The sequence below is a fragment of the Dendrobium catenatum genome, unplaced genomic scaffold, assembly GCF_001605985.2.
Source record: "Dendrobium catenatum unplaced genomic scaffold, ASM160598v2 fragScaff_scaffold_220, whole genome shotgun sequence".
Lineage (NCBI taxonomy): Eukaryota > Viridiplantae > Streptophyta > Magnoliopsida > Asparagales > Orchidaceae > Dendrobium > Dendrobium catenatum.
The window spans coordinates 517389-661567 of record NW_021318682.1 but is presented as its reverse complement, the minus strand read 5'-3'; the positions used below and the strand labels follow the sequence as shown (position 1 = coordinate 661567).

The following is a 144179-nucleotide window of genomic DNA, read 5'->3' as shown; positions in this document are numbered from 1 at the left end:
GCAATGGTCTACGCCGGCCACGGCGAAGCCGGCGTGGAAGTAGCCAGCCAGCTCCTTTATATACTGACTTTTGTGTGTGTGATTTTTATTCAAACGATAAACTCTCTCTATTACCAATATTATTATATTTTCGTCGAAATAGGCAGCCAATATTACGTTTTTTGTTTTTTTTATTGTAATGATTAAAAAATAGCTTATGGTGGTGGGCTTTGCGGAATTTCGTCAAGAAACGATTACTAGATGAAATAAAAGCTTTTGGGCCCTAAGTAGCAATAATTTGGCCCAGTTCTGCTACGTATATACAATAATAACAAATTAATTTTCTCAAGAAAATTGATGCCACATATTTGGTGCTATTACAACACTGAAGTAAATATAATTCTAAAATAATTTTTTATAACAAAAAAAAAAAAAAAAGAAACTAGTGAATGTTTGGCAGTAAAAAAATAATGACAAAACAGTCTCCAATAATAAGAAAAAGGCTAAAGAGAATTATGTTTGGTTTGAGACATCTTTCTTCATGCTTCTTCAAGCAGCTTTTTAGTACAAAAATTAGGCTTTTGTACTTAAAAGTTTTTTTAAGAAGCAGTAAGAAAGTCGTCCCAAATGAAACCCCCATATGAACTCTTAAGTTTCATTTGAGATAATTTTCTTTTTTGCTTTATAAGCTACTTTTTAGTACAAAATTTCAGTTTAATAAGTTTTTGTACTAAAAAATTACTTTAAAAAGCAGCAGGAAAGTCGCCCATGCTTCGTTTGGGACAACTTTCTTATTGTTTTCTAAAATAGCTTTCTAGTTTAGTTTAATAAGATTTTATACTAACAAATTTCTTTTAGAAGCATTACGAAGCCATCCCAAATAAAGTCTTCTCCTCTAATTGTATTACTATTCTTTAAAATATTTTTGATCTCAATGCTCTCATATGTTCTTGTTTTTCACCTCTCCAAACCTTTAAAACAAATCCATTAAAGCTTTATGTGGGACATTTTTCTTACAATTTTCTACAGTAACTTTTTTGTACAAAATTTTTTAAAAACAGTAGAAAATTAGTGACAAAAAATTATCCAAAATCAAGTCGAAATAAAAATATGTGTAACTCTCTCAAGAATTATATATATGACGAAGTAATGAACATTCAAAGGAATGTATATATCCTAATATCATTATTCTAGTTTTCACTAATGAAGCTGAAAATGAAACTTTACGGCCCTAATTTCATAGTTGTATCATATAATGACCCTATGCATCCTTCAATAATGTATACCTCATTATTATAATGTCAATTTATGCTAAAATCTATATAAGACAATTCTTCTTACAACAACAATAACAACAACAACAACAACAACAATAATTTTTTATCCCACTATATGGGGTTGAGACTATTGAGTACATGAATCCTTTTTCTCTATTATATTTGAGTCAAATTTTTATTTAAAAGGATAAGAACACTTTTCTTAGGAAAAAAAAAGAGCTATACAGCTTAACAAAAAAGTAATCAAGTAGCGTCAAACAACTAGTAGAAAATATATGACTACAGAGGGCATGGTCGTCGATGCGGCCAATAAGTTGCTGGGTTGAGCTTGAATCATCATAGCTTACATACATATTTCAAAGAATGTGAGCTCACATGTTCACATTTATGCTAATTCATTTGAGACATGCAATTTTTTACAATTATGTTTTTACTACTTAAAAAAAAAACTGCTGCACAAAATAGTAAGATAATTATTTCAAACAAATCCTTAAAATATATAGGCTTAAAAATTTAATTTTAACAAGTGTCATGTTATAGTTAAATTCACTTATTATATATTTGTGATTGCTTTTTCAACTAAAATTTGAATAAAAATAGATCTATGAAATTATTTATTTATTTATTTATTACTTTTGAAGATGACAAATGTTATGCTCTTATAATCTTTATTCCAATTTTCATATCTACCATTTCTATCAAGGTTAATGATAGCATTTTTAGTTGCCAATCTCTTATCTTATAAAAAGTGATAAAAGTAGACTACTTATATCTACAAAAGAATGATAACTACAACACCTTAAAGGTTCTTTAGCTTCCATTACTTTTTTTAGTCATAGCTCACGACCCATACGATGCGGAACATCTTAGTTAAAATTTTTCTTTAAGGAATAATTTATCTAACTTATTACATGTTTGTTACATACTTTCTAGAATGTTCTTGCTAGCTTATATATATAATATTGTAAGAAGAATGAGGAAATGATGAATATTATGATATTTTGGAGCCTTTGAGCTTGTGTTGGTTCCTTAGTTTTGTATCCCTTATAGTGATTTATTTCTTTCGTTGATCCACTGCATCACTATGACTTCGTCAGCTCATTCATCGTCATGGTGTACTAACCTCAATAAGCTTATTTGTTATGGTCTGTAGATATCTGCCATCCCTTAATCCAACTCCCCATTTTTCCCCTTCCACTGTTATGCTCATCGATTTTCTAATGTAATAAAAATATAATGAAACTATCATTAATATATATTTAAATTGTTGATTAAATAAAAAATATATTCAATTGTCATCTAATTAAATACAAAACATTACATCTTTGAATTTATTTTATAATACAATAAATAACTTAAAATATCTAAATAAATTTAAATAAAAAATTCTAAATATTATAACCAAACGGCCTAAAAAGTCAGAAAATTTTAAATAAAATGAATATTCCTTAACATATATTGAGAAAAATGATTAAATGCTCACTTAACGGAGCATTAAAACATATATGACATACATATTCATGCAAATTTAATATTATTTTTTCTCTCCTCTTCATTTACATTTTAGTAATTATGCGGTGAAGATAAAGCGGCTATACCATAAATTAAGCATAATTTCTGACTACTTACAGGCATTAAAATAAAATAAATTGACTGGCCACCGCTAGATTTTGGGAGAGAGAGAAAGCAGGTGAAGAGAGAGAAAAGTTGGGATGGGGGAGAGAGAAATGGCGTGAGAGAGGGGATATTAGATTTTTTATTAAATAAAAATTAGATTTTTTATCTAATAGTTAAATTTCTTTTAAAATGTAGTCATTATTTAATAAAAAATTACTAATATCTCCCACACTCTCTCTCTCACGACGTTTCTCTCTCCCCGCCTCTCCAACCTTTTCACGTATATGCTCATTTTGTATCATATCTCTAAGGGTAAAGCCGCTCATCCACCTAAGCAACATCATCTCTGCAACACTTAATTTAGTATTATGCTTCTCTTTTAATGGCAAACATTCGACACCATAAATCATTGTAGGTCTCACCACCATCTTATAAAATTTTCCCTTAAGTTTGAGTAGCACTTTTATATCGCCCAACAAGCCCAATGTATTCCTCCACTTTAACCATCCAACTTGAATTCTGCTGATAATATCCCCATCTATTCCACCATCTTCTGAACAATAGATCCAAGATATCTAAAACGTGTACTTTTATTAATGACTTTATCTCCCAAAGTCACAATCCCCTAATTAGGTCTATTATTACTAAAATTACACTCCATACATTCAGTTTTAGATCTACTTTAGTGAAAACCTTTAGACTCTAAAACAAAGACTTAATTGTGTTGAGGCTAAATGGGTTAGGTTCGGATTAAACTGTTGTGTATTGTTCCTAGATTTAAGATTGTTTTTTGTATAGTTTTTTGTATGGCATGTATGGTCATTTGTATAGCTATTTGTATAGCTTTAGGAGTCTATTAATAGGAGTCTTTAGGTTGTAATAAGTGGCCAAAAAAGAAATAAAGTTTACAGAGTTTTTGGCTCTCTCTCTTCCTCTCTCCCTCCTCTCTCAAGATCCGGTGGAAGTGCTTCTTCTTCAAGTGAAGGATCTGACATATGGTATCAGAGCCACGATGGTGGCGATCTCAAGGTGGAGGAGGCAGAGGCAGATTTCTTGTCTAAAGAAACGGAAGGAGGTAACATTGGCGGTGGCTTGGTGCCGCGATCAAGCTGGCTTTGTGCATGAAGGCGCGAGCAGGTAATTCCGCTTGTAAGGCCGGAGCAAAGCAAGGCCGCACGCAGGCTGTGTGGGTGAAGCAGGATCAACCCGCGAGTTCTTGATCTCGGATTGGGCGGAGACATGACGATTTTGGGGGAAGCAGTCGTGGAGGATCTTGTTCAGCGTTTGCTGGCTTGAGGCTTGCTCGGAGCAGACGAACGAGAAAGCCAGACTTGGGCTGCTCGATTGGCTCGGGTCAGATCTACTCGGTGGACTATCCGAACGCTCGCAGGCGGAAGGAGGCGTGTGCCTCTTGATTGGCCGGCGGATCTCACGGAGGTTGGAGCTTTTGCTTGAAGGAAGATCTTAAATCAAGAGGAAGCTCGAGAAACTAGCCATTTTTGGTTTGTGTGAAACGGTTGGAGATCAGACCCTCAAACAAAGGTGAAAGGGGCTGTTTTCAGGTAGATTTCACAGGGTCATTCATTTCTTTGATTAAAGATATGTACAATCTTCGAGGTGGAGCTTCCGGCTGAGGTACAAATGATGTGTATTGGAATTAAGTGGAGTCTGGGAGACAATGAGGTGAAGTTAGGCTGTTCTTGAGGAGCAGTGTCGGGAGTGCGGGGCGCTTGGAAGTGCGAAGTCGTGCGGTGCACAAGGAGGTCGCATAGGAGCGCGGGGCACTGGTGACAGACACGCAGGTGCTGACCGGAGGTGGCAGTGCGGAGCGTGAGCTTGTGACGAGCGGAGCGTAGGTGAAGGCGCAGGGCTCGCTGCATGGGTGGATACGTGCAAGATGTGGTTGGAGACAGACCATATGAGTGCAAGGCGCGGGTACGGGCTGGAGGCGTTGGACGCAGGCTAGAAGCGCAGTGCGCGAGCATGAAGCGCAGGGTGCAGGTGGATGCACAGGGCGCAGAAGCCGGGTACAAGGTGCTCTGGTATTGGCTGCGTTGGACGCAGTGCGACAAGTGAAGATCTGTCGGGAGGTGAAGCTAGAAACTCAAGAAGATGGTTGATCAGTTCTTGAGAAACTTTTAATTGTCGGTGGACGCTTTTGGCGGAGGAGATCAGCAGGGTTGTTCTTTGGCTGTTCTTTATGAACAGTGGTTATCCTTTGTTGTATAAATCTATGACCAAGGTGGAGATTGTTGTGTATTGTTCATAGATTTAGGATTGCTTTTTGTATAGATTTTTTGTATGACATGCATGACCATTTGTGTAGCTATTTGTATAACTTTAGGAGTCTATTAATATGAGTCTTTAGGTTGTAATAAGTGGCCAAAAAAGAAATAAAGTTTACAGAGTTTTTGGCTCTCTCTCTCTTCCTCTCTCCCTCCTCCTCCTCTCTCAAGATCCGGTGGAAGTGCTTCTTCCTCAAGTGAAGGATCTAACATAAACGGATTATTTTCGAGCAAAACGAATTGTATTTGTATTAAACGAGTTGTGTTGATAAAAAAAAAGCATAATTCATATAAAAAATAGGTTAGGTTCATCTTAGCCAGGGATATTTGGGTCAATCAGGTTATAGTCAAATATTTTTAGAAGCTAATAGGTGGCCATACAACATCTAGATTTTATGTATTTATAATCAAAGCAAACATTTATGTAAGATGAGCTTGTTACGTTGAAGATTGCTAAATTCTAACTTCATTAGTGAGCTGAGACGCCCAAAAAAATATCAAATGATTAAAAGAAATTTTATTGGATCATTTCATGGCATCCCAATTTTCTTAGAAATGAATAGACTCTCCTCCATATGCTTACAAATAGGCTCTATTTCTACACATTTAGAATAAAAATATTAGAATTAATAAATCTAGAATTCATAGATTGACAATAATGTTAATCGTTGACTAACATTATTGTATGTCGTCATCACCTCATAGTGTTAGCCATCAATTGACATCAATGCCTTTGTTAGTACAACCCAAACTTAGTCATCAAACTGATATTAACTTTGCCAACACATGCCATCGATCTACATTGACATCCATTGTTGTCATCGCATGACATCGATCATCCACCAATAGTGAAGCCCTATGTTGCTTCCACCTAGTATCAGTGGTTGATCATGTTTCTCTTTTTGCCACCTATATCTCCCATCATATTAGAAAAATGAACTTGTACATCATCCTATATCACTAGAATTTTAATTCTGACACATGATGTCCATTAACCACTAGTGCTTAATGCCTACTTTTTCAATCATCCGACCTTCTCTCTTATTAGGAGAATGCACTACGGGAAAACATGCGATTACCGTCGGATTTTCCGGCGAAAAATTGTTCGCCGGTAATAACGGCGCAAGCAACGGCGGAATTGTTCGACGAAAATTTTGCGACAACATTTCCGGCGCAAAATACGCCGTAAATTTACCGACGCCGGTTCCGCCGACCAATCCGACGGTATAGGAATGTCTGAACCATTTCCGTCGCACGTTACGGCGGAACAGTTCCGGCGTACGTTACCGGCGGACATTGCGCCAGCGTATTTAAACTAAACGAAATAATACTGACGGATGATGCGTCAGAAATTATACCGGCGTCACTAGCGTCGAAACCGGCGGAACTTCTGCTGGTAAAAAGCCCTATTTCCCGAAACCGAACCCTCTGGCCGTCATTCGTTTCCTTCCATTCTCTCACTTCGACTGCTTCGCCCGTCGCCCTCCGTCGCCGTTTGTCGCTCGCCGTGGTTAGACGTCGCCGACGGTCACCGGACTTCGCCGTCGACTGTCACCGGACTTTGCCATAGATTTTATATTTTATATTTGTTTCATATAACTTTATTTTTGTAGGTTCTACCCATCAAAACAACCGACACATAAAATACGGGACATCATACGGAGCAGGTTTGACGCTCCTTATGTTTCTTGGAAGAAAGTCCAGAAAGAAATCTGGGAGAAGTGGTTTAGAGAGTTTGAGGTATTTAGGGCTAGTGTAGCTTTTGAAGAGTGAATATGGATGGATTGGGTGCGTTAATATCATATGAACACTCGAGTTGCCTTGAACTTAGCCCAAAGTAGATTTGGCTGTGCATTTAATTTCTTGATTTACTTGTCTATTAGAAAAAAAAAATATAAGATAGTTATTATTATTGAAGAAATAATTTGACTTGACTACTCCATCTATGTCAACTCCATGGACTTGGACCAGACCTAGAAATTTCTGGGTTTGGGTCAATCTGTTTTCCATAAGGATCGAGTTCGGGTTTGAGATTCCGACCATTTAAAAATCGGGTCGGGTTGACCCGAAAAGCCAAAAACACTTTGCGGCGTTTTATCCGCCGGTAATGTCCGGCGCATAATGCGACGCTAATTACCGGCGCATATGGCGCCGAAATTAAGACGTTTTTTGACGTCGACAACAATCCATTTTTTCGCCGGTAATTCGTCGGAAACTGTGCCGGAGAAATTTTCGGCGCAAATCTTGCGCCGGAAATAATTTATCGACTCGACCAAAACCGGCGTATCCATTTCCGCCGAAATGTGCGCCGGAAACTTATAGTTCCGTCGGAATATCTATGTTTTTCGGCGGATTTCGTCCGCCGGTAATATGTGGTTTTCCTGTAGTGATGGCTCGGTTGAGTGCCTATTATCTCTCAACTTTTGATAGGCTATGTCTGATTGTACCTAACGCTTAAGAATGATTATCATATGATGTAGATCAACTCCAGTATTTATAGCCCACTTTTTCAGTCACATGGTCTCCCCCTCTATTAGGAGAACGGCAAAACTTACCTACCATATCCAAACACTCGATTTTGCTCATCAAATGTCATTCGACACTTTCAACAATCATTGATCATTTCCTTATTTCTACTGTGTCCCATTAGTTTAGGAGAATAATAAAATCTACTGCCCTTTAACCCTTTATCCCTTGACATGTCTTTAATTGCTCATATATGTTACATTGTTACACATTCTTTAGTTTTAGAAAACAACATCTCTTACTAGCTCTAACTTATATATTAGTAGAATTATTCCAAAATAAAAAAATATATATTTTTTTGCTTTTAAAATATATTATTTTAAAAATGTGTATTATAAATGATACATATTTTAAGATCAATAATAAAAATATATGGAGGTTTAATATAAAATATATTTTATTACACTAAAAAAATTATATCTTATCAAATCCTGTCTCCATCGTTTGGGTCTTACCCACCAAAACGACAACGGTCAGAGCCGAACTTAGCAAAATAGCACTAAATCCCAACCGCTCGTTCTAGCTCAGATACCCTCGAAAATTCCTGTTTTGCCCTTGACCGGAGAGCTAGTCGGTGGGCCCCAGGATCGTAGGGTCCATATAACCCCAATGACTTCACCGACAGCACAGGCATCGCCGTTAACTTTTCGATGCGTCAATTTGTCGTCGTCTACTTCCTTTGCTCCGCAATTTCGCGCGTTGAGACAACGGCTATGGACATCCTGTGCGGATCTCCGTATAGGTGTTAGGTGTTCCAATGCGGTAATAAAATAGAAACTCGTAAAAAATATCAATTATTTATTTGTATTACTACGTTGGTAAATAATTTTTATTTTGAACAATTTAGATGCATAATTTTAAATTCTTATATACTTATATATTTAATGTGTATATAATTTTTTAATATTTATTTTTTATAATTGTTGCGGGTTAAAATATATACGGCGATAGAGTTATAATTCTACGTCTTATTGTTGCATGGATATCCAGCTCATACATAGAGAATATTATAATTTTTACGTGGAAAATTCGAGAAAGGAAAAAAAAAAACGACAGGACCAGCCTATAGGGGTGTCAATTATTGACACGACCCGAAACACAACCCGAACCCGACCCGGAAAAATCCTGGTTCGAAATCAACCCGTTTTAAAAATTGGGTCGGGTTCGGGTTGACCCAGCAACCCGAAATTGACACGAAAACTCATATTTGACCCGAAAACCCGAGATTGACCCATTTTGACTTGTTTCGACCCGTTTTGACCCCAAAATTGAAGACTGACCCACTTTTTGACCTGAAAACTAGCAATTTTGGGTCAACCCCGGGTCATTCGTGTCGGGTCGGGTTGACCCGGACCCGAATCGGGTCGGGTTCGGGTCCGAAAACCTGACCAAGTTTTAAAAACGGGTCGGGTTCGGGTTGACTCGAATAGTACCGGGTCAGTTCCGAATTCGACCCGTTGACCCGAATTGACACCCCTACTGGCCTAGTTGAAAATGATTCCACTAGAATTTGAGCAAAGTGCAATGGTCTGACTCATCATTGAAGACAACCATATTACAAATGTCAACTGAAAGTTTCAGAAATGTCTAGTGTCACTCCAACATCAGGTGGTGGTCCGGCAGCACTCTGGTATCAGGAGGTGGTCCTGCAGTGGCACTTCAGCGTCATGGGGCACTCGGCTTCGGATGGCACTTCGACATCCTTTGATGGTATGGTGGTGATGATTCGATAGAACTCCGACGTCCTTTGGTGGTCTAGTGGTGGTGTGGTAGAACTCTGACGTCCCTTGGTGCTCCAACGGTGGTGCAGTTGAACTCTGACAATGGTGTGGCAGAACTCCGACGATGGTGTGGCAGAACTCTGGCCAGTGGTGGTCGAAGAAGAGCTAAGCGGATGGATCTTTCTTTCTTCTCTTCCTTCTTCTCCCTTGACTTTTTCCCTTTTCAAGAGGAAATGTGGTTCTATTTATAGAATGTTTGAGTAGCATGACTTGTAAATATATGAAGAATCAATGTCAAAATGGGAGTGGTTTGAATGAATGACTGATATTGTTCCACTTGATCTTGGACCATTTAATGGTCATTTGAATGCCTTAATGATATTGAAATTTGGTGATCTTGGGCACGTTGGATTCATCCAATCGAGCTGCTCGATTGGACTATAAGCATGTCATCTTTAGAGTTTGTTTGGTATTCCAAGTTGAGCTTTGAGCATTTCAAATATGCTTTTGACCCTTGATTTGGGCTCATTTGAGCTCAGATTTGAATGATTTTAGTGTTGATGGGTTCGTCTTTCCAAAACGTTTAGTTTGACTATAAAATTGTTAAAATCAGAGTTTGGATGATCCCATATTTAATTTTAATTTTACCTCAAGATTCGTGTTCGATCAAGATAATTTTTTGATGATATATCAGTTGCCCCCCTATTTTTGAACTTTACAAGCTTTGACATTCGAAAATATATAATTACACCTTCTCCTGAATGTTGACCAGCATACACAGCAAAAAATAGCAAACATAATTTATAATTAATTTGCCCAAATTTACAAATTAATAACATCCTAATATTTAAATTTAAGTCTACAAATTTATTGTATTTTATATAAATTTCATATTAATTATATTTTTTAATTTGATTTAAATATTATATAATTGCATAAATAAATATAAAGACTTAGATATTAAATTTAAAAATAAATAAGAAATCAATGGTAAGTATGTAAATATCTCTTATTATTTTTATTATAATTTTATCCCAATATTTATAATTTTTTGTCATTATCAACATCATCATGATTGACCAATTTTCCAATTATTTACTAGTGACTTTATAAATCATCATTCTTTTTCATTTATTCTCAATGGGTGCTAAGATAAATTCAAACTTTATAAAATATTTTTGAGGACTTCTATCTATATAACTTTAGGCATCTTCCATTCTTTTCTAATCCAATTAGAGCTACTTTCATTGCTTTAACTTATGAAAAATTTGTGGCTATATAGTTTTTAATATCTATATTTGACATCATTGTGTTGGATACTAATCATACATATTGAGAGACGTTACATTGCTTAATACATAAATCACGCAAAACTGGTCAATAATATGATTTTTTGATAATTTTGTTTAATATAAGAGACAATGATACAAATCTTAGTGAACATACATGTACATAAAAATTACATTGCTTAATACCCAAATCATAAAAAAACACGATTTTGTGACGAAAATTCTATCACAAATAGCTCATTGCGAAATTCCATCATTGCAAATTTATATTGTGATAAACTCGCTTCGATCGTAAAATTACTAAGAGTATTCAACAATATATTTCATCGCAAAATATGTGTAGTTAAGCTACCGGTAATTTGTCACACGTTTTTTGCAAAAATGATAAAATTGATAAACTCTTTTACAAAAGACCGCAAAATTGTCACAAATCCATAAACTCATAATACATCTAATACATTAAAAAATAATAAGTCAAATCATTCTATGTAATCACTAATAACAATCATAACATCAACATTACAATAGAAAGTGAAGCAAAAATATATTTATATTTAACAAAATATAATACTTTAAAATATGAATAATTACTACACTACAATATTCTATTTTACATTAATTTTAATATGTTTTATCCAAAATAAGATAACAAAATTATTATGATTTTATAATATAAATTTTGTTGAAGAATAAAAAAAAAATTATGAAATATATTATAATTAAATTATTCAATATAATAAGTAAAAGGGTGAAAAACTGAAAATGCTTAATTTCCACGGCTATTTGCATAGAGTATCTCGCATAATTTCATAGAGTATCTCGCATAAAAAATTGACCCTTGAATTTCTTTTCTGATAGAAAAAAAAAGATCACTTTATCAGCACGGCGCGGTCTGAGCACCTGCTGTAAGCTCACCAACTCCTCACTCCCACGAACTTCGCACGTGGCTCTCTCCCTCCTTGAATATCTCGAGACACTCGGTTAGCCCGTCTTCTCTCCTCCTGTCTCCCTTTTCCTCTTCACTTATCTTGCACACTGAACTCTCTCTCTCTCTCTCTCTCTCTCTCTCTCTTGCTGGGAAGGATGCTTTGCAGCAGGAAAGTGATGAACTTCTTCGTAAGAAAAGATGTCAAAAGATTTCTCAAGCGAAAGGACAGTGACGCCAGTGAGAGAGGTACTCTCTCTCTCCGTCTGTCTCTCCCTCTCCTTCTCTTGTACATGTTTGGGTTTAGGTTGGATTTCGCCGTCTGATTCTTTATGCCACATTTCTTCTTTCTAAGCTTTTGGTTGCAATAGAATTCATAGTTTGAAAGGAATCGCTTAGGGGGTTTGCTTTGGCTATGATTTTTAACCCAGATGAGGCATAAAGATGAACATTTAATTACCGTGTTTTGGATTGCTTGGAGGCCAATTAAGTTTCTTTTGCAACTACCAGTAGGAAGATGGTCAGTTGCGACCTTGGTTTACAGTTACAGGGTCAGCGTCTTAGCATAGGAGGGATAATGGAATATTAGATTTATTATTATTATTTTTGTATTTTTAATTTAAGTTGTGTTGTTGGGTTGGTTTGAATTGACTGAAATAATTTGGGGGTTGGTAGGCTTTTATAATCCATTCATGCTTTTTTGGAACTGATATTTGCACACTCTAAAATTTCAAGTATATTACCGCAGTTTTTCAATTTCAAACCCCGTTTCTTTTTAATGGCTTGAATCTTTCCCTTCATTGATTTTTACTAATTTTTGAGTTTATTTTTTTGTTGGAATTTTATGTCTTTTGAAACCCTTTGCATTTGTTATGATAATTCCTTGATGGAATTAGGCAAAAGGTTAGAAGATCTTAGAGCTTCTCTTTTCAATGATCTACGAACATCTGAAGGCGCAAAGCGATTACAGCAGAGGATATGTGGCCCTACAGTTGCTTTAACATTCAATTTCTGGGTTTCTGTTTGTATCATTCTGATGAACAAGCTGGTAGTTTCTTGATGTTTTCACTTGTTTAATCTTGTTGTTTATTAATAGATTCCTGAAATCTTAAGATACTTTTGGCTTTCTTCAGGTCCTTGGAAAAATTGGTTTCAATTTCCCGATATTGCTTACCTTCATCCACTACAGCCTGAGTTGGTTTTTGATGGCCATTATGAACGCATTCTCCTTCCTTCCAGCCTCCCCTCCTGCAAAGTCATCCCGTTTCTTTGCTCTGTTAACTCTTGGCATAGTCATGTCTTTCTCTACTGGTCTCGCAAATGTCAGCTTGAAGTACAACAGGTATTTCTGTCATAAGGGGTTTTGTATTGGTAACTCCATTAACTTTTAAAAATAATGAGAATGCTTTGCATTTTACCAGTGTGGGCTTCTATCAGATGACCAAGATTGCTGTGACCCCAACTATTGTTTTAGCCGAGTTTGTGCTCTTTACGAAAACTGTTTCTTTTAATAAGGTAAAGTTCTTCACTTATGAAACAGTGTTTGCGTATCAAGTCGAGCTATGTTGTGATCAGGTTTCTATCTTATTTCTTTGAATAATGCAGGTTCTGACACTAACAATAGTATCAATTGGAGTTGCTGTTGCAACAGTGACAGACCTCGAGTTTCACTTATTTGGAGCAATCATTGCTTTGGCATGGATAATTCCAAGTGCCGTCAACAAAATACTTTGGTCCAATCTTCAGCAGATGGAAAACTGGACAGCTTTAGCGTAAGTTATTCAAATTATGCACTTTTCCTTTTGGATTGGTTGATCCATGAGCTTTAGGAGCTTCATTAACTAGTTTTGTATCATATAACCAGCTTAATGTGGAAGACAACCCCATTGACACTTATCTTTTTGGTGGCTTTGATGCCCTGGCTTGACCCTCCTGGCGCTCTCTCCTTCAATTGGGACTTCTCCAACACATTGGTTATTTTTCTCTCAGCTATTCTTGGTTTCCTGTTACAGTGGTCAGGTGCATTGGCTCTGGGGTGTGGCTTCTTAATCCTCAAAATCTTTCCATGTGAAGCCCATTTTGCAATTTGCACTAGATAGACTGAGGAATCCCTATATTTACTGTGTTTTTAAATTTTATGTTTTCAGGGCAACGTCTGCAGTCTCCCATGTTGTTCTTGGGCAGTTCAAGACTTGTGTTATCCTCCTTGGAGGTTTTCTTCTCTTCAATTCTAATCCAGGAATTTTAAGCATCTGTGGAGCTATTATTGCTCTCGGGGGTATGTCATTCTACACTTACCTAAACATGCTAGCTTCTCATCAACAAGCAGCCAAGCCAACAAACCGACAATCATCATTTCCTTTAATGAAACCTAAGCATAATAAAGAAAGTGGTGATGCTCATGATGGAGATTTAGTGATGGAGCCTGTCTGAGGATCTGCATATAGTTTGGAAGCACTTACAACTTTAAGGATACATATCAATCTAAGATGATTGGTTGTGAAAATCAGAAAGAGAAAGGGTGAGAGAAACCAACTCAAGTTTTCTTTTGTATTAAACATTTAATTCCAACATTTTTCCTTGTTGCAATTTCTGAAATTGCAGAAATAGTAGAAGCTACGACTCTGTACTCAAAGTTGTATTTACATTGTGTATTAAGTGCGCTGTTCTTTTATTCTGATTGAGGTTACAAATGCATCTCTTTAGAAAGTAAGTTTTCACTGTACATTTGGTGTAAATAATATTAATCAGTATTGAATGCAGGATCCTTTATTCTTAAATCTTGTTCTCCTTACATTTAGTTTTTTATTTTTATTTCTCTTAATTTGAAACCAATAACTAAAGGGGGAACAGCCATGCAGTTTCTCAGCTCAAGACTCACAGTGTTTACTCTACATTTATTTTTTAGGGCTATCATTATTCTAGGGTTGCGGAAACAATAGTTTCTAAACATTTCCTTATTACGTTCTTTCTATCCTTTCATTAAGTATGATTTTTTCTTAATTAATACAAAGAAGCTAAGGAGCAACATGTTAGACTAGTCCAGTGGACCGGTCCAGCCGGGGGACCGGCCCAGACGCAAAAAATCGGGGAAACTCCGCCTGTTGGGATGCCGCGCGAGCCGCACGCCGTGCGGGAGCCATTTTAGGAAGGTTTTTTTAGGGTTTTGAGAGGGAAATTTGAATTTAGGGACTGTTTAGGGATTTCCTTTTGATTGGTATGCATTAAATACTTTGTTTTCCTAGGGTTAGGGCATCTTGAATTTGGCTGAAATTTGAGATATCTTAGATTTAGGTTTTCTTTGGGCTCTAGCGGCGCCTAGAGATTTGGGAGAGATCGATCCTCCTCTCGAATAGAGGTTCAATTGTATCTTGCTATTTTCCGTTTCCCTTTCATCAAATAATACAAATTATCTACTGTTTTTGTGGTTTTGTGCGGACTTTTTTTGAAGGATTCTCATTGTTTTCCAAAGATTGATAGGAAATACTTGAGATCTACGAGTGTTTCCTATCACAACAATCATGCAGTTCATTAGCTCATGACTGCTGTATTAGCTGTGTAGCTTTTACTTCTTCTCTACATTAATTTATTTGGTGAATGATTCTGTCCGGAGGCGTGAAAATACTTCTAATATTTCCTTAAAAATAGGTGTTGCATAACTTCATAAATGTTTACATGCCATGTTCTAAAAAAATTCAAATTTTGGCTCCCATCCTTCACAAACATGCACTTATATTGTGCCTGTAATGAAAATACTTTAGGTTGCTCAACTACCTTGTTGCTAGTGATTAGGATGTCAAATGCTATTATTTCCACTTTTCAAGGGCTATTGTAGGTTCCTCCTTGTTTTGATTGATTATCATGTCAACTTGCTCACTAAATATTGTTTTAATTTTATGCATACCATCATCTATGGCTGAATTTAGTTACATATCTCTTCATGGGACTTATGCCAAGCTACTGTTATAATTGCTGCCTTAAGATGATTTTGTATCATGACATCAGCTCCACTTCTCTTCCATCATGTTTATCTTTGTCTGGACATTCCAACATCTCCCGTCTATTCTAGTAGATTAGCCTTTTTTGAGTTAATATATTTCATTTTATATATACCTTTTTTATTAGTTTTAAATGAGAATTTGACTCTCAATAGGACATAATGTAAAAGATGGATTCATGTAGATCACCCCATGTAGTGGGATAAAGGCTTGATGTTGTTATTATCGTTGTATACATAAATCCATTATCTGCTGTGATTGGTAAGTGGCACAATCATCGTAAAGGTTGTTCTAATGAGAAATGAATGATTATGTACATTGAGTGGATAGATATCATGTAATTGATTTAACTTATGAGAAATGAATGATTGTGTACATTGAGTGGACAGACATCATGTAATTGATTTAATTTTAGGAGTTGCCACATTCGTCTTTTGTTTTATGTTTAGCTTCTTTGAAGATGTTGCAGAACTTTACATTTCTGTGAGTACTTATTTATCTTTTGCAACAGTTTTTTAACTTCACCGTTGCTTCAGTTCAGTCATCATTAAATGATTTGGTGTGATTTTTTGCTTAACTGAGCTTGGTCTATGTCATCCATTAACACCTTCACATGAACCTGATAGGGGAGTATGTGGATCACTTAAGGCCGTAGTTGAGCTCAACATTAATGGATGAACATCCATCATTCCAAATTATTATACTAATAGTTAAAGGTTATTGATTGTGTCCTAGTAACTCAACTGTTTTATTACTTGATGCGGGACTATTCCCAACTCTCATTTGGATTTTGATAAACTCGCAGTGTCCTCCACTTTGCCTATGCCTTCTCAAATGGAAGTTTTTAATATCATTGAGTGTCATGCAGCAAGACTCAACTACATGGAGTCTTGCTGGATACTTGTTCTTGAACCTTGTTTGATCATATAGATAGAACCAACATGATCCCATGATAGCAAACACACCGCATGAAACACATCCCAGATGAGCCATTGGATTTGACGGGGCTATTGGTTGATCTAATATATTTGTGAATGAACATCCATTAACCCAAACACTCAAGTTGATGGCCAAGGGCCACTATTAGTCTAAATTTCAATTCTAATGCATAATGATTTTCCACTTTTATGTGAATCTTAATATTCTTTTACTCATCCTTTCTTTATTCTTTTTTGCTTGTATTCTTAGGGAGCAGAAAATTTTTAGTACTCAGGAGTTAATTTGACATAAATAGCTTCAAATCCGATACTTAATGTAATCATAAGCATTTCACTATCAAATTTCATTGCTGTGGGTTTTGATATAGGATAATTGCAGTGGAGACTTGAAGAAGTGGTGGTTAAATCCAAAAGAGAAAGAAGATGAATGGAAAGCTTATCTTTATAAAGATTGATAAAGTAAGACTCTTAACACTTAACATGTAGACTGATTTAACGCATAGCGTTGCAATGAAGACAAAAGCACTCATCTTACAATGAGAAAGGGTTGGCTGACCACGTAGGGGAAGCCTCTCAAAAATATCATTCAACATTTTTAAAAGATAACCCTAGAAGTAAGAAAAGATGATCAACTTCATGTAATAGTTAAACCATGAAGTCAAAGACTGAAGCCGAAGATTTGAACATATTGGGCAGCACGAACTTAAAAATTTATGCTGAAGTAGATTTGTAGCCACCAAATCATTAACATGTCCAAGATGATCTTAAACGAGATCTGCAATTGGGAAACTTGTAGCTCAAGAAAATTAAGACGAGAAGAGGTCTGGACAAGGGGAGTTCATCTGGAAGAGGAACTTGTGGAGGCACCATGAGTTTATAATATCAACAATGTGTTACGCCGGTCCAGCTTGGACCGGCTCATCCTGGACCGGCCCAGCCGGTCCAGTTTTACCGAAGACGGACACCACGCCAGGCGGAAGAGAGAGGGAGCCAGGGAGTGGGGTCCACGTGCAATTCAAACTTGGATTAAGTATTTTTGGAGGGAGAAGGAAGGGTAGAGTAGTCCTTTTGCGTTTAATTTGAATTAGATTGTATTAAGAGGGAGTTATGAGGGAATTAGGTTTTCATCTTGATTTTGAAAAAGGATTCGTCTTCTAGGTTTTCTTGTTTGGGCTCTTGGCGTTGCCGGAGATTGTTGGAGAGTAATTCCTTCCTCTCGAATTGAAGGAAAAGTGTATCTTTCTTTGTTGTATTGCATCTACTATTGGAATACAAGTTCTTGCTTCGTTTTCTCTCAGATCTTTAGTGAAATTTCCCTATTTTCTTCTCTTTGGTGGCTGTTTTTCTGCTGTGGACAGCAAGAAAATTGCTGTTGATTACTGATTTGCGCTAGGATTACTTATAAATACAAGTATTTCCTATCACAATGTTGAGTTTAAAAACAGAGACATCATTGTTTTCCTATAGGCATCTTCATATAACTTAATTCCTTTAGCGTTGGATAGTAGCAATGAAATTCTAGGAGATATATTCATGCCAAGAAATGAGTTTAGTGTATTGCATCTTGTTTAGCCATAGATTGATCATAGTTTATGTGAGAAGTAACAATTTTAATGTATGATTCTAGTTTCTTCATCAATATAAGGTGGAGCATCAAAGTGATTATGTGATGGTGGAAAAATGGGAATTGTGTGCTTAATTTGTCAAAGGAATAGAAGTATTAGGATCATAGGACTGCCTATGATAAGCATGATGATCATTATAAAAATTATAATGGATCCATGTGCGAGGAGTAGATTGACGATGATAAGAAGAATTTTTTGAAGGAGAATACTATAAGTAGAATGAGAATGTGTTCATGATCTTTGTTACAGAACCAACCAAATCGGCCTAGGAGGGGCCGGTCTAGTTCTACAAGAGGCGGGCTAAGCCGCCTCCTTGATGTGTTTCCGCCCAGCTTATGGGCTCCCCTTGAGGTGGCAATAGGAGAGAGGGGAAGGAATTTTGAAATTAGTTTATATTAGGGAAGTGGATTTAATTAATTAAAAGATTTGATATCTTTTGTATTAATTAAATAATATCTTATATTAAGAAGTTTTTAAGGAGGTGGATTTAATTAATTAAAAGATTTGATATCTTTTGTATTAATTAAATAATATCTTATGTTAGAAAGTTTTTAAGGAGGTGTAGTTTTAAGGAGGTGGAGAGGGCTATTTAAAGGGGATGAAGGGGCTAAGGTAGGTATGCTTGATTATTGTTCTCTTGGAGTCTCTTGGGTATCTTGGGCTCTAGTCTCTAGACTTGGTGTCTAGAGATTGGGGGAGAACGAACCTCCTCTCGAATAGAGGATCAATTTTATCTTGTTTTATGTTTGCTTTGCTTTATCTTATATAATCAAATCTATTGTTTTGAGTTGATTTCATTAGTATTCTTGTGTTCTTTCTTGTTGTTTTACCAATTCATTGTTAGGGTTGCTTGCGAACTCAAGTATTTCTGATAGGATTACTTGCGAACCCAAGTATTTCTTATCAATCTTTCAATTAGGATGGTAGTACGTATAACATTTCCTTTGAGAATATAAAGGAGAAGAGTAATATTCCATGATAATAGCTATAAAGGTTAATTTGAAGAGTGTGGGGTTGGGTTAATGGTTTGTGGATAAAGCCATCATTTGTAGGAATGCTGGAATATAGAGGAGGTTTAATGCTAAAATTAGCAAATGGTAAGGTTTGTTTATGAATTGGTGGAGGATGAACTTGCCAAAGTATTTAAGTGTGTCAAGATCTTGAGAGTAGGACGGGGCATTGGGAGTTGTGCAAGAGGCTAGGTTTGTTGGGGTTGAAGGTAGATGGGATGAATGAGTCTTTTGGCTATTTGTGGAGTTATGGTGAAGATCAAGAGATATTTTAGTGAAAGTGGTGGAGTAAATTAATTTTAACCAAATTTTATCAATTGTTCAACTTTGAGTAAAAGTAAAAATGAATTTGACAAGTTAGAATTCGACTAGCCAAAACCAATTTTGCCCTATGTTGGCCAATTAAGAAAGTTGTTAACTGTGATCAAGCCTAACTAAGTGATAAAAATAAGAGGCAAGAAATAGAAGAGAAGAACTTGAATTTTGTTCCTTGTTTCATAATGAAGAAAGTATGCATATTTATTGGTGAGATAAGATGCAAATTACTAGACATATGATTAAGGAACAATCTGTGTAATTCTAGCATATGAATTATTACTTTTTTAGTTCTTCATGTGGAGTCATATGAGGTTGAATGAGTATCAATGGATTGTTGAGTTGGATTCCTATAGTTAATTAAATCACGGCACTCAAGGCGTGGGCCACATATGGAGGTTCTTCTTCCAAAAATTTCACTCTCCTCAAGCTGGGAATATATGTTGATCATTCCTAGCTTGGAAGTTTGGTTATCAAATTATTATTGTTCAAGGGTTTTGGTCTTGATATTTGCTATTTAAAGTTTTGTCAAAATGTACTGTATTTGAATGGTTCTTAATTTTTTTTTCCTTTATAAAATGTCTATCAATGTTAACATGTTCAGTTTTATCATTATGAATTGAGTTTTCAAGTATGCTAATTGTGGCTTGGTTATCACATATCATTACCATTGATTTTTTAATGTGGATTTTTAGGTCTTTTTAAAACCTTTTTAGTCACGTTCTTTTAAAAGATCTATAAGCCATAACCTTGACTTTTGCTTATGCATAGCAACCACATGTTTTTTTCATTCTCGAGGTGATGAGGTTTTCTTATACAAATGAATAATAGCAAGAGGTGGATTCTCAATCAATAATGGGTTCAGCACAATTAGCATCTATGAAGTTTTAATTGTCATTTGCTTCTTTTACGAAGAATACAATATTCCTCGAAGTCATTTTTAGATATCTTTATATCATGTAGCCTGCATTAAGGGATTTCTTAATGTGAGTATTCATAAACCGGCTAACCATGTCATGATGAGAATGAGAGAGATAAATAAGTTTTTCAATCAAGCATTGGTTGCTTTCTTTATCAACATAAATAGTCTCACCATTTGACCATATTTTGTAAATAGGGTCCATAAAGGTGTTGGCATGTTTGCATCTCATTATCCTAGTTTTTTTAAAAGGTAAAGAGTATATTTTTGTTGAGAGATGCATTTTTTTGATCTTGTGATTTTCATATCAAATGAGTATTTAAGAGCTATCAGGTCTTTAATTCCAAATTCATTTGCTAAGATCATCTTTACTCTCTTGAATTCTTCATCATTATTGTTTATTAAGATAATATCATCAATGTAGATAATAAATATTGTAATTTGACTACTGGATTTTATTTTACAAATAAAGTGTGATCGTCCTGCCCTTGTGAGTATCCATGCTTCTAAATTATAGTTGTGAATCTACCGAACTAGGCTTTTGAAGATTGCTTTAGGTTGTATAAGGATTTTTCAAGTTTCTCGGCATTTCCTTTTTTGTAAGCAGTTTTGAATCCCGGAGCAGTATTCATATATACTATTTTAGCTATATCATATTCATCTAAAATATGCTTGTCTAAATGGTCATTGACACACATAGTTATACACTTATTCAAGATCTTCATTTAGGAAATTATATTTTATGCCTAGATGTTGAAAAAGTCAATCAAGATTCACAACTAGAGAGGAAATGGCCCGGACTCGCGCAAATATTTCTTGATAATCAATCCCATAAGTTTAAGTAAACCCCTAAGCAATTAGCCTAGGTTTGTGTCTTTCAATGCTCTCATAAATCTCGTATTTTGTATTAAAAATTTATTTGCACCCAACATATTTCTTTTCTTTTAATAAACTTGAGAGTTTTCATGTGTAATTCTTTTAAGTGCATATATTTCTTCATGAACAAAATATCTCCATTCAACTATTTTTAATGTCTCCTAAATGTTGGGGATGTTCATATTGGAAAGATTACTCATAAAAACTTTAAATTGAGGAGATAAGTTAGCATAAGAGATGACTTCACTGATTGGATATTTTGTACAATGTTCTACAGTCATACATTTTTTGTGAGCAACAGGACTATTAATTTATAATTAGTATTATCTTATAAAGGATGATTAAAGCTTGGTCTAGACGGCTGATTTTGTTGTTAAGGTATGTTTGGTTCACCAATGTTTGTTGAATATTCCCGAAGTTTGGAATAAATCATGCTTTTATGTATGACTTCGTTGTATGTGATATTGAGAATTTTTAGTATGGAATGGGGATTGAGTTTCTGAGAGATCATGGAGAGATGTTGGCTCAGAGAGAGGGATGATTACAATCTCATAGTAATGAAGAGTATTAGGATTCTCCTCATGAATGGAAAAGAATGGCTGGTTTGTGTTGTAATATTTCTTCATTTTAGGATAATAATATTTGTACTCTTATAAGTTGGAGAATAACAACTAAAGATACTTTAATGACATTTTGGTCTTTCCTTTATTCATTTTGTGGATGTGAACAAAAGCAAAACATACAAAGACTTTGAGTAGGATGGTGGTGATGAGTTTGTTATTGAGATATATCTTGAGTACTCGACAACTCATTTTGAATTTGAGAATTTTTTATGACATTCAGTTAATGAGGCGTGCAACAATCAGTGCCACTTCTCCCCAATAATATTTTGGAACTTATTAGTTATTATGATGGATCTAGAAACTTTTAGAATATGCTTATTTATCCTTTGACGATCCAATTTGTTGAAGAGTATATGCGTGAGCTTTGGTGTACAATCCATTGTTGAAGAAGGTGGTTCCCACAAATTGGAGGTGCCATAACATGATTGCACTCTCTTTAAGATAAGATATATGCTGAGCATATTTCATTTATAAAGGATTTTCTTTAACATCTAGGTGATAGAGTCCGACATTATTTTTAACATTGCCAATTGTCTTTCCCAAGAACACATCCTGGAATTTATAGTGAATATAATAAAATTAGTGACTCAATTCATTCCTTGATAATTTTGCTGGTTCTTAAGAGATTTTGGGAACGTTTATGAACTAATAACATCGAATTTTGGGGATATGGAATTAGAGATGTTGATTCACCAAATGCTTGTGCCTGTATGTAATGATCCGTTGGCAATTCTTACTGAGTACTGTTGACCTCGTTTTATTATTATTATTTTGTTTTGCCCTTGAGCGCATTTGATCGAGTTGATTGGGCCTCGTCGAGCTTGATTTAATTCGAATCCGCGTTGATTTGAGCTTGATTATTATTATTATTATTATTATTATTATTATTATTTTATTGAATTAATTTTGGTCGAGTCGAGACAAACTCGAGTTGACTCTGATCGAACCAAATCAGACTCAATTTGAACCTGATTTCAGCCCCATGGGTCTAGCTAAATCCTAATCACGACATGAATGACTTTCTAAACCAATTTGAATCCTATGTCAGATCAAGAAATTTGATCTAACGGCTCCGATCTCCCCAAAATCCGAAGTCTACTGTTGCTGCAACATTCAGTCGCATGATGCTCTTATTTCGGTATGGGCAGGGTCGTTTTTGCTGAGGAGTGAACGACACAGTCCCCTCTTTCACGTATGGAAGGCAGGGAGTAAGTAGATGTCTAGAAAAGCAGAGGGTAGAGAGCGGGAGGAGGTTTTCTTGGGTTCGGCTAGCTGAGTCCGTCTCCCCTCATTCGCATACACGCTCCCTCACACTCTCTCTGGATTCCAGTCATGAGTCCCAGGGGAAATCCCTCTCCCTCTCTTGCTCTCACTTTCCCTTGTTTTGCCTCCTCCGTTCGCACAAGCCAGGGGAGGCCGAAACCCCTGCTCCCTTCGTCTCTCCTCTATTCGGACCAAGCCAGGGACCCGAAGCCCCTCTTCTCTTCCTCCGTCTCTGGCATTCACGGACCCAGGTGGAACTCCACCCATTTCGCTATTCGCGAGCACCTGGAGCAGGCGACGCCACTATCTCCCGCAGCCAGTTTTCTTCTTTCTTAAACCAAATCGGTTGACCTTCTCTCCCTTTTGCTTGGATCAAGAATTGCTACAGCAAACGACCCCTTTACTTTCTTGCATCAAGAATCATAGTAAGCAATCCCTGTCTTCTCTAAAAATGAAATCTACTTTTTTTAAAATCAATTCCAGAAATAAAATTTTCATTTCCTAATCTCTCTTGAATTGTTATGTATTTAAATTTATCAAAAAGAAATTTAAAATCTGCATTCTCTAAGCTTTATATATCTACAAAAAAACTACACCCAAATCCTCTACCGAGTATTGAAAATCTATAGAAATTTACATATATATTTGGTGGTTTATATTTTGTGATGTGAGCTTTTAGAGCCTTGGGGTAAATCTTAAGAAATAATAGTATTCTTTACTAAGTGTATGAGAAATGTTTGAGATAATGCTTACTAAAAAAAAAAAAAAAAACTATAAACTTAGAGCAATGAGAATTTGGAAGTGCCGTCCTCTCACTCTTGAGATATGCAAATTTTCTCCAAAGTATCGATCTTTTCCTCTAAAATATTTTCATTCGCTAATAAATATCTTGTTTCCTTGCATCTTTGATGGTATTACAAAGGTATTTTGATGATTGGAGAAATTCATATATTATATTGAGCTTTAATGCAAATGCAAGTTTGATGGATCACAATCACAGATCTTCTCATTTCTATTCATTATTTTGATTTCTTGGAATTATAAAAGAAGAGTTATACATATATTTATTTTAGAAGGTTTTGCAAGCATTAATCAACTTGTAGTGAACTAAAAAAGAGCTGAAATATTATTGTGATGCATTATATAGTGTTGAAAATTCATTATAGTGAACTACGTAGTGTTGAATTTTTCTTGTAATGAGTTATGTTGTGCTGAAATCCTCTTGTGAAGAATTGCAAAATGCTGAAATATTCCTTTAATGAGTTGCAAAAGTGCTAACTTTATTTTCTTATTCACTTGTACCCATGTTATTGTTTTCTTGTTCTCTAAAAGTGTGCAATGGGTTTTGTACATTCATGATTCAAGAGAGAGGGCTTGGAATTGTATGATACATATAAGAAATTATTGGTTGCATGAATCATGGTTCATGATTGGAGAATCTTTTGAGTTGTTGGAAGGAAATAAAGTTGCTATAATCTTCCTTCTCTCAAATTTTATTTGGCATAAGTATTGATTTGGAATAAATAAGTTGGAAACTTACAGCTGCAAGGTGGAGTCAATTTGGAAGTCTAGTATTTCTTTATGTGCACTTGCATCAAGTTCCCATATGTGCTTTATACTCTAATGGTATGCATGTATACACGTTAAATGGGTAAGAATTTGGATTTCTTATCTCCTTATGAGTTGTTTTTGGAAAATTTTTATGATTTATTTTATGTTGGAAAATCATGTGATTTGCTTTATGTGAGTTTATTTCATAAATTGTCTTGGGGTTGGAAGGTTTCATAAATGTTTGGGAGAATAATTATATTGTGCTATTTTATGATTGTGGCTTGTGTTGGGAAGAAGAATGATGTATCATCTCTTTGCATAAAGAAAAATGAATAGTCATTTGAAGTGCTTTATGAATTTTGGGAGAGTGGAACATGTTGGAAAGTTGAACTTATTGAGTTTGTTGGGTGGTTGTTGGAAAGATAGAACTTTGACAAACATGCATTAAGTCTCTTATCCTCTCTACCCCTATCTCTTCTCCTTTTACTGGCCTATCTCTTTCTCTATGATTTATTTTAAATGTGGTAAATTGTTTGCTTGTTGCTTGGTTTTGGAGAGATATGACCTTTATTCTCATCCTAAAAAATGCATATGGTTTCATTATGATGGCTTTAGTGGAAACACGAAAGATTATTTGACATGTGTTTAATAACTTCTTTCATGACTTAGAGAAGTCTCTTTTCGTACACTTCTTTAGCTACTTGATGACTTTGGATTTGTGGGAGAAATTATTTATGTTGAAAGTCATTTGTTAGCTTTATACTATTATTTTATAAGAAATATTTAGAGGCATATTTGACATCACATGAAAAATGAGCTTATAATCACATAGATGATTTCATATGTTTTATATTTCAATTACTATGTTGCATACCTTTTTCGTTATATAGTTTTCTTTGAGTTTTAAGAAGATTTGTGGCATGATTTATATTTGAAAGATCTTTGATTTATTTTGCGTTGAAAAAAAAAGAGTTATGACTTACCTCATGTCAGATAGATTCATGATCTGCTTTATTTATTGGAAAGATATACGAGTTATTTTGTATTGGAAAATTTCATGAATGGTTTGGTTGAAAGGACTGTTTATGAATTTACCCCACACCAAACATAGAAAGTACTCGATCATTTTTGTTGAAAAGAGTTTTTGTAGATTGCTTTTTTTTTTTTAGAAATATTTTATATGCTGTTTCATTTGGAAAGTTTCATAAATAAAAAATTTGAATTTAAAGCTTTATGATTAGCTTTGGGTTGAAACGCTTTTTGATATCTTTTTGAAACGAAGTGATCTTGCTTACGTAAGTTGTCTTTTCTTCTCTTTATACTTGCTTCTAGAATTGAGTTTGAATAAATATGGAGGTTGGAAAGATAGGCTTGTTTTGATTTTAGTTTTGGGATCTTGATTCCCCCTTCGTTATTTTGAGCTTTATTTAGGAAATAGTTTGGTTAATTGAGTCGGGTTTTATCGAGTGCTTTATTTGAAATATGGGGACAATACATGACATCAAAACACCTTCTCTCTTATTCATATTATATTGAATGAGAGTGAAGAGTGTTTTAGAGACATGCTGGACTTCGAGGAGGCATGTTCAATAATAAAATGCCTACATTCCTTTTATTATTTTTTATTTTCATTCATTCTTTTTGACATTTTATCGTCTTTCTTTTTACTTCTCGTCTTTCTACTATTTTTTTACTTATTATTATACTTTATTGCATAGATCCATAAGCTTATTGATATATGTACGAATGTCTAAAGGGTTAGAAATGAACTTCATTTCATTCTCTATAACACTAGTGACACTTAAGGATAAAAATTAAGAACAGAGTCTTAGATAACATAGACTTAAGGTGCATTTTTCCTATAGGATAGAGACATCAAAACATAAACTTAGTGACACATTTCCCTAGTTTTAATGTGCATTAACCTATTAATAGTCAACCAACAAAATTATTCTTAATCTTAACCTCAATGCATTAAAATATATAAATTTAAATTAAACCATGATTAATATCTATAATCACTAAAATACAAAACTTAAATCAAGTTTAACAGATCTATTAATCGATCTCTAATCAGCCCAAAACTTAAAAGATGTAGATTAAATTAGGAGATCAAAATTCATTAGGATAAAAGACTTCTAAAGATCAAACCTTAGATTAATCTTTTATAATTAATTAACAAACCTCTTGATTAATAAACTATTTAATCCATATTTTCTTTTCTAATTTACAATCAATTAAATTAATTTAACAAAGTTAATTATCACTGGATAACCCAGGCCTACGAGATTATTAAGTTAGCCCTAAGGAGGGTGAAATAAACCTCACGGCCTCGATGAACAACAAAAGTGATAATTGATTAAACACTAAATTAAAACATCTAAAATCAATTTTAAAATATTAATATTTAAACTTCAATTAAAATTTCTCTTTTGACCTTTAACAAATCAAATGCAAGCAACTATAACTAAATCATCATACATATGACATACATAAAATCACACAGTCTGTTACATACACCTAAACTTGTTTGTTATGACACAACTGCTAGATCTAGGTTAGGTCGATGTTTTTTTTTTCTTTTGTTATTCAATGTCAATTACTCTCCCAAATTAGAGGACTTTCATATTGTTTTATATTCAAGCAATAATATTCATATGTTTTATAAATACTAATATTAAATTTTCTGTTAGTTATATTTTTATTTACCTGTATTTTTTTTTTCTGAATGACATCTACACTCATCAGTATATTTCTCTTTTACCTTATCATGCGAGGTACATCAGATCTTGCATAGTCGAGAATCAAATGGGATCATTTGCTTATGAGTTTTTGAGTGGCCGCGCCATGGTCAGGTATAATTCCTACAACTTGTAAAGAAAATTTCTAATTATATATCGAAATTGCTACATATCACATACATTTTATTAGTAACTTTTAGTTTAATATATATTCTTGCATGTTTAGTTAGCTAGCCGTAGGTTAGTGCACTGACAAAGTTTTGGCCTCATAAGTCAAAGCTTGCCCCTTCTGTGAGCCCTAGAGACTCTTATGGTCACCTTAGGCCTGTAGTGTAGGCCCACCTACTTATGCTATATGCATCGTTATTTTTTCCACACGAAGTGGACACCGTTAGGATGTTCTATTTTCTTTCTGTTTTGGGTATGATACCCCCCACTTTCTGTAAGTCCTAGAGACCATTAGAGTCATTTTAGGCCTGTAGTGTAGGCCACCTATTTGTGCTATGGGCATCATTATTTTTCCACACGAAGTGATCGTCGTTAGGATGATTTTCTGCTATGGTGTGATGCGGGTATCTTGCCTGGAGGGTATTTTTGATGTGTTTATTTATTTTTTCTGTACTATGGATGTCATGCATGCATTTTTATATACTTTACTTCATAGTGCACCTTACGTGTATGCATTACATTAGCATTGCTCAAGTAAAAAATATCATCTTATCTTTCAGTAAACATAAAGATATTTTTTCTTATGCATTTACTTTATGCATCATATATGACGCTAGATATATTCTTTTGCATATTACAGAGTCCCTGATTTAAACCTTTTGAACTACAAATCATTGATTCCTTAGGATAGAGCATTCTTATCTTGCATACATATAGGGTGATTGATTGTGTTTAGGATGTTAGCTGCCGGCTCACTCCAGGCAAGCATAAGCTCAGATTGTATATTATTTAGTGTGTCTTTTCACTTCTGATGTATTTTGAGTCTGTCATTTCTCTTAGGATAGTAATATGTTCTTTGATCATTTAAACTCAAAATTTTAATCCTATATTTATTCATAAAAAAGGAAAATTCTAATCATCACTAAGGATAAATAAAAGAGTTTATTTTCTTCGGAATAAGACCTATAAATTTTCTTTGCTCACTAAATTAAGAAGAGAATAATACAACACATTTAATCGAGAGTTTTCCTAGGTCAAGCCTTAGGATGTAATTAACCACGGGGGCTTGCGTCCGTGGATACCGATCTCCACATCAAATAAATCTCATTCGAGCTTATGTATTGAATGAGAGAAATCTCGTGACTTTTGGGTTATACATATTATTATCCATCGAGATGTAGGCAAAAGCCGCTATCTTCATTGACTAATTGTATGTATGACTCTATCTATTCTTTCATTGGTCTGCTTGTGTCGAGTGTAAAAGCCTGCGATTATTTAGTTCCACGGGATAGTACGGTCGTACCCTTTGCATTCGAACCCCATGAGCAGAATAATTTATTTTACTATCCTAAGAGAAATGACAGACTCAAAACACAAGAAGTGAAGGGACACACTGAGGGGTGTACAATCTGGGCTTATGCTTGCCTTGAGTGAGTTGCCAGCTACATCCTAAACACAATCAATCGACCTATATGTATGCAAGATAAGAAGGTTCTATTCTAAGGAATCAAGGATTTGTAGTTCAAAAGGTTTAAATTAGGTACTATGTAATATGCAAAAGAATATACCTAGCATCATATATGATGCATGAAACAGTTGCATAAGTAAAAATATCTTTATGTCTACTGAAAGATAAGATGACATTTTTTGCTTGAGCAATACTAATGTAACACATGCATGTAAGTAAGGTGCAGTGTGAAGCAAAGTGTATAAAAATGTATGCATACATCTAGAGTACAAAATAAATAAATAAACACATCAATGATACCCTCCAGGCAAGGTACCCGCATCACACAACAGCAGAAAATCATTCTAATGGTGTCCAATTTGTGTAGGAAAACAATGATGTCCATAACACAAATAGGTGCCTACACTACAGGTCTAAAATAACCCTAATGGTCTCTAGGGCTCACAGAAGGTGGGGGGTATCATACCCAAAATCGAAAGAAAATGAAAAATCCTAGAGATACCCACTTCGTGTGAGAAAAATAGCGATGTATATAGTACAAGTAGGTGAGCCTACATTATAGGCTTAAGGTGACCATAAGGGTCTCTAGGGTTCATAGAAGGGGCAAGCTTTGACCTCTAGGGCCAAAGCTTTGTTAGTGCACTAATCTATTGCTAGCTAACTAAACATGCTAGAATATATATTAAATTAAAAGCTACTAACAAGATATGTGTGTTATGTAGCAGTTTCTATATTTAATTAGGAGTTTTATTTACAAGTTGCAGGCAATTATACTTAATCGTGGCATGACTACTCAAAAGCTCCTAAACAAATGATCCCATTTGATTTTCGACTATGCAAGATCCGATGTATCTCACAAGATAAGATAGAGAAATATACTGATGAGCGTAGATGCCATTCAGAAAAAAAAATGCAGGTAAATAAAAATATAACTAACAGAAAATTTAAGATTAGCATTTATAAAATATATGAATGTTATTGTTAAAATATAAAACAATATGAAAATTCTCTAATTTGGGGGAGTAATTGACATTGAATAACAAAAAAAGAAAATAAAAATACCGATTTAACCTAGAGCTAGCAGTCGTTTCTTAACAAACAAGTCTAGGTGTGTGTAACAGGCTGTGTGGTTTTAGGTATGTCCTATGTAGGATGATTTAGTTATAGTTGCTTGCATTTGATTTGTTAAAGGGCAAAAGAAAAATTTTAATTGAAATTTAAATGTTAGTATTTTAAAATTGATTTTAGATATTTTAATTTAGTAATTAATCAATTACCACTTTTGTTGTTCATCAAGGGCGAGAGTTTTATTTCACTCTCATTGGGACTAACTTAATAGTCTCATAGGCCTGGGTTACGCTGTGATAATCAACTTTGTTAAATTAATTTAATTGGTTGTAAATTAGAAAAGAAAAGGTGGATTAAATAGTTTATTAATCAAGAAGTTTGTTAATTAATTTTAAAAGATTAGTCTAAAGTTTGATCTTTAAAAATCTTTTACTTTAATGAGTTTAGTCTTAGATTTGATCTCCTAATTTAATTTACATCTTTTAAGTTTTGGGCTGGTTAAAAATCAATTAATAGATTTGTTAAATTTAATTTAAGTTTTGTATTTTAGTGATTATAGATATTAATCATGGTTTGATTTAAAGTTAGGTATTTTAATGCATTGAGATTAGGATTAAGAATGATTTTGTTGGTTGATTATTAATGGTTTAAGATACTAAACCTAGGGAAATATGTCACTAAGTTTATGTTTTGATGTCTTATATTTTCAATAATTGGCATGTCTCTTATCTGAGTTGTGTCGTATTCGTGTCACCGTGTCTATGCATAATAGGACTGGCAGCTAAGATTAGAGAGAATCACCTTAAATGGTTTTGTTACATGAAACATTAGCATTTCGATGACCTAGCTAGGAGAGTAGATGTATTAGATATGCCCTATATTAAGAAAGGTAGAGGTAGACCTAAAAAGACTTAGTTATAAAATGTTAAAATGACATATTTTATTAGATTTAAATGAGAATTAGACTCATAATGCGACACAACGGAGAAAAAAGATTCATATAGCCGACCACACAGTGGCATAAAGGCTTAATGTTGTTGCATATTGTGAAGTACTATAAAAAATGAATTATTACTACTATCAACACCTGCATGCAACAAATTTTAAGTGGCATCATTTAAGAAATTAATACAAGAGGGCTATCAATGAATGAGTGGCAGAGCTAATGAGGAGGCAAAAGCAAGGAAGCTATTGAGAAGGAGATCCATCATTTAAACTCCTAAGAATGTATAAGAGATTTCAAATGCTTGAATTATTGTCTATTTTTATGAACTATGATAACATTTTATCATAATATCATTAATATTAGTCAGAAAAGAATTTAAAATTTTATTAATTGAAAATACCGTTAATGATTTTTGAAATCATTTATTACTCTATTTTATAATTTATGACGAGGCATTTATTTCATAAGTAAAGATGTAATTAATAAAATTGATTGATTTGGACTTTTTTAAGTAACGATACATTTATTTCATAAGTAAAGATGTAATTTCATTTGATTGGGTTAATTATTTCATTTGATTAAATAGATTATGGATCATAACAATTTGGGATGACAGAATCATAAGAACTTGATTGGGTTCTGTCATCATTCCTCCTGACAACTACCGTAATTGTAAATATGAGCAAACTGGTAATTAATAGGATATCTTTGAGAACAATTAAAGGGGAAAAAAGTTTTTAAGGATCTTAAGAGATGTGACATTAGCTAGTCCATTTCTTATTAGCTAAACATGTCATTAAAATTATTAATAAAAATGAATGGCAATAGGTGTGATTTTGTTAATTTTTTAGTAAAATATATATATTACACTGAAAATATTGCTGTGAATATGAATTGTGTTTTGTTTAGGATAACTTTATTATTATTTTTTAAAGTAAAATTTTAATACAAAAAATTTTAATTAAAAAAATTATACTAAAAATTTGTTTTAATAACTTTTCCGTTATTTTATTTTATATACATCAATTATAATTTTATTTGATTATTATTTTCTTGTTGCTTTCTCACTAATTTTCAAAATATTTTGTGACGGAGATTATTTTTTTACAGTTAACGTAGTTAAATTGTTTTTCCACAACAATTTCACAACCAGCTTTATAAAAAGCTATAATCGTCCCAAACAAACTCATAATTTTTGTTGGTTTTTCATTTTGTAATGATATTTACATTTTTACTAATGACATTCAAAGGTCTATAAAAAATAGTATTATTATTTTAAACTATTATGAGCTTATCTCCGAGACTTTGACTAACTCATTTGTTTTGAGAAATCTATGATAGGAAATGCAATAATTTCTGGCAGAAGTATTCACCTAAAAACTTTAAAAATTTCTTGGAGATCGATGTTTCCAACAGATTTCCGACAAAAAATTGAGCATAATAAACATATTAGTGAACGGATGAGAATGTTGGGGGGACAGAGGGGCAAGATCTAGGGTTTGTTTTAGGCGAGAATCAACTAAGAGGGTCGTTTCACATGAAATAGCAGAAGAATGGACGAAACAGTGGAAATATGGACTTTCGCGCAATATTTTCGGCGGAAAATTCTGCCAGAAATTTCCTTCAAAGAAAATCGGCGGCTAAACTGCCAGTATTTCGTTGGTATTTCTGAGGAGCAATATTTCGCCGGAAATAACAAGATTTCTTATAATGATCTACCTTCATTATTCATTTTAATTATTTTAGAAGAAGAATTAATGTTATTAGGGATCCCACCAAGTTTTGTTTGGGTAATTAACCCATGACTTAGGTGTTCCCCTCTACATAGGCTATAAGAAGTCTTCTATGTATGATGAGATTTCTAAACAAAATTCAATGTAAAATTGTTGACTGGGAGCAATCTCTTCTATCTATTTGGGGGATTATTATTCCTATGTTTCATTTTCAAATTTTAAATCCTCTTAAGAAAGTTACCAACATATTAATTATTATATTTAATAAGTTTATGTGGGTTGCTAAGAAAAAATATACTTAATTTATTGAAAACATTTAAAACATCATTTATTTTCCTTGTTTTTAAGAGTGGTTTTGATATTGTATCATTTGATGATCTAATTAAAATCATGCCTTTTAAATTGTTATGAAAATTTAGGCTCAATGAATCATTTTGGCTATATTTGTTAAAGAAGAAAATTATAGATTTTCTAATATTTTCTTTTCTTTTATAGTACTTAAGACATTTTTGCTCCATTACTATTAAACTTATAAACCTCTTTTATTATTATTTTTAATTATTATAATGTTTCTAGAACTTATAAGTGTTAGGAGTAAATAAATCAAAATAAATAAGATAAAAATATTAGAGAAAGAACACCAAAATTTACATGAAAATTTTAAGAAGGGGAAAAAATCATGAAGTCTCATCACATCAAGAAATTCACTATAAAAAAAGAGAGTAGAAATTATACCGTTATAATCTAACTAAAATGAAAAACTGCACAAAAAAAGCATGTCTGCTATATTTGATTCCCGTTGCAAAAACAATTCACAAAATGTTCTAAAGCAGTAGTTTTCGTGCTGGTTTTGACCTCCACTATTCTGTAAGTATACCAACGACCAAAACCATCACCAATTACTCAGTTTAGTGGCAATTAAAACCACCAATATTTACCCAAAATTTTTTTAATTTATTTGTAACTATAAAAACAAGATTCATAATACTGATCGTAGATATTTGATAACCGTCACAACAATAAAAGTCGGTGTAACAATCTCATCCACTACAAATATTAATCTATAATAGCCAAATACATGAATGATTAGAACTTTAAGGTCAATAATACAACAATCAAAACATATAGATCATCAGGTATTCACTATGCCTTAAGATTCGTAAAAATACAAAAAAAAAAAGATAAATTAAAATATTCTAAATGGTGTCAACTAACGACCAATTTTCTAGAAGTATTTGTTCTTCATGAGTTGATTCGTAATCAGTCATTATAAAAATTTCTTTTCTTTGGAATCTCGGAGTAGGCCATATTAAAATACGGCCTATATTGTAACAAAAAAAGCAATATATTTTGATTTGAATAAGTCATTTAATATCTATTTGGGATAACTTTTTCATATGCTTTTCAGATTGCCACCGCTAGTGGTGCAAGTAAGTCGAGCAGGCTCGTGAACCGGATCGAATTCGACTTGCTAACAAGCTCCTTATTCATGCTTATTGAGTTTTAAATTCGTGTTTAAGCTCATTTACTAAACGAGCTCAATCTTACTCGTCTCGTTAGCTTGTCAAGCTACTCAATATTAAAAGATTTTAATATACCAATTAAAAAAAATTTAAGATAAAAATTCTAGGTTCTTAAATGAGTTGACTTCAAACTTTTCAATTGAGTCAAGGTCGAGCTTTTTAAACGAGCTCAAGTGATCAAGTTGAGCTCGAGCTTGATTTTTATACGAGTCAAATTCAAGCTCTTTAAATGAGCTTGAGTCGAGCTTGGCTCAACTCAATAATGCCACTACTTAGGGGTGTCAATATTTGACACGACACGAAAATCCGACCCGGACCCGACCCGATTTCAACCCGGACCGACCCGATTTCAAAACGGGTCGGGTTCGGGTTCCTGGATTCGGCCCGTTTGAAAAAACGGGCCGGGTTCCGGTTGACCCGACAGGTTGGTCGGGTCAGGTCAACCCAACAACCCGATGGGTCAGGTTTGGGTCCATGTTTTTGACTCGTTTGCCTACCCGGGTCAAGTTAGGATCGACCTGATTGAACCCGAGGCAATTCTGGGTTAGACCCGAACCCGACCCATGACCCGAAATTAACACCCCTACCACTACTTACAACTTATTTACACCCCAATGCACCCCAATCTATGTAGCTATTCTTTAATTACTGCCATTATTTTTCAAAACTTCCATCATAATTTTTTTTTTCTTAGTAACTTCACAATCAACTTCATCAAATGTTAAAGTTGTCCCAAATATAACCTTAATTTGCTATAAATATTTTATTATTTATTTGACACATTAACCATTATCTTGTTTTATCAACTTGCATAAACCTTTAATCAAACAAAACCACTCATTTCATTGGAGGTGTAACTCTCTTATTTAAAATTAAATAAAAATAGATAAATTAGCAAAGTCAAGTTATTCTAATTTATAGGTAGGAAGCAAAGAGATAAGATCACCACATGCTCAATTAGTTGTCCTTTGGGCTAAGAACCTTATCCTATCCATTTGCCTAAATAATTATATCACATTACCACAACAAAAAAAATAGTAGACAAGCGAAAAGCAAATTCCACTATTGCTCTTTCTTCTTCAATAAAACTCTTATCCAAGCGATCAGATCAGATTAAGCTGTTAATTTTTGAATTCTTCTTTGTTTATATTTTCACTAATTAAGCATTTATATAACAGATCAAATGCAAGCGGAGATCAAAGATTTGATATATTGGAATTTCATAATAAAGAAGCTAAACATGTTGAAGATCAGAAAAGGAGAATGATCTAGGTGACTTGAAGGTCTTGCTTAATCCTCTCGCACCACCATGGCTGAGAGGTTTGGGGAGAGGGGCAAAAGAGGAGATTTCTTCTTCTCCCCTTTCGTCGTCGTCCTCCTCTCCTTCTTTAACAACATGACCAGGGGAGAGGAGTGAGGGTAAGGATGTGATGAGTGAACTGTAGGAAGCTCTCCGGCTTCGAGAGATCTTGTTGGCCATAAGGATTCTTTTCCTCTTGTTGAAGGGGTTCTCTTGCTTCTTGAGTTCCCTGGCACTACCAGACGAAGCTTCGGAGAGGCTGGCGAATGATTTAGACTTTCCTGTGAAGAAATTCGACAATCCTCTCCTGGATAAGAGTGTAAAATTTCAGTTTTTGTGGTGGAAGTAACAGGAATATAACTTAACAAAGGCTTGAAGAAGAACCATAATCATTAAAAAAATTTCAAGAATCATATGAAATAGAAGGGTTGAAGAAGAAAGGAGCTCACTTTATTGGAAGGGAATCTTCCAAAGAGTCCAGAGAAGCTAAGGCCCCTTCTTCTTTCAGCTTGCTCTGGACTTCATTTCCCCTTTCGTCATCATCCTCTTCCTCCTCTGAAGAAGATGACTGAACGCCAATAGATGAGCTCTCTGATGAATCCTCCGCCTCCTGCTTTTCCTCCTCTTCCTTCTTTGTAACAAAGGAATAAGTATTCAAACTTTTCATCCCCAACAAGACAAAATCCTCTGTTTCTCTTTCCTGCTCAATTTCCAAGCTGGTTTCTTTGTATTCTCCATGGTTGAAGACTGGCAGACTGACTTGTTGCTCCTTTATGCCCACCGTTGGGCCGTTGAGTACCTCCACGCTTGTGAACAGAAGGGACATCTCTGTGTTCTCCTCTACAAACTCTTTACTCTGTTTCTCCTTCTCCTTCTTCTTCTTCTTATCCTTCCAAAGGTCAGGACGTCGATTGCTTTCTCATCCAGGCAAAGGATAGCCGTAAAGCTAGGCAGCCATGGCTCTTCTAACTAGCCTTTTCAATAAAGATCAACGATGGAGAGAGAGAGAGGGAGAGAGAGATGGGGAGAATAAGAAGATGAGGTTGAGAAGATAAGGGGATGGTCTTTGACACGTTCATGATAGATAGGTCGCGTGTCCCGTTTTGCGACTGTGTTGCTGTAGCTGGCTAAACCACTTCAGATTTCCGCAGGCTTATCAATACCAGTCTCTCTCTCTCTCTCTCTCTCTCTGTAATGGATAAATGGATGCTTTGGGTACAGCGATATACAGGGAGTCATACGTTAATGGGACGATCGAAATTGAAGGGAAATTGAAAATATATTCTCTTAGAAAAAACGATAATTGCTTTAAATTATAATATCGTGTTTTAAATGATAATAAAATATATTGCTTCAATAATCTACTCCAAATTAGCTCTTCAGCCTAAACCAAAGTACATTAACTAAGGCATCATTTAGGGCGATTTTTTTACTGTTTATTAAAATAATTTTTTAATAGAAAAATAAAAATTATTTTATCAGAGAAGAGTTTTAAAAAGTTGTAAGAAAGCCGTCTCATATGAAATCTAAGACTTTGTTTGGGACGATTTTCTTATTGTTTTGTAAAGCAAATTTCTATCATAAAAATTTATTTTTTATGCTAAAAATTACTTTAAGAAGCAGTAAGAAAGCCGTCCCAAATAAAGCCTAAGTGTACCATAATTTTGAGTTTTACAACTTGGTTTTGAGTCCTTTATTGTTGAATGAAAAGACTCATGGCTCATGTAAAAGTGATGGTTATATTTTTGTGGTGAGATTAGAATTTATTTTTAAATGGAGCATATAAAATTATTTTTTATTATTTAGATGAGTAGAAATTAAAATTTTATTATTAAAAAATTTTAAATATTTGAGAATTATAATAATATATATTATGTCATTCATGTCCGGATCAATATATGTTAGATCTATTGTTCATCATTAGCAAAAAATGGAAATAAAATTTTTATAGTTGTGTTGGTGTGTTTAATTAACTAATCGTGTCAACTTCTTCATGCTTAGTCGGTTGAGGGTTTTATCACTAAATTTGAGGTTGAGGGTTAAGAGTTTTACCACTATGAATTGCCTAACTAAGATTCAATTGAATAATTGTACATATGTAATTACCCTCTAATCGACCTAATTATTTGAGTTATATTAAATTTGACAAGTCAAAATGCATTAAAAAAGTAGGGCACAAATCTAATTTTATAACTATTATTTTATACATAAATGATTGCACCTAGACTTATATTCAAATTACTTGGCACTATTTGGGATCACATCATAAGATAATAAAAATAATTAAAATATAATCATAGATATTTGCTACACTATAAGGCCAAGAAAAAAAATAAAGACATAAAAAGTAAAGAAAAATCAGCTCTAACAATCATATGTAATCCATAAAGAAATGTCAAAAATACAAAAGAGCGTGTATTAAAAGAATGATAGTGATATCAACATTTATCACATGAAAAACAAGGATATAGGCTTATTTAAGATGATTTTCTTTGTGATTCTTAAAGCAGCTTTTTTGTAAAAAAAAATTAAATTTTTGTATTAAAAAATTGTTTAAGAAGCAATAAGAAAATCATCTCAAACGAAGGCATAGATCAATATTCAAAGATAATTACCTTTGAATCAATTAATAGATTAATCTCCAATCCCTTTCGATATTACTAATTAAATTATGCATGCATTAAATTCATTCAATTGCTTCTAATTATTATTAAATTGATCCAATAAAAGATATTGAAGAGCAAATTCACTTATGAGTTAACTTGATTCTAATAAGTATAAAAAAAATATTTGAATTTTTTTAAAAATTGTGCCTAATTTGTAGTGTATTTTTTTTTTTGGTGGGGGTAAAAAATCTGATTTGTAATGTCATCATTGATTTGATCAATTTCAACATATTGATTGCAACCAATGAAATGATAGCAAAGTTGATTCAATAATGATGAGCCTTAAAAATATAGATTGCCGAGCCAACCAATGGAATAGAAAACAATGCACATAATGCTATTAACCAAGCAACATAATAAATTAAGTACTTGTACTATGAGAAGGTTTTGCTAATAATGATATATTTTAGTAGATCATTAAAATAAAGAGTATTTTGATAAATTATTCTAGATATAAGGGTTTTAAAAATAATAGTTTTTTATTTAAATAAAAGAAATGTGGAGTGGTTTTAGATTATTTGGAATTTATTGTTTAATACAGTTTTGTTATAGTTGAAAATCATTAGATTTGATAAATTTATATATATATATTATAAATTTATTCTTATTATTGTCGTAAGATGGCCACCGAATGTCATCACCAACACCTGTCACTTATTGTCAGTCACCACCCGCTACTGTGTTTGCAGTTAGTTTTTGGTAGCTGTTATCATCATGGGTTGCCCCCCATTTAGGGGTGTCAATTCGGGTCAACCCGTCGGGTTCGGGTCGAACCCGACCCGCGTTTTTCAAACGGGTCAAATATGCGAACCCTAACCCGACCTGTTTATCAAATGGGTCGGGTCCAACCCGGATTTTCCGGGTCGGGTCCGGGTCGGGTTTTCGGGTCGGGTCAAATATTGACACCCCTACACCCATTGTTGTTGGTTCCCTGGTTGTTGGCCACTTCCCACCACTTGCCATCGGCTACCACTTGCTACTGGCCATTTGTCACAAGTTACATTTATTTTACACTCATACAAACAACTTTAAATAGTTTAAATATATTTATTTCTTTTGAAGTATTTTTTATTTTACTGTATTCTTTTTGCATCCAACTAATCGACCTCTAAATGAATTATATTTTTATCGAATGAATATGCCACTTGCTATATTATCTAAAACAACTTGGCTAGTTATTGAAAGGATCATTTTTGCTGCACAACTTTTTTGGAGCTTTGTTTGGGACAGCTTTCTTACTGATTCTTAAAATAATTTTTTAGTACAAAAATTTTTTAAACTAAAATTTTTGTACTAAAAAGTTGTTTTAAAAAGCAATAAGAAAGTTATCCCAAATGAAACCTAACTATTGGTACTTTCTAGGAAGTAAGAAGACCTCATCTCATTACTTAATAAGAATAAAAACGTTGCATTTCAAAACCTTCTAGGTTTTTTAATTTGAAAGAACTGAAAAAGAAAAAAAAATGAAATTAAAATATAGAAATGATAAAGAAATTCGATTAAAAATATTTTCTAACCGATCAATTATTTGATTGAGGACAAATTGAGTGAAAAACATTTTTTTATTTAATTCCTGAAAATAAAAAAAATATATTTCTTATGAGTCGAAGACATTTGAATCATTATAATATATTGATAAAATTTTCTTCGTAAGTTTTACTAAGATTGTGAAAAAAATATATTATGATTAAAAAAGGGCATTTGTTTCATATTTTGTGTTAGATAAATCCTATTATCCAATAATTTACATTAATATCAAATACTAAGAAAAAAATTAAGAAACATTAAAATTTTGAGAATTAGATATGTAAATAGCATGAAATAAACTGGCATGTATGTAAATCCCTTTAAAATATATTTGCATTCCTTCAATTGCTTTTAACCTAAAAAAAGTCTTAACGTTATGAGAAAAGAAAGAATAAAGCTTTCTTACTAAGAAAATCGCACTTTAAATAATAAATACTTTTTTAAAATGTTGAACAATTAAAATAAACTTGTTTAACACTCTTAGGGCATCTCCAATCAAACTCTTCATTTTTCACTTCAAATTGCAGCGATAATCATATCAAACAATAAATCATCTCCAGCTAAATTTCATTTCTAACGCCAAAAAAGAATAATCCACGTGGAATCTTTCTAATCTTTATTTTCGCAAAAAAAAAAAAGATTTCTATGAGTAGTGTGACGTCAATATTGGGTCACACCGTTCACCGTCGTAAAAATGCGTTTCTTTTTGACGTTTGGGGTGGATACTCACAAAAATTGTAAATGTACTTTAATTTGTCCACAAAGTGGCATAAATAGCTAGGCGCCTGAGAGAGAGTAAGAGAGAAACTTGACAGATCTCTCAATTTTTTCCTCTATTTAAAAATTATTTTTTATTTTGAAATTTATATAAATTAATTAGTTTGAAAGTGGCAAAAATTCATAGTTCAATGCGATCATAAATATTTATTTATTTATTTCTAATCAAGAGTTAGTAATAATTAAAATTGAATTAAATCTATAGTTATTTAATAATTGTAAAATTAAAATATAATTTTTATTCCATTAGATACATCATATTTTTACATACAAAATTGTAAATAATGCACCATAGGTAATTAGGTATTATTCATATTTATTAATGATAAAAAGGTTACTAAAAACTTCAAAAGTTGAATTACAAAACCTTTTATTATATTATCTAAAGCACATACTTTTTTATTTCATTACATTTGATACTTTTTTGTTATATTATATAAAGCAATCTCTTTATTTTATTTTTATTCTCTTTTGGTATGACTTGAAATGATTTAAAAAACTTTTTCTTTTGCTAATTCTTTAAAAGTATTAGCAACCTTATTTTGATTGTATTTTTAGTCTTAATTAAGTTATACTTAATTTTTAACAAGAGTGTTAGACTATGATATTGCGGGATTTAAAAAGGCCTTATGCTAAAAATGGAGAGTTCCGCCCTAAAGCTACGAGGAAGATCTTCAAATCTAAAATATAGAATAAAAATATATCTTACAAAATTTCTTTGGATAACTTAAGAAATATTAGTATTATAATCTACGTACAAGTAGGATTAACTATAAGTGTTTTGTGCTATGTATATATATACATTCTTTAAGAAAATACACGCTTGGAACATTTTATTTTTTTGGATAAATATTTCTATATAAATAAATGATTAGAATAAGGGTTTTTAAAGTATGAAGGAGAAACTTATCATTTGTCTATCTCATACTAAAACTTTTAAGTTTTCACTACAAATTTAAAAATGTGACTAAAATATCATATTAGCCACATTTTTAAAAGAAGTGTACAAATTTTTTTAGGATTTTTACATTCATAACACCTAAAACTATTGAAAATACATATTTAACATCTAAACTTCTATATTTGCTTTAATCCTAAAAATTTTCAATAGTATGATTATTAATTCTATAGCTAAAACTTGATACCTAAATTTATTTAAAAAATTTATTATATTATTACTATAGCTCACATAAAAAAAAAAATTTACTATAAGCTCACATTGTTTTAAGTGGTCTTTCCTCAATGCATGGCTCCAAAATTAGAATCCTTTTCACCATTCAAAGCATTACATATAAAACTAAAATTATTACAAAAGAACCTTTACATTACCTTGAAAAAAAAGCAACTTTTTAAAAGAAAAAAATTAGCTTTGACCTAATAACTATTGGCAGACAGCATAGCTAAGACCTTATTAAACTACTAATAAAATTATGCACCTTGCAATTATACATTATTAATAGTTTTTAGGAGAGAGAGCAGTGGTCAATTACTCTTTGAACCAAGAAATTAATATGAATTGCAAATAAAAACAAATGATAGCTCCATAATCATCACTAGAATCTTAAATATTCCCCACTAATCTCTTCATTACCTTTCTTTATAGACACTTAGCTCCTTTAGCTTCTGATGCAGTAGAAAAATATAGGAGGAGGTACATAAAAATCAGCTAAGGTGTCTTAGAAGTTTTGTTTTTTTAATCAATAGTATTAATTAAATGGGTTTTAATTAGTATAAAATTTGATTTCTTGCCTACTGCCAACTACATATGTTTTAGTGGGTAAGGATAGGATCATGTGTAATCTCTCTTAAGGTATTAAGTAATGAAGAAGGAGCTATAAGTCAAAGGAATTTGCAAGTTTGGCCTTGAACCACTTAGCTAAATGACACTTAATTGTCCTATTAAAAAATAATTATTTGTGTAAAGTTTGAGTATTTTTTAATACATAATTAATACTCAAATTATTATAAAATAAAAAAAATATTATATGAATTTTTTATTTTTTATATTTATTTTATAATTTAGTTTATGGTTAATTTGTAATACATAACATTCACTGGTTTATTTTTAAAATTATTCTATTAATTTTATAAGGAGTTAGATTTTCAAAAGGAAGAATAGATGACAAATATGATACTGTTTTTGGGTAAAAAACAAATATGATAATCAAGAATGGAATTTTGAAAATATTTATTTATAAGGAAAGTAAATATATTTAGAGAAAATATTAAATTCTTACTCCAAATAAATTATAATTTAAAGTTAGTTTTTAATATTATAAAAATGTATTAAAAAAGTTAAAGAATGTTAAAAATGCCAATTTCAATAATATTTGATAGCTAGTTTGGTTGAATTTTTTTTAAGTCATTTAATTATATCATTATAAAAAAAATGTGCTCAATATATTTTGATCAAATTTATTGCCAGATTAAGTCTCATAATTTTTGAATTTATTTTGAGATAAATATAATATAAAAATTAATTAATTTATTTTATATTATTCATATCTCAAAGTAAATTAAACATCTTTAATATTCACTTAACTAAAGCTTATTTTGGATATTCCGCCCCAATTATTTCCCATTATATATATAAACAAAAAAAAACCCTAAATATTAGCAACAAACGGATTCCACACAGTGAGTTTACAGTCAGCAAACTGATAAAAGATAAAAAATATAAAAGGCTGAAAAGCGAGAAGAAAGAACTCACACAGTTGTGAAGAAGAAAGTTTTTCCGTTTAATAAAACTTATCCCTTGCAATCAAGGCTTTGCATGTAGTGGATTTCTTTCATTAAGAATAATCTGTCCAGACAGCGACAAGTACTTTAATAATATCAAACCAAAGAGATGAATCACTGCGAAGCAAAATCATGGAAAATGGGGCTCCAATTTGTCAAAGTAACAGCAAACAAGCAAACAGGCCAAATTGCTATACGTGTACAATTTGCATAAAATAGTATAAAAAATCTCTTCTAGAAGAAAGCTGAGCGAAAGAGAAGAAAGAATTCTTCTGCAAATAAGAAATAACCATTCTGCAAGCAATATACAGATGATCTGTACGTATTCTCCTCAGCATTGATAAAGATGAAAATTTTCAGAGGAATATCAGAATTATGAAATAGTACATGAAGACTGAAATTCACTCGACCACCATCACCGAGGAATTGATGGAAGGATTTAACAGTGAACGGAACATTGTTTTCCTCTCGGGCTACAAGTGGATGAGAAGATGATAAAGTGGGGTTTCCTTTTGTCTATTTGTTGATAAGGTTGATAGTGGCCACCAATGGGGGTTAATAAGACACGTTTTGTTTTCTTTGTCAGCAGCTGCTAAACTTTCTATCAGATTATCAAAGAATTAATCGAAAATCATTATTATCTTAGTAAAATGATTTATACATTAATATTTTTTTTAGCTTTTTAATAATCATCTGAATTATAAATGGTTAAGATTGCTTATACTCCATTTCTTAAAATCCTCCTTCAAATCCTTATGATAGCTTTACGTTGGAGTTGTCTCTAATTTGGCTCGAACCTTGTTTGTTCATGTCCTTGATTGTTGTTTGCTTCACAAATATGTCGGGAGTCCAGGGGGGCAACGCCCCTGAAACAAATTTTGGTTATAAGGGTATTTTTGAAATTCCGTTTATTTTTTCGGTGCCTTAATTTTGTCTTATAAATATGCTGTAAAGGGTTTATAAGGGTTTGCAAACCGTTTGTACGTACTCCGCCTCTTTTCTAGTGAAGTCGTTCTCCCTCGTTCGCTTGATTTTTCCCATATTTGAATTTTCCACGTAAATCTCATGTATTTGTTTGTGTTTTGCCAATCGTAATTGATGCAGAGCTTATCACGGCTTGGCGGCACAGCAGAACATCTTAGCAGAGCTTAGCATGGCTCATCATGCCACACGTTCCCCGTACCATTTCCATTATTATAGTACTAGACTGTTTTTTATTTGCTCTGCCTTAATTAGTAATTTTCTTTTCTGGTAATATTAGAAAATGCAAATGATAGCAAATACATATAGGTAGGAATGACTGTAAGTGAGCAGCTTTTGATAATCTCCTAAAGAACTTTGTTCTGCTGAACTATCTTCTTCTCCTTAACGAGAGGTGAGACTCTATTTTTCTCTGTTTCAGGTTCTTGTTTTTCTTGTCTGGAATTCCTTGCAGGTCTTGGGGATATCAGTAATTCATTATTTTTTTGTGTTTGATTCATCGTTTCTTAACACTTTACGATAAAAATCAACTAGCAGTTAAATGATCTATATGACATATTTTCTTGGTAAGATAAAAATTAGACTCCATTACTTAACCGGATACACCATACACATATATAAAAGTATCAAGTGATAGGCATATTTCCAAAATACTTCAATCAATTATTGTATGACATGTCAACAATACTAGTGCATTATAATCACACAAGAAAACACACAACTTGTAATCCAAAGATAAGAGATGATTATATAAGGCCAAGCGACGAAACCAAATGGTCCCAACTGAAAGGGAAAGCTTATGAGATGGGTAAGTCGTCCCATCCCTGTCTTTGTACAATCAATCAAACACATGCAGAAGAAGAAGAAGCAATCACAGCCACACAACGAGTAAGGCAGAAACCCCAAGAAATGGACTCCAATTGGTCTCCACTACAGCAGCAGCTGCCTAACTATGAAGCTCGCATCTCCAGGTTGATGGAACACTCTTCTAGACCTATCGTTTTCAGGAATCAATGGAGTGATCTTCTGGGCCCACCAGCTGAAAAAGAACGGTCTAGATTGGTCGAAGCTGCATCAGATGGAGGTGAATAATAATGGCGATTCATGGTGTGCAAGAGATTAACTGGTTGGCTAAATGGAGGAAGACATCTTTATTATTGTTTGCTTTGATTCATGGCAGCGTATTTGGACTGTTTATATGATGAAGATCATAATTTTTTTGGATGTTATTACATGTCGAGTCTGGATACGTTCGGACTCCAATAAAAATGCGACACTTATTTTTGCACACAGTATGTAAAATTATGTTTATGATGAGTACAAACTTATATACATAATATAAACACTGTGTATAAGAACATGTGTCACGTTTTTAATGGAGTCCGAACGTAACTCTTCATCCGAACTCCGCACGTAATAATTTCTCATTGACATGTGGGGAAGGAATTATAGATAATTTACTTGGAATTATCTGGCTGCTTTGGTGTTTACTGCTATAAAAAGAAGTCATGTTACGCATGAACAAGCTGTCTTAATAATGTGATCTTATTTGGAATGATCGACCTACAATAACTTTGATATTTTTATAATCATTTATCTTAGATGTTAGATCGCCAAATATTTATATAGCTGTCGACATATTTGGCAGCTTACAGATCATCAAAATAAATTATGAAAATTATTATTTAAAGATGTCTGCTTAAACCACCATGACATTACAAATATAATTGAAGTCCAAAAATTTCTTAGTAGATGAAAGGAAACTAAGGCTTTATTTGGGATGGCTGCTTTCTTTACGCTTCTTAAAGTAGCTTTTTAGTATAAAATTTTCTATTTTTGTTCTAAAAAATTGCTTTAAGAGATAATAAAGCTGTCCCAAATGAAGCCTAATTAATATACATGATATTTTTGTGCTACATGACTTGCATATGAATTTATTTTTTAATACAGATAAAGATATGGATGATAAAGGGAGAGATGACAAGAAAAGTATCATTGATATTTCAGCATCTCTATGCTTTGGAAGAAGTTGGCTGCTAGCAGAATAATATAGATTGTGAACTTTTCCATAAACTGGCAAAGCATGTTATAAATTAATATAAATTTATAATTAGTTTATTATTTGTGTTATTAAAATTGAAACGGTTGTATTAGTGAAAAGGTGTCATTATTGTGTCGTAATGATTTTTAGTTATTTTTATTTAAAACTTTTGCTGTATGTGAAAATATGTGTGAGAAGAAAAAATGAATCATTTGGTTCTCTGTATTTTACCTTTGATTTTAGAGTTCTCCTGTTTGTGGAAGCTTATTAAGAAAATTTTGTTTTCTCCAATTTCTCCTACGTTGTGGTATCAGAGCCCTGTTTTGATTGAAGTGGATGTAGTATTTTTGGATTGAAGCAAAGTTTTTGAAGATTTTGTGTGTTCTTCTAAAAACAAGATGTGTGATTCTCATTCAAGTTTTTTAAAAAAATTTTCATGGCAACAAGCACTATTTTTTAACCTTTGATTACCATCTTCAATGGTGAGAAATATGAGCTTTGGAGTGCCAAAATGAAAACCTTATTCAAGTCACAAGATTTATGGGATCTTGTGGTGAATGATGTGCAAATTAAAGAAGATGAAGGAAGAAATAATAATAACAAGAAGAAGGATTCAAAGGCTTTGTTTTTCATTCAAAAAATTATGGATGACAATATATTTTCAAGAATTTCTAAGGCAGAGACATCAAAAGAAGCTTGGGATATTTTGGAGAAAATATTTCAAGGTTCAATAAGAGTAAAGATTGTAAAGCTGCAATCTATGCGACATGACTTTGAAACTACGAATATGAATGAAGGAGAAGGGGTTCAAAATTATCTCTCTTGGGTTTCAAAAGTTGTGAACAAAATGTAATCATTTGGATAGTAAATATCTGATGAGAACATAGTCTCCAAAGTTCTAAGGAGTCTTCCATCAAATTTTGAATATGTAGTGGCTACTATTGAAGAATCCAAAGATCTTGTTGTGTATTCTTTTGATGAAATGATGCGTTTATTGATGGCTCATGAGGAGAGAATAAACAGAAAAGAATTGAAGACAGTTGAGAAGATATTTCAAGTGAAGGAAACTTCAACTAGTGGCAACAAAGGAGGTTGATCATGGTAGAGGAGCAGGAAGTGTTTATAGAGGAAGAGGTGGTCGTGGTGCTTTTTATGGAAGAGGAATTTATGGAGATAAAATATCAAGTGGAGGTCAAAAGCAATGTTATTATTACAAGAAGTTTGGTTATATTGAGACAAACTATTGGAACAAATAAAGGAATTAAGAAGGCAAATACAAAGTGCATTGTGATTTTTGTAAGAAGTTTGGACATTAAGAAGACAGATGTTGATTCAAACAAAAATAAGTCAATATTGTTGTAGAGAAGACAACATATCAAAATAATATGTTTATGACACATTTCCAAGATGATTGCAATAATTCAAAATTTTAGTTCATTGATAGTGACAGTTCTAATCACATGACTAGAATAAAATATTTTTTCAAAGAGATTGATATATCAAAGGAATTAGAAGTCAGATTTGTTGATAATAATATTGTTCAAGTTGAAGGTAAGGGGAATATTGATGTTGGGACAAATGATGGCAAGATAAACTTATTACATGATGGAAAGATAAGATTTTTGCATGAATTGTATGATTGTACATTTGCCCTTATGGTCATGAAGATGCTTGTAAAAAAGAGGGATGGGAAAATGCTATATGAAAGAGGAGATTCAAAGTAATGAGAAGAATGATAACTAGGAGCTTTTTGATATACTATAAGGAAAATATCTAATTGGTGTGAAGTTGATCATTTACAATGTGAAGTACAATTCAGATGAAAGCATAAAAAAATATAAAGCAAGGCTTATTGTCGAAGGTTATGCAAAAAATATGGTACTGATTTCTATGAAACATTTTCTCCTGTTGTTAGATTTGAAATTGTTAAACTATTGCTTGCATTAGGTGCACAAATGAAGTGGAACATTTTTTAGTTTGATGTTAAAAATCTGCATTTTTGAATGATAATTTAGAAGAAGATATATATATTAATCAGCTACAATGTTTTATTATTAAAGGCAAAAAGGAAAAAAATTATAAACTAACGAAGGCACTTTATGGGCTTAAGCGCACTTTATGGGCTTAAGCATGCATAAAGAGCATGGTATTGAAGGCTTGATACATACTTCCAAAAAAAGAGATTTCATAGAAGTGAAATTGAGCATACTTTATATGTGTTGGCTAAAAATGATGATTTACTTATTGTTTGTGTATATGTTGCTGATATTATCTATTTTGAATCATCTAATGTGTTGATTGAAAAGTTCAAGGCTGATATGATGAAAGAATTTGGTATGACTGATTTGGGGTTGTTGTGTTATTTTATGGGCTTACAAATTATTCAAGATGATGATAAAGTTTTTATATCTAAAAAACGATATGCATTGGAGTTACTAAATAAATATAATATACTGACTTGCGAGATTTTTCAACACCCATGAATACAAAAGAAAAGTTAGTTCAGAATGATTGAACAACTAAAGCAAATGAGAAAGTATTTAGAGGAATTGTCTATAGTCTTATGTATTTGACACATATCAAGCCTTATATTATATTTCAATCTTATTTTAAGGTTCATGCACAATTCTTTTGCACATCAACTTGGAGCAGCCAAACGCATTATTTACTACATTCGAGAGATAATCAATTATGATATTTTGTACAAATCAGTTTCTAACTTTTATTACAGTGATTGGGTAGATTTCAAAGAAGATAAAAAGTGCACAAGTGGATTTATATTCAATTTTGGGGATGGAGCAATATCCTGGAGCACGAAGAAACAAGCAAGTACTATATTGTCATTTTTAAAAGTTGAATATATTATAGCTTCATCAGCAATATGTCAAGCAAATTGGATGAGAAGAAAATTAGAATATTTTCAAAAACCTCAATTAAAGGCGACAGACATATTTTGTGATAATAAATTCACAATATCTATGATGAAGAATCTACTGTTTCATGGTAGATCGAAGCACATATAAAACTCCGACATCATTTCATAAGAGAAGTTGTGGCAAAAGGAATTATTGCAATCAAGTATTGCTCTACTGAAAGTTGTTGATGGACTCACAAAAGCTCTCAATTTTCAATAATTTGAGAGATTCCGATTAAATCATGGTGTAAGAATTTTGCATTAAGGGGTTGTATTATAAATTAATGCAAAATTAGTTTATTATTTGTGTTATTAAAACTGAAATAATTGTACTAGTGAAAATGTGTCATTAACTCATTATTGTGTCAGTATGATTTTTAGTTACTTTTATTTAAAATTGTTGATGTACGTGAAAGTATGTGTGAGAAGAAAAAAAAACTGTATTTTTTGATTCTCTGTAATTTACCTTTGTTTTTAGAGTTTTTCTGTTCGTAAAAGCTTATTAAGAAAAAATTTTTTCTCCGATTTCTCCAATTTCTCCAAACAAAGCAACCATGGATGAAGAGCCAAATTTAACTTAAAATGCAAATTCAAAACAGAAAAAAAAAAAAAAAACAGCAACTCACCACACATAGCAATGTAAAATGGAGATGAAGAACTGTGATTTATCATTTTTAGCCCTTGTTGTGATGCTCGCAGCAGCAATCATCCCCTGATATGCCACATGAAAAGCCCAAAAGCTGAAGTGGAACAGAAACTAATGACAAAAATGAGATGAGTGTTCTGAAGCTTTTTCAGAATTTTGGAGGAAGAAACCAAAGTCTGAACGTTTTATTTTCCTACAGAATTACGAATTGTAATGTTAACAACAACTGAACAACTCATTCTCGGTTGATCTTTTTCAAAACTTTTCAGCTGGTTAATGATACGTTAATCTTTAGTTATGGTAATCTTAAACAGTCCTCTTTCTTACGAACAAACTTCTTTTCTCTGAAGAAGCTTTTGGTCTCAGCATAACGTATCAATAAATCTTCTATCATTTATTCGGTTAAAACAATCAAAACTTGGATAAACAGTTAGCTACTTTCCTTAATTGTTCGATTGAAAAGTTTTTTTAAATACCTGTTCGTCCCTTTCAATTCCAAAAATCTTCAAGAATACGTGTGGCTGCATGTCATTGTCAAGATTCAAGCTTATCTTGCTATTAGGATAGAAGGGGAAATTTCCTTCTAAAGTTGGAAGATTTATTTCATTTATCTATTTTTTGACTTCTAAAACGCTTTACTTCTATTTCTCTGTTCTATACGCCACAATGGGTGTAATTACGTATGGGATCGACAGCTAGAGAGAGAGAGAGAGAGAGAGATGATCATTCAAGCTTACTTCTATCCTACGCCCTAAGTGAACCTTTATATGTAGCATGATCATCAATACATATTAAAGTTTACTCAAGCTAATTATTGCATAATAAGCCAAAAAAATGAAAGATCGAGGTTCATTTAGTCTTCGTTTGGGACGGCTTTTTGTTGATTCTTAAAGTTAGTTTTTTATACTGAAAAGCTGTTTTAAGAAGCAACAAAAAAGTCATTCCAAACGAAGCCTTAATTTGTTATGATCTTGTATGATCATAATCATGTGTTGTCGATGTAGATCATAAACTTGGTTAGATGGATAGACGGCTTTAGTTATTAAGAAAATTGATCAAATTAGAATGAATTTTGTTTGGAAAAGCTTCTAGGATTATGAAGGCTTGTCTATGTCAGATTGGAAAATGGCTTTCAGACCCAAAAATCTTCAGGGTCAAGATATTATCAATATCAGGAGTTCAAAATTTGATCTTTTTAATACAAAAGTTTAGATTTTTTTTCCCAGTGGGTACCATACTACCATCATTTAGGACAGATGCTTCAGAAACGCTAACAAAATCTGTCTGTTTTTTTTTTATTATTTAAATAAAATGTTCTATTTAATCGAAGAAGTCTGTTTTTTGGAACAAGAATTCTCTGTATCTTTATCAGAGATCATTAAAGCTATCAAAAAAAGAGGTTAATCCTTTTATGAATAGAGCTGCTTTGACGCCTTGTTTGGCCAATATTTCTTAAGTTTTGGAAAGCCCATTGCCCATTGGGTTTATGCACTCTCCCTTGCTTCTATTTCTCTTAATCTCATTTTCAGTTGTCTCAAACTATTAATTTTGTGTGGAATCTAATTGTGTTGATCAATCTGATTGTATTGTTGACTGATATCTCAATTTCATCGGTCTAGCTCACCAGAGGGGTTTTCCACGTTAACTTCTGCTATTTATTTTCACTATTTTCTTTTCTTGTTTAGGGTTTAGTTGCGTGGTTTATTTCCCAACATGTTGCGTCCTGAAACATTTGCGGTAGTAGAGAGATATAGAGTTTAGCATTCAAATTTTGTATGAATATCCAAAACACAGACATATAAGAAAGCCCTGAAAGATTGTTGCTAGTATGAATGTGCTCCTGGGGCATTATGAGCCATTTTTTTTTTGTCTTTTGTCCTTGTTTTTATCATGTGTTAGATGAGTTATCTATTTGACCTCTAACTTGAATTTAAAATAAATAAAAAATAAGAAAAAAGAAAGGAGATGAATGCATCCCTATGCATAGGCAAATTATTGGGTTCGGACACTGGACGTGTTCGAAGCCCAATGAAAATACGTCACATCATCTACTACTCGGTACTGAACAGTATCGACCTCGGTATTGTTCAGTACTGAGCTCAGTACTGCTCAGTACTCAGTACTTCACAGTACCGAGGTCAGTACTGTGAATACCGAACGTAAGCTGTGTCAGGTTTCCGAAACCCAATAATCTCTCATGTATGTTCAAACCACGCAACTCTATTTATAACTATTTTATTTTTCAAAGATATCACTTCAACTATTTGACCATAAAAATAAAAATTTTAAGCTTTATCGACGAGTCTATATCTCTTACCTCTTTCTCGGCATACCCTATAGATCTCATTTTCTTAAAATTTAGTAACACACCTATTATAGAAATTTATAAATCATAAAAAAAACTTTTATTTCTTGCTTTGCTCTCCATTTGTTGTAAAATATCTTGTTTTCCCATAATCTCTATATTCAAAATGTAATAATTTATAACTTTTCCTCATGCCTTTTATTTCACCTTTCAAAACGAGCAATATTTATTTATTTTGTTATCTTTAGGGTCCGCCAATTCCTTATCTTTCCATGCAAATTTCTTTTTTGAATTAAAAATTTTGGTACTAAAAAACTGCTTTAGAAAATAGCGAAAAAGTTGTCTGAAACGAAATATTTTATTTGATGCCTTAATAATATCTTGCCTTAGAAAAAACTGTAGTAGTAGCAAAATTTAAATGTTCGTTGATTTTATAAACTTTGACATAAGTTTCACAATTGAATATCACCTAAATCAACTCCGCTTGAGACGGCTTTCTTATTGCTTCTTAAAGAAATATTTTACTACAAAAATCTAATATTTGTACTAAAAAAGCTGCTTTTAAAAAATAGTAATAAAATCGTCCCCAAATGAAGCCTAAATTTAAGGCTTTATTTGGGATAGCTTTATTACTGATTCTTAAAATAACTTTTTAGTGCAAAAGTTAAAATTTTGTATAAGAAAACTGCTTTAAGAAGCAGTAATTAAGAAAATTGTTCCAAACGAAGCCTAAATCATAGAAATAATGCAAAAACTTCGTAGGGAAAAAGTTCATGTAAGTATGAAAGGAGGAAAAATCAGCATGATCTTTGAAAATAATTTAAAAAAAAACTATTTTTTTGACTATGGCTATATGTATATATAACAAGGAGGTCTATCAATGCAAGTTCTTGATTCAGTCAGTCTTGTAGAAGACGACAGGACAATCCATTTACATTGTTGCTTCCTTAAAAATAAGATTCTTGACAAATGGAGAACAAATGACTATGCTTCCCATATCTTGCTACATTCATTCTGAACGAGCAGCAATCGTTGACAGTAAGAAATGGTACCCTAAACATAAAGGCAAGGGGTGCCAATTAACGATACGATCCGAAAATAAGATCCAAATGCGACCCTGAATATTCGAGTTCTAGTCAATCATAAATAGTTTGGGTTCGGGTCAACCATTTATCAAATGGGTTGTATTTGGGTCCTAATTCTTGACCCGTTTCTATCCCATTCCCTCATCTGCATCCGCGTCTTGCACTCGAACAGTCGAGCTCGCCCGTCTCGCACTCTCACTCTCCGCTCGTGCAGCCACGCTCACCCTCATGCACTCATCCGGGTCGAGTTAAGGTCCAGGTTTATGATATGTTTATCTAATTGGGTTGGGTTTGTATTAGGCAATTTGAAACCTAGTCAACCTAAGGTTGGATCCGAGCACAATCTGAAAACCCAATTTGATATTCTTAGGCAGGAAGCAATGACAACAGGTGACAATTGATTTAATATTTATTTGTTTATTATTTTTCCCTTCATATTTAGGTTTTTATTTCTTTTGTTTTAATATAAAGCTATAAAATTAATAATGCTGAAGGGCATGCTGATTCATCCAATCATGTAGTCACTGAGACAGATTTTAGTCAATTATATCATAAGCCCTTATTTCTCCCCTGCAGTTCGCTCCTCTCTCACGAGTCGACCTCGAGCACATACGTGATGCATCACGCTTAGCCACATAGGCACGGCTTCCTCTTCTGCGTGCGTAGCGGAGCTTGAGACAACAACGACAAACTAACCGAGGTTATGTTTTTTTTTTCTTTGTTGATTTCAGCTTAATCCTATATTGATTCGATCTAAAAGAGATTTTATAATTTTTATTTTGTTTGTAATGAGATTTTCAATATCCTGTATTTAATTAACATATTTAACATGTTATAGCATAAGTCAAGTAATCTCGCACTTTAACTTGCCAGACAAATTTAACTTGTGAAGGAAGAAAATAAATTAATTTACTATCAAAGTTGTATCATTTTTAATATTGATTATACCGGTTCCAAACCTGAATGTAAAAAGTTGTCGAAAATTTAAAAAATTTAATTTAGACCCCTCCTAAATACATTTTCTGGTTTTGCATATGCGTCAAATGCTTAGTGTTTATTCATTTCCCTTGATAACTAAACTTTCGACTGATAAATTAACTACAATAATTATAAAAAATCTTTTTTGTTTTTGTATATAAATCTTCTCATCTACTCAAAAAACATTTAAAGAGTTACTGAACGATAGAATGAATATTAAAGGGTGTGTAAAATCAGATCCTCCCATATCAAAAACCCGACCCGATCAAAGCAATTCAGGCCCAGAGTTGAGCGGCCCAAATGTTTTGTATCATTTTTCTTATTGATTATTTATAGATTAAAAAATCATCAAACTGGGAATGTAGATGAGTCGAGCCGAGCTTGAGTTTTTCCTAGCTTGAGCTTGACGTTGATTATTAATTGAATTCGTGCTTAATTTCATGAACTCGACTTGCCTCACGAGCATTTTCATTTATAATAAAAGAGAGGAAATGAATTTGATTCATGCAATTATTACAATAAAGTTATAAAAAAAGGGAGGTTAGAAGATAAATATTAAGAAATTACTTGATATGAGAAAGTAAGATGTAGGTTTTGTTGGGACAACTTTTTTTACTGCTTTCTAAAAATTTTTTTGGAATAGAAAATTTTATATTAAAAAGATGTTTTAGAAAGCTGTCCCAAATGAAGCCATAACTTTTTAAATATTTTTAATAGCTTTGTACTTAAACTTCCTAATTCTTATATACTTTAAGTGTATTTTGTATTAATATCTTATAAAAAAGATGGTTCATGAGCTAATGAGTCGAGTCGAGTCGAGTTTGGCTCAAATTTGACTCATTAACTCATTTAATTTGGCTGATGAGCCTTTTACTGAGCTAAGTTTGAGCCTTATTATTTTAAAAATAAATATTTATTGCATGTTAGAATATTTACTATGATAAAATAAAAGCGTTTAATGTCTTTTTATTTTATAGAGATCTAGCATGTAGACATAGTTAAGAAAATATTTATAATAAATGCCAGTGTTTTTATGTAAAATCTAAAGAAAGGGAAGGGGCCTAGTGTGGTTAAATGATTTCATAGTGTTTTTTATCGATTATAAATGATGCTTGTCTTCATGATTCTTGAAGATGTTGAAAAAAATATAATAGACATACAATGTATAGAACACATTTCACCTGGACATTGAAAGTGTCTTGCGGCACGTGAGATGTCTTTAAGAGATAGTTTATTATTTGTTTGGTTTTTACTCTTTGTGAAGGATGACGTTGGGAGTCATAGTTGATATTGGTGATGTGCATTAGCCTTATTGGTGATGATATGTATTGAAATTATTGGTGATCGCAAGTGGCAAACATAGCTTTGATTTGGTGACAGCGATTAGAGGATTCTAATCAGGTAATGATGGTTTGATAATTGTAGTTGGTCGAAGGTATGTGATCAAGTTATGATTGTTAGTAGTGGTGGTCGAAGGACCATGTTTAGATGAAGATGGTTAAAGGATTATTATTGGGTGCTGGTAGTTGAAGGACAATTTTGTAGGGCAGTTGGAGGAATGTAGTCAGAGGATCATAACTGATCAATGATAACCGGGCAACCATAATCAAGTGAAGGATCGAGCGATAGTGGTTAAAGGAATACGGTTAGATGACGATGGTCAGAGTACCGTGGTCGGACAATAATTGTTGGACAATGATGGTCATGGGACTTTAGTTTAGTGACTATGATTAAGAGATCATGGTCAGACAATTGGGGTCGAAGTATAATGGTTGGGCGACAAAGGTTGGAGGGCCATAGTTTGACGACAATGGTTGAAGAATCATCATCAGGGGATGGTGGTTTGGAGACAGTAGTTGAGCGATGGTTGTTAAAGGGAAGTGGCAGGAATCGAGCAGCTGTAGTTAACGATGGTTGTCAAAGGGCTATTATTTGAGGATGGTGGTTAGAGGTTTATAATTAGGCAATAGTAATTAAATGACCATAGTATGATGATAATGGATAGATGATACAACACATGGAAGTATACCTATTACTCAGGGCAAGGCAAAAAGCTTATGAAGTTCAAACCATGGAAAACAAGACCAACAACAAGAGCACATTATGAAAGAGGTATGCATTTAGTCTAATGTTTTGTGTATTTTCATGTTTTTGATGTTATAAGTGTTACGGGGACTTCATGTTGATGTAATTTGCTCGGTTAGAAGCTTTACATTTAAGTTAAAGTCATGTTATATTTATTACTCCAAGTGGTTTGGTGTAATAAATCATATTTTGACCAAGCGAATTAAATTTTCTCAAGAGTAATTATAAGCAAAAATCAAAAATCGTATTCATCATAGCATAGATATTGTAGTGCTTTAATTATAATTTTTTTTTTTTTTTGTAATTTGGGGCATTGGCGCAAATTATTAAGAAATTTACACATTAGTAAAAGTTGTGGATTTTGGGACCGTTAGATGTCTGTTTTTCAAATTGATTTCATCAAAATTTCTTAAATATGATGTGTTATTTTATGAATATTTTACTATAATTTTTTAAACTTAAAAAATATTGATATAAATTTTATATTGAAAGTTGATTAAATCATATAATTATATTATTATTTATTTATAACTATCTTAAGACAATTAACATAACTTTATTTAATCCAATTTTAATTCATATTCATTCAACTAATAAAAACAGAAAAAAAAAAAGAGAGAAGAAAGGAGGAACAAAATCTTAAGTTTGGAGGTTATTGAGCAATTTTCACTAGTAGGTTATGTTGAAAAATTTGATTGTCTCTTTGTAAGGATTTATTCCCCTATTTCTAATTTTAAGAATTTTGTATATTTTGAATTTTATGCATTTTAATTTTATCAAAACTTACAAAAGTTGCGATGTCTTGATTTTTAGCAAACTTTCATCATATAACTTTTTATATGCGGTAGATGTTAATAATATGAGCATTTTGATTGAAATATTATTGCATTTTACTAGATAAGATAAAAGTTATTAAATTTTGTTTAATTTATACTCAATAAGTTATTTGGTAGCTGGTCACTACTACTATTATAATAATAATATGATTATAATATGTGTGAAGACAAGTAAAAATGTAGTTTCACTGACGTTGACATATACATGATAGTGGGCCGATGAGTTTTCTTTTAAATATTATGCATGTCCGAGGGTTATCCTCTACTTATTCATATGATATACTGATTAGGAGTTATAAAAAATTATTACCATGCTAACAGGTAAAGAGTAATGATTCTGTTTACTGAGCTAGTAGTTTACTGATATTGATACGATACTAAGAAAATGTTGATTAAGATGAGACTTTTTACTTGTTTAGTATGACTATTGAAATACATATTATTGAGATATTGTTCCTATTACTAAATGGATTTTTTATTACAGCACAAATTTTTTGTTACTGTATTATTTTACTGTTTTTGTCACTAGACTGTTATTATTATTGATATAGGCAACAATATTAATTGATACTACTTATTCATTATACTGATACTAAGCACATTATATATTGAGCATGTAATATACATATTTAATATTGATATATAATACTTTGATAGTATATGTACACTTTTATATGCTTTTACTATATTAATATGAGTTTTGATAGTCTTTACTGATGCTTTGACTTTACCGCTTTATACAATTTCTCTACTGAATGATACTATTGATATAACGACTACTTTAATGATTCGACATCGATATTAGTTTACTAATTTTTCCATTATACTAATTAAATAGCATATGTACTGTAGCACTTTACTGGTTACAGATTTTTCTATTATTACTTCATTTTTACATTGATTCATTATCATATTAATGATAATACTATAATGACTGCTAACATGTATATTACTTTATTATCATGTTTTGAGATAATTATAAGATTTGATTATTTGCTGGGCTATTGAACTTATTATGTGGTTAAATGATTTCAGGTCAGTGCAAAAGAGTAGGAGTATAAAATTGATTATGATTATTCAAGTTTAGGTTTTCGTTATTTTAGTTATTCTTTCATACTTATAATAGAATAGTTGTGATGTGATTGTATAGATACTAAATAGTGTATATGATTTTTAGAGAAATGAACACAAATATTTATATGAATGTTTTGATCAATAGTTTTATTTTTGATGGCATATATTTAAAAAAAAGAAATTAGATAACTCTAATTATTATATATTAAAATATAACATAATAATTTTTTTAAATTAAATTATGAGACATTACACTTGAAAGCATGGTGTTTGGCCATATCCAAGGCATTTGGTGAATTTCTTGAATACCCTATTTTGATTAGTTGGTTGTAATTTCTTGCAATTTTCTTTCACTTCAAGTTTCTGCCATTGTGCTCTAATGTTTGTAATCCATCTTATCAAAAATACAAAAATCCAATTTTCTTACTCCAAACCAAATTATGATCCTACTTATTAGGGTTGGCCAAGAATTTTGTTTTTGTTAAACTAGTTTTATTCCTACTAGTCATTGATCACCCTAAACTCCATAAAATAACACCCAAAATATCTAGATGTCTTGACAAATTTGTTAAAATCCTAGAGTAAATCAAACCTATTTGTAATTTCGGTTTGTTGTTTTTGCCTAATAACTTTCCCCCTAATAAAATTTAAAAAATTTATGAAAACTTCATAAAAATATCAAAACTTTCATATATATATATATGGAGCTTCCTTGGTCATTGTCAAATGAAATTATTGAATTCGACCTATTCTATGGAAAAACATAATCAAATATCCAACCTTGGTCGATTTTGGAATGAATAGACCTACATTTTTTCTAGAGCACATATGGACCACTTAAACATCTCCAAACCTTACCAAACTCTCCTTAATTAAATTAGATATTTTCACCTTCAAATTAAGCCTAGATTTGGAGTTTTGTAGAGGAAGAAACAATTTGTAGAAGTTGATTTTAATCTCTAAATAAATTATAGGAATTGTCAGTTTCCACCCAAAGTCAGTAAACTTGATCTTTACCTTCAAACTAAAACCTTAAAATCAACCATTACTCTTCTAATTATTTTAGAAGAGTCCACATCCACAAATTGACACCCTGTGGATACCCTTAGTGATCTAAGCCCTACCATCACACCCTATTATTAGATGATCACATTCGATCTATGGTGTTTGGTGGATCATAGTTAGCAATGATAGTCGAAGCATTGCACTTAGGTAAAGATAGCCAAGAGATTGTAATTAGAAGACGGTGGTTGAAGGATAGCAATTAGGTAATGGTAATCGAAGGATCATGATCGGATGACTATAATTAGGCGATAATATTTTTTAGAACCGAAACCAAATGAGAATATTCGAAGGATTGTAGTCATGCGACAACATTCAAATGATCATAATTTGAGTGAAGGAAGCCCAATGCAGATGATTAGCGATCATGATTTGATGATGATTGTAAAATAATTGTAATCTAATGGTAGTTGTTAGGCAATTGTTTGATGGCTATGGTATAAGCAAATTGATTTGATGCACTCTATCAAGTGATGGTTCGACACTAGCGCTTTAGTAGAACTTTAACTTTTTTAAGCCTCCAAGCTCACTTACATAGTTACATGACAAGTTAATATTCAAGCCCCTTCCTGTAGAAATTGTATGCCTATTTATAAAATTTGAAAAATGACATATCACAAATACAAAAAAAATATGTTAACATTATATTGTTTAGCTTGTATTGATTCCCTTAAATAACTATATTCATCTCACATCAAGACGCTCAATTTAATTATAAATAATAAAATTCAAAAATCATTTAATTTTCTTCTAAATATCTTAAAAATTTTTAATTATACATAAAATATTTACTTCTAATTATTTGAAATTGAAGTGAATTTTTTTTTAATGGTTTCATCTCATGAAACAATTAATTTGATTATAAATTTTTTGAAATTGAAGCTCAAATTTTTATGAATTTAACTTTAAAAACTTCCATTTAAAATATGCATTCATATTTATGCTTGCTATTTTTTTCTAATGATTTTACAATATCAAATTATATATATAATACAAAAAAGCATTTAGATTTAAAAATATTATTATAGCAAAAATTAGGCTGTAATAAAAATAACATAAATAAAAAGGACAATAAAATAATATTAGCCCATAGATCTTCAAAGCGTGGAAAGTTCAACCAATCCCCCAAAACCTACTCCACTCATTAAACTACGAGAAATCTACACTGTTCGTTCAATATACTGTTTCTATTCAAACTCTTGAGTCTTGACTTTTTACAGCACCCCGCTAATTAGTCAACGGGGGAAAACGATATTCAAAGAAAAAGAAAAGAACAAATTAGAGCAAAATAAACAATCTAATAGAGGCGAATCGAACGGCTCAGATCACGCGTTGGGGATCGAGGACGATGGATACCGGCGGCTTGGAATGTATGTGCTCGCCTTCGTAGGTCACGATAAGCATTGAAGGGTCGTCGGTTGCGCGCTCCACGTGCTTCCTCGCCGGACAACCGCGCACGCCGCTACACTTGTAATAGCCTCTGCGAGAAAGAGAACAAGAAGAGGGTGAGATTACTGAGAATATCACAACCGTTCAATCACCATCGGTTGGTGGGAGATCTACCTGGGATACGGCGAGCCTTTGATGGGTTTCTGCCCGTATTTCCGCCACGAGTACTCGTCGGCCGGAATATCGGCTATCTTGGAGCTAATCGCCGGCACGCGGATTACAGATTTAGCTCGATTCTTCCTGCAAGAAGGAAAAACGGGTTAGGGTAAGTCGGAGATCTATTAATGAGCGTGAAAAGCGACGGAGAAGATTGATTTGGGGGTTTACATGCGCTTGGTGCAGTGGCATCGGCCGCCGGAAACGGCGGAGATCTTGACGGAGATATTTTCCTCTGGTTTAGCATGTTCGTGACAACGTTTCTTATAGGATGTTGAGGAAAGAGGGGGTTTTCCGGCAGCAGCGGGATGGAGGGCGGAGGAAGACTGGCGGCCGTAGGACACGCTTCCGTCTCCGGTTATTGATGAAATAAACGACGAATTAGCGGACGAGATGGTGAGCGTCTTCTTCGCAGCGGCGATGGGGATTTCTACTGATGTGCCGCCGATAGAGTTCGGCTTGGTGAAATTAAGGGGCTGGAGGTTGGGGGTTTCCGTTCCCGTTGTCGTTGAAGGAGATGATGGAGAAGGCGGGGTTGGGCCACGGCGGAAGCGGGCGTGACCGGTACGATTAAGTAAAGAAATCATCTTCTTGAACTTAGAGACTGTTTGATCGGTAATTTCCCTGCAATCGATCTGATTCGCAGCCATTTCTGGGGAAATCGCCGTCGAAGTCGAAGAAGACGAAGCCGACGACTTATGGTAATGGTTGAGTTGAAAAATTAAGTTCTCCATGCTCCGAATCCCCGCTACCGCCACCTCCTGCACTGAAATCTTGCCGTCCATCTTCGTGTATCCGATGAGATCGACAGCCATGTTGCTTGCTTCGGATCTGAGGAGAAGGAGATTTGTGAGTGAGTGGAGGAAGAAGAAGAGGGCCTGGTTTTATAAATTTAAAGGAAGAAGAATCTAGTCAAAAAGGAGCAGTGCTGGATGGACGGTTCAGATTACAACACTGACCTCGTGATGCGAAAGGGGGAGAGAAGCTTCGGTCAGACCTTGGACTTTGTCTTAATGGAATTATTAACGTAATTATTTGGCCGTCCGATAGGTTAGAACTTTGGACTCCGGGCCATGTGCTGGCCGTCTGATCGTTGGTGTTGAGACTGCCCATTTTACCCCTGCTCGGCCGGCTTGTGAACTTCGGGTCAACTGAGGGAACGTTGGTGCAAGAAATAAGGTCCTTTATTATTTTTTCCTTTTTTAACCTTTAGAGGAGAAATTATTCTCCTCCGGAAGTAGCCAAATTAAATGATGCTGTGGGGTTCTTGAGGGCTTCCCTCGGAATAAATTTTAGTTGTAAGAAAAAATTTGAAGTTTTGATTGTATTTATTAATTTATTATAATAAAATTAGTTTTTTTTAGTTCAGTTCATACTAATAACGTTTTTGCAAAATTCATTAAATGTGTATGAAAACATTTCTAAAAAATAATAATATAATGAATAATTTATTATGATTTTTATACGCTTTCACTATAATTTGAATGCATTTTTACTGGATGTGCTTTTGCCGAGTAATGAATGATTTAGACATTCGTTAAATTTAATTTTCATTTTTTTTTAATTTAGATCATTTTATTATAAGTGCTTTCAATATGAATTAAATTTGTAAGAACATTTTATCTAAAATGGCAATTCAATTTGTAATTCATTGTGTTTTCACTGTGGTTTTTAAACGCTTTCAATGTGTTTTTACTATGTTTTTACTGTGTAATGAGTTGTTTAGACAATCGTCAATTTTAATTTTTAAATTTTTTTAGTTCAAATCATTTTGATATAAATGTTTTAACTATGATTTAAATTTGTAAAAAAAGAGCATGGAAAATGTCAATACAATGTGTAATTCATTACAATTTCACGGCGCTTTGATGTGCTTTACTGCTCTTTTGCTATGGTTTTGCTGCGTATCAATGTTTTCGATAATTCGTCAAATTTATTTATTTTTTTAGTTTAGTTAAATCTTTTTTATATAAGTGTTTTCCCTATGAATTAAATTTGAAAAAAAAAATCTAGAAAATAACATAATATAGTCTAATTTACTATACTTTTGATGTGCTTTCAGTACACTTTTGCTACGTATTATAATTTTCGACTATAGTCAAATTTAATTTTCAATCTTTTTTTAGTTTAGATCATTTTTCTTGGGACCAATCTTCCCCCCATCTAACATGGTATAAGCTGTGTGATATCATATTATATCGGGTTGGGTCATGACATTTGTGATATTTATTTAGAGAGATACTAGGAGAATTCATTCTTGATTTTCTTAAAACTTGCATTTTATTTTCTTGGAGAGTAAAGAGTTTTCTAAACAAAAAAATCGATGCCCTCTTCCCTCTAAGTCAAAATCCTTAAAATTTTATTTTGTTCCCCCTCACCTTATTCTAAAAAAGTTCTATACAACAACAACAACAACGTGAAGCCTTTATCCCACTACGTGGGGTTGACTACAAAAATCTTTTTTTTCCTCTTTGTATCTAATTAAGAGTCAAATTTTTATTTAGTTCTAATAAATAAAGGTCATTTCAAATATTTATAATCAAATCTTTTTAAGTCTACCTCCACCTTTCTTAATATAGATTAAATCTTATACATCTAATTTTCTAACCTGATCATCAGAAAACTACCATTTTATGTGACCAAATCATCTAAGACGGCTCTCTGTAATTTTGTTTGTCACTAGAGATACTCCAATCTTTTCACATATATGCTCATTTATTATGAATCTTAAAAAAATCATATTTTACTTCTTGAATAAAACAAAATAATTTTTTTAAAATTCATTTAAAATTCAAGAGCACAATTATAAATAATCAGGAAATAAATTTAAAAAAGATTGATCAAATTCAATAGGGTGAAATTAATGCTCCAACGATTACATTTAAATGAGCTATCTTCACGATTAAGAATCCAAATTTTGAATGTCCAATTTCCTTTGGACCTTCTAATAAATTTAAATAAAAAAACGAAGCTCTCATCCATGGGGCCCGCCATCTCTGACTTTTTTAAAAAATTAGCAATGTGGCAGCTGGACGCAATACGAAGTATACAAAGCAGAAGTCAAATCTAACAAACAGACGAAAAAAGTCAACCGATGAGGGAAAACGAGACAAACTCCTTACAAAAGCCTCAAAGAGAACGTGACGTTAAAGTGTTCCGCGGGTTCTCTTTCCTCCCACAAACGGAAGGTTCTGATGCAATATATTCCCATATCGGACGGCTCGAATACTCCAACCTTGCTTCGTCGCCACGGCTCTTCGCCTATTTTACCGAGAAAGGCAATGCAATGCATCGTTATTATTCTATCGTTGACTTTCTGGTTCCACCATTCGAATAAAATATTAAGAATTATTAACAAGTCGCGGATCGATGCGACGTGGCTTTCGTCAGTTACAAAGTCAATGCGATCAATTGATCACGACCGTTGGATCGGCAACCGGCTGATGCGCCTAATCCCGGTTCCATCGCCCGACTGAGTCGGTCAACCTCTTCGAAAGTCTAGGTCAGTGGTGGGTCCCAGCAAGCAGTCAGCATCCAATTTTTTCTTCGTTTTAGAAGAAAAAATAATTGCATGCCCTTTTTGTCATTCTACGTTACCTAAAATCGAGACCAAGAAATTTGACCGCGAACACGCTGGTCGCTGATGGAGGTTTGTGTTCGTCGAGTGTACGGTTCGACTCGGTGTGAGACTTGACTTTTTTTTTTTAGGCGCAAGAAAAAAAATTATTAATTATTTGTTTGTGCTCTCCAATTCGAATTAACAAGGAAGATGAGTCCTCAATCATTCAGGCAACAAATTCACCACCTGTCTTGATAATTTGAAAATGGAATTTTTATTTGAATGAATTTTTTATATATTTATGTATATAAAACTGAATAAATAAACAAAATGATAGAGTTGGACTATTTCGATGAAAAATTTTGAAAATTAATATATATATGAAATATGATTTTATTATGTGATATGAGGTTTTGCTCTCCTTTCGCGATGTGTTGTATTACGGTAACCTTCTCGCAAGGCGTTTCTTTTATCGCAGCACTGTTCTTGGCCTCAAGTGTCTCTTTTAGCCTCAGGGAAGCTTCTTTGCCTTATTCTTTGTGTTATCCGTATTTTTTTTGTTATGTTTTGGTTGTTTTTGTCGTTGTCGTCTATTTTTGATCAATGGAGGGAAAATATTTGGTAGATCACGATTTGTTGGTTATCAAATCTCTTCTAGTTCATTTCATGATGCATAATTTGATAGCTATTCTTCTTCGCTTTTTTCGGACCTCAAAATATCTTCTCATTGTGAGATATCCTCGTTGCAGATTTCAGAAGATGTAATTCTATCACTTGCAGCTCCTTTCGTGTTCGCAGTAGTTGGCAAATTGCCTTCCCGTAGACCTACGCTTGAGGCTATTCGCAATTTTTTTTTCAACCTTAAGTTCAATGGTAAATTTTCGGTTACCGTTCTAAATCCTAAGCATGTGTTAATCAAACTTGTTAACAACTTGGAAAACTGTTGTGTGTTTTCTCACCGCTCCTATTTTATGAACAATTGCTTCATGAAGGTGTTTAAGTGGACTCCTACATTTTATATTGAAATTGAATCGCTCATTCTTCCTATATGGGTTTCATTTCCCAACATGAGATCCCATCTATTTTCTCCTAGGATTCTTCATGGCGTTGTGTTTGGTTGCCATCTTAAAATTGATCATGTATAATCCACTGGCTCTAGTCCTTCAGTTGCACGTGTCATGGTGGAATTGGATGTTACCAAAAAATTTTCCAATGTGGTGTGGGTTGGTCCTGATAGCTTGGGTTATATTTAGTCAGTGGTTATGGAGGCATTTTCCTCTTATTGTTCTCATTATAAGTCTTTGGGGTACTCGAAATTAGAATGCAATATCCTTCATCCCCATTTGGCTAAAGCCCCTACTATTTTGAATAATGTGGGTGAAATAAATCCTATAGCTTATGAGCAAGTCAATATTTGTAGTGATTTACCTGTTGTCGATGCTAATGGTCATATGTTTGCTTCTGAAGTAAGTGCCTGATATGGGTGTTGCTGATGTTCTTGTTGTTCCTACGGGAGCTGTGGTTGGTTTAGACCCTCCTGCAGTTGATTTGGAGGGGGCTCTTGTCCTTGTGGGGTTCTCTTTGGTTGTTTCACTTACTGTTATTGAGAAGTCCCTTAATGGTTTTGTTTATGCTGATAACCAGGTGGAGGTGTTGTTGGGTCAATGTGTAATTAATAAGGTGATGGTTAATGGATCATCTGAGTTGGGTATTATAACTTAAAGTTCTCCTTTAACTGTTTTGGATACACCATTGGATGTGCTTGAGCTTGCTCACTTTGTTGATGTACATGTCTCTCTAATTTCAAATGATGCGTTGAAAGCGTATGTGGCTAGTAAGTTGATAGAGTCCTCTATTTATCATTTTGATTGGATGGATGCATCATCTAGGGGTTGATATGGCTGTTCCACATGACGCGTTTCGTGAATTATATAGTTTGCATGTGGGTCATTTTGTTGACAAAGCTTTATCCCTTGGTTGCGGCAGGCGTCGTAGAAGAGGTAAGTATCTTTGTTCTTAAATTCTTTCATTTGGAGCTTCTTTCGCCAGCGGTCGACGAGGCTAGGACATTGTTGGGTTGCCATTCTCTAAGAAGAAGATTGAGGAATCAAAAAGTTGACAAAGAGGCAATCTCAAGTGATATGTCTACATTGTAATTTCTTTAAAGAGATGTGTACCTTCAAAAGATATACATATATTCATTCATTGGAAGCCATTGTAAATTTCTCGTGGAAGTTAATAGAAAAAGCTAGCTCTCTTTCTCCCAGTGGATGGAGGCACCCTGTGCCGAACCATGTAAATCTAGCTTGTTTGTATTTTCTTAGAGGCTAATTTTATATCTTAGCATGTATCTTGTTTATAAGTTTTTCAAGATAGTGAAGATGCTTGATATAAAAATGTTGATTCATGTTAGCTTCCTGTTTGGTAAGATCTTGCAAGTTAATATTGTGATTTAATCAAATACATGTGAGAATAAATTTTATTGAAATTAAGAAGCATATTAGTCATTTTATTGTGCAAAAATCAGTAAAAAATGTAACCAATTAATTGATTAATTAGTTGTTAATTCACTGATTTTATTTTTGTAAATAAGATCACAATTTAGATTTCACTAGCTTGGTTTATTTATTTCAATTGTAGGCAATTTATGTTTTCTAATCATTTAGTAACTCAGTTTGGATAAGATCCTAAATCTGTTCCACACTTTAAAATACATTCATATTTACTTCGATCATAGTTATTTTGTCATTAGTTGCTGGATATAATCTTGAAATCGAACAAATGGATGTTAAAATAGGTTTTCTACCTGGAGAACTTGAGGAGGTTATTTACATGAACCAACCAGAAAGATTTGTTAAAGCTGGTCAGGAAAATAAAGTTTGTCTTTGCTGCAGTGATATAAGAAAATTGATTTTTTCATGATTCAGAATTCTTACAGAAGAAGCTTGTTTGATATTTGTGTGACGCCAGAGCTGATCCGTTATTTGTATTAACTTCAGGATAGTTTCATTCTAGTTGGTAGTTGTATGACAACATAGGATTACTTCTTGTTTATGTTTGGTGTAGCCTATTATATTGCCACTATTGTCTATAAATAGGTAGAAATTCTTTGTATTAGAGGAGATTTTGGAGATAATATGATTTGAGTTTATTCTCATGTGTTGTCCTGTATCTTAAGAGTGATTCTTAGGTGGTGGTTCTTGCGCCAAGAAGGAGTTCTTGGAGTGGTGTCGTTCGACCACCACCGGATCGTCGACGTGGATTCGTCGAGCCCCTCCGGTCCGTTGTCATTTGGTATCAGAGCTGGCAAGTTGCTGGCGTTCTTGTCCGTAGCCGTGTTGCCTCCGCCACCGGCGTCATTTGGCGGCGACCCATCTTTGGTGGCTAATCGGAATAGGAAGAGGAATCGATTCAGAGGCGAATCAGCGTCATTTGGTGTTCAGTGGCGAAGCCGAAGCGGTGACTGCAGTTCTTCATCCGCAGCGCATACATCCACGTTTTATTTATTCTTGGGTGTGGACCTCAAGACATCAACCTCAAGAATTTTAATTACCAATTTTCTTCTGCTATACCTTCTCCAAGCAATCTAAACAGCAAGGTCTTCCTCCCTGAAGGCTACTGTCCACGTTCTTGTTCTCCAAATAACTTGCTGCGGCCACAATATCAGCCGCAGTCCTCTTCTTTAGGTTCTTGAAGTATAGAGAAAGCAATCTGCATAGCCCGCAGGTACCAACTAGGTTGTTCAACTGCTGTCCATTTTCTTCCAAGTCATCAGAACTGTTGTAAGTCACAAGAACAGCAGCAAAAACAATTTTCCGGCTGCAGTCCAGCTTTTCAAGTCTTACGACGTCTCCAACTGCAGGAGTTTTGCAGCCGTTCTTTACTGTCTTAAATAAGTTCTTGAAGAATAGCACAAGATGCCTTCTAGATGGATGTTGCAAGGATCACGACAAGACGCAGAAATAGAAGATCTTCAACAAGAAATTATTCGACTCAAACGACGATTGTCAAAGATTGAACGAAGATCCTTACGAGCCGATGACAATGACGAGGGCATTGCAGATAATCAGATCTCTTCGACCCCACCCTCGATCGAGTTCAGCTTCGAAGAAATTGAAGATTTGTTGCCGAAATCGCCATCTTGGCCTATCTTTGATGAACCCGTGTATGACGTATACGATGATGACTTGTTCTTTGAATTTCTTGATGTTGATACGCCTGTGAATAATGATGATAAGAGCAAGCCAATTCAAGAGGTTATTGAAGAAAAGAATAATGGTGGAGACGATTGCACAGGAAGTGTTAATGCCCTGATTCCTGCATTTGAATGTGTTCATGTTGGCTGCGATGTTACTGGACTCAAGGAAGGAAACAATATTCTTCCTATCTTCACAGGCGAATGCAAAGAATGTGTGCATTGTAAATCAGAAAAGAATAATATGTGTGATTTGTTGCAGATTAATACTGATGGAAGTATAATGTTAAGTGATGGAAGATCAAGATTTTCAACAAAAGGAATTTCCAGCCACCACTTCCTCGGAACTTCTACATCCCGTGAATACATTGTAGTTCACAATGGCTATCTTGACAAGCTTGATCCATCTACTCCTCTAGACAAAGTTTGTATTCTCAGTTGTGGTATTTTCACAAGGTTGGGGGCAACGCTCAACGATGCCAAGCAAAAAATAAGATCCACTGTAACCATTTTTGGTATAAATGAGTCTCTGAATCCCAAGGATTATGAAAAAACAATTCCATATGCTTATGCTGCTATTGAGAAATTAAAGATTCGTAGGCAAATTGACAGCGGGTGGACATATCCTGATCAGTTTAGCCAACCAAATCCACCTCCTTATGGTGGCATGGCCAACCGGACATTTTCCTATGAGCCTGAAGTTCCTCCTACCCCGGTAGTATGACGCCGGAGCTGAGCTGATTTATCCGATTAAACTTCAGTTTAGTTTTATTTCTTTTGGTAGCGTATATGGATACATAGAATTAGCGTTCTCTTGTTTTGAGTGTAGCCTATTATGAGTTACATTTGTCTATAAATAAATAGCCTTTGCTTGTAAGAGAGGGAGATTGAGATGAATAATATTTGAGTAGTTTTTACTCTGTTTTTGGGTTTCTGTATCCTGAAGGATTTCAGGTGGTGATCCCTCTCTTCCAAGGAGTTCTTGGAGTTATCCGGCTAACGTCACCGGATTGTCGACGTGGATTCGTCGAGCCCCCTATCTGGCCGGTGTCAGTCGGACTTCAGCCATGTCTTTGTAGTAGAGACCGATGCATCAGGATATGGGTTGGGGGCAGTGTTGATGAAGAACCACAGATCTATAGCATACTTCAGTCAAATGTTATCCACAAGGGCTAGACTTAAGTCGGTTTATGAGAGGGAGCTAATGGCCATTGTCTTGGCTATTCAGAAGTGGCACCCTTATCTTTTGGGTGGACATTTCATCGTCCGAACGGATGAGAGGAGCTTGAAGTATTTGTTGGAGCAAAGGATGGTGACCGAGGAGCATCAAAGATGGTTGTCCAAACTATTAGCCTGTGATTTTGAGATCCAGTACAAGTCTGGGTTGGAGAACAAAGCAGTTGATGCCTTATCCCGGTGTGTTGGGGAGCTCCAGGAGTTGGTTGTGTCTATACCACTGATGGTCGACTGGGGGCCATCAAGGAAGAAAGCATGTTGAATGAAGAGTTGCGAAAGATCATGGAGGATCTGATGAAAGACAAGAGTGTAGCCATCCTGGTTACATTGAGGGGGAGAGGCTATTGTATCAGGGGAGGTTTGTGATGCCACGAACCTCCATACATATTCCCCACTTGTTACAGGAGTTCCATAGCAGTGCGATTGGAGGTCATTCAGGAGTGTAGAAGACCTATAGAATGTTGGCATCTAAGCTTTACTAGAAGGGGAAGCATAAAGATGTTGAGAGGATGGTGGCAATGTGAGAAGTGTGCCATAGAAACAAATACATGGCCATGGCTCCAGGAGGATTACTACAACCCTTGGCACTTCTAAACCGAGTCTGTGAGGAAGTGTCAATGAATTTCATAGACGGCCCTACCACAATCAGAAGGATTCACTGTCATTATGGTGGTGGTTGACAGACTTAGTAAGTATGCACATTTCATCTTCTTACAACATCCCTACACTGCGGTGTCAGTAGCAGCAACATTTGTCAGGGTGATGGTTAGACTACATGGGATCCTTGAAGCCATTTTGACTGATCAAGACAAAGTATTCCTCAGCCAGTTTTGGAGGGAGATGTTCAGGTTGAAGGGCACTACTCTTAAAAGGAGCACCGCCTTCCATCCATAGATAGATAGGCAAACGGAGGTGGTGAACTGGAGTTTAAAGACCTATTTGAGGTGTTTTGCTTCTGAAACACCGCGGATGTGGGCGAAGTGGTTACCATGGGCCAAGTATTGGTACAATACATCGTACCATTATGCTTCTCAAATGACTCCTTTCAAAGTGATGTATGGAAGGGACCCCCCACACCTAGTGCACTATGGGAGGGGAAGCACACCAGTTTCTTCAATTGAGTAGTATTTGGAGGAAAGGGATAAGAAGCTGGAAGAGTTCAAGAAACATCTGCTGAGGGCACAACAAATCATGAAAAAACAGGCGGACTCACATATGAGAGACATGCAATTTGAAGTAGGAGAGGAGTTCCTAAAACTACACCCTTACAGGCATAAGACAGTTGCTAGGAGGAACGAGAAACTTGCACCGTGACACTTCGACCCCTATGAGGTTTTGGATAGGATTGGAGTAGTGGCGTACCGACTGAAGTTACCACCATCCGTCACCATACACCCAATTTTTCATGTGCCCCAGCTGAGGAGAGCTCTAGGGGAGCATGCAGTTAGTGCAGAATTACTTTCTACACTGATTAAGGATTTGGAAATAATTTTAGAACCACTAGAGCTTACAGGAGTAAGATCAGATAAAGAGGGCAACAAAGAATTGTTGATTAGATGGAGAGGCCTCCCCGATTTCGATGCTACTTGGGAACCATTTGAAAGAATGAAAGATTAATTCCCTTCATTTCACCTTAAGGACAAGGTGAGTCTTTGAGAGAGGAGTAATGTTAGGCCGGCCCAATAGTGGCCAATTGGATCGGTCCAACCTGAACCAATCATGTTTTATTCCAGGCGGCCCCACATGGGGCAAAACCAGGGAAAGGAGGGGAGGGCGGAAGCCCTTGTGGGCCCAAGCATGGATTAATTCAAGTATCGGAGGGAAATTTTGAATAGGAGGGCTGTTTTGGGATTTTGCATTGGTCCTTTGGAGTTAATTAGGGGCTAAGGGAAGATTTAGGGTTTCGTCTTGAATTTGGGCTGAAATTTTGGGATTTTCTTGGAGGTTTGGGCTCTAGTCCTCTCGGTTAGAGATTTTGGAGACTTTTCTTCCTCTCGAATTGAAGAATCCTGTATCGTTGTTGTTTTTGTTCATCTACTAGTGGAATACAAGTTGTTTGCTTGATTTTGTTCAGATTTCTCTTCAGTTTTCTCTATTTTCTACTGGTTTTGGGCTATTTTCCTACTGTAATAAACAGCAGTCACCTTGCTGTTTATTCATCAATTTGGGTTAGGTTTGCTTGCGAACTTAAATATTACCTTAGGGTTACTTGCGAACTCAAGTATTTCCTATCACCTTCATCCATGTCAAGAGAATTATGTGAACAAACCACTAGAGAGAAAACCCTGAATACATTATCAATTATACAGTAATGAACTTAAGTACAATGGAAGTTTTACTTACATTTCTCTTGTCATAGAGATAAAAGAAAAACTGTGAAGGTGATGAGTACTCCTCTGAATCTGTATTATGTGCCATTGCAACTGCTCCATAAACAGATAAAGGAAGCACAGGCAGTTCACCATCCTATCATGAGCAAGAAAACAATAAAAAAGGAGTGTTAAACCCATAATAAGTACTAATAATAACCAATTAATCGCCGTCACCAAAAACCTGGATACTAAGAGCTGTCTTATATAAAGGTTCGAATTCTCCGGAAGGCTTTAATTCTAGTGGAAGACTATAACCATAGTTCTCAAGCTCATTATCCGAGAGAACAGCCTGATTGGCACACTTCAGCCTCACACCATCATAGGCACCATCAATTACCTAAAAAGTTCAAACTTATCTAAAGATCAGAAAAAGAATTAGAAACACGAAAAAATTCTTTTCAAGTCAAGAATTTTAACAGATGAAATTGTGTCTGAACAGTAATCAATTACCAAGCCATGTAAAAATAAAAAGTTTCATATTATATTCTTCAACGCACGGTGGGGAATGTTTAAGAAACCAAGTCAGAAAAAGGATACCTTACCAATTTTGCAAAGTTCCCTGCTGTTAGTGGAGCAGAATAGCCATCAAGAACAACCTGTAGATAAAGAAAGATATTTTCAAGGGATGTCCATCCACAGTGACAATGGCCTGTTATTAAAAGAGTATTAAAATGAGACGCCTATAGTCATAACGATTAAATTTGTGCAATGAATCTTAGTCGCATGTTTACTCTGAGCAATTGACTCTACCAGTTTAAATACAAGAAATTAGCCAGCTTGTCATGTTTAAGGAGAAGAAAGAAGATATCTGTTGGGAAGCAAGCACGCAGCAAAACAAACAAAAAAAAAGAAAACAGCAGAAACGAACTTCAGGATTTAACATGGAAAAATTCAAAATTGGGAAAAAAACTACGAAACCATACCACACCAACAAAGTCCCTGTAAAAATTGAGAGAAATTGTACAAATCTCTCTACTCACTTTCTCTCTTTGCCTCTCTTCACTTCTCTTCGTTCTACTCAAAACAAACAAAGAGACGCTTTTCAATATACCAAAGGATAAAACCCTTCAAGTAAAACATGAAAAATGAGTTCTAGCACTATGTCATTGAGTTTTGGAGCTCCACAGGGCTCCACTCTATTTTTGAGTCCACCCTGCAGCGCCATGGCGCTGCAGCTCACAGTGTTCGAGTATATAGCGCCACAGTGCTCGAGGAAAATAGAAAAGGCGAATAAGTAGCTTCATAGGTTAAGTGAGAGGTCACTCTACAAAGCTTTAGCAAACCTGAATTGTAGCAAAACTTTTTGGTTCACCCCCAGATGTAGGAAAGAATGTAGAGCCGTCACTTTTCTCAACAACCAAGTTAACAACACCTCTTCCAGTAAGCCTGTGAAATTCCAAAGCATATTAACAGTCCATAGCAAGTTGCACAGAAACCATGAGAGATTATAAAACAATAGAGCAAGAATTGTAGGAAGCCTTCTAAGGAAGTAAAAAAAATGAAACTATATAGAATGGTATTCAATAACGTTCAAGTTCTTGGTTTGATTACGAGGACCTGTAAATGAGTGTTAAGCAGTTAGCGCTTTTTGCCATTCCAAAATAAGACGGACTCAATATGCAGTCAGTTGTAATGCATTTGTATCACCAAAAATACAACACGGTTTTGCCTAGCTGCTGTACATGAAAAGAGAACTGTTGCAATGAAAACATGGGAATATAACGATAATTTTGCCTAGCCTGATTATTTGCTCATCACTGATATCAGTACCAGATGTTTTGTGCATTTCTGGTATCACAGGTGCGCTTGCTTCGCTGGTCCAAAGGAGTCGTATCAATGGGGTTGCAAATGAACCGAGCATTCGACGAGCTACTCATGACTTAACTCGATAAGAAATCGTTCATGTTCGTTTGATAAGATAAATGAACAAGCTTGAACATTTTTTATAAATACTCGATAGCTAAATAAACGAACTTAAACAACTTTGCGTTCGGTTCGTTTATGTTCATAAACTGTATCATTTAACGCTCATGAACAAGCTTTTTAAGAAACTCGATTATAACTATATTAGAGTTTAAAAAAATATATATTGTTAAATTTAATAATTTATTTGTACTAATCCCACCAAAAATTGTTTGATCATTTATTTTTACTTCCCGCATCCGCCTAAAATCGTGAATAACCCACTCTTTGAATAAATATAAGATAAATCATAGATCGTTTGTTCGTGAACGAACTCATTTGGTAGCTCAAAAAAACTAATTAGATATGTTCATGAACGGGCTCATTTGATAGCTTAAGAATACTTGTTCGTGAACGAGCATGCTTAATAGTTTAAAAAATTTTGCTAGATATGTTCACGAATAAGGTCGATGTAATTTTTTATTAGAACGCTCGATAAGGCTCATTTATTAAGTTAATGTACATCTAGAAGTAGAGCTCGTTTATAGTTCGATAAGGTTCGTTTGTTTAAAGCTCAATAAGCACGAAATGAATCGAACATGAACCAAACATGGACACCCATTAATTTAAACGAACCAAACATGAACACAAACAAAACTCGAATCAAACTCGAACCGAACTTGAACAAGCTGATAATAACATTATACTAAAGAAAATAAAAAATGAACTCAAACATGAACACACACATACTTGACTCAGCTCGGTTCATTGGCAGACCTACGTATCTACCTCCTATTCTCCCGTAATGTTAATGTTATACTGAAATCAGTTTCTCGTTACAATTCTTCTGGCTAGTGAACTCAATCTTCTACACTATATCACCTACTCATGCATGCCATCTATATCTCTGGTAGAGTATGCTTCAACATAATTCTGCTTTCTAGACATTTTTATTCGACTTCTTTCAATAAAATCCATCTATCTCATCAATTCAAAGTCTCCCTTCATCAAATATGATGTCCTTTTGCTTTTCTTTATGCATCAAAGGTGAAGAAAATCATGCCTTCACCATGTAGCTCTCTCCAGCACTTCCCTACATCCCCTTCTCCATCTCTTTTTAATCATACGATCAAAATCTATACACATTTATAATTTATGGTTTTAAAGTAAGGAAATTGTCACTTAGAAACTCTAATAGGAGAAATAGAATCTCCAATGAGCTAAAAGCTTTTATGAAAGAATCGCTTTGATACTGGAGAAATGGTGCATAGTCTCCACTGCTAAACAGAGTATACCCTATTCAAAGTACAGATGCATCATTCCCCGTGAAATTACTGCCAACATAACTTCTTTTCCTGTGTCATTCCAGAGAAAAGAGGCGATTTAAATGGCAGAACAAGGAGAAAAATTCAGAAGTCATCACACAACAAAAAAAAACGTATTTGATATTTCAAGTAGTTTTATTCATGGTTCCCCTTAGCTTCCTTTTTTTTTTTTTTGTGAGGGGGAGGGCGGCGGGGTATTATAACGGAAATTCAATGAATTCAAAATAATGGAATCCAAAATGATTATACTGGAATGAATTTTAGAGACACTTCAAGGAATGAATTTTACAGTAGAACCTACAGAAAATATAGTTTAATAGAATAGACTTGGAAGGCTTTGGCATACAAGCAAAAGATGCACCAATAAGAAAAAAAAATAACAATAATGTGGAAGGAATAAGTAAAAGAGAAACATTAGTGGTAAATGCCTAAAAGTAGTGCAATAGATATATGAACTAAAGTTAAACTAAATGCAAGATCTAATGGGAATACCAAAGGATTAGAAAAATACAACTTCAAATAGTTGGAACAAGGGTAATGATGATTGTGATTAGTGTTCGCTCAAGAAAAATGATGCTTAGGCACGAACCCTGCTTTCCAGGCTAAGGATTTCATTTTTTCTTAAGGCAAATTGATTTTTAATTAACCAGATTTACCCCGGGATTGTATTGGGGTTTATTTAATTCTACGTTCTTACTTCCTATGAGCGCAAGCCCTTATAATTAATTAACTCTCCTACTCCATAAGAAAGAACTCTCAATTAAGGATGATTCACTTTAGGATAGCTTAGGTATCTTAAATTTTAGTCTCATTTTTTGGGGGAATGGGGGTAGACCCAATCAAAACTCTTATGGATACTTCATCTCGGGAATACTATAAATTTCAATCTACCAACGCTAACAAACCATTAGTTGCAGCATCTAGGGAATATGATTAGCAGCCATAAATTGCCTCCTCTCAGGGATCCTGAGTAGACTGGGGTGGTTAGATGTGGGATATAATTTAAATTTGGGGCTTATGGCTCCTTTTAGGAATTGCTTATTAGATTTGATTAAGGATGGGGCTGATGGCTCCACTTAGGAGTTGCACGTTAGATTTGATTTAGGATTGAGCTTACAGCAACACTTAGGAGTTGCCCATAGATTTGATTTAGGATGAGGCTTACAGCTCCGCTTAAGAGTTGCTCGTAGATTTGATTTAGGATGGGCTTATGTTCTGCTTAGGAGTTGCCCATAGATTTGATTTAGGATGAGGCTTATAGCTCTGCTTAGGAGTTGCCCATAGATTCGAATAGGCTGGGGCTTAAAGCTTCGCTTAGGATTTGCCTGTGAGTTTTGATTTAGTGATTATAACTTAACTTAGAAGTTTTCCAAATAGTGGGTCTTACTACTTCCATTGGAAGTTGTCTGTAGTTTTAATTTGAACTTAGGAATAGTTACTTTAGTTTCACTTTCCTTTGCTTCAAAAGCTTTCCTTTTGCCTTAGCACTACTATAATTTCAACATTTTGATTTTTTTCCTTTAGCATTGTTGTTTTGCTTACAGTACTGCATTTGCTTTCATTTATCTATTTTACGGGTGATTAGAGCCCTCACTGTTGGAGCTTGTGTGGAGTTTCATTTAGAGTTTGTTTGGGTCTGAGTTGAGTTGAGTTGAATTTGTAGTTTGAGTTTGTTTAGAGTTTAGAGTTTGTTTAGACTATGGAGATGATTTCAGTGCAAACATTTACCTCTTCTTTTTTTTAGTTTATTGCATTTTTATTAATTAATTAATTCATTAAGATAATTTTTAATTCTTATATTTTAAATTAGTTAATTAATTAACTAATTAAAAAATATTTTAATTTATTGTATTTTAAATTAATTATTTAAAGAAATAATATTTTATTAAAATTAAGATATTTCTCAATTAACTTAATAAAAAATAAATTTTGAATAAATTGAAATTATTAATAAATAAAATAAAATTATTTTATTTTATTTTAATACGCTCTCAAATTGTTTCCTCAATAATTTAAAAAATATTGCAGCCTCCCGATGTCCCCTCCCAGCGAAGAGAGGTAGGGAGAGCACTTGCCCTTCAATTCACCAGGCCAGATCAAAGATTCAACGACATAGAGCTTCGAGACGATGATTGGTTTCGGCACAAGTCTTTAGGTCTTCAAATCCTTTAAGCACGCTTGCCTTTCAAATATGTTTATAAAATTTTTTATTTAATTAAATAGAAGACCGCTTTAATTACTCTAATAGAAACTCAAATAGAGACTATAGAGATGGGTCGAAGTAAGTTGTAAGTGCAGGACATCGGGCTTACGGTCGCAAACGAATGCAAACTAAGTAGAACACACGGTTTCACGCGTGAGCACAAGCAAGTGGAGCAGATTGGATCTGCAGACGAGGCAGTCGTGACGAAGCAGGGTTGGGCGTATAGAGACGCAAGCTGTGCAAGAGTCGTAGCATGCCACCGATCGGCGCAGGCAGGCAGGCGGACCGCATGAGCATGGGCCAGAGGGTGAATGTGCGGCTTCGTGTGGAAATAGGTACGCAGAAGTGCGTGCCTAGGTCGGAAATGCAGAGTCGGGCCTGGGTCGGAAGCACGAAAGTTGATCGCACAAAGTTGGTCGCGCTTGACAGGATCAGGTCAGGCCGATCACAGGAGGAAGCGTAGGCATACTTGGGGCACAAGAACTGGGCAGACTGCGAACAGGACGGGCTTCGTATAGACAGACGTGAGTTTTTTTTTTTTTTCATTTCTCTATTGTTTTTGTATAAATGAATGGGTGCTTTTGCTTGATGCGGCTCCTATTTGTATTTTCCGTTTTTTTTTTTTTTTTTTTTTTTTTTTTTTTTTTTTTTGCTCCTATTTGTATTTTCCGTTTTTTTTTTTTTTCTTTCTTTTTTTTTTCTTTTTTCTTTTTTCTCTTTTTTTTTTAAAATTAACTCAACAATTAGTTCTTCTCTGTGCAACCTAAATTATCATCTAACAAATAGATTCTCACCCCAACATGCAAGTAAAACATTACAAGTAACTGATACAATAGCTCAGAAACTCAATGTATGAAGATGCAATTGCTTGCATGAATGTCTACAAAATAAAGAGTTGTTGGGTTACCTTGGATATTTTTGGTACTGCTCGGGTAACAAAAACGACAAACCTGGAGCCTGTTAAATGCTGTAGGGTCAGTAGGCATTTTACCTAATAGCGTTTGCTAATTTTGTTTTCATTAAACGCACATGATAACAGATCAATAGCCAACTGTACAGACTTCCAAAGAATTATCAAAACTTTAAATAATATTATCATCAATTATTAACCTCATCAAAATTGAGTTAAAGCATGAAAAGAAAACGTTTTTCAAATCTGCATAGCTTTTATAAAGAATACCTGCAATAGCTCTAGCTCGGCAAGAGTATCAAGTGATGATTGCAGAACTATAGAAATCTTATCTGGGTCGTTCTCCTTAATAAAATCAATTAGATTTTTCAATCCACCCTGATATTTGATATAAGTTAACATTAGTCCAACTTTTATGTGACCTGAATAAGCTTTCCATGTTCCAGAAATGTGAATACATTAAGAGAAGCATCCTAAAACATCAGAAAAGATTTTATGTAACTGCCAATATAATAAATAATATCATGTTTTCAAACTTCATATAATGTATATGTGGAACTAGATTGCAGTATTTAGAGTCCCATCTTTCATTCATGGCAGATTACACAATTAAGGAAAGATTTCTCAAATTTTGTTCCTTAAAACACCATCCAAATAAATTTTACTTGCAACAGACATGTGTTAGTTACGCTCCAAGCATAATAGCAATACCATATATCATCACAAAGAGGACTCCCAACCTCTAAAAGGTAGGCTTTATGAATCCATAGTTTCCCCTCATTCATACAACAATAAAACGAAGCAACTAATCAATTTATTCAGGTCATTTACCAACTCCTGATGTGTTTTGGGTAAGGTATCCTCCTCGAACCTATTTAATACTAACTAAACCCCAAGCGGGAATAAAAGTAGTCATGAATGTTTTATGTGCAGTTTAAATTCATAAAAGGAAGTTTGTTTAGTGGATAGATACAAGAAATGTTGAATGTTAAAAAAAACAGTCTCACTACATCCATCCAAATTTAATTTATTATAATCAAACGAGTAAAAATAGTCCGACTTTATCATCCAAAATTACACGACTTTTAGCAACATTCAAAAAATCATCATAAGCACATAATAGACGCGTTTATAAATTATTAAATTAAATACACAGCTTCTAATGCATCATTTAAAACAAGATTCATACATGCTCTCCATATTTCATTTATACAATCAACATTTGAAATCATAAAACCCACATAGTTGTTGGCTCCAAAAATTCATGTCGCGGCCTCTTTACGGCCCTTTCTTTTTTTGTTGGCAACAGAGAATTTTAATGAGTTTAGGTTTTGGGATAAATTTTCAGAAGACATTGGATTGTTTAGATAAGACACTAACCAGAGATTTCACTGTCATTTCGCGAGGACTTTATGATCTAAGTTCAGGTTTCCTATAAGCGCAAGCTCCTATAGTCACTTACCCCTCCCCCCGCGCACGATAACAAGAGAGAACTTTTGATTAAGGATTGTCATTGAACAGATTCGTAGTATCCAACATAAAATAACAACAGAATTATATATTGAAAATTGAAATTTATCATCATGCACTTAAAGTGGATGGTGGGGGGAATGATGATAAATCCGATCAAGATCTCATGGTTCCGTTGTCCCTAGTCTACTTAGTCAGAGGAGATAGTCGACCCAACCTGACCAAAGGATCCTTGTTGGAAGTCATGAGTTGCTTCATCCAAGAGTACCTTGTAGACTTGGGGTGAACGTTTGTCAAAGGGGATAAATTTTAGCCCCTTAGCTTACTAATAAAGGGCTTCGTACCCTATTGATTCATTATTCAAGATTTTAGAGCCATTGAGGATCATACGTGCTTTAATCGTGATCATAATTTAGTGGTACCATTTGACAGTAAAATCACCCAGCCATAGGGCCTTGATCATAACCGTTTAAATGTGGTGTCATTTGGCAGTAAAATCACCAGTTAGAGGACACGTGCCATGTCCTTACCGGCAAGAATAGTTTGAAAATGAATCATAGTAATATTCTCGACTGGACATTTAAACTTTGTGAGCTGAAGTGATTTCCAAATTCATTTGCTTCGACAAACTATTGCTGAGGGAAGATGAATTTTTGTTTTAAGTTATTAGGTAATTTTTTCAAATTAAATATCTTAATTTTTGTGATTTTAAGATTTTTAAATGTTTATTAAAACCATAGCCACGTAATGATAAATTTTAAGACTTAAAAGATAGAGACCCCTTCAGTTGAGATTTTCATTCAACACGATCATCATCATGGTTCATTGAAATTTTCATTTTATTAGTCAAACCTTGTCAACTTTGTTTGTTTGCAAGTAGAGGATCGGGTTCAGCTCCTCATTTTTTAGGACTTTCATAGAAATATTAGAACCGAGAGTGTGTATTTTAATATATGAACTTACTTCATAAAAGACATTGAAGGCCTAATATGAACATATAAAATCAAATACTTTATTAAGTTAACAAGCATTGGTTCTGAGAGTTTGTATTTTAGCAGTGAACCTTTCTCGTAATAGACATTGAAGGTCTAATATGAACATATAAAATCAAATAACTCCAGTCGATGCAATGACCACGTATTTGTTCGATGGTTCAAGTCTTGTTAACTCTGTTCCATTTAAAGAGAAGGATCGAACTTGAACTTAAGTTCACTTTTAACCTGCATAGCATCCTCAAAAGCCAAGTGTGTATATATGTCACGCTAATCATGGCCCATGCAATAGCATGCTTTTCAATGCATTTTGCATAATGTATTTATTCATCAAATAAAATATACATTTGACATATTGGATGTGTATAACATATATGTATGTTTGTATACACATTCATACATTTGTTTGTATATTTGCACGCTTGCATATGCATTTGCATGATTGTGTGCATATTTGTGTATTTACATATCATTTGTGCTCTACTTAACGCGCTTGCATGACATTTTTTGTAGGTTGCGAGGTGCATGCATGTTATATTTGGTACATACATGATACATTTGTGTGTTATTTAGTGTATGCATGATATGTTTGTGTATTGTTGACATGCATGCAAGTGTCATTTGCATGTTGCATAGTTTACTTATGTAATGTATTTACACATTGCGTGGTATACTTATATGAAGCACTTACACGAATATCGATGCACTTGCACAATTTTATGATCATGGTGTATTTACAAAATGTATTTGCATGATCAAAGATATGTGCAAGCTACTTAGTGCTCTCATACAATGCATTCATATGATTAGAGATACAGATACATGCCACTGACTGTATTTATACATGTTTGTACATCTTTGGTATCAATTACTCTGCACTTTTCTTCTTTTATACTATTTTAATAATTTTACTGCATATCCCACATCAATTTGGTATTAGAATAAATTTCCTATAAATTTGCCTTTGATTTCATCTGCTTCTACAATTTCTACCTAAGAATATAAGAATTTCCTAAAATTTTCTTTCCCTCTTCACCTTTCTCTCTCCAACCGAGCATGTTTCCCCAACACTCATACAAAATTAAGTTGAAAAATAATCATTGTACAATCTCTTTTTTTACCCACCACTTTCTCTCTCTTTCCACCAAAAATCAAAATTATGGTTCCCTTCAGTTGAGAACTCAAAAGCTTAATTTTTTCCACAATGTCTACCTCTCCTCTCCCTCCGGACCATCTCACAGATTCCCTCAACTGCTCATAGAATATCTCATGAAATCTTACAACATCTGAAATTTAATAATTCATATTTTGTTCAGAACCTAAACACCTTCCTAAATTCCCTTTACAAAATTGTCCAACTCAAATCCAAGATTAAAACCCCATCATAACCTATGCTTATAAATCACTCTTCCTACTTTCTGAGCACGAACCCCAACTTCAACCTCATCCCGTAAGAAATATCTAAAACTTCCACCCTACCCAACTCAATCAATATCCGTGCACTTGGGATACAAAGTTTGTTTTGGTTCGAGACACCTGAATCCCTCAATTTTAGCACTTCCAACAAAAACAATTTCCTGCTAGAAAAAAAAAATTCCTGCTAGAAAAATCTCTTTCTTCAACGCTCCAAAATCTTCCAGAAGATCTACTTGACTTCTATTGGAATACATTGCATCAACACTGAAGGCTTTCTCATGCTCTATGTAACAGCATCAGAACATTTTTATTTTTTTTCGTGTATCAATGTTGTACAAAGTTTTCACCTTACAGTCGAAGCAAATACACGAAGTTGTAAACTATTTACACTTTTCCAAGTTTCCAACTAGCTCTACTACTTTAGATATTTAATTCAATCAAAATATATATTACTGTAGATTGCTTCATGATTTCCCAATTATATCATAATGAAGTATAGCACTTTTGCATACTTCCTGATTAAAAATCTACATTTCAAATGAATATTAGAGAATCAGAATCCAACTAGCAATTATTCTTTTCTTGCTTCTTCGAACAACTCCTTAAGTTGGCAAGTAGATACTAATCAATGTCAATATGATGAATAGCAACTATAGATTTTTGTTTTTCATTTGGGCCTTCTCCAAAGCATTACAAGCACACATACTATCCACAGAAACAGAGCAGCACAAGTTTTATTTCTTGTTTATCAGTTTTCTCTGCTTGTGAACCACTGATGTTAATAATTTGAGGGGTTACAAATAAATTTAAGACAATCTTGTGAATTGACCGTCACACTTCAATTTCTAAGCAAATGATTGAGATGGTTACACGCATTCTAATATGCTAACATCTTTAGGCTCATGTGCATCTTTTTCAGACTAGATGTGCCCATTACTTATTTTTCTTCTTTCTCATGGGGTGTTCATCCCTAATTTAATATGAAAAACTAAGCATTAATCTCTGTCAAAATAGTTAGTTGTTTGCTTCACATGCCAAAAGTTACAGCCCTTCACTTTCATGTCAACAAAATCAAGCATGACCTTGTTTCCAACAATACTAAGAACAAATGAGCAAATATGAGTCAGGTAAGCCATACATAAATTTACTGTAGAGGAAATATCCATGTATAATGTGCATTATAAGTTAAAAACCCCGGAAAAGAATGAGATACCTTGCCATCTGTTAGAGAAGTATACAACAGGGAACCCTTCTCCTTAAGTTCCTCGGGTAAGGTACCTAAGATTGATTCCTTTTGCTCCATAGCAATCTAAAAAACAAATTGACTCCGATGTTCACAGGCAATACAATATTTAAATATTAAAGATAATATTAAAGAAAGGAAAATTAAGGCATGTCATTGTAATAGTTTTATTGCTCCATTTTCTAAAATTCAGTCAAAAGTTTAATGTTCATATCATAGTCCTATTATTAATTAGTTGCAAGTAAAGAATGCTTTTTAACACCATCCTAAAACCAGAATTATATGTCTATGAATTGCTATAAAAAAGAAAGATATCTTTGACATGATTTAGTATGTTTGCAAAATTATTTGAATTCAATTAGGAAAACACAGTAAGGCAAAAAGCATGATGCACACCTGCTAGCATTTTCAGCACAGAAGTATGTGTTAAATTCAGAGAATTGGAGAAGAAAAAAACTTAATTTTATTCCATAAAATTATACATATTTATAGGTCTATACAAGATTTCTTAATAAAGAAATAAATAACTACAAAATCATGCATAATTTCCCTCATATCCTTCCTAAATCAATCACCCAAATATGGAAGGAGATCGGCGTGATCCAAGTGAGCCTCCCATAGATCCCCATGTTGGCCATGGGATCATGGGTCAAGGGACGGATGGGATTTAACACTCCCCATCCCACGGATCCCCATGCTGGCCAAGGATCAAGGGTCAAGAGACAACTGAGATTTGACAATACCCTTCAAGCTGGGGAATACAAATCTGTCATTCTCATCTTGGTAATCAGTCACAAAAAAGTAAAGTTATCAAGTCTCGCGATAAGAATGTCTGCAAGCTAATCTTTTGAGGAGAAATGGTAGATACATATAAGACCAATATCCAATTTCTTCTTAATGAAATGTTTGTCCACTTCTATATGCTTGGCCCTGTCATGCTAAACTGGATTGTGAGCTATGTTAATTACTAATTTGTTTTCACAGTATAACTTCATGGGTTATTCCCATTTGATTCTTAAATCTTCTAGAATCATCTTGATCCATAGTAGTTCACATATTCCTAAGGCTATAGCTCTAAACTCTGCTCCTGCACTAGACCTGCCAATCACATTTTGTTTCTTACTCCTTCATGTAATAAGGTTTCCTCCAAGGAATGTGTAATATCCTGAGGTAGATCATCTATCTACTGATGATCCTTCGTAATCTGCATCAGTATACTTTTGGGGTCATTCAACATTCTCTTCTGAAAATACATTTTCATGGATTCCCCTTAAGGTAGTGTAGTATTTTGTCTACTGCTTGCATGTAAGTTTGCTTTGGATTTTGTATGAATTGGCTGATCATGCCTACAACAAAGGCTATATATGGTCTGATTTGGGAATGGTAGATTAATTTTTCCACAAGTCTCTGGTAAGCTTCATTATATATGTCCAGATCCTCTTTGGCTTCCCCCAATTTTATTATTACTTGGGCATAAGGAGTGTTGTTGTTGAAGCTGATATTACAATGTGTCATGTGATATGTGGCTCCTGAGTCAATGATCCATAAACCTTTTAAATGATTTCTGAAGACAATTAATCCGATGGATATAAGAAACTTACCTGAAAGTACAATAAAAGAAGATGTAAGTGATTTTTTAAAGGATACCATGAGTTATTTTATTTTCAAAATCTTCTTTGTTGAGCTCTTTGTAGTTTGACTGTGTTTCTAGGTTGGGCAGACTTATTGTAGTGTTAGCTTATGATATCTGTGTTTCTAGGTTGGGCAGACTTATTGTAGTGTTAGCTTATGATATCCCATTTTGATCACTTCTTTAATTACACTTCTTACATGGAGGCATTCTATATAACTTCCAGTAGGTCTCTTTTGTGTGCCTTAATTTCTTGCAATAGCTGGACCAAAGGGAATCTGTCTTTGGATTTAGAAGAAATCCTTACCTCTTTCCTTCCATATTGCCTCTTTGCTTGTCACCATTGTTGAAACCATCAACAGCATTTGATTCCAGCATTATCCCTCATCGGCTTTCCTCAGCACAAATGAGAGAGATGGTCTCATTTAGTAAAGGTGTCTCCTCTTTGCCAAGGATCTGAACTCTAACCTAGTCAAGCTCCATATTTAATCCTGCAAGAAAGTCATACAATTTATCTTTCTCAATAAAACTTTTAACGATAGAAGCATTTTCTGAACACTTGGTCTCTATGCATCTGTAGTGATCAAGTTCTTAACACAAGCCTTGAAATAAAGTGGCATATTCAGTCACGACCTCTTGTTTTCTGCTTCCTACCTTGACCTTGATTTCGACGATTTGAGCAACATCCCAAGCTTTTGAGAATGTATGTCTGACGGCATCCCATATGTCATTTGCAGTAGATAGGAACATGAAAGTATCACTAATTTCTGAATTCATAGAATTCTACAACCATGGCATAATCATGAAGTTCACTTCATTCCATGCCGAAAAATTAGGATTTTCTTCTTTTGGTCTAACCACAAGGAAGTGATTCATCTTTCATTTTTCTTTCAACTAGGTCTTCACAAATTCAGACCATTTGAAGTAATTCTTCACATTCAAACGATAGAGATGTTGCATATTTTGGAAATCTCTTCTTCCTTGATGCACCATGGAGTCCTCCATTTGATTAAAGCTTTGGAAGGAATTAGCTTCAAACATTAAAATGGCAAAGGATAGCAAAGAAGGCTATATTAATCAAGTTAGCAAGGTGCAGGGAAACAATAAAGGCAGTGTTGGTTATAGGAGTAGTAGAAACAATAAGGGAAAACTGGTAATGAATGCACAACAACAGAATAAACACGCATACAAGAGGCAACTTTTGATCAAGATGCTCGTAGGAAGATGTCCTATGCTCGGCTCATTTGCCCGATCCTCTTCCGTACTCAAATAGGCCCCAGGCTTGCATGTAGAAGACCTTTGCTCCGCTCGAAATTCCCAAACGCTCGATCAATCTCACTCGTACGCAGGGAGAGCACCTAATGCGCCTCGTTTTGCCTTAGGACAGGTCGCATGCACGCAAGAGGAACCACTTGCTCAGCTTCGCCCCCTCCATTCTTCTTCTTTATTCATTCGGCCCAAGTAGGAACGTATGAGAGAATACTCTCATTTTCTGTCTTTGAAACCGAAGAAGAGCAGCACACAAGGAGCAGAAAATGCAAAGCCCTTAGCGGCAAATAAAGGCCAATGGTGAGATAGCAAGGAAAGCCGATTATGTATCCTTATACTTTGATACCATGTTAAATTCAGAGACTTGGGGAAGGAAAATGCTTAATTTTATTGCACAAAACCATCCCTATTTATAGATGTATATAAGATATCATAATAAAGAAATAAATAACTACATGATCATGCATAATTACACTAATATAATCCTTCCTAAATCAATCACCCAAATATGGAAGGAGATTGACATGATCAAGATGAGCCTCCCACAGATCCCCATGCTGGTCATGGGATCAAGGGTTAGGGGACGGTTGGGATTTAACAATATGCATGACAAGATAACATAAATTAGCTTACAACACCGTGAGCCTCTCCTTGTGATTTCATGTATATTTCAAAGAGTGCCAATGAAATGAACGAACATTCCACTTACGTGTTATTTATCCATTTTAAACCTGAAAATAAATCATTTTTAAATGAATCTTCTCACTCTCAACTTAATCAATCAACATTAAATGTCTTGCTTCACCACTTATTTCATCAGGGTTGGACCTATGAACCTGGATGGGGAATCGATAATGTAGACTGCATTTTTTCACAAAATTTATAACAGATAACAATCATAGAAATAGCAGAACTTTTTTATGCTATAGAGAAAATGTAAAAGGACGTCATGATATACCTTTAAAGCTTTCTTCACATCACCTTCCATTGTACCGTAAGGTTTTCTCTGGGGGATTCTTAATAAGTATGAAATATCCTCCAAAGAGTCCTGAGGAGAAACAAATAATGGCTTCCTTGCTTAGGTGTAAGACTAAAGAGCCACCAAATTTTTCATAGGGTGTTGACCAGAAAAAAATTTACTTGTATAGCTTTCATATTTGCATTGGCAGGAATCGCCCTTCTTAAAGCAAGCTCTCCTGTTCGGGGAACCTTGGTGTCGGGTGAAAAAAGCACCGCATTTGCAGAAGAAATAAACAATGTGTCCCAGGAACTTAAAGGCAATGTAAATGAGCTTTGACAAAGAATTAGAATTGCAGCTATCACACTTTCAGCCTTCTTCAATCCTTGATAGAAAGCAGAAAAGCTTAGCAGTTTTGGAAAGAGGTTTTGGTGTAGGGTTTCCTACAAAAAGATGGCCAGATGCTAACATAAAGCTAACAAATTTGTCAATTCCAAATATAATAAAGTGGTTCTATGACAAATAAAAAATTCCATCAACTATAGCGTATTGTGCATCATGCCATTCAAGGTAAAGAGAATCAAGTTCTTCAGTTCCATTGCAAATTTTTATTGATCACAATAAAATGTAGGAGATCAATTCCCATAAGCACTGAGGACTGTTTTAAATTTTACAAAACAAGACAATCGATCTCTGAAATATAATAAAGTGGTTCTTTTTGGGAAATATCATATTTATCATTAGTAAATAGAACACCATAGAACAAAATCTCGCATAGCCATAGTGCATAGCGAATAGCGCAGCACACATCATTTTTTTTTTAAAGAAAAATAATAAATGCTAATTTTAATAAAGTAAATTGCATTGTGTAACATTAGGAGAAAGTAAGCACTTAGCTTGTATAACTCAAAATCACAAAACAAGGTAAGTTGCATTTTGGGCTTCTCCAATAGAAATTACAGTATATAATCAAAAGATTTATGCAGTCAAGCAAAAGTACTATAAACCACAACAAACTCATGCATTGATGAACTCAAACTATGAGAGAATCATAATATTCTTGCACAATAAATGATGTTTATGCGCGCATAGATAATAGAAGATAAAAGCTTGCCAACTGTTTTTGCCATTTTTATCTTTACTGGAGCATTTTTTTATTGGCTTCCATCAAAATTAAATTAATATACAAGAAATAATTAGTGGCGGGATTGGGAATTGTAAAAAAGAAATACTATAATATTTTTTCAAGAAAATGACCAAGGCAAACAAATCAAGCCAGGGCTAATTTTGAATATGTTTGGCGGACCAAATTAGCGTTAAGATTATTAAAACGGAAAGAAAAAATTAATCATTTAGGAGCTAAGACATCCTGCCACATCGTTCTCTTCCCCGAAGTTTTCCTAATAAGGTTTGCGCTACACACAGTAGCAAATGAGGGAAAACAAAAGGAGATAGGTTGGGAATTATTCCTCAAGTAGAGTAATACTCGAGTGTTAAAATAAAATCATAGGAAGTTAAAGGGAATTGAATCAACTTTACTGCCTGAAGAAATTCCTTAAGTATGGAAGAAATTTTTAGTCAAAAAATACATAAAAAATATAAAAACAAAAAACGTAGATGTGTCATAAAACAACACTAGCAAAGGGTTGGTGAAGAAATCTTGGGCGCATGGCATCACAATGTCTAGCTATGGCTTTCCACAGGCGCATTCGAGCTATAAAAGCAAACATTGCCTAAAAGGCTATCATTGGACCTGCTTAATGCAGGTAAAGAGAGAGCGCTAGAGGAAATTTTGGCATAGAGACAATGGAGCTTGACAGAATAGCAACTAGAGAAGTTCAAGCACAGCATTCACCTAGCTCCCTGAGGTTTAAAGAGTGTTAACTCCCTGAGGTTTAAAAGAGTGTCCTGCTAGTTATCACTTATCAACCATCACATCTAAATGTGATAATGGAGAAAATTTGAAGTTCCTGAATAGTTTTATGACATTACTTGTCCACCAAATTTAGAGTAAAGGTAGGGGAGACAACAATTAGTATAACCGGTGTTGCTATAAGCGCTGGCCTTATGCATTGCTTGCCTATGAAGAGTAAGATCACAGCAAAACAGACGTTTCACTCCACTTCACCACATCAAATCATAGTGCTGCACTTCACAACATCACGTCATAGTGCTGCACGGTTGAATATGTCTCAAAACAAAATCATGGCTCTTCTTTCATAATTTCGATCAGTATTTACAGAATAATTAGGTATAAATGTTCACTACTAATCATTGATTCATCGCACATTGGTCCCAATTTCTCTCCCATTGGAGCAAGTTACTTGGCGGTGATTCTTCTCTTCACACTCTCTCCCTAGTCCCTCGCTAGTTTTCTTTCACGCTTCTCACTGGTTCTTATTGTTGATGCTAGTAGCTTTTTGCTCATAAATTTCTTCCTGAGAATATGTCTAAATGCCCTACTCAATGCTTACTCTCACTTCATGTTATCTCCACATCCCGGCCTCTAGTTAGTCACAAAATCTCATAACTATTACCGAAATAGCAAGAAGCATCAACTTCAGCAAGATCTAGAAAAGAGAAAATTTTCAGTAGGACTATTTCCCGAAATAACCGCTAACCGGTGGAACCCGCAGCGACCTCGTCTTATTCTTGGCGGAGGCGGTGAGGTAAAAGAAGCGGTTAGCCCTAGCTCGGCCTCCTGCGAACGGCCGCGGACGCAAACATGAATTTCTGATAAAGAAGCTAGGGCAACGAAGGAAAGGTCTGTTGCAAATTACGCCGGATATTGCTGACGGCAATGGAAACGCCGCAGACGCCATGGATTTTCGACAAGGAAGCTCGCCAGAGAAGCAGCACTTATCCTTTTCCTATGCCGATTTTGGGTCGGGTCAGATCCGGTTGGGTCGACTCCAGCCCGCTTTCGTCTAAATGGGAGATTTGGCTTTATAAGCTTCATAATAATGAAAATTGAGAAATATGCCCCTTATATTTTCTTAAAAGATAATATTCAAAAATGCTTTTTGAACAAAAATGCCCACATTTAATGGCCATAAAATACTAATAACATATCAAGTAATAAGGCAACCACCGACATTTGCTCTGCCAAATCACACTATCATTTCCCTGGTGTAAGCAGAAGATTCCCTGCCAATCTTTATCTAGGCCATTCATCTTCAATCGCCCGGATAATCTCAACCACTAGCTTAATACTTATTGTGTATTGCATCATATACTGTATCACGGAAACATGTGTGAAGGAAATAGAGTTTGAGCTACACCAGTTTTACATTTCATTACTCTTCTTCTTCGCTTCTCTACTTTATTTCTTTCAAATACTTATTTAAAATCTTTCTCAATGGACATATATTCGAATCATATGTTAACATGGTTTAAATCAATATTCAAAACATATTTGAACCATGTTCTAGTAAGATTCAATTAAGGTTCAAATATTGCTTGTATAAAATTTGGATATCCAATTTTTGCTCGAACCTAATTTGGCCACTTCTTATCTCCTATGCAACAACAAAAAATTGCTTCAACCTTTCATTAGAGGGCATGGACACACTTGCAGCTGATTGTGCTTTTGTTGACTATTGACTACTCTATTTTCACTTAAGAAATGGGTGTACTTGCTTTCCTCTTTACAACTTGATTTATGATAGATTTAGTAGGAAATATGTACAATAAACTTAAAGAAATTCTCATTATCAACTATATGCATCAATGTAAGATGAGCAATCGTTTGTAAAAAAAATGTCAGAACTTAAAGATTCACCAAATAATAAAATTATTTTGCTTACTTTGAGATAATATCAAACACTGGCTATCAGCAATGGCAAGAAATTTTTGCCTTTGAATAATTTGTTGTTCATAATATTGCTACTTTATCCAACAAACTCAACACACAACTCTGAGATGACTTCATAAGTTTGGTACTAAAATGTGTTGCATATTCAATTACAATATATTAGGCATTTGGCATTTTTCTTCAAGGTAGTAGCCTCATAACGTGCCATGTCCATATTCAACTCTTTTATTAATATCTTTCATGCCACTCTACCCCATACATAGTAAAAAATATATATCCTCGTCTTCAACAAAGTCAAGCATCTCGATAAAAAGTCAGTATTTTTTCATGATTAAGAAAGACAACATCTATAAAGAAAAATAGTATAAGCCCCATACATCTGCTCTCACAATGCAATCCATGAAAGCTTTCTCCAAACCTATATTTTTAAGCTCATGACGCCATTCAAGTAGTTTTCATGTTGCCTACTGTTTCTATCCATCTTTTAGAACTCAAAATGAGAATTCTCCAAATTCTAACATATTAGTTAATGCAAATTCAATAATGCTAAATATGGTGTTCTTTCTATCAATGTTAACCATATTGGAGTATCTCTCATTCTCATCATCATCTATCATCTCCAATAACAGTTAATAAATCAGGGAGCTCTAAAGAATTGTATTTCATTACTTCTAAGAGATTACTAAAGATGGATCTCTCAATCATAATAGTAAGATCATTAGTCTCAAATTGTAACTATTTTATCTATTACACCATCATATCATATATATATATATACATACATATATATATATATATACATACATACATACATATATATATATACATACATACATACATATATATATATATATACATATACGTCTCTTTTGGTATAATCATAACAAACATCTGGATAAATCGCAAAATCACTCAAATAAGTAAAACAAATGAAAAGATCTTCGAACCAAGTAAAACTATAGCCAAACCATGATCTTTTCAAACTGTTATTGAACCATCTTTAAACCATAATTGAGCCATCTTTGATCATCATTCAAACAATATTTGAACAGCATCAAGCCATATTCCAAACCATCTTATGACTTGTGATTATTAATAAAATAATATTTGAATCATCTTCAAATCCTAGTTAACCCATTGCGACTAATTTGAAATCCCATGAACTTAAACCCTAAGCCTAAGCCTGATTGGTTGACCCAATTGAGTAGCCAAGAACTAACCTCAAATCTAATTAATAAAATCAGTAGCAAACCAAGATAATAAACTAGGGATAAAAGGGTAATTAAGGGCGATTAGTCCATCCTAAGATAATTAAAAAAATTTAAAGCATAAGTATATCTTTAACTTCTGTAATTTTCTCCCAAATGATCAAGGCCATTCATCTAGCCAAGCCTAACACAAATGCCTTAAATTTGTGCCTTAATTAGCCAATTTTGTAAGGTTTTTCTTTAGATTTTTGGTTTAAAAGTTTTAGATGACGAAATAAAATGGAATTTAAATCATAGATGTTCCTTGGAGTGACATATTTAATTAAAATGTCTCCATGATATTTTACATAATATTTTAATTTTAAAAAACGAATTATCCCTTGAAAACTTCATCTAAATTCTTATGACATTCGCATTTGTTTTCATTTGATTTTTCTTGCCATCCATGGAATGAAATCTTCAGGGAAAAAATGGGAAATTTTTATTTAATTTTTATAAATTTTGTGATTATATGGTCTTATATTTAGGCTTCATTTGGGATGACTTTCTAAATCAACTTTTTAGTTTTTAATACAAAAATTTACAGTTTAAGAAATTTTTAAACTAAAAAATGCTTTAGAAATCAGTAATAAAGTTGTCCCAAACAAAACCTTACTTTCATGAGTTTATGACTTTGTAGAGAACCGTCCATAAATTTATCATAATTATTGGAGTTAATTTCCTATTTATAGTAATTTAATCATTATTACATATATTAATTTAGAAAAAATGTCTCAAATAAATTTGAGAAAATTTAGTTTATTTTAAAATATATAATTTGATTATTCAAACTCATTTGTGAATTTTAATTCCACTATTGTTTATACATTTGAAATTTCATGTGAAAAATTTTGGGGTTTTCAAAATAATTTCAATGAATTATGTTTTCTTATGACTTTTTTTTTTTTTTGGAGAAATATGACCATATATTTGATGTCATGAGCTTAGAACATCACATTGAACATTTATTAAATTTTTGGTAATTATTAGAGTTTATTTCCAAAGTTTGATAACTTAAATACTTATTATTTCAATAACTAAATAGAGGAAAATGGCTTAAATAGCCTTAAGAAATATTTTAGAAGTACAAGATGATTGCTTTGAATAAATGAATGCATTAGTTAATTTTATAAGTTTGGGAGTTGGGATAGCTACAAATTTTTTTTAGATGATTGTAAAACTGCTATTCAAAAATTGAATCTTTTTTAAAGCTGATGTAGAAAGCAGCTTCCTAGTACAATTTTTCTAAAAAAAATGATGAAAAAATAGTTGTCAAACAAAAATTAGAGCTGTGAACTGAAAAACAAAATAGTAAGCTTTAAATTTACATCTAATAAGCAAAGTATTTTTAAAACTTATGAAATTAGGTTTAATAAAGAAAAATTCTTTTAATTGCATTAATTTGGTGTTGGAAAATCATCTAAAATGATTAAGGAAAGCTACCAAAATACCAAATATAATTAGATTTTTTTTTCAAATTTATTTAATAATTTTTATAATTAATAGATAGTTACACCAATTATTAAAAATGCTTAACAAATCCAAGAAAAATTGAAATTATTTAGGGATCATCCCTATATGTATGTGATTATATAGCCCAATTTTCATATTTATGGGGTGTCTGTATCTTGAGAAATATATTTTTCTATATTAAAATATCTTATTTTTGTACTTAGAAAATGAATATCAACCTCAATATTGTTGCCCATGACATTTTTGACTTAGCTAAGGTCAGCGGACATGTAATGCAACTCCCCAAATATTTTATATTTCTTGTAATTTGCTTTATATTTTTTTATTTTGTATATTTTGGTGTTAATTATAGAAAACATTAAATATTTCTAAAAAAATACTTGAATTAGTTTATTGACAAAATTTCGTAAATTGATTATTATAAGTTAGTTAATTGTCCATTTTTTCTTAATTAAAACCCCTAATTGTAACACCTCATAGTACCCCTAAATAATACCATTGAGTGTAACATGCATCACATAAATATTTTTCCATTCAAAAATATTTAATACAACTTTTCTTTTTAGAAGTTCATATAAATCATCCAACCATAAGTTCATGTATACATCAACGAAAGCATCTTCCAAATTAAAACCTCAATAAACACATTTTTAGAGCCATTAAGGAAGTCCAAACAAACTGAAAGTAGTACAACATATAAAATGCTTACTAACCTCAAAAGTAGACTTCAAACATAAAATGTAAATACTTGCAGATTAGTCTTCTTTCACCTTTCCCTTTCCCTTTCTTGTAACAACAGCCAGTAATAAACTACTAGTGAGTTATGAAACTCCATAAGTGATGCAACTTGAAATAACATTTAAATTGCATGATTAAAAAATTTAGAACATTGAAAACATAAATAAAAATTAGACTATTTGAGCAAACTTCATAAATTCTCATTTGACATTACCTAGTAATTCCTCTTACATCTATACTGAATATCAATTTTACTTATTAAAAGATTTGACTACTTATTCATAAACATATTCAATGGAGGCTAGATAAACCTGGCATTATCGTCATTGTGTTACATAGAGATCTCTTTTGCCCCACTTGCTTTGCAGGTTTCATCTCTTTGGGGTCCCTTTTGCCCCACTTATCAAACAGTTTAATATATGGGGACCCTTTTGCCCCACTTGCATTGGTAAGTTATATATAAATCTTTATCCAAACTTTATTTTTAAATCGATGTTTAGTACACCTTCCATATTCATTATCCATACCAGACTTGCTGCATGATTTCTTATTCATTTATTATATAATATGAATATGCACATAATAAGTAAAGAAAATGATTTCTTTTCAAAACATTATCAATAAGAAAAATATTTAAATGAACATAATACATTTTTATTTAAACTCGCATAATTAATTTATGTAAGTGGTTAATCATACTTGAAAACTAGTAAGTATATTTTTTTTCTAGGCATTTCACAAAAGGTTGATCAAACATGTATAATATCAAATCATCTACTTTTATGACTACTTTCCAAAATGCCATTATAAGCATTATACATATATAATCATAAGGTATATATTTCTTAAAAATACTTGCATCACTTACCTCCTTGCCCAGTCGTCTCTTCCAATTCTCTACTTCGCACCCTTCTTACGATTGTATATCACCTCAAAACTGTCTCTTTGCATAAGACCAATAAACCTTTTCTATCACTAGTAGTAATTGATATTCTTGTTTTAGAAGTCTTTATTGTCTTTTTAGAAAGTTACAACATAACTAAGAATATACCATAAATCCTTACCTTCCTTCTTTCCTTCAATTCTCTATTATTCTTCGTTCCTCCAACTTAAACTCTAAATCTTCCTTTACTGCTCCTACTTTACAAAAACTAAAATTCATTACATAATTACATCTAAATTTTGAGAATAATTCATAAATACTTTTCATTAAGTATGTTGTTAATACCTGCTAACTCTTATACCACCAAAATCCATGCAAAAATCCATGTATTGCTTTAAACTGATTTCTCCATTTAGAGTTATGTTTCGAAATTCCAAGAAATGCACTGTGCTGTCAATTGTCACATGAGTAACTTCGAATTCCCTTGCAGATCTACAGCTTCCTATACAGTCCCGAGAGAGAATCGTCCGCATAAGTATTGGGTATCTAACGGTATTCGTACTTGATACCATTGGGTACCAAGTACCCCGTATTTGTGCGGACGGTGTGCACTCCGCACCTAAAAATGTTTCCAAATTTTGCCTTGTTGCCTACGTTAAGGATTAGGGAAATGAGGGCCCACCAGATAACTGCCATCACTCACACCCTTTGAAAATATTCCTTTATTATATAAATAATTATCTGATTTAACTTTAATTCTATTAGTTGTATAATACTTATCCATCCATTAAACATCAACTTAACTGTATAGCAGATTTTAACAAGCAATTAATATTACATTAAATCTACACTTTAGATTATAATTAAATAAACTCTAATTTTCATACATGTATAAAAATTGGGTCTTACACTAATTTTTTTCCTAATAAAAATTGGACCGGGAACATTAACTTTTAACTTTTGACATGCTCTTTAGGATTTCGTTGAGAAGACTTTTATACTAAAAAAATAGCTTTACAAAATAATAAAAAAGTAATTCCAAACAAAGCCCAAGTTATTCTCTTTTTTTTCCAAAGATTTAAAACTCTGCTATGACAAATTTAAAATGTTAAAAATTTAATTTTTAAAGAAAATTTTGAGTTTATTTTTGGAAATTTAAAATTAAATTAATTTTGAGAATTTCATATAAATTCTCAAATTTATTTTAAAATTTAAAATCTCCTAAACTAAATTTCAATTGTTTTGAATTAATCTATTTTGTAAGATTATGAAAATCGGATCAGACAATGAACTAGAAAAATGAGAGCAACAGGACGAAGATTTGACCACAGTTAAACTGGATGACACAATAAATACTAATTTAATTTAAACATAACATAATAACTCACATAATAATTGAGAAAATATTTCAAATGTGTGATAAAAATTAAACAAAATAAATAATTATGAATATAAAACATGAATAATTATAATCTTCTTAAATTTAAAGACATTAAATACCAAGTAACTTATCGTCACCATGCTCTTCTTCTTGATAGAACACTTATACAAATTAAATGACTATATGAGTATTCTGTATTCAGCTAAACTTGAACAGAAACATTCAACCTTAACTTTGCAGATATAGAAAATTTTGGTCATGACTTTTATTGATTGAAACAGTTATATATAGGCAAATCATCAAAATGATTAATAAAGGACTTGAGTGAATCCTTCAAGTTATACAGTAGCATCAGAAATGACTTCATCTCACCCAAAGGCTCGCGCTCGAGAACGAGATTAGGCTTAAAGACGGGGACGAGAATGGGAAGAAGATGAATAGCGAAATAGAATTATAGAATAGGATTTTCGCCTTTTCGGTTTCATTTTGCATCAATTGATTTGTAATCAACAGATCGAAAATGTTTTTTTTTTTTATCGCGCTGTTTTTTAAAATAGGTTATGTTCCCCCGGTTCAACAATCAAACTACCGGTTAGATGCTGTCGCGCACTGTTTCGTTCGAAGCCAAATTCCATAGATAAAAGACCTGATCAGCCAACCAGTTTCTGATTCAACCAATCCAATTTTTAAAACCTTGCTACTTTGAGCAAAATCGAGGTTTAAAACAATTGTGCATACACTTGTGTGAGATACTTATTAATCTATGTCGACCTTAGACTAACTTGTCTCGACTAGTCGGTCATTTGCAAATTATATCATGTATTTGTATTTAGAATTTATTTTAGGGTCATGTATAGAACACACATTCTACCTAGATTTATCTTTTCATTGACCTTTTTGAGATTATACTAGTCCTTTCCTAATCATACTTTTTTTACTAAGTTTTTTTTTTTAATTCAATCATGCTCTTTTGATTGGATTCCTTCTAGTATAATCATACTCTTTTTAACTATATTGATCTTCTTAGTCTAATCATGATCTTTTGAGAAGATTATTTCCCTTGACAATTAGACATACCACATTTGTCTAGGTAGCTTTATATTCATAATCCAGTTCAATTATTGGAGGGTCACCCTTACCATGAATTCTTGTTACTTGAATGAGTCACTCTCATATAGTAAGTACCTTTGACCCTACACTCTAGGTATTGGGGTCTTCCTCCATCCCTTAAAATTTTTATCTTTCATGTATTTAAACAACATTAAAAAAATTTGAACATTTCATTTTGATAATTGATATATTTAATCATCTTTATCTCGTATATTTGCATTCTCATTTGCATATAATTTGAGACTGTATAAGATTAGCTATGTATGTATGATCCCTAGATCTAGAATTGACATGCAACTATGAGTGTTAACCTCATTTTTGAATGAGGTCAAGTCCATCTCCTAAGATATTCTTGAAACTTAAATTTTCCTACCTTAAGTGTGAAATTACCCTTCGAATGCTTCTAAGGATATACCCAAGGACTAGGGTTGTCAATTTCGGTTCAACCGGAAACTGTCTCGACACTATTTGGGTCAACCTGAACCCGACACATTTTTATAAATGGGTCAATTTTTCGAACCCTAACCCGACCTACTTCGAGTACGGACCCGACACAACTCGAATGGCTCGAGGCTGCGAAAAAATTGCTTGTTTTCGGGTAACAAAATGGGTCAATCTCCGCTTTTCGGGTCAAAACAAGTCAATCTCAAGTTTCCGGGTCAAAATGGGTTTACATTCCTCCATCCCTTAAAAAATTTTTATATTTCATGTATTTAAACAACATTAAAAAATTTGAACATTTCACTTTGATAATTGATATATTTAATCATCTTTATCTCGTATATTTGCATTCGCATTTGCATATAATTTGAGACTGTATAAGATTAGCTATGTATGTATGATCCCTAGATCTAGAATTGACATGCAACTATGAGTGTTAACCTCATTTTTGAATGAGGTCAAGTCCATCTCCTAAGATATTCTTGAAACTTAAATTTTCCTACCTTAGTGTGAAATTACCCTTCGAATGCTTCTAAGGATATACCCAAGGACTAGGGTTGTCAATTTCGGTTCAACCGGAAACTGTCTCGACACTATTTGGGTCAACCTGAACCCGACACATTTTTATAAATGGGTCAATTTTTCGAACCCTAACCCGACCTACTTCGAGTACGGACCCGACACAACTCGAATGGCTCGAGGCTGCGAAAAAATTGCTTGTTTTCGGGTAACAAAATGGGTCAATCTCCGCTTTTCGGGTCAAAACAAGTCAATCTCAAGTTTCCGGGTCAAAATGGGTTTACAGGTCAAAATGGATCAATTTCGAGTCAACGGGTCAACTTAAACATGACCTGATTTTTGAAACGGGTCGAATTGTTGAACCCTAAACCCGACCCATTTCGAGTCCGGGTCAACCCTAACCCGAAATTTTTGGATCGAAGTTCGAGTCGAGTTTTCATGTCGTGTCAAATATTGACCCTTAAACCTTAGGATTGGGCCTAGAATCCCTTGATTGATTCTTGAATCTATCTAATAGGTCAAGAAATGATAGATTCAATAGGTCAAGAAATGCTAGTCAACCCTTTTGACCTGTGGTTAAAGGTGATTTGACCAAAGTCAAACCCAAAACCACAAAAGCAATGCCTGAATTATATTACCTCAAGGCTGAAGCTTTGTTTGGGACGGCTTTCTTACTGCTTCTTAAAATATTTTTTAAGTACAAAAGTTAAAATTTTTGTACTCAAAACTTGCTTTAAGAAGCAATAAAAAAGACGTCTCAAATGAAGCCTAAATCTGGCTTTACATGACAATAAAATGAATATTTGTATACAATGAGTTGAGGAGCAAACTTGCCTGATTCTGCGTTTACCTGCATCCTTTGCTTTGCCTCAATCATTAGATTATTTCTCAAATTAGTATTAATCATACTAAACAATAATCTAAAAAGTTCATCATAGAGTTCCTTTCAACAATTGCACTTACCGGGTAGAACCATTGAGAGGGCTCCACAGTTCCAATCTCAATTGCCTTGCGTAGATAAAATGAAGAGCAAGTCAGAATACGTTATATTCAACAGTATGAGTATTGAGAATCGACCATCCACCGAGCAATGAAGTATATATTTATAATTATTTAACAAAATGCTGATGCAGCTGATCACTCGTCAAAAAAAATGTCCATAGAGCTATAAGCAAGCAGCAAAAACAAGTTTATTGGGCATGAAAACGTTGATCACAGGTACAGAAAATTGCAGAAGAAGAAAAGGATTGAACTCATGGAGAGAATACTGATCAACCTGCTATTTTGATTACGATGACAGTAAAACAAAGGGATTTTTACATACATAACACCTAATACTATTGAAAATACATATTTAACACATAAACTTCTATATTTACTAATATAACATCTAAAACTCTTCTTTTAATCAATTCTAGCATTCCATTTAAACCTTCCGTTAAAAATCACTATCAGCGACTGTCTTCCCCGTCAATGGCATCCTTTCACAGTGAATACAAGTATCTCATCGTTTCAATGGAGTAGTAGAATAGAAGGAAATGAGGATTTTATGTTGTATATTAGTAAATATATAAGTTTAGGTGTTGAACATGTATTTTCAATAGTTTTAGATATTAAAAATCCCAAAAAAGAAAACGGTGAGAATAGCCAACAAGTTAAATTGGTATTATAAGCATCAAACATATACAAAGAATAGGTATCAATGATCTAATTGAAGAATTGAAAATGCAAGTATCCCCTATCTGCTTCCTGCCAACAATCATAACCAAAGAAAAATCAAATCAAATAATGGGGAACAGGTACTTCAATCGTGGGGTGAATCCAGGCTCTACAAGGGCTTTACATGTATCTTATTGAAATTGAATGACTTGATTGGCTGATATTTTGACTAAAAGCTATACCTATCTATATTTCTACAAAGAGCCTCCAAGGCAAAGAAAAGAAATAATCCTAGGTTAAAGGATCCACCACTATCATTGACTGCTTAGCAAGTCAAAACGGTCAAACCTAGCGTAGAGAATGATGGTGTGTTACGCCATGAACAGATATTTCAGGTCATCCACTGTTAGACGAGTCTGCCGGCTTCCAGATTGGTCTTCTCCGAAAGCATAAGCAACCATCTTTCGTTTCTTCTCCTATAAAATTAAATAATAAAATGAAAATGTAGACAACATCACGTCAAACAATAACCACGAGCACGGTGAAAGTCCAGCGTAAAAGAAAATTGATCTCTAGCAGTTCACAATGCGTAAATAAATCACCCAAAACATACAAGGTTTAGGGGGTAATGGTGTGGCCTGTTTGTGTTATATCATCACTTATTTAGTTAAGTAGATAATTACGAATTTTATTCTAATGATTTCTTGGGGTTTATTTATGAAAAATAAAATGGGAAGCCATATCATTGTTCATGATTCTAATAATTTGATGATTAAGATGTCATTGAATTCTTTATGAGAAGTACATTATTATGGATAAGAGCAAATTTAAGAAGGGGCATGACTGGGTATGGGCTCATTATATCTTTATATATATATAATATTTATTAATAAGGCTCAGCATTTGATATTTTTTTTAGTAATAAAATTGGTTTATGTACCCACAAACAAAAAAAAATTCTAGCTCCATCACTGATTATGAATACCATTAGCATAGAACTGATTATTAGTTGACTAAAAATCTAAAATTAACTGCATTTATGACCTTATTGCTTACAATTGATGACTTCATCTTCGATATTTGCACAAGATAACATGCAAGGCACACATGTACTATGTACATAGTTAAACAGATGATGTTAAATGTTTATTTTGATCTCTCCATAAGGGAGAATTGACTATATAGATCATGCGATGTACTTTATTTGGTTTGGATGCAATCGACCAGTTACATTTATAAGCTAGGAGTTTGTGAACACAAGGTGAGGCCAAGTTTTCCATTATACTGAACTTGTTAGCATGTTGAGTATAGTTTCAAGTTTGAATATTGCTCCAAAAACAAACAATTTTTTTGGCTTGTATCAAACTTGAATCGAAGCAAATTAGTCGAGCGATGAGTTGAAATTTTGAATTAAAATTCTTTTCTATCCAATTTCAAGCCTTCGGTAGATCGGATCGACCTGGCTCAAAATCAAATTGACCCGAAATGAAATCAGAACTAGTAATTTTTATATGTAAATATATATGCATGCATGACACATAGATGACTCAAGTTAGAATCCCACTTTAGTACATTAAAAGTTAAAACCAATTGATGTTTTTTTTAGCAGCTGTCTGAACTTATCAAGTGGCTATTGTTTTAGACAGATTATAAACATTTCAACCTCTCAATATTTAACGTTAGAATTTAGAAAGAACAAATACCTGGAGAGCCAATATACGATCTTCAACAGTGTCCTTCACAGTCAACCGAGAAACTGTTACAGGCCTTATCTGTCCAATACGGTGTGCTCTATCAATTGCCTGGTCTTCAGTTGTAGGGTTCCACCATAGATCTAGAAGAATAACATGACAAGCTGCAACCATGTTCAAACCCAGACTTGCAGCTTTCAGTGACATAATAATGACAGTTACCTGGAAAAAGTTGTGTTCCGAAAAACATAATTAAATGATTCATGGTTAACAGGTGAGGTGTACAAAAACATCTTATGACTAATGAAAACATTACAGTGAGGAAAAACGAGGGATATTTGCTAACCTCTGGAAGCATGTTAAAATCTTTGATGGCTTTCTCCCTAGCTGCGACAGACATTGTTCCGTCAAGTCTCCTATACAATATGTGGTAATCTTTTAAGGAAACCTCCAGCAAATCCAACATTCTAGTCCACTGGGAGAAAACTATGGCTTTTTCTGTTTGCTTTACATTTGAAGTTTCATGATTAGACTGTTCAGCAGAAGTATCAAATGAACAACCTAATGAATTTGTATTGACTGTGTCTTCTAAGAAGATAGAGGATTCATTATATGACTTAGCAGATTTACAAAGTGAAGGTGAACTTTTGGAAAGAGGAAGAGAACAAAGGATCTCAAGGGCAGCCCTTATCTTTGAAGAACCAGTGCAGAGGCTTTCTTTAAAAATTTCAGGCCCATGCTCCACGGAAATGGGATTATCAGGGAAAAGGCAAAGCCCTGGTTGTTCGGACAGACAACTTCTTAAGGTGTCCATAGAAAATACAGAGCCACCACTTAGTTTTTCTCCACAGTTCGCCGAGGGACAAATGTTGTCGTCTCCTGTTAGATGCTCACAAATGCACTGATTGCAGAAAACATGTCCACAGATGGAAACAACAGCATCCTCAGGCGGGTCCTGCATGGATGACAGAAAATATAATTGATGACATTTTAGGCCAGGATCACGAATAATGATACTAACTAGGACCAAGTTGGTTAATTTATTGAGGAAAAAAAAAGTTAAAATCTGCATGAATTGCGCCAACTAAAAGGCGCACCGTGGACTTCAAATCATCATCATGATCAACCTTCTCTACTTAGCACATAATGTTATAACTATTTTAAGCTAATAATTTTGCACAATTTCTATCAAAATTATTTATTGTCAGCCTTTTTTTTAATCCTTCAACAATACTATTATCTAAATGCCTTATATATGAGCCTTCTACCTTCACTGCATGGCCAAGCCACATTAATCTAATTTCCACTAACATATATTTAATGAATGCTACTCTTACCATCCCTCTAATATAATTACTTCTTAATCTATTCTTCCAATTTTTTCTCACACATTATTTATAAAGTTCATAACCTTCCTTGTATGAAACTCATGCTTAGTGTTATGGTATTGCTTCATAACGTGTATATTGTCCAACTTCCTAAGGGCCTTGCACCCTTGTACATGGTAGTCTCACACTTTTTAGACATAGCCTCTAAGTAGTACTAACTTTTAGTCATCTACTTAGATTAGTCCGCCACTTGTCTAACCAGTTGAGGATGCATTTAGGATATTAATTTATCTTATTTTTCATCTAAGACGCAGACATCTCAAGGTTTTTGACTAGAAAGTTGTCAAATATTAAACTAAAAAATTAGGTGTTAACTACAAGACATAACGCATCAATAGTTAACCTGAGCATTTAAGAATTATTGACTTGTCAAGTAATGAGTTCTTAGTTCATGAAGTATGTAATTTGGATATTTTTGAGATCTTTATTATACAATTTGAGTAAGCAAATTAAATTGTAAACTCCAATGGTTGAGTCCAAAAATCTGTGGTGAGGTTCTTAAAGTCAAATTATTTAGCTTAGAGTTCCCTGAGCCAAGAATTAAAGAACATCATATTTTATTTAAATTGCCTAAGGAAGAGTTCCTTGAGTGCTTATTGCACTATAAGTGATGAGGACATTAGCAGAAGATTTCGACGTGTCTACCATCAGAGGAATTATAGATCGATGGCTACGATTCAGAGTCTTTATTTATGATGCATTTATGTATCTTATTTTTATTTATGTTCTGGTTTACCATTGTAAACCCAAGAGAGATTAGTTTATGTTGTAGCCCCGAGGGCATTTGAGTCTTTGTGTTTTTCTTTTATTTGAGGCCTATATATGATGGCCCTCCCTATTGTATGAAATGATGATTGATGAATGAAATTTCAACTTTTGTTCTTCATTTCTTTGTGAGCTCTTGAGACAAGAGAGAACCCTAGAAGAGGACCAAAGCAATACCCGACAGCCGCCGGAAGAGTCCGGGCTCTCGGTTTCCCCTTCCTCTTTTTTCTTCCCCCACCTTTTCTCCTTACCAAGCCGTCGGCCACCTTTCCTTCACCCCCACACCGCCATCCACCCACACCATCCCCTAAAGTTCGGCCACTCCTCTCCCCTCCACCCATACCCATTGGCCCCCTTCCCCCCTCCGCCTTAAGCCACCGACAGCCCTTCCATCCCCCACCAAACCAAGGTCCAGCCCCTCCCTTAGCCACCGGCCTACCTAGCCCAAGCCCAAGCCGCCACCCCTTCCTTCTCCACAAACCGTAGTTTCAAATTCAGATTGCCTCTTAAATACCTTCCTAATTTATTTTATTATTAATTTGAAAAGTATCTTAATTTGAATTCAAATGAAATTCAAAACCTTTCCTAATTAATAAACCTATTTTAGGAAGCCTCCTCAATCCCCTACAATCTAAAATTAAATTGGGATTCATTCAAATTTCAACATTCATTACACCTAGACACATTCATTGAACGCGGACAACCCCCCCCCCCCCTTCCCTTTTCTTTTGGCCGGCTTCCTCTCTCCCCTCTCTTCTCCTAATTAATTCTCTCTATTAATACTCTTAATCAACACCCTTTCTTCAAGGTTGACCGCCCCGCTCAGTCCCCCATTAAAGTAGATTTGAATTTCAAATTATTCCATCCATTTCCAATTATAAAATCTGAAATTAAATTGCCTAAGGAAGAGTATTGGACTATAAGTGATGGAACATTAGCAGAAGATTTTGGCGTATCTACCATCGGAGGAATTATAGATCGATGGCTACGATTCAGGGTCTTTATTTATGATGCATTTATGTATTTTATTTTTATTTATGTCCTGTTTTATTATTGTAAACCCAAGAGGGATTAGTTTATGTTGGAGCCCCGAGGGCATTTGAGTCTTTGTGTTTTTCTTTTATTTGAGGCCTATATATGATGGCCCTCCCTATTGTATGAAATGATGATTGATGAATGAAATTTCAACTTTTGTTCTTCATTTCTTTGTGAGCTCTTCAGAGAAGAGAGAACCCTAGAAGAGGACCAAAGCAATATCTGATAGCCGCCGAAAGAGTCCGGGCTCTCGGTTTCCCCTTCCTCTTTTTTCTTCCCCCACCTTTTCTCCTTACGAAGCCGCCGGCCACCTTTCCTTCACCCCCACACCGCCATCCACCCACACCATCCCCTAAAGTTCGGCCACTCCTCTCCCCTCCACCCATACCCGTTGGCCCCCTTCCCCCCTCCGCCTCAAGCCACTGACAGCCCTTCCATCCCCCACCGAACCTAGGTCCAGCCCCTCCCTTAGCCACCGGCCTACCTAGCCCAAGCCGCCACCCCCTCCTCCACAAACCGTTGTTTCAAATTCAAATTGCCTCTTAAACACCTTCCTAATTTATTTTACTATTAATTTGAAAAGTATCTTAATTTGAATTCAAATGAAATTCAAAACCTTTCTTAATTAATAAACCTATTTTAGGAAGTCTCCCCAATCCCCTACAATCTAAAATTAAATTGGGATTTGTTCCAATTTCAACATTCATTACACCTAGACACATTCATTGAATGCGGACAATCCCCCCTTCCCTTTTCTTTTGGTCGGCCCCTTCTCTCCCCTCTCTTCTCCTAATTAATTCTCTCTATTAATACTCTTAATCAACACCCTTTCTTCAAGGTTGACCGCCCCACTCAGTCCCCCATTAAAGTAGATTGAATTTAAAATTATTCCCTCCTTTTCCAATTATAAAATCTGAAATTATATTCAGACTTTAATTTATTCACCCCCCCCCAACCCACACACACCCACCCACCTAAACCAAAGCTGAAAATTCAAGAGACCTCCCCTGGTCTTGGCCAACCACTCCAACCTCCCCCCCCCCCTCCTCCTCCTCCTCCTCTTCTTCTCTTCTCCATTATTTCATACACCCCCAAGGAAGAAGCTACACAACCCGACCTCCTCATGAATGGTCAATCCTGAAAGAGACCACGAATTCGTAGACAATCATTAAGGACGAGTAGACGTGTTGAGATCATCCTTCTTCGACCTCAACTTGGAGATCGACGACTACGTCGACCGGATTCTCTTCACTTTAACGTCTGTCATTGACGAGCACCAAATCTGCGGATAGTTGCGAGTTATTGGACATCCACCAACTTCTTCCCCACATGCTAACTTTTCATTGGGCAATACTGCATGCGTTTTTTGTCTTTTAGTGACATCTTTAAGTTTGCTAACATTATGCTTCCGCTAAATCCACCTCAACAGTGAAAGTGAGAAGAACTCAAGGTGAATTTTCTATTTGTTCAACGATGGATTTCTGTTGTTTATGCCTCTAGCTCTACTATAAGTTTGTTGTTATTTTAAATTGTCCTATTAATCTTTCTTGTAACTGCATGCCAAAACACAACTACAATTAAGAAATCCTAAAATCTAATCTTGTGAAATATTAATTTTAAAATTAGCAAGCTTAACAAATTTTTATTAAATACATGCAATTCCTAATATGTTTCACATCAATAAGATTTTGAATATATATGATTACACTTTCATTTGAAAAGAAAAGATAATATAGTTGCCTTAGAGTATGATTTTATTTCTCAATCATAAGTAAAAAAAAATATGTTTCTTTGGAAACATCTCTATTTGATCAAAAGTGCATCCTCAAACATTGTCCTAGATTCTTCTAAATCAAGTACAAGACTGCAAGCTGCTTCCAAAGTGGTAACTCCTCTAGCGAAAAGTTCATTACGAAGGTCTTCCCTAAGGCCAGCTCTAAACATAGATAGGATTTAGGCAGGTGTAGTGGTCTCTTGGTCACTACAACGAATCATGTAATCATCAAAGGCAGAAATGTAATCTTTCACGGGTTTACTACCCTGAGTCAGTCTATTCCATCTATCTAATAGTTTGGGGTAGTAGAACGGAGGGAGGTATTTTTGCTTGAGCTCTTGCTTCATAGCTCGCTAGTCAGCGATGGGGTACTCGCCTCGAGCTTCACGCATATTTTCTAGGTTTGTCCAATATTGACTAGCTCTACCAGTAAGCTTTATTTTAGCGAACCTAACTTCCTATCTTCTAAAATATTATACCACTTGAAATAATTATTCATCCCTTTAATCCAATCCAAAAAAACTTGGGGGGTACCATCAAAGGAAGGGGCATCTATGCGGATGTTCTTAAGTAACTGAGCGTCATTGTCACTCCAATTTGGGTCATGACCTATGGGTTCCTGATTGGTCCTATGGTTTTGACGGTAAGGGTCTCGAAGAGGTCCACACTCAGCTCATGCTTCCTCAATATAAGGAGGAGGAGGCCTATAAGGGGTATAAATCGTATGGTTTCCTAGTCTTTCAATGTGGTCTAAACGTTCTCCAGCTTATCGTCTAAAGTCAGCCAACTCTCCTTGGGTTTCTCTAATCTTTTGGGTCACAGTTCCTAACAGACCTACAATTAAGTCTAAAGTATGTTGAATTTGCTCGAGGTCTATTGACTCAAATTAGGTGACTGATGCAGACACAATAATAATGTAAAGATGATGTATGGAGGTGGATGCAAGCTATGACGTCTACCAAAAACAAGCGAAGAATCATAGAATGCAACTAAGACACAACCATGCTCGAATACCAAGATGATGTGAAACATAATAGGAATTGCATGAATTTAATAAAAATTTGTTAAGCGTGCTAATTTTAAATTTAATGTTTCACAAGATTAGATTCTAGGATTTCTTAGTTGTAATTGTGGTTTGGTATGTAGTTACAAGAAAGATTAACATGATAATTTAAAATAACAACAAATTTATAGTAAAGCTAGAGGCATAAACAACAGGAATCCACCGTTTAACAAATAGAAATTTCACCTTGAGTTCCCCTCTCTTCACTCCTGAGGTGGTTTTAATGGAAGGATAATTTTAAAAAACTTAAGAATGCCACCAAAAGACAAAAAACACCTGCGGTATTGCCCAACAAAAAGTTAATCAGAGGTTAATGTCAAATAACTCGCCACTGTCCGGAGACTCGGTGTTCGTCGATGGCAGATGTCAAAGTGAAGAGGGTCCGGTCGACATAGCCGTCGACGGTGTTGTCAATCTCCAAATTGAGGTTGAAGAAGGGAGACCGGAGAATATCTACTCGTCCTTGAAGATCATACACGAATCTGTGGTCTCTTCCAGGATCGGCCATTCATGGGGATAAAGCCGATGGTGTAGCTTCCTCCTTGAGGTGTATGAAATAATTGAGAAGAGAAGAAGAAGAGGGGGGGGGGGGGTTTGGAGGGGGGGGGGGGGGGGGGGTTTGGAGAGGTTGGTCGAGGCTAAGGTAAGGGGCTTCTTAATTTCAGCTCTAGGGTTAGAGAGGGAGAAGAAGCAATTCCGAATTCTAAATATTTAATTTCAGATTTCAAGGGTGGAAAGGAGGGAAATATTTGAAATTTAAATTCCCTCTAATTGGGGGAAGGAGGGGGCAACACATCTTGATGGGGCTTTGATTGAAGGCAATAAAAGAAAGTGATTTAATTAAGAAGAGAGAGAAGGAGGGGGCTAGCCAAGAGAGAGAGGGGAGGGATTTGGAAAGTGTCCACATTCAATAATATGTCTAATACAATGAATGTAAAATTTGGAATTAAATTCTAATTAATTTCAGATTGGAAATCAATTAGGGGATCTTCCAAAATAAGTGTAGGCTAATTAGGAAAGAATTTAAATTTCGAATTCATTTGAATTTGAAATAAGAAACTTTCCAAATTAGATAAAGGCTAAATTAGGAAAGTAATAAAGGGTTAATTGAAGGGGAATCAAGGGGTTAGGGATGCGTAGGCCGGAGGCTTTGGATGGGGATCAAGGTCTCGGATGTGATGGGGGAGGCCGGTGGTTTGATGTGGAGGAGATGGGTTTGGCCAGCGTGTGTAGGGTGGAGGTAGGGAATTTGGCCGACGGTTTGGGGTAGGGATGGGGAATTTGGCCGTCGGTTTGGGTGGAGATGGGGGAGGGGTGTGGGTGGCCGATGGTAGGGGCTGAGGGAAAGGTGGCCCGCGGCTTGGTGAGGAGAAACGGGGTAGGGAAGAGAAAGGGGAAGGAGAAACCGAGAGCCCGGACTCTTCTGGCGTTTGTCAGGTATTACTTTGGCCCTCTCCTAGGGTTCTCTCTTCTCTCAAGAGCTCACAAAGAAAAGAAAGCAAAAGGCTGAAATTTCATTCATTAATCATCATCTCATACAATACTGAGGGACCTTATATATAGGCCTTAAAATAAAAGAAAACATAAAGACTCAAATGCCCTCGGGGCTATAACATAAACTAATCCCTCTCGGGGATACAATGGTAAACTAGAATATAAATAAAATACATAAATGCATCATAAATAAAGACACTAAATCGTAGCCGTCGATCTACGATTCCTCCGATGACAGACACGCCGAAATCTCCTGTTGATGTCCTCATCATCAAGCCACCCAAAAAAGTAGGTGATGGTTCAAATAAAACAATATTGCCCATAAGAGCAACTTCCTTAAGAAACTATAAAGTTCGACAGTTTCACAACAAATACATTTATCAGATTTATAATTTTATGTTAAAGATTCTTACACAATCTCCATAAACAAACCAAGCTATCCATTATTTTTTACACGTTTTCTTTAAGGCCATGCTATTTCAAAGTTCTCCTTCCCAGTGAACTATCCAGCTTATTGAATGGAAAGAAAAGCCAGCATATACACCATATTAATGTTCACAGCACTCTAAATTGCGGTTAACCAAGTCATGACAGAATATTCCAAAGAGTAGAGACTATAGGGAATGACAGACCATTTATTTTAAAAAGCAATTAAGTAATTAAGTACATTGATAATTTATTCAGTAAAATTAAGTGATAAAGAAAATATAAAAAAGCAAACAAACATCACCAATAATCTTGGAACATAAAAGAGATGATTTTAAATTATCTAATTAAACAAAAGTAAAAGCAGTTAGTTTAACATGTGATGCAAAAAAATAAAGACAACTTCTCGAGGATTCATTCACATGCAATCCTGTCCTTAGCTTCCTCATGCATCAACTTGCTTCTTGTTCTGAAATTTAAAAAAAAAAACTCCCATAAAAGTTACAGCGTGCATTTGATTCAACAGAGAGCTTTCAAGCACCGTATACATTAACAAAACTGCATTCAACACAACTTTTAAAAGCAAAAAAAAAAAAACAGAAACAAACAACTCACATTGCAAATGGTACAGATCGCTAAACAAGCTTCAAGACAGCTTAGAAGATTCATGAGCTTATCCTTTGCTAGCTTCTTTGCTGTATTTAAGGAAGACTTCCAAACAGAATTTGAATCACGACCTTTTACCAAAAGAGGGTGATCACAAGCTTGCCTAAGCCGCAAAAGCATCAACAAAATGTTCACATAATTTTGCTTAACGGTTCCAGCATCTGCATAAACCTGAAGAAGGGAAACCTTAGGTAAGGAGCCAAAATAAAATCGAAGAATAACCAAGATATACAAATGAGGCTACAGACACAAACAGATTGATGTGTGTTCAATTGAGAGGCTACTTCTTTAAAATACCCACCTTAAATTGCTCCCGAGATTCAGCTTCCAATGCCAAATAAAATTCAAGCTCTTCATCAGAGAAATCAACCTTCTTTAAAATAACTGTCTTTGGTGGCAATGCGATAACTGGCTTTCCATCTATAAGTGTGCCTATACACAAACATTTTTTTTATAAAAAAAAAACATAAACAAATAGCGTTTAACAACATATGCAATAGCACTGAACAAAGATATAAAGTCCAATTAGTTACAACAATCCTTTCAATTAAGTGTTAGTTTAGACTGCTGAAAGTTCTAAATTTAATAGAACTAATGAATCCTTATTAGTGCAAGCTTATAAACAAGATGGAATATTTGGACAATAAGAGAGACAAGAGGAGTTAAAACTACTCCACAACATAAGGGTCTAAACTTGGCCAGACCCAGCTGGCTCAGAGTTGGAATTTGCAACAAGGTTTTAGGATTGGGACAAAGTGAAGATAGGGTCAAGTAATGGTGGCGCCCAACCTCATCTCTAATAAAGCATTTTATTCTATCATACAACACTTTACAACATATTTCATCATATTAACAACAGCTGCATAAGCCCTCCAACCTTTTTTTTTTTTTTGCACAAACCTATAAATCTTAATTATTTATTTAAGAATAATCAAACGATGTCTAACTTGGTAAGTTAGGAGTGTTTTAAAAAGGATGATATCAAATCCACTAGAAATGAATTTGAGTTGTAGAGCCAAACTCAAATGTTTCAAGCTTTAGTCCACGCTAACTTCAACTCGACATATTGAAATCACAAGCCGTAAATGACAGGGAAAAACCACTTAATAGACATGAATGAGAACAATCTGGGGACGTAAGCCAAGTTTAGCTGGCATACTAAAAAATTTAGTGTTTGAGCACCATATGAAAGATGTTGCAAGCCATGCATTGTAGTGAAAGCCAGTTAGTGGGCATAAATGTGAAACATCACAGCATCCTACCAAGGTACCTTGAGCTGTTGAGCGAAAGCTTGGCGATGTGGGCCATCTCAACCACACTTCATACTATAGTTTAAACATTCCACTACTTCTCGTTATCACTACTATTATCTACAGTTTTAGTATCTAAATATAGAATATAGTACAAAACACACCTTTTCTATTGTTTTGCTTGATCTAGGATGCAGAGATACTCCTCAAGAGAATACTAAACATATATGAAACTGTAATAAAAAAGATGGTTAAGCAATATTATCAATTTACTCTTGGTTCCTTATTTATTGTTTCTCCTAGTTATTGTTGTGATCTTGTTCTGCTACCACGCCATATTGGTATCAGAGCCATATCATCGAATGGCAGAAAGCAGTAGACAGCAGGCACCCGACGACGATCAGAGTCTGGAATTCTTGTGGATGGCGCAAGCCAATCTCACTCGACATTGAAAAACTCACTGTAGAAGTTTCCAAGCTCTCTACTGAAATGCGTCGCGAGCTATATCAAATCAAGACAAGCGGAAACAATCATCCAGTTGTGCCAGCAACCACATTGGCTTTATGGACAGCTAACCCTAGGGAGCACAACTTCAAACGACCGCCTAGAAGATTCTAATTTAGAAGAGGAAGAAAGTGAGCAGCAACACCACTTTGAAATGTCTGAGTCCACAGAAAGGGATCTACCACATCAAATCAAGACAAGCGGAAACAATCATCCAGTTGTGCCAGCAACCACATTGGCTTTATGGACAGCTAACCCTAGGGAGCACAACTTCAAACGACCGCCTAGAAGATTCTAATTTAGAAGAGGAAGAAAGTGAGCAGCAACACCACTTTGAAATGTCTGAGTCCACAGAAAGGGATCTACCACATCAAATCAAGACAAGCGGAAACCCCCCCCCCCCCCCCCCAAGGAGATTTGGAGGACAGTTGCGACATCAAGGAGAATTTCATGTAAAACTGGACATCATTCTTCGACAAGCGACTACACATTGAAGATTACGTGGACTGGGAAAGAGCCGTTAAAACTTTTTTTTTAGTATATGGAAATACTACCATAGAAACAAATTAAATATATGTGGCTTGTAGATTGAAAGGAGGTGTAAGTGCATGACGACAGCAGATAATACAGTCTCGAAGCCTTAAAGGAAAGGGTAGGGTTCGGAGTTGGTACCAAATGAAGCAAATGCTTCGAGGTCACTTCCTACCCACATATTTTAAACTAATGTTGTACCTACAATATCAGCACTACACTCAAGGAAATAGGAGTGTTAGTGATTATACATAAGAATTTTACAGACTTAGTGCCTGCAACAACTTAAATGAATCTGACAACCAAATGGTAGCTCGCTATATTGGGGGTTTGAGGGAGGTCATCCAAGATAAACTTGAATTAAGCTTTGTTTGGTCGATGTCACAAGCAATCAACTTCGCCTTAAAGGCGGAACTACAACTCAATCTGCATTCTCGTAGCTATACCTGTAGAGGATTTGGCAAATATTAAGCAGACCACCATAAGGCACTAGCGCAAGCTCAAACCAATGCACCTGCAGCAGTGACATCCAACACCCACAATGCTGAGAACAAATTCCCAAACATAGCAAAAGCACCAATGAAGGATAATTCATATGTTAAACCATCCCATGTCAAAATGTTTTAGATATTTTCAAACCAGGCCACAAGTCTAACGAATGTTCAAATCATCAACAAGTGCAAGTGTTGGAAGGACAACACCATGAAAATGAAGTTAACGCTGTAGTTGACCACAAGTTGGAGATAGAAGAATTGATGGGTGATGAGCATGAACCAGTTGTGTGTGTGCGCTTCAAAACTTGCAGTTAGCACCTTGGCAACCGATTAACTCTCAGTGAAATGCCATATTCTGAACACAATGCGCAATTAATGGTAAAGTTTGTGACTTATTGATTGATAATGATTGCACTGAGAACATAGTGTCCATAATAGTTGTTCAAGCCTTGCACCTCAAGATGACAAAACATCCCCATCCTTATAAGATCAGTTGAGTCAAGAGAAAAATGCATATCATTATATCCAAAATGTGCAAAGTAACTTTCTCTATTGGTATACACTATGTGTCTAAAGTTGTATGTGACATCCTTGACATGGACCTTAGCAACTCATTCTTGGTCGACCATGGCAGTTTGATATTGGGGTGGCTTATGATGGCAAATCCAATGTTTACTCCTATGAATAGAAGGGTAAGAAGCTTTGTTTCCTTCCAGATCCACCATCTAACAATTTGACTATCAGTAGCAAGGATAAACCAGAACTCAATATTGTCTCTGGGAATTCCATTCTTCACTCCTGGTGTGACAGTACAACTATGTTGGCTATAGTTATAATGGAAGAGAATCCTCATATTGAAGATCATTCCATTTCCAATGATTTACAACAATTGTTAGCAAAATATTCAGATATAATGCCAACTGAGTTTCCTGCTTGCCTTCCACCACTCTGATCCTTACAACATCACATAGATTTTCACCCAGGTGCATCATTACCAAACCTTGCACACTACAGAATGAGTCCCAAGGAACATGTTGTTTTGCAGGGCATAATCAATGAGTTATTGTAGCAACAATTGATACAACCCAGTTTAAGCCCATGTGATGTCCCTGCCTTGCTAGTGTCAAAAAAAGATGGGTCCTGACGAATGTGTATTGATAGTCGAGTCATTGATAAAATCACTATCAAGTATCACTTTCTAGTCCTCTGTTTGAAGACATGTTAGATTCCCTAACATGTGCCAAAATATTCTCAAAGCCATATTTACGTAGCGGATATCATCAAATTCGCATACGACCTGGAAACGAATGGAAAACTGCTTTGAAAACTCGTGAAAAGACTATATGAATGGAAGATAATGCCTTTAGGGTTTACTTTGATGAAATTCTCGTGTTTAGTTGCTCGATCAGTGATCATTTGAAGCACTTGGCTGAAATTTTTGAGTTGTTGAAGTCGCTAACAGAAGTTCGTAGATTTCACGACCTCGCAAACTTTTATCGTAGATTTATCTGTGGCTTTAGCATACTCATGGCACCAATAACCGATTGCTTGAAGCTTCCATCCTTCTAATGCTCTACTTAACAACAAAATAGATTTGAAGCCATTAAATAAGCTATAATTTCTACACTTGTTGTAGCCATGTCAGATTTCAACAAATCCTTTAACGTGGACATTGATCCTTCCGCTATAGGCATTGGCGCCATACTTTCACAAGAGGACAGACTCATTGCATTTTTCAGTGAGAAATTGAGCCCACAAAGGCAGAAATGGTCCGTCTACCAGCAAAAAATTGTATGTCGTCGTCCGTGCACTTAAACAGTGGGAACATTACTTCATCAGGACTTCGACTTGTGAAGTGATCATCGAGCCTTACAGTACCTCAACACTCAGAAAAACATCATTTGGATGCATGCTAGGTGGGTGGTTTTCTTACAAAAGTTTAGTTTTGTTCTAAAACATAAAATAGGAACACAAAATAGGGTGGCCTACGCATTAAGCGGGAGATCTGCCTTGCTGACGCAACTACAAACAGAAATCACTGGTTTAACTTGTCTTAAAGAATTATATTGTCTGGATAAATATTTTATGGAACCTTGGCAAAGGTATTCGAAGGGCAAACTTATCGTGACTTCACACTTCGACATGGATTTCTCTTCAAAGGTAATTCCCTATGTGTTCTTGAATCCTCTTGGCGTCAACATTTACTCAAAGAAATGCACTATAGCGGCCTAGCTGCTCACCTGCAACGTGAAAAAATGCAGGAGCAACTACAACAACATTTTGTTTAGCCTCACTTAAGAAGATATGCCACATGATTTGGGGAAAAATGCCCCATTTGTCAAATGTACAAAGGAAACAGCCAAAACACTGGATTATACATGCCATTACCGATCTCAACTTCAATTTGGGAGGATCTGAATATGGATTTTGTGCTAGGCCTTCCACTCACTAAGAAAGGAGATAATTTGATCATGGTAGTTGTTGACCGATTTTCTAAAATGGTTCACTTTGTTACTTGTAAAAAGAAATTCGGATGCACTTCGAGTTGCAAAACTATTCTTTCATGAAATTTTAATGCTCCATGGAGTACCTCGAAGCATTACATCAGATTGAGACATTAAGTTCATTAGCCACTTTTTGCGAGACATATGAAAATAATTTCATACTAAAATTAGGCTAATCTCGGCATACCATCCACAATCCGATGGACAAACTGAGGTGGTAAATATAACACTCAGCAATATACTTTGTTGCTTGGTTCAAAACAATCCTAAATAGTGTGATGACTTCTTGAGCCAAGCTAAATTTGCCTTCAATTCTATGTCTAATACATCCACTAGAAGATCCCCATTCAGCATAGTTTATACCAAGGCACCTAATCACACAGTGAACTTATTTGTTCTTCCCCAATGCCACAGTAAAACTTCCACTCAAATGACCGAGCAATTCAATTCAATATTAGAGGATGTATGCCTCCAATTAGAGAATTCAAACGCTTAGTACAAACAAGATGCAGATAAACACAGGCGAACCAAGATTTTTCAACTTGGAGATCTTGTTATGATTAGGTTGCACAAGGAGAGATTCCCAACTGTCACATATTCTAAATTAAGCCCACGTAAAATTGGCCTAGTCCCAATTAAATTGCGCATTAATGAAAATGCATACATTGTTGTCCTCCCAAATGATATTCTTACTTCCCCTAAGTTTAACGTCTCAGAATCTCCACTTACTACCCACCAGATGAAGCAAACATCTCGTTGGAAGTCTCGAGCAGCATTTCTTCTGAAGCAGGGGAGAGATGATGTGGGACATCTCAACCACACTCCACACTATAGTTTAAACTTTAGTATCTAAATATAGAATATAGTACAGAACACACCTTTTCTATTGTTTTGCTTGATATAGGATGCAGAGATACTCATTAGGAGAATACTAAGCATATATGAAACTGTAATTGAAAAGATGGTTATGCAATATTATCAGTTTACTCTTGGTTACTTATTTGTTGTTTCTCCTAGTTCTTGCTGTGATCATGTTCTGCTACCACGCCACGTGGCTTGCTAACAATTTGAATAAAAAACTCAATTGCTAACAATTTGAATAAAAAACTCAAGCTCCAAAGCCAACAAAATAGAATATAGCAGGATTATTGATCCGAATTCAGCAAACATAAAGACTCAGTAAAAATTGGTTAAACCAATGCTTCTCTTACAAGTAAAGGGAAAGATGAAGTTTGATACAAGATTTGAAATTGCGCAGTCGAGCATTGAAGTGTTTTCTTTATGTGAAATGAGTCTTAAGCTTCAAGGCATTTTGAGACTTAAGACTTAGAATTAAATCATTAACTAAAATTAAAAAAAAATGAAATAATAAGCAAACTAACAAAAAAGTAAAATTTTAAAGTATGATCATAAAAAGTCAAAATAAGATTATTAAAAGTCTTACAAGACTACAAATAATGCAAAATAAATAATCTCTCACTCACAAATAAACATAAACAGGTATCTGAAGTCATAATTTATGAATTTAAAAGTCCCCCTACTATTAGCATTTAGAGGATCTTCAATAAAATCATCATTACAAATAATTGCTTTCTCTCCTCCCTCATACTTAAAATAAGAAAATAAATTTCCAACGACAAGAAGAGATAAGTTGGAGGAGAAGCGCCAGTAGCGCAATAGCATTGGCAATCCAGCAAGATCAGGTGAGGCCTGACAGTCCTGCAATGTGTGTCATGGGGCTGCAAGTTGGAGGTTGTGTGGTTCTTCACAAGTTTGATTTGACTTAAGTATAATAAATAAGTTCAGTTTTATAAATGATGTTTATAATTTAAAAATTTTTAAGTAACATAAACCCTAATTTTTTTAGGCTTACACCTATTCAAAATTGTGTTAAAATTATGTTGTGGAGGACCTCATCCCACAAGGCATAAGAATTATCTTGCAAGCTTGAGGCATATGTATCATTATTTTTTTTTAACTGCATTGAGTCAAGCCTTGAGAAGGGCCTCTAATTGTGCAATTTTAAATCATGATTAGACTTGAAGTCTTAAGACATAAAGAAAAGTTCCCAAATCCACAAAAGAATATTACTCCATTATATAGCTGCTACCTTTAGTGCGCCGCAGCATTACTGTCTTTAGGACTGCTTGAAGCTTTTTGTACCCATTGGTTGGATTCCGGCTGATTGGGATTTTTATTGTAGAGCAGAATGACTTATAAGCAGCATAAGGATCATATCTGAGAAATCGAAAATAGCTATAAAGATCATCAATCGCATTCTGGATGGGAGTTCCAGACAAGCACCACCTTCTCTTGGCCCGAAGTCCCCAGCATGCCCTAGCAACTTGAGTCCTGTGATTTTTAATACTTTGAGCTTCATCAAGTATTACCCTAAACCATCCAACTTTTGCAAGAGGACGAGAAGATTCGAGTATTGAATTGGCTGACGCAATTTTCTGTTTTGGATTTTTTGAACTTGCATTAGGACATTCCTTCCTCTTCTTGCTAGCTGAATTTCCTGCAAACAGACTACATCCATCGCGCTTCCTTGTCTCCATGTCATCTTTATCAACTAGTGGCTGCTTAGGTACTTCCATGCTTACAATAGCATATGTGGTGAGTACAACATCAAATTTGGCAAGCTCGTATGGATCTTTTGTTCGATTACTGCCATGATATACTAGAAATGATAAATTGGCCTTACTTGTAATCTTGTTTTGCAGTTCCTCTGCCCACTGTCGAAGAACACTTGTTGGGCAAACAACCAAAGTCCCCGCGGCAGGCCTTCCCCTGACAGGCACAAGAGAACCATCAACATTTATTGGCTTGATATGTGTGCTAGGGCCAGAATCCGAGAGCTGTTTCATCCTATTACCATCAGCACTGCCACCACCATCATCCTCATCAACCAAATTCAGATGTTCAAATTTAATTTTTTTCTGAGTCACAGAACTAGAAGCAGATGATGGAGACCTTTCCGTGAGGATAAGTGCAATAGTTGATACTGTTTTCCCTAATCCCTGCAAGATAAGAGCCTAAAACCATCAACGGCCAACTTTCTTTCTGTATTTGTACCCTCAATCAACCTACTATGACACAAAACAAAAAAAAAAAGTATCAAGCTTAAAAATAACCTGGTCATCAGCAAGAATGCCACCTGAGCAATTCAACCCAGAAGTCTCCTTTTGTACCATCCATGACAAAGCTATCCTCTGTCACAAACAAAAAAAAACTCCAATAAGATAAAATTAAGACGCGAAAAAAATCACAAATTGGGTAAAGAGCCCAGAAAGACCTGATGTTTCAAAAGAGGAACTGCTAAAACCCCATCTGGCGGGCTAGCTTCCGCCTTTGGTTGAGAAAGGTCCTGTCAAGTAACTTGTGCTGAGAAACTTGTAGCAACCATTACTCGTACAAGAAACAATGCAAGATAAACTAAATGAACAAATCTCTATTAAAAAATAACAAAAAAGAAGTAAACAGCCATTATAAAATACAGTTGCAAAAAGAAAACGAATAGCTGTTTTGGATCCATTAACAGTGGTTGTCATCATTAAAATAATAGTAATCTAAAAAAGCAGCTTATCATGATCATCATTAGGCTTATCCAAAATACTTAGGATTGGCTTAACGAATCCTCATTCCCATTCAACCCAATTGAGCCACATTAGGTGTTAACTCTATTATGCACAGCTTCTAATCATATTACCTTCGGTCTTCTATTTTCTTTTATATCTAAATATTTCACTTTAGTTTATCTATTGCTCTTATTGGTACATCTTTCACCCTCCATATATTTTATATCCATCTAAATCATTATGCAACTATCTTATCTTCAATATGTATTACTATCGCCATCTCTTTAATATTATCATTTATCATTCCTCAAAGCAATCACCTCAAAGTTACGACTACTGTTGCATGCAACTTATGCATCAATAATTTTTTTTAGCACCCAACAGTCAAATCCATATATCATCATCAATCTATTTGTATTTTAAAAGTTACCTTTTTTAACTATCCATGGCATTCTCTTTATCGCAAAATGTTGCATATTTATTTCTCCATTTCAACCCTTCAACCTTAAACCCTAACTTCACAAGATACCTAATTCAATTCTCATTCTTATGAATAGATCCAAAATACTTAAACCTTTCACACGTATGTATCATTTCATCTTCAAGTAATATTAACTAATAATTATTTCTAATAATTCAAAATAAATTGCATATCATATACTTGGTCAATATTTTATTAATCTTACACCTCTTATCTCCTAAATGCTTTTCTGTAATGTTATAAAATTTTACTTATTCCAAACTTCGACCAAAAGTCGCATCATTTAGAACAAGTCATCTAAAAATAGCATATAACAAAAGTCAGATTCGCATCAAAGTTCTTGCTTACGCTGTGAAAACCTTGATCCGAGTATCAATGGCCGAAAAAAGAGTTGAGATGTTGGAAGAAAAGTTGGAGGGGGAAGTAGGGCAACTACAAGCGGATGTTAATGAACGTATTTCAGCATTGGAAGGAAGGTTTGGGAATATAGAAGAGATGATGAAGTGGATGTTGGAGCTTCATACTAAAACAACCCCACCAAAATCAAAGAGAGATCAGGAAGATGACATGCCCGAGGGAAGATAGACATGGAGATATTTTAGGAGGGGGAGGAGGAAATACCCCACCTGAAGTCTCTACCGAGAAGTAGGACGGGTAGGAATAAGCATGTAGGAGGGAAGGAAAAAAAGAGAACATGCATGCTGAATTAGGAGGAAGAAGGGAAAATAAGTGGAGCAGAGAGGAGAGGAAACCGTTGAAAGGCCCTAATGCTCGCTTCATGGGAGGCATGGGGGGCAGAAGGGAACATTGGGGTGGGAGAGATCAGAAGATTAAGAAGCTAAAAATGCATGGATTTGATGGAGAAGACACGCATGGGTGGATATATAGGGTGAAGAGATACTTTGCAATGAACGGATTGATAGAAGATGAGATAGTAATGGTTGTCACTCTCTGTCTTGAAGGGAAGGCATCGTCATGGTACCAATGGAGTGAGACAAGGTACCCAATGCATTTGTTGGAGGAGTTAAAGGAGCATTTGTTGGTGCGCTTTCGAGCCCAGTAGGATGGGGACTACTTTGAGCAATTGTTTGCATTGACATAGGTCGGTACTTGATGGAGTATCGAGAAAGATTTGAGCTTCTGTCAGGACGAGTAGGGAGGTTGCCGAATGTTGGAAGACAATTTTATGAAAGGCCCCAAACTAGAGTTAAGGGTAGCAGTGCGGGTGACTTGGGAGAGGCGATGGAGTTGGCTCAAATGATTGAGAACAAGAAATCACAACATAAGAGTAGTAAAGGGCTCAGTAGAGGAGGTTCTTACCTCACGATGACCACTTTCCTGGCAACTAGGATGCAAACTGTACTAGTTAAAAGGGAGACTCCAAAGGAGGGCAGCTCAAGAGTCCAACAGAGAGGTGATTTCAAGAGGCTGACTAATACTAAACAGCAAGACAAGAGAGTTAAGGGGCTATGTTTCAGTTGCGATGAGAAATTTACACCGAGGCATAAGTGTAAAAATCGCACTTTGCAGGTTCTCATTGTGTGTGATGAGGAGGTGGATAAGACAGAAGCAATGTGGGAGGAAGAAGAGGATGACGAGCCCATGGATCTGTAGTTGGTTGGAGTTTCAATTAACTTGGTAGTGGGAATCACCCCAAATCACACTATGAAAGTAAGGAGACATATAGGAGGAGAGGTGGTGGCAATTCTAGTGGACAGTGAGACTACCCACAATTTTATATCGAACCGGGTGGTAGACAAACTGGGCTAAAATTGGTAGACCCTGAAGGACTTGGAGTGATGATGGGCACATGAAAGGTAGAGAAGAGCAGAGGGATAAATCAACGTTTAGAGGTAGAGCTGCAAGGGATTCACATTAGGGAGGACTTCCTTCCATTAGAGTTGGGGAGTACTGATTTGATGTTGGGAATGAAATGGCTACAAACCTTGGGGGAGACCAAGGTGAATTGGAAAGCATTGGCCATGGAGATCCAGGTGGAGGAAAAAAAGGTGATAACTAAGGGAGACCCCAGGCCCCAACTTATACAAAGCAATGGTTTCTTTGAAAACCATGGTTCGTGCCCTACCAAGAGGAGAGGGATTCTTGGTGGAGCTTTATAGTATGGAAGGAGAAGAAGATGGGGAGAAGATACCATACATGGTTCAGTCACTCCTATAGTAGTATCCAAAGGTGTTCCAGTCAGTTCAAGGGTTGCCTCCTTCGCGAGAACATGACTATGTTATCATCATGAAGGAATTAGTCTCACCTATTAGTGTTCATCCATACCGTTATCCCCAAATCCAGAAGGAAAAGATCGAGAGATTGATCATGGAGATGTTGGAGGCAGGGATTATTCGACCCAGCATCAATCCATTTTCAGTCCAATGCTTTTGCAACAGTTTCCTTCGTTCCACCTTGAGGACAAGGCGGCACATTGGGAGAGGAGAATTGATGGACAGGCCGATTTGATTGGGAGGAAATTAGGAAATTTTCTAATCAAAAGAGAGCTTTTTAGGAAGGTTCTTAATCAAAGGGGATTTATTAGGAGATGTTACCTAATTAAAAAGAGCATATTTGGGGGCTGATTTAGAAGATATTGATTAGGAAATATTTCCAAATTAAAGATGGCAGATTTGGAGGGCTGGTTTGGGGACTGATTTGGAGGGGATAAATTAGTAGATGTGTCATAATTGGAGATGGCTGATTTGGGGGGGGGGGGGGGGGGGGGGGCGCGTTGGTGGTGTTTTAAAATTTGTTGGTTATTATTTGCTATAAGTAGTTGAGGTTATGTTATGTTGTGTATGCAGAATTTTATAAGTGTTTGTTGTCAAATATTTTTGTGAGGGATCCTAGAGGCACCTAGGGTTTGGGAGAGACGGTCCTCTCGAAAGAGGATCATTGTATCTTGTTTCTGCATATTTTTGGATTTATCAATAAAAATATGTTGTTTGCTTAATTTGTATTGTTTCGTTGGTTATTTTTAATACCAAGGTGTATCACTCATCATGTCGTTTTTGAGTGTTGGAAAATCTTGGATTATGACATACTGATAATATTTGGTGCTCCTATGTTCATATGCTGTACTATCAGGTGGGTGGTGTATGAACGAAACATAAATTTGATAATTTGACAATGGACAAAGCATATATAGTTATCCACGCATGTATATCACAAGATGATCTCTTGATAAGGTCCACGGAAGGCTGCATAAAGGAAGAAAGAAATCCTAAAATATAATATTCCTTTAACAGAAAAACTGAATAGTTTAAATGGTCATTAACCAAAGAGTTTTTTTCTGACAACCTGCAAAGCAAGCTGAAAAGTTAACCACTCATCATCAGGCCTACTTCTTGAGGTTCCTGAACCAGCACGATTATCACTAGAAGTACATCTCTGAGTCATCAGATGAGGATTTACAAGAGCTGGTGGTGGAGCAGGAGGAACAGGACTAACATCATCAAGAATAAACAAGTCAGCATCATCATCTAAGGTTGAGTTCTTTCCAGAGGGATTGCTTTGACTAGCAATGTTGGCAACTTTTGAAACTTGATGCTGCAGTTGATGAGTATTAGGTATCTGATGTTGTTTTTTATCCTTTATCAAATCTTTGTGTTCCTTCCTTTGCAAAATCAATTTATGAGAAATCAATTGTCTTAAACTATTGGAAGGAGAACCGTCAAGATTAAGCACCATAGGTTTGTGAATATAAGGCAAGGGTGAAGAGTCTGAGCTAGATTCACTCAACATACCCATATCCTCACACCTATACTGCTGAGCATACAAGCCGCTAGGAAGCATTGCATCCATGTCTGCAGGGGAGTCCTCCAGGACAGAGCTATGAGGGAATCGTTCCTGCACGGTGCAATTAAGTAAGTCTTTGGACAAAAACAGCTGAGTTCCTTCTTCATTATTCCCAGGAAACTTTGTCACATTAGAATGTGGTAAACCATTCAACTTAACTGGCAAACTTGTTCTCGACACTTCTTCAGCACTAGCCACAAAATCTTCAGAATTCGTTAAAGAACTATTATTAGCATCATGAAAATATCTGACTCTTTCTGTGGAATGTATGTCAGGACTAATTTTATATTGCTGGGGTATAGCAAGATCTATATCTACAGTCGAGTCCTCTAGAAGAGAGCTATGAGTGGATTGTTCCTGCATGGTGCACTTAACTGAATCTTTGGACAAAAATAACTGCGTTCTGTCTCCATTCTTTCCATGAAACTTTGCCACCTTATCATGCGGTAAACTGCTCACCTTAACTGACAAGCATGGCCTCAATAGAGCATCAGCACCAACCAAGAAGTCTCCAGGGGCCGTTAAAGAACTATTGATAGCATCATGAGAATCTTTGATTCTATATGTAGAATTTATCTCAGGGCTAATTTTATACTGCTGGGGTAAATCAAGATCCATATCTACAGTGGAGTCCTCTAGGAGAGAGCTATGAGGGGACTGTTCCGGCTTGTTGCACTTAGCTGAATCTTTGAACAAAAAAATCTGACTTCCTTCTCCATTCTTTCCACGAAACCGTGCCAAGTTATCGTGAGGTAAACTTCTCACCTTAACAGACAAGCACGGATTCAAAACAGCTTCAGCATCAACCAAGAAGTCTCCAGTGGCTGTTAAGGAACTATTGTTAGCATCATGAGAATCTTTGATTCGATCTGTGGAATTTATGTCTGGACTAGTTCTATAATGCTGGGGTAAAGCAAGATCTTCTGACTTGCATGCTACAAAACTTGCGTGAACTTTTTTACTTTGCACTGTGGAACCTAGCATAGCACCTCTATCCATGTCAGAACATGTTTTATTAATGGATCCATACTCCTCCGTCAACGTAATATGCGCCAAACCTGAAAGTGACTAGCAAAAGTTCAGATATCTTTCAAAAAAATACAACACCACCAAAAATCAAACCTACAAACAAAGGCAAACATACTTGCTTCTCCCATCTGCAGCAAATAAGGGGATGAAATATTGTCCATATCAGTATTAAACTTGCTACAACCATTCTGTAACGGGGTTTCACAATTCTGATTCTCAAGGTTGTCTTTCAGACCAACCGGGTCAGTATCACCGGTAAAGTTAAATTGTTGCTGGTAAAAAAGACCAAATTCGTCAGCACTCCCCTGAGAAAAACTGCAATTAGGGCTATTATTTTGCAGTTTATTAAAGTTCACATCATCAGTTACAAAAGTTCCATATGAGTCACCACATGAATCTATTACAGAAATATCCAAAGAAGTAGATGGCAGTCTCAACCAACAGGAAGAATGAACTGATGGAAAAGAGCGAAATCCATTAGATTCAATCTGATGGGAGGTGCTAGGATTTTTCTCATCAAAAGGTTCTCCACAGCAGATGCAATTGAAATGATTGAAAGTCCCTTCATGCTCAACAAGACGTCCAATCCATGGATCACTGCACTCTGATTCATCCAAAGAGTTTGGATTGTCCAACTCAGAAGGCCAGGATTCTAGAAAATCAACGCAAGAAACAAATGATGAATTACACAAAAAGACAAAAATCAAGCCTGTAACATGTTAAATAAATCTGACTAATTAAAAAAAGAAATGAATGAAGACACCACTATGCGACATGAAACAAACAATAATCAGAGTGAAAATATATTCACCACGCTGAGGATGCAAAGCTTTGTGATCCTTCTGACAATCAAGCTGCTCTGGATGAGAACCCTCTGGAATACTCTGTTAGTTTGTCAAGAAACAGAAAATCAAAAAAATGAATATAAGGAGATGGATACGGAATATATAGGCAGAGAGAATATCGTGCATACTTAATGTTGTTTACATAAACAAGACATAAGAGGACCTAATTATTACAGGAAAATATAATACATTCACAATTGACTTCCCATGCATCAAAAAGACACACGGGATAACCAATATCAATCAGTTCTAAGAGGCAAATAGACTAAGATGAAGTATGAAATCAATGCCAGATATGGAAAACATAAAAGGTAAATAGTTGTTTCTCCCATGCCAATGGTGCTAGAGAGTGTAGACTAAAGGCAAACTAAAGTTGTTCTTGATACATCAATGGTCAAACTCATTCCAACCCAAAACCTTAAGCCTATAAGTGAGGGCCAACCATTGGTATTCTTAAAATAATATATTTTCAACTATCCAATGTAGAATTAAACACAATAATGTTATGTGCCTCAACAAACCTCGCCATTCCAATTATCAAAAACTGTACATATAATTAGAACTATTCACGGGTAAATAGTGAATTTCTGCATCTGGAACTAAAAAGGCAGAGCTTGTCATATTACAAGAGTTCAATCTAGTAATAAACGTTAGACAAATGGTTGTTATCTGCTCATTAAGCACATTAGGTTCTGAAAAGCATAAAAAATAAAAATGAGAATATTGGCACTTTGAGAACCAACTTCCAGAATGGAATGCATGAAAATTTGCAAGTCTAAGGTGTTTATCTTTCGTTTATTAATGAAACAATAAGAAATGTAGGTGATCAGAAAGAATAACATAGGTGGCAAAATTGAGAACATTTGCCCTGCTCTCTGGAGGCTAAACAAATTAGAAATTTTAAGTAAATTTATTTTTCACAAACATTTATAAGTCGAACAGCTTATTTAACACTATACCTAGGTACAAGGGGCTGGAGACTTAATAAAATCATATTCTGAAAAGAGCTAAAAGTGCACAAGTCAAACATGAACAAGTTGTGGTTATATTTGGTTCGATTTATCAAATCTAGCCAGACGAGAATCAATCTCAAGTTTGTTTAAGATCAAAAAAATCTTTTTCAATCTCTGCTAGGTTATTATCAAGTAGAACACAAATCAAAAGCCAAGTCAATGACAACAAACGCATCAACATTTTTTGTTTGATGACACCAAAATATATACATACATATATAGATATACATGTATGTATGTATATATATATAATTGTGTGTGCCCGCAGGCATGCGCCTGTATTTATTTACGAATATCAAGCTCTTATCAAATCGAACATAATAGAATAAACTCATCTTCATGACTAACTCATTCAAAAAATACAACAACAACAACAATAAGTTTTTATCTTACTACATGGGTTCGGCTACATGAATCTTTTTCTCCATTGTGAGCTGTTAAGAGTCAAATTCTCATTTAAATCTAATAAAAAAATCATTTCTAATATTTTCTAAACGTGTCTTTTTAGGTCTACCTCTAACTTTCTTAACATAAGTCAAATCTAATACATCTAATGTCCTAATCGGGTCATCGGAAGGCCTCTCTGTTTATGTGACCAAACCATCTAAGACGATTTCTCGAATCGTATCTTCCACTAGTGTGACTCTAACATTTTCACATATATGCTTGTTTCGTATCACGCCACTAAGAATAAAGCCACTCATCCACATGAGCATCATCATCTCAACAAAACTTAACTTAATATTATGCTTCTGTTTTGATGGCCAACATTCTACACCATAAAGCATTGCAGGTCTCACCACCATCTTATAGAATTTTCTCTTAAGTTTGAGGGGGACTTTTCTATCACACAACAAGTCCGATGCATTCCTCCACTTCAACCATCCAGCTTGAATTCTACTAATAATATCCCCATCTATTTCACCATCACTCTGAACAATAGACCTAAGATATCTAAAATGTATACTCTTATTAATGATGACTTGATCGCCAAAAGTCACAATCCCCCCACTAGATTTATTACTACTAAAATTATCCTCCATATATTTTATTTTAGATCTACTCAAACGAAAACCTTTAGACTCTAAGATTGATCACCATAATTCAAGTTCACCTTCAACTCCCTCTCTAGTCTTAGCAACAAAAAGAATATCATCAAAAATAAACATATAAATTTTGTTCCAGATCAACTCATTCAGTTAAACAGCAAAAGAACTTACACAGATTGACAAGCTAAGATAACAATGAGCTTTGTTTACAACCTAGCAACGCAAGTACTTTTCATATCAGTAAACTTAATTATTACACCAACTTCAAAGAATGGCAATCAACTATGCAAATATAGAAAATGTGTCCTCCAATAATGGCTCAGCGAATAATGGGTAGGGGAAATTAATCAATTTAAAATGACATATAACAACAAAATATAGATCAAATTAATATACAGACAATCTTTCAATTCAATTGTGATAACTTCACAGTATAAAGTTGTCATTAAGGTGAACATAATTGAGCTCTCTCTTATTCGTGATCGACCAATTAAAAAATAAAAGCTAATAAATCTTGTTAAGTTCAACTTATTTAGTGAAATCAAGTGTGACCGCTAGCAAGTTGCCTGGCAGAACATGAGCTCATTGTGCTTTTTTAAATAGCCAAAGTCGACAAGTACTTTTCAAAATCAAGAGATTTATTACAATAAATTTAAAGGATGGCAAAAACTATAACATGTTAGAAATGATCCGTCCAAGAATGACTCAACTAGTAATGGTATTGAATCAATTTGAAATGACATAAAAACAAAATTATTGTCCATTTGATACATGCACAAAAAAGTTTCAATTTGTTTTGAATTATTCATATGTCAATTGAAGAGGTCGTGCCAAATCATTACAAGTTACACATAAAGTGTCAACTATGACCTTTGGAGAGAAATTCATGTGTGATGCAACCTAGGTTCTTAAGCCAAGTAGGAGAACACAAGGAATGCAAATGATAACACTCCCTCTCAATATAACATAAACAAACACAAATATTGAAAACTAATTAGAAAACTAAACTTAGAAAATTGTAGGAAGACACACAAAATAACCAAACAACTATATTAAATACCCTCATAACAACTTTGTAAGGCCACCTTACATGCAAATAACAAAAATAGGAAATAGGGGCTCAAAGGAAAAGACAAACTAGAGATCCACCACATAAAGGTATAATCCAGCACAACTCTATTATCCTCTGGCAAATACTAATAGAACGGGGCACAACACACCTTACTACTAGTAATAGTTTAGAGAATAAAGATAAAGATGAAATGGAAACCATGGAGAGAAGTAGTAGAAAGAAGTTTGAGATAAATTAGTGGATGGAAGGTAGAAGACAGCTCGCAAGCTTATAAAAAACCCTCAAGTTCTCATAATAGTTTAGAGAAAAAAGATACATATTGAATGGAAACCGTGGAGAGAATAAGTAGAAAGAAATTTGAGATGAAGCATTAGAAGATAGGGAGAAGATAGCTCGCAAGCTAAGAAAACCATCAGGTTTTTTACATGATCACACCCTCCAAAACTTTTTTGCACAAAGAAATTCAGCCCCTATTTATAGGAGAAAGAGAAAGGGGGAATGGCATTTATTATCCCGCACAAATGTGTCACCAAAACAGCCATTAAAACCCCTCCAAATCAGCCTATTTAGGGAGAAGTCAAAGCAAACAGCACAAGGATCAGCAAGGGGAAGAAACCAAGCAGCCAGCAGCAAAGAAACCAATAAAATAGTAGGGAAATCAAGCATCCAGCAACAGGAAAACCAAGCAGCCACTTGGGAAAACCAAACAGCCACCATGGGAAGACCAAACATCCACATGGGAAGACCAAACAGTCACATAGGGAAACCAAATAACATTAGGGAATTTAAACAATCAGCATGTAAAATGAGTAGACAGCAGGAAAAAGGAAAAGAAAGCCAGGAAATTTAAAGAAGCCACAAGAGATAAAGAGCTATAAACACAAGTGGAAGACCAATGGAATGAACCTACCAAAGAGCAATGAACCCAAGCATGATCATGGGTTGTTTTCCATCTTAGGGCCATACAAAATAAACTTCCATAGCATCCAAAAACATAAGAAAATTTTTTTAAAAAAAAACATAAAATCATAATTCTTGATTACATCAATATCCCTTCCCATCACTTGTAGACCTTCTAACATTTTAGAGCTTCGGCATGCTTACCATTAAATTCATACACAAAAGGCTCTCCGCGCAACATTTGGCAGTAAAATCATACAAGCCAGTTCAGCCCATTTGTAAGAAAAGAAAAACACCAAATAATGATCCAGGTAAAATTAACAACATTATCTTTGCTATATTTTATGCATATCACCAATCAAAGCTTTTAATTTGTAGCATAGGGGAGGATAAATTCATGAAATCACAAGATCAGAAAGCCGTAGTCATAATTTCAAAGTAAAAAAAAAATATGATCTTCTACTTATTTAATATTCTAAAATAAGTCCTCTGACCTGAAATATCCTCTGCAATTAACAAGCACAAACTAAGAAACAATCTCTTCAACATTCCCTCTAAAATTCTTCTATATCATTAAAATTACAAGAAACAATGCTAGTTTACTATAGTTCTGGGTAGACAAGTTAATAGAACCAGTAAATTTTTATGAGACGATTTAAATGAAAAAATTATCCATCTTACTGGAAACCGCCTTAAAAACAAATTCAGAAGCAAAATCATTGCTCTATAATCATAACCTGAGAAAGTGAATCCAGCAAGAATAGAAGAACGTTGCCCCTAACTTACCAGGGTTTAAAAGGATTGTTAAATCCCCACACCACCCCCACCCCAAAAAAAAAAAAAAAACTTCCATTAATTTCTCTCCTTATTGGCCACATGCTGTTCAAGAGATGAAGCATGCATTTTCCCGGTGGTTCTTTAAGAATTTCAAACATACTTCTGCAATGAACTTGACAATCCCAGAGAAAATAAAACTCTGGTATCCATCAAAAAACCAAACACGACAAACTTACAACTGGAAAGCAAACTCCCATCAAGTCATCAATATCCCAACCAGAAATGGAAACTACATAAAAACCAAAATCACCCCAACAAACAAAGAGCAACAAAGAAACATATCACCATAGGCGGTACGCAGTACTCACCAAGGAATTGGGGATCGGCGGAGCAGGCTCCTCGTCTAAAATCTTAAACAGTGTCTCGATGCTGAAGGACAAATTGTCCGGGTAATCCTCTTCCATGGGCATCCCATCATAGTAACCATTCACGTCCTCCTCCAACATAGCTAGCATCTAACAACACAACAGTAGCAACAGCATCAAAGGAACTGGTAAAAAAACAAAAACCTAAATTCCACCCCCTTATCGGCCCGTGATAAGTAAACTATCCGCAATTCCTCCAAAACCCTAATCCTCCCGAGTCGACCACAGCAACCCAAAAGCCGTTTACGATTAGGAAACGCTCAGGAAGATAGGTACAAGAGAATGAGGAACGATTCGATCATCCGGCAATCTGTAAAGCGAGAAAGAAAACGCGCACTCTTTACAAAATTAGAAAAAATGAGGAAACTACCTTCTCACAACTTTTTCATTTAAGACCCTTTCTTTTCTGCTTTTCGCGTAGCAGACCATGACCGTGCCGTTTTCCGCGGGCCGCAGCTGCGGCAAGGAAACAACTTGAACAATCTAAATACAAAAAAGAGTAAGGGCTGGTTGTAATTTTTTATATTCGTTCACACTTTACCGACAGGTTTACTCTCCAAACGCCGGGCGCGCTTTTAGCTATATATAAACTCGAGAGTATCAAGAAGCCGTTTGGTAACTTTGGTTGGATTAAAAAATAAATACAATTTAAAAACGAATGCAATTTAAAAAGAATTTAATATATTTAAAAGGGGTTTTTACATACATACCACTTTATTCTTTATATTTTGCATATCTAACACCTAAAACTTAAATATTACACAACTACAACTCAAACACAAACTTAACCTCATATCTGCCACTCCGTCAAAAGCATGGCTCACTCCGTTTCTCCATCCGCCTCCTCTTCTTCCTCCTGCAACCACTCCCCTTCCGCAACTCTCGACCTCATCATTCTCATCCTCGTCCTCTTCTCCTGCACCTTCCTCATCGCTTCGTCGTTCTCGCACATCATCCGCGCTGTTTCCTCACTGATTCCTCTCATCCCAATCTCCGACCCTCTCCCCTTTCTCGGTTGCCTTCATCGGCGCAGTCTTGCTGCCTTCATCAAAAAGTTTGATGAACAAGAAGTATCACATGGTAAAATAAGATCGCCTCACTCAAACAAATTCACTGCGGTCAAAAATATCTGCATTCTTGCTGCCTTCATCGTCGCAGTCGAGATCGCCTGTTTTTGACGGAGTAAGCCATGTTTTTGACGGAGTGGCAGATATGAGGTTAAGTTTTTGTTTGAGTTGTAGTTATGTAATATTTAAGTTTTAGGTGTTAAATATGTAAAATATAAGGAATAAAGTGGTATGTATGTAAAAAACCCTATTTAAAATTACTTGGATGAATGTAAAATAAATATGTATAATTATTTTTTAGCTTTTAGGGATTTTGGGATCCGGAAAGACAATAATTTCTTTTGTGCGAAACTGGACATTAAAAAAGCATTTGATTCTGTATCAGGGAGTTCCTCATTGCTAGAATGATAGAGAAAGGTTTCCCCCACAAGTTCATTTCTTTGAGTCAAAGGATGCATTTTTTATGTTCCCTTTTCTATTTGTATTAATGGTGCATTGGAGGGCCACTTTCAATCCTCTTCTGGGCTTCGTCAAGGCTGCCCACTTTCCCCTTTATTGTGTTGCTATTGTCATGGATGTCTTCTCTTGTGCTTTAGATGCGGGGAATTTTTTGGGAATTACTTGTGGCCCTAATATCTTCAATCACTTACTCTATGTTGATGATGTGCTAGTGTTTGGCCCGGCCACTATTGGAAATGCTCAAGCACTGAATGCCACCTTGGACTTATTTGCGACACTCTTGGCTCATTGCTAATAAGAACAAATGCTCTATTATTTTCTCCCAAGGCTCCTCTTTCATTCAAGACTTCCAAAGTATTCTTGGGTTCCCTATATCTGAACATTCTCTAAAATACCTTGGCATTCCCATTGCCATTAAAAATCCTCTCACTTCCAACCACTCCTCGGCATAATTTCTACTCTACTTGCTGGTTGTAAAGTTAAGTTTTTATCTTTTGCAGGTAGAATTCAGTACCTCAAATTTACTATTGTTAATACTTTAGCTTACTGGATAAGAGGTGCGATCATACCTAAAAGATGTTGCAAACTGACAGATAATATGTGCTCCAAGTTCCTCTTCTATGGTTCCACTACTGGGTAGAACATTCACCTTATAACTTGGAAGAACATTTGTTTGCCTACCTGCTTTGGTGGGCTTGGAATCTCTAACTTTAATTCTCTTTATTTTGGGTATGCCTGCAATTTCATTTGGAGACTCTACACTCACAACACTCAAATTTCTAAATGGCTTAGATGTAAACACCATTTCCCTTTCAAACCTCCTTCACTGAAAACTTCCAAGTTCTGGAAGTTCTCCTGCTCTGTTGCTGCTCGAATTAAACACTTACTCCACTTCCAGATTATAAATTGTTTATCAATGACTTGGGACTCGTGGGTTAATGGTAAATCGGTGGCTAATTTAGTTCACCCTATTCCCAATGCTTATCTTAATGTGAAATAATTTATTCACAATGGGGATTGGCAGCTGAAAGGTGTATTCTCTGTTGATGCTTGCTCTTTAATTACTCCTATCCCTATTCTCGACGGGAGTTCCAACATTATATGGAAGGGAGATGGTGTCCCCATTTTTAAAACTTTTAAGAAGTTTTATTTTCCAATCACCTGAAAGTTAATTGGCATAAATATATTTGGCACAAGCGATTTGCTTTAAGATACTCATCATATGCTTGGCTGGCAGTGTTGGATGGCCTTAAATCTATGGAAGTGCTCGCTAAAAGGAACATTTTCATAAATCCCACTTGCCCCTTGTGTGAGGAGGAAGATGAAAGTATTATGCATCTTTTTTTCCAATGCGATTTCTCCTTTCATATTCTTTGTATCTTGATGCCTTATGTTGAGACGTTCCTTTTGAGACCTACTCTTTTACAGCTTTTTGATATTTTGGATGATGTTCACTGGTACAAATCTCATGATAAAAACTTCAGTTTTTTGTGGTTTGTTGTTTGGTATATTTTATCTGGCGGGAAAGGAATAATAGAAGATTTTCTAGAAAGCAAGCCTCCCCTATTGTTGTGTATCACCTGGTAATTACGGCTATTTCTTTTAAAGCTATAAGATGGAAAATGTTAGAAAGTTTAACTGCCAATTTTCCTACTTGTTTCACTCGTCAACTATGTTATCAGGTTGGACTTTCGATCGCCTCTAGGCAATGATGAGCCGAAGTGGTGCTTCGTTTTCCCTGGATGGCCTCTTTTCCATCTGCATTATGGTCTAGCTTTGGCCTGGCATTTTTGTTCTGCACCCGTTGGACCATTATGGGGCTTTTTGATGGCAACCGAGAATTCACTCTTCGAAGTATGCTCTTTTACAGGCAAGGAGCTTTTTGAGCATTGATTGATTTCATGCCGCCTGTCCACCAGTTAGAGATCTTCCTGAGCACTATATGGCATTTTTGTGATCTTTTTTGGTTATACATGTGTTTTTGCTTCACAACTTTTTTACATGTATATCTTTTGAGATGAATTTCATCTTTCTTGTAACCCTTTTTATTTAATATACGGGTTGTGCCCCAAATTTTCCCAAAAAAAAAAAAAATAGCTTAAAGTAATATAAAACACAATAATAATAGTGGTTGGTGACCGACTAGTTCTAGTGATGAGTGTCATATGACGGTGGTGGAGGTCTGTAACGGGTAATGATCAATGGCAAGTTACAGGTGGCAAGTGATGGCCGGTGGCAGGTGATGGTCAATGTCGTTGTTAGCTTGCGATGTTAATTGCAAATATTTACATGACTTAAAAAAATCAACCAGTTCTAAAGATTTCTAAATATAAAAAATAAACTAGATGATAAATTTCGAGTATTTTAAATTTCTACTAACCATATTTTTTACTCCAAAACAAACAACAATAATTTCATAACATCTATATTTAAAATGCTTTGCACCCCCTTTAATTTCAAACAAAACAACCCCTTACAGTATTGAGAAATTGGTCAAATTTAATGATTTGCAAATTTATCAAAATTGAACTAGATGGTAAACTTTAAATACTTTAAACTTATTTTGTGTTTTTTTTGTTTCAAACAAAAAACTAATATTTTCAAAACCAATGTACTTGAATACAATACAAACCAAATAGCCCTAATTTGAAGTACAAAGACAATAAATATAAAGAATTTTACATTCATTAAGTTGAAAATGCTTCGAGCATACAGGTAAAGGAATCTCTACCTCTTCATCATCCCTCTCTTCCAACATAATATGATATTATTATTGCAAAATGGCAAGTTTGAATAAAATAAAAAAATTAAAAATACAACAAACCATTACTTCCCTTTAATCCATAATAAGAACAAACTTAATTATACTTGCATGTTAGAGCATGAATAGTCTCCACAACTAATTATGGAGCCATATGTATTAACATCTCTTTTTCTTGCACTAAATCTAGATTTAGAAGCAACTAAGTAAATTGGTATTGATAGGATATCTACAACCATACTTGATAATATGTGATACTTTATTTGATTGTTCTTCTATCATGCAATAATATCAAACTATGACCTTTTAGACAAATTTCCAAAACATTTTTAATAAATTTATTCAAATTTAATTTTAGGGGTCTCTTGCATATTGTCTCTAATGCATAAGCAGTGAAATAATGCCAACCATTGTATTTCTTTATCCCATTGTTTTAAGTTGATATGAAACTACTAGTTGCACCTGATCTCCCTATTCTAAATGTGGCACTTGCATGTTCAATTCATGGCTCAAAATATGCAACATACTTTTTATACGACTCAAATAATAAACTGCAAACATATGAGATATTTTGTATGTTTTCACCTTCATCGTAAATCATGGGCTATATAAATTCCATTACAAGAAAGTTCTGTTATCATGCTCTGGCAGTCATCATACCAAAATATGTGTTTTGCCTCACCAACGGAAGTGGAGCAGAGGGCACAGTTCTGGCAGCAGCAGATGCTGCTTTCCACTTACATTTCAGTTGGAATTTTATCTATAAATACTGCACTGTTCATAAGAGCACAAGAGAAGAAATGAAATGAAAAGAAAGAAGCTTCAACCATTTTCTCTGTTCTCCTCTGCTTGTGAATACTAACGTTCTTCTTTCTGCAGATTTCATGGTATCAGAGCCCGTGTAAGCCTTACGGCTTGAGTTCGTTTTTTTTTTCTTCTCTAATGGATTCCGGCAATTCCTCTACTGCCGACAGTCTTCCAGCTGCCGCTCCGCTTCCATCTACCGAGGACGTCAATGTCGCTCAGCTAATGGGGATGGTGACTATTCCTCCTCAGCTAAAGTTCTTAATATCCACCGTTAAGAACGTTATTACCATCCAACTAACCCCAGATAACCACCTCACCTGGAAATCGCAAGTGCTCAAAGTATTTCGAGCGAACGGCTTCGAAGGTTATCTTGACGGAACTATTAAGCGTCCACCTCCTCAATTTGCTTCTGTCACTGGTTCTATAAGATCCAATCCTTTATATGCTACTTGGATGCTAATCGATCAGAATTTGGCTGCGGCTTTATTCTCTACTATCTCCGCCTCTCTCCTACCCTATGTTCTTCATTTGGATTCCTGCTCGGAAATCTGGCAGACCATAGCCAAGCGACTGCAATCTTCAAATAGGTCTAAAATCCTACAGCTCAAAAATGACCTCAATTTCCTATCCATGGGAAGCAAGACTATGCAGCAGTTCTTAACAGAAATCAAAGTCAAAGTCGATCAACTCACTGCTGCCGGCTGCATTCTGGATTCGGAAGATGTAATTATGTACACCTTAAATGGTTTGCCGGCGTCTTATCAAGGCTTTAAAACAGCAATACGTACAAACCTCCAGCCACTTAATCTAGATGACTTTTATTCCTTGCTCTGCAGCGAGGAGACGAATCTTGAAAATGAAGCTGCTAGAGCTCTTCATTCTCTGCAGATTTCTGATACATCAATGGCTCTTGCTGCAACCTCTGCTCGAGGCTCATCCTGTCAGCCATTTCGCCATGCTCGTGGACGCGGCCGGTTCTCTTCTTCCTGTGGTGGCCGAACATCCTCTCCCCGCATTGAGTGCCAGATTTGTGGCAAACTCGGCCACTCGGCTGAAAAATGCTGGCATCGCACAAATCTCAACTACACCAAAAGCAATCCTTCTGCATTTGTGGCTGAAGCCACCGACAATGGCAGCAGCTCTACTGATTGGATTTTGGACACGGGCGCCACATCTCATATTACAAATGATCCAAATCAATTGTTAACAGCTCAGCCGTATCATGGTTTTCAACAAGTTCAAGTTGGCAACGGACAGTCACTACCCATCTCACACTCAGGGCAAGGACTTCTTCCCACCCCAAAATGTAAGTTGTCTCTCTCGACTCTTCTCCATGTGCCAAAAGTCTCTCATAATCTCCTTTCTGGTCATCGTTTAACATCTGATAACGCTTGTAATGTTTCTTTTTCATCTCATGGATATGACATAAAGGATCGGAAAACCAATCATTCGATTCTCTCGGGTCCGTGCCATGATGGTCTATATCCAGTCGTCATTCCTTCTCGTTCGTCCTCCAAAGCTCTCATGACCACCACTAGTTCCTCTTTATGGCATGCCAGATTGGGACATCCTCACAAAGCTGTAGTGCAAAGTTTAGCTTCAAGTTTTTCCACTTTACATATTTCTGTAAATACTGATATATGTCATCCATGTCAAATAGCAAAAAGTCATAGGTTTCCCTTTCTTAGTTCTATCTCTCGTTGTACTTCTCCTCTTCAAGTGGTCGTGTCTGATGTATGGGGTCCCTCCCCAGTTTTATCATTTAATGGATATCGTTACTATGTTTTATTTATCGATGAATTTTCTCGTTTTACTTGGATATATCCTATGCTCACTAAAGCTGAAGTGTTCTCCAAATTTTCTCATTTTAAAGCCATGGTGGAAAAACAGTTCTCTACTCCCATTAAAATTTTTAGATCATATGGCGGCGGTGAATACACTAGTGTACAATTTAAGAATTTCTTCTCTACTCATGGCATTGTACATCAATTTAGTTGTCCTCATACGCCCCAGCAAAATGGTATAGCAGAGCGTAAACATCATCATATAATTGAGACTGCTCGTACTCTGATAATACAGGCCATCTTCCAATTTCGTTTTGGACTGAATCTGTACTAACAGCGGTATACTTAATTAATCGTCTTCCATCTCATAACACAAATTCTTTGTCTCCTTTTCAAAAATTATATAATCATACTCCATCTTATTCTCACCTAAAAGTTTTCGGATGTCTGTGTTATCCATGGCTTCAACCATCCGCTCCTCACAAATTCGCTCCAAAGTCTTCAACTTGTGTATTCATTGGTTATAGTTCCAATCATAAAGGTTATCGTTGTTATCATCTAACTAATCATAAAATTCTGATTTCCCGCCATGTTCAATTTCATGAACAGGTATTCCCCTTTCAGTCTTCCGCCTCTACCTCAACACCATCTACCCAATCTACTATTAATCCCTCTACTCCTCCTCTGTTACTTGTTCCATATCCTGCCTCTTCACAGGGCCTAAACTCCTCTTAAAATATCACTTCTTCGGTTCAATCTACTGCTCCTTTTCCATTTCAGCAATCCACTACTATGTCTCATACTCCCACTCCAGCCGAGAATCACTCTACCTCCCCGTGTATTCACTCTCCTGCTTCCCGTCTATCTACTCCTATTACATTACCCCCACCTACTAGACACCCCATGGTGACTCGGTTGCAAACTGGAACATTGAAGCCCAAAGTTATGTTTAATCTTCAACATTTACTTGTTGAAGAACAGGATCCGACATGTTTTTCGGTTGCCAATAAACACAAATGTTGGCGTGATGCTATGTCCGCCGAGTTTCAAGCTCTTCAACAACAAGGCACATGGGCTCTTGTGTCCCCACCCGATTCTCAAACTATTCTTGGGTGCAAATGGATTTACAAAACTAAAAGAAACTCTGATGGTTCAATTGCTCGACATAAAGCTCGTTTGGTGGCACAGGGTCACCGCCAAGAATATGGTATAGATTATAATGTGACATTCAGTCCAGTGGCAAAATTACCGACTATTCGTCTTTTTATTACAGCTGCAGTTCACAATCATTGGACAATAACTCAGTTAGATGTTTCAAATGCCTTTTTACATGGCGAGCTGAATGAGGTTGTTTACATGCATCAGCCACCGGGGTTTAAAGATACACAACATCCGGAATATGTTTGCAAATTACAAAAAACAATCTATGGACTCAAACAGTCCCCACGTCAATGGTTTGCTAAACTTACAACACATTTGCAAAATTGGGGTTTTCGGCATAGTGAAGCAGATCCCTCTTTGCTTCTATACACCCATAACTCTACTCTCATATATTTTCTCGTGTATGTCGATGACATTTTGGTCACCGGAAACAATCCTGAACTTCTTGCTGAATTGCTGTCTAATCTTCACCAAAAGTTCCAGATTCGTAATCTTGGTACTCTCAGCTATTTCCTTGGCATTCAAGCTGTTCCTCATGACAAAGGATATCATCTTTGTCAATCAAAATATGCCTTGGACCTGTTACACCGTGCAGGCATGGACAATTGCAAGTCGGTTGGCATTCCCTTACCCGTCAAACAGCCTGTTAATGCAGCGGGATTACAGCATTTTGAAAATCCATAACTATTTAGACAGCTTGTAGGAGCCTTGCAGTATTTGACTATTACCCGTCCGGACATTGCTTATGCTATAAATATGTTGTGCCAATCTATGCATACTCCTTTGCAACATCATTTCCAGTCACTCAAACATTTACTTCGGTATGTTAAAGGTACTGTAGACTATGGTCTTCAAATCAGTCCAAACTCGTTTGATTTGCGTGCATAAGCCGACTCGGATTGGGCGGGGGATCCATTTGATAGAAAATCTACTACCGGATATTGTTTGTTTCTTTGTGACACTATTATTTCTTGGTGTGTTAAAAAACAATCTACCGTTGCTCGCTCGTCTACGGAAGCCGAATATCGGGCTTTAGAAACTGCAGCCACTTATATCATTTGGATTCGGCGACTTCTGGCTGATTTTCAATTTCCTATTTCAGCTCCTACATCTCTCTATTGCGATAATGTTTCAGCAATAGCACTTGCTCATAATCCAGTGTTTCATGCACGCACTAAACACATAGAGGTGGATTATCATTTCATCCGGGACTGCATTAAATCCGCTTCTATTACTATACATCACATTAATTCCCAGGATCAACTCGCAGATATCTTCACTAAGGCTCTTCCTCGTCCTCGGTTTACAAATCTACGAACCAAGCTTATGGATTCTCCAGCACCATCAGCTTGAGGGAGGCTGTTATCATGCTCTGGCGGTCATCATACCAAAATATGCGTTTTGCCTCACCAACAGAAGTGGAGCAGAGAGCACAGTTCTGGCAGCAGCAGATGCTGCTTTCCACTTACATTTCAGTTGGAATTTCATCTATAAATACTGCACTGTTCATAAGAGCACAAGAGAAGAAATGAAATGAAAAGAAAGAAGCTTCAACCATTTTCTCTGTTCTCCTCTGCTTGTGAATACTAACGTTCTTCTTTCTGCAGATTTCAAGTTCATTCTTTATTTAATGATAGCACTTAATGCCATTAAATATTATATTCATCCCAATATTTATTAAAAAAATTTTCTTTCATTTTTTTATAATTTTAATGAAAAAATAAATAGAAGAAAGTACATCATCGCCTAATAACTTCTTTATTATGCATATTTGAGATAAAAATAAGTTTTATGTAGGGCACTTTGTGCCTAATATAATATTAATAGCTTCATTGAAAAAAATCAGAACGTCACAATTTTTTTATACTATCTCATTCCTTCTTTGTATGACAATTGTGACATGTAATCTCTCTCTCTCTCTCTCTCTCTCTCTCTCTCTCTCTCCATATGAGAGCAACATGCAATATGTACAATTCTAATGTGTTGTGCAATATATAAAAAGTGCTTTTGTGTGCAATTAAAATTACTAAACAATATTTTTAAATCTAACCAATCTTACTTTCGTGTGCATTTATGAAACTAAATATCTCAAACACATGCTCTACATTTCTTATCCCATCTTTGACAATCAAATTATGTATATGTGCACAACATTACACATGACATAACCTTCCATCAAAAAATAAATTCGTTCACACATAAGCTATTCAATATATAACTTGATCATTATTTGTAGTAATGTCAACCTAAATCTAAATGCTTTCTTCTTAAGGCCTTGTTCATTGATTAATTTATAAAATGAGTCAACAATATCAGAAATTGCAGTTGAAGGAAGCAAAATCAAAATTCTAAGAATATATTTTTATAATCGGTGGTTTAAGTCCACATAATGTGCAATAACAATAAAGTAAGAAATTATTTCATTCTTTGAATTTCATTATTTTGCAGTAAAATATATTATGTTTACACTTCTTAATGCATTCTATTGTTTTTTTTTTTTCATATACCAACATAACATCATTAAAAGTAGTGGCTCTTGAATATTTTAACAGATAAGGTGTCATTAATTTTATAACTAGATTGAATTCAAATTATTTCACAACTGATTAATGAAAATATAGTGTGTTATCATTACTTTTAGTTTAGAATTATCATATTTACATATTATTACACTAGTTGTCATGCTCTAGAATCTGATGCAATAATTAAACCCTAATCCTACTTATATGTTCACCCACAATATACCCAAGCCACTACTAACATCTATATATATATAATTGTCTTATAAAAAATTAAGATTTATTCAAAATTTTCCATTTCCAAAAACAATCATTCAAAGCATAAACTTCTCAACGCACATTGGAATTTCACATGTTCCAAAATTAAAATAAATTAAATCCTCAAAAAATACCTTGACAGAAAAAACCTCTTCATAAACTATTACTTATCAACTGTACTCAACCTGACCCTTTCCTTTTCCTGAAAATTTCATAGACCACATAATAAGCATTCATATGCTAAGTAGGCTAGTCCAATCTCTATTACAAAAATCAATCCATGTTTATAACATTTATGTGAGTGTCATATTCAACTATCAATTATGACTTCACAATAAATGAGTTAAACATTTATACATAAACAACAACACATGTATATATTTAGTGCTTTAGAAGTAACATGTATAATTTCATAACTTTCTTACTTCAGACTTGTATTAGTATCAGAAACATGAATGTGCATAAAAGGCAAAATACGGCTTAAACATGTTTGTCATCATGTCAAAATAGAATTATTTAACAGTATCATAACCCATAATCATTTAATAAAAGGATTAACAAGTGAATCTCGCTTATTTACTTATACTTATCTATACAATATGCAATGCACACGTCTCAATATATGTTAATATGACACCCCAAATTATAAGTTGGAAGAATTGCATCACTTTAAACATTTTAACATCAACCAGAGCTGATGAATTTTCATAAATAGCAGAATACATAAATACATTTATATTCATATAATCTTTATAACTTAAACCAAATCCAAAATAACATATAAAATAGGCATGATGATCACTCAGCAACAACACATCACTGAGAAAACAATATGACTACAAAAAGAGAAGAAGTCAAAAGATATAGAATGAAACTTTAGCCAGCAAGCCCATATCATATTTAGTCCCCTGGCCCTTACCCTTGATTGAAAACATGTAAAAACAATATAATGAGGTATAAAGCCCAACAAGTTATTAATATCTACAAATGAATTTAATGCACAAAATCAATCATTTCATGTGTATCATATATCATGTTTGTATCATTACAATTATCAATCTTGTTATATATAAATAATGAGTCATATAATGTGATATCATTCAACCAAATAATCAAAATTGTATTAGAACAGAGAATAGTATATCACGTATCATGTATATCATATATTGAATCATCATATCAATCATTATCTTATTTTTATTTATCATCGACCATATCTATCATTTTTCATGTCTATCTTTGGTCATCTGTCTTATATGTCATGAATCTTATATATTATTAGTCATCTATAAAGTGTCTTCACTCTTTGCCCATCAGCATAATTTGATTAATTGGTTACAGGTTAACATCCCCTTCTTTTATTTTATGGAAAGCATGCTAGTCCACCCCTCTTGCAAAAGGAGTAACACATACACATATTTTATATGTAGGTATTATGCCGTAAAATGCATGTCATGTAAAATGCAAAATAATTATATGTATATCATGTATCTCATATCTAAATCTAGTTCATTAACACCTAATCTTTTTACATTCAATATTTCTCTACTTATTTCAATTAAAATGTCATATCAATCAAATCACCAAGTGAAATTTTAATATAAGTCAATCAAAATATTTATAATGATGATATTTATCACATATCAAAACTTATATGATGTAAGTTCACAAAAATGTGTGATATCATATTTTTATCAATTTAGAAGAGGCAAATATACTGAACTCACAACCATTGAAATCAAATGTAGAGCATAATTCACTTGCTACAATCAAAAAAATTTTTTTTTTTTGTAATAGAAATGACAAACAATGAAGCCTTGGAAGATATTATCTCCTCCCTCTCTCTCTCTCTCATTAT

The 144179-nt window shown here is 34.7% G+C and overlaps 6 protein-coding genes across 7 annotated transcripts in view; 2 read left to right on the top strand and 4 right to left on the bottom strand.

Moving 5' to 3' along the window:
• LOC110099766 (plant intracellular Ras-group-related LRR protein 8-like) overlaps positions 1-138 on the top strand; it is a 1455-nt gene extending 1317 nt beyond the window's left edge. The window contains exon 3 of the mRNA XM_020827022.2: positions 1-138. This exon is cut by the window's left edge and continues 666 nt beyond it. Within this exon, the coding sequence (XP_020682681.2) occupies positions 1-43 (43 nt within the window). The 3' untranslated portion in view covers positions 44-138.
• Positions 139-11675: 11537 nt separating this feature from the next.
• LOC110099789 (nucleotide-sugar uncharacterized transporter 2) lies at positions 11676-14399 on the top strand. 2 transcript variants are annotated; one of them, XM_020827071.2, is made up of 7 exons: positions 11676-11868; positions 12516-12667; positions 12753-12961; positions 13041-13134; positions 13225-13391; positions 13484-13654; positions 13767-14399. In XM_020827071.2, exons 1-7 carry the CDS (start codon positions 11778-11780, stop codon positions 14050-14052), a joined length of 1170 nt encoding a protein of 389 aa, XP_020682730.1. In that variant the 5' UTR covers positions 11676-11777; the 3' UTR covers positions 14053-14399. The 2 variants fall into 2 exon arrangements, with proteins under 2 accessions (XP_020682730.1, XP_028548884.1); XM_028693051.1 differs by having other exon boundaries at positions 13041-13173.
• A 21169-nt stretch (positions 14400-35568) lies between these two features.
• LOC110099808 (protein gar2) lies at positions 35569-36866 on the bottom strand. Its single transcript, XM_020827094.2, has 2 exons — positions 36134-36866; positions 35569-35991 (listed from the first exon to the last, which is right to left on the bottom strand). The coding sequence occupies exons 1-2, from the start codon at positions 36508-36510 to the stop codon at positions 35619-35621; spliced, it is 750 nt and encodes a 249-aa protein (XP_020682753.1). The 5' UTR covers positions 36511-36866; the 3' UTR covers positions 35569-35618.
• Positions 36867-60512: 23646 nt separating this feature from the next.
• On the bottom strand, positions 60513-62273 carry LOC110099754 (WRKY transcription factor WRKY51). The gene is made up of 3 exons (XM_020827009.2): positions 61177-62273; positions 60964-61089; positions 60513-60880 (listed from the first exon to the last, which is right to left on the bottom strand). Exons 1-3 carry the CDS (start codon positions 61818-61820, stop codon positions 60721-60723), a joined length of 930 nt encoding a protein of 309 aa, XP_020682668.1. The 5' UTR covers positions 61821-62273; the 3' UTR covers positions 60513-60720.
• Positions 62274-72296: 10023 nt separating this feature from the next.
• On the bottom strand, positions 72297-90605 carry LOC110099767 (peptidyl-prolyl cis-trans isomerase CYP37, chloroplastic). The gene is made up of 10 exons (XM_028693041.1): positions 90307-90605; positions 87868-88128; positions 87686-87775; positions 83799-83894; positions 78978-79085; positions 78705-78754; positions 73651-73753; positions 72910-72963; positions 72549-72704; positions 72297-72461 (listed from the first exon to the last, which is right to left on the bottom strand). The coding sequence occupies exons 1-10, from the start codon at positions 90505-90507 to the stop codon at positions 72297-72299; spliced, it is 1284 nt and encodes a 427-aa protein (XP_028548874.1). The 5' UTR covers positions 90508-90605.
• Positions 90606-100935: 10330 nt separating this feature from the next.
• LOC110099757 (helicase-like transcription factor CHR28) lies at positions 100936-131841 on the bottom strand. The gene is made up of 12 exons (XM_020827013.2): positions 131449-131841; positions 126236-126308; positions 125540-126076; positions 123898-125453; positions 119831-119902; positions 119670-119747; positions 118646-119555; positions 111554-111684; positions 111202-111423; positions 102988-103596; positions 102654-102863; positions 100936-101426 (listed from the first exon to the last, which is right to left on the bottom strand). The coding sequence occupies exons 1-12, from the start codon at positions 131593-131595 to the stop codon at positions 101322-101324; spliced, it is 4650 nt and encodes a 1549-aa protein (XP_020682672.1). The 5' UTR covers positions 131596-131841; the 3' UTR covers positions 100936-101321.
• Between the last annotated feature and the right edge of the window lie 12338 nt (positions 131842-144179).

Coding starts and splice junctions, on each gene's coding strand:
- LOC110099789 (XM_028693051.1), top strand. CDS start 11,778: ATGCTTTGCAGCAGGAAAGTGATGAACTTCTTCGTAAGAAAAGATGTC. Junction 12,962..13,040: donor GTCAGCTTGAAGTACAACAG/GTATTTCTGTCA, acceptor GCATTTTACCAG/TGTGGGCTTCTATCAGATGA. Junction 13,655..13,766: donor TCAGGTGCATTGGCTCTGGG/GTGTGGCTTCTT, acceptor TTATGTTTTCAG/GGCAACGTCTGCAGTCTCCC.
- LOC110099808 (XM_020827094.2), bottom strand. CDS start 36,510: ATGTCCCTTCTGTTCACAAGCGTGGAGGTACTCAACGGCCCAACGGTG. Junction 35,992..36,133: donor GAAGATTCCCTTCCAATAAA/GTGAGCTCCTTT, acceptor ACTCTTATCCAG/GAGAGGATTGTCGAATTTCT.
- LOC110099754 (XM_020827009.2), bottom strand. CDS start 61,820: ATGGCTGTCGATCTCATCGGATACACGAAGATGGACGGCAAGATTTCA. Junction 61,090..61,176: donor TGCCACTGCACCAAGCGCAT/GTAAACCCCCAA, acceptor TCCTTCTTGCAG/GAAGAATCGAGCTAAATCTG. Junction 60,881..60,963: donor AAAGGCTCGCCGTATCCCAG/GTAGATCTCCCA, acceptor TCTTTCTCGCAG/AGGCTATTACAAGTGTAGCG.
- LOC110099767 (XM_028693041.1), bottom strand. CDS start 90,507: ATGGCGTCTGCGGCGTTTCCATTGCCGTCAGCAATATCCGGCGTAATT. Junction 88,129..90,306: donor GGTCGCTGCGGGTTCCACCG/GTTAGCGGTTAT, acceptor ATCTTTTTGTAG/GAAACCCTACACCAAAACCT. Junction 72,705..72,909: donor CAGGGAACTTTGCAAAATTG/GTAAGGTATCCT, acceptor TGAACTTTTTAG/GTAATTGATGGTGCCTATGA.
- LOC110099757 (XM_020827013.2), bottom strand. CDS start 131,595: ATGCTAGCTATGTTGGAGGAGGACGTGAATGGTTACTATGATGGGATG. Junction 126,309..131,448: donor CGCCGATCCCCAATTCCTTG/GTGAGTACTGCG, acceptor ACAAACTAACAG/AGTATTCCAGAGGGTTCTCA. Junction 101,427..102,653: donor ATCGTATATTGGCTCTCCAG/GTATTTGTTCTT, acceptor TTAATTTTATAG/GAGAAGAAACGAAAGATGGT.